The sequence below is a fragment of the Salvelinus fontinalis genome, chromosome 23 (genome assembly GCF_029448725.1).
Source record: "Salvelinus fontinalis isolate EN_2023a chromosome 23, ASM2944872v1, whole genome shotgun sequence".
Taxonomy (NCBI): domain Eukaryota; kingdom Metazoa; phylum Chordata; class Actinopteri; order Salmoniformes; family Salmonidae; genus Salvelinus; species Salvelinus fontinalis.
The window spans coordinates 26,376,587-26,494,233 of NC_074687.1; the positions used below are offsets into that span (position 1 = coordinate 26,376,587).

General features: G+C 43.9%; 1 protein-coding gene across 1 annotated transcript; it reads right to left on the reverse strand.

Moving 5' to 3' along the window:
• Positions 1 to 12,587: 12,587 nt before the first annotated feature.
• On the reverse strand, positions 12,588 to 75,994 carry cep126 (centrosomal protein 126). The gene is made up of 12 exons (XM_055878330.1): positions 75,610 to 75,994; positions 74,863 to 74,982; positions 67,697 to 67,842; positions 65,783 to 65,882; positions 64,538 to 65,315; positions 46,932 to 49,344; positions 40,639 to 40,755; positions 33,362 to 33,468; positions 29,598 to 29,655; positions 13,847 to 14,218; positions 13,637 to 13,701; positions 12,588 to 13,518 (listed from the first exon to the last, which is right to left on the reverse strand). Exons 1-12 carry the CDS (start codon positions 75,639 to 75,641, stop codon positions 13,435 to 13,437), a joined length of 4,392 nt encoding a protein of 1,463 aa, XP_055734305.1. The 5' UTR covers positions 75,642 to 75,994; the 3' UTR covers positions 12,588 to 13,434.
• Between the last annotated feature and the right edge of the window lie 41,653 nt (positions 75,995 to 117,647).

Sequence of the window (117,647 nt, forward strand, 5' to 3'; positions counted from 1 at the left end):
TCTCAACGGTCTGTTCTATATCCATCTGGACTGGTGTGACTTATCTCAACGGTCTCTGTGCTATATCCATCTGGACTGGTGTGACTTATCTCAACGGTCTGTTCTATATCCATCTGGACTGGTGTGACTTATCTCAACGGCCTCTGTTCTATATCCATCTGGACTGGTGTGACTTATCTCAACGGTCTGTGCTATATCCATCTGGACTGGTGTGACTTATCTCAACGGTCTCTGTTCTATATCCATCTGGACTGGTGTGACTTATCTCAACGGTCTGTTCTATATCCATCTGGACTGGTGTGACTTATCTCAACGCCCTCTGTTCTATATCCATCTGGACTGGTGTGACTTATCTCAACGGTCTCTGTTCTATATCCATCTGGACTGGTGTGACTTATCTCAACGGTCTCTGTTCTATATCCCTCTGGACTGGTGTGACTTATCTCAACGGTCTGTGCTATATCCATCTGGACTGGTGTGACTTATCTCAACGGTCTGTGCTATATCCATCTGGACTGGTGTGACTTATCTCAACGGTCTGTTCTATATCCATCTGGACTGGTGTGACTTATCTCAACGGTCTGTGCTATATCCATCTGGACTGGTGTGACTTATCTCAACGGTCTGTGCTATATCCATCTGGACTGGTGTGACTTATCTCAACGGTCTCTGTTCTATATCCCTCTGGACTGGTGTGACTTATCTCAACGGTCTGTGCTATATCCATCTGGACTGGTGTGACTTATCTCAACGGTCTGTTCTATATCCATCTGGACTGGTGTGACTTATCTCAACGGTCTCTGTTCTATATCCATCTGGACTGGTGTGAATTATCTCAACGGTCTGATCTCTATCCATCTGGACTGGTGTGACTTATCTCAACGGTCTCTGTTCTATATCCATCTGGACTGGTGTGACTTATCTCAACGGTCTCTGTTCTATATCCATCTGGACTGGTGTGACTTATCTCAACGGTCTCTGTTCTATATCCATCTGGACTGGTGTGACTTATCTCAACGGTCTGTTCTACATCCATCTGGACTGGTGTGACTTATCTCAACGGTCTCTGTTCTATATCCATCTGGACTGGTGTGACTTATCTCAACGGCCTCTGTTCTATATCCATCTGGACTGGTGTGACTTATCTCAACGGTCTGTTCTATATCCATCTGGACTGGTGTGACTTATCTCAACGGTCTGTTCTATATCCATCTGGACTGGTATGACTTATCTCAACGGCCTCTGTTCTATATCCATCTGGACTGGTGTGACTTATCTCAACGGCCTCTGTTCTATATCCATCTGGACTGGTGTGACTTATCTCAACGGTCTCTGTTCTATATCCATCTGGACTGGTGTGACTTATCTCAACGGTCTGTTCTATATCCATCTGGACTGGTGTGACTTATCTCAACGGTCTGTTCTATATCCATCTGGACTGGTGTGACTTATCTCAACATTCTCTGTTCTATATCCATCTGGACTGGTGTGACTTATCTCAACGGCCTCTGTTCTATATCCATCTGGACTGGTGTGACTTATCTCAACGGTCTCTGTTCTATATCCATCTGGACTGGTGTGACTTATCTCAACGGTCTGTTCTATATCCATCTGGACTGGTGTGACTTATCTCAACGGTCTCTGTTCTATATCCATCTGGACTGGTGTGACTTATCTCAACGGCCTCTGTTCTATATCCATCTGAACTGGTGTGACTTATCTCAACGGTCTCTGTTCTATATCCATCTGGACTGGTGTGACTTATCTCAACGGCCTCTGTTCTATATCCATCTGGACTGGTGTGACTTATCTCAACGGTCTGTTCTATATCCATCTGGACTGGTGTGACTTATCTCAACGGTCTGTGCTATATTCATCTGGACTGGTGTGACTTATCTCAACGGTCTGTTCTATATCCATCTGGACTGGTGTGAATCATCTCAACGGTCTCTGTTCTATATCCATCTGGACTGGTGTGACTTATCTCAACGGTCTGTTCTACATCCATCTGGACTGGTGTGACTTATCTCAACGGTCTCTGTTCTATATCCATCTGGACTGGTGTGACTTATCTCAACGGTCTGTTCTACATCCATCTGGACTGGTGTGACTTATCTCAACGGTCTCTGTTCTATATCCATCTGGACTGGTGTGACTTATCTCAACGGTCTCTGTTCTATATCCATCTGGACTGGTGTGACTTATCTCAACGGCCTCTGTTCTATATCCATCTGAACTGGTGTGACTTATCTCAACGGTCTCTGTTCTATATCCATCTGGACTGGTGTGACTTATCTCAACGGCCTCTGTTCTATATCCATCTGGACTGGTTTGACTTATCTCAACGGTCTGTTCTATATCCATCTGGACTGGTGTGACTTATCTCAACGGTCTGTGCTATATTCATCTGGACTGGTGTGACTTATCTCAACGGTCTGTTCTATATCCATCTGGACTGGTGTGAATCATCTCAACGGTCTCTGTTCTATATCCATCTGGACTGGTGTGACTTATCTCAACGGTCTGTTCTACATCCATCTGGACTGGTGTGACTTATCTCAACGGTCTCTGTTCTATATCCATCTGGACTGGTGTGACTTATCTCAACGGTCTGTTCTACATCCATCTGGACTGGTGTGACTTATCTCAACGGTCTCTGTTCTATATCCATCTGGACTGGTGTGACTTATCTCAACGGTCTGTGCTATATCCATCTGGACTGGTGTGACTTATCTCAACGGTCTCTGTTCTATATCCATCTGGACTGGTGTGACTTATCTCAACGGTTTCTGTTCTATATCCATCTGGACTGGTGTGACTTATCTCAACGGTCTGTTCTATATCCATCTGGACTGGTGTGACTTATCTCAACGGTCTGTTCTATATCCATCTGGACTGGTGTGACTTATCTCAACGGTCTGTGCTATATCCATCTGGACTGGTGTGACTTATCTCAACGGTCTGTTCTATATCCATCTGGACTGGTGTGACTTATCTCAACGGTCTGTGCTATATCCATCTGGACTGGTGTGACTTATCTCAACGGTCTGGTCTATATCCATCTGGACTTGTGTGACTTATCTCAACGGTCTGTTCTATATCCATCTGGACTGGTGTGACTTATCTCAACGGTCTGTGCTATATCGATCTGGACTGGTGTGACTTATCTCAACGGTCTCTGTTCTATATCCATCTGGACTGGTGTGACTTATCTCAACGGTCTGTGCTATATCCATCTGGACTGGTGTGACTTATCTCAACGGTCTCTGTTCTACATCCATCTGGACTGGTGTGACTTATCTCAACGGTCTGTTCTATATCCATCTGGACTGGTGTGACTTATCTCAACGGTCTCTGTTCTATATCCATCTAGACTGGTGTTACTTATCTCAACGGTCTCTGTTCTATATCCATCTGGACTGGTGTGACTTATCTCAACGGTCTGTTCTATATCCATCTGGACTGGTGTTACTTATCTCAACGGTCTGTGCTATATCCATCTTGACTGGTGTGACTTATCTCAACGGTCTGTGCTATATCCATCTGGACTGGTGTGACTTATCTCAATGGCCTCTGTTCTATATCCATCTGGACTGGTGTGACTTATCTCAACGGTCTGTTCTATATCCATCTGGACTGGTGTGACTTATCTCAACGGTCTGTGCTATATCCATCTGGACTGGTGTGACTTATCTCAACGGTCTCTGTTCTATATCCATCTAGACTGGTGTGACTTATCTCAACGGTCTCTGTTCTATATCCATCTGGACTTGTGTGACTTATCTCAACGGTCTGTTCTATATCCATCTGGACTGGTGTGACTTATCTCAACGGTCTGTGCTATATCCATCTGGACTGGTGTGACTTATCTCAACGGTCTGTGCTATATCCATCTGGACTGGTGTGACTTATCTCAATGGCCTCTGTTCTATATCCATCTGGACTGGTGTGACTTATCTCAACGGTCTGTTCTATATCCATCTGGACTGGTGTGACTTATCTCAACGGTCTGTGCTATATCCATCTGGACTGGTGTGACTTGCTATTGGACGCATAGAGGATGGCAGGATATATTATTTTAGTCTATTGGAGATGTGTTTTATTTTCAATGTAATGAATTAACAATGTAAAATTATAGAACATTATAATGGTTAAATAAAAGTTAGTTTTATTGAAGGCTGTACAAGACAAGTTATTGTGTTGTATTACCTCATGTACTACACTTCTTCTCATGGGGCAGTTTACCATGGGAGAGTTTGTGTGCCCCCTACAGTACTTTAAGTAGGTCACGTAAACAATGAACACACACACACACACGTAAACAATGAACACACACACACACACACACACACACACACACACACACACACACACACACACACACACACACACACACACACACACACACACACACACACACACGTAAACAATGAACACACACACACACGTAAACAATGAACACACACACACACACGCACACACACACGCACACACACACACACACACACACACACGTAAACAATGAACACACACACACACACACAAGTAAACAATGAACACACACACACACGTAAACAATGAACACACACACACACACACAAGTAAACAATGAACACACACACACACGTAAACAATGAACACACACACACACACACAAGTAAACAATGAACACACACACACACACACACACACACACACACACACACACACACACACACACACACACACACACACACACACACACACACACACACACACACACACACACACACACACACACACACATGTAATATTAAATTGCTCTCCTTTTCTCTTGTTTTAACAAAAGCAGGATTAGGGTTAGGTTTAGAGTTAACTTAATTCTAACCTAAAAAAAAATGTCTCAGTTGGTAGATCATGGTGCTTCCAAAAACAGGGTTGTGGGTTCAATTCCCACAGGGGACCAGTATGAAAATGTATGCACTCAGTAAGTTCCTCTGGATAAAAGCCTCCACAACAACATAAAGCTATAATATGTTTGTGTTTTATTTTTGTTTATTTTTTTGTGGCCACTGAACTCACCACATGATAGACCGTGACTTAACAATATACAACGCGTGTGAGATTAAACTTGACAGAGGAAGAACACAACGCACAAGCTCTGACTTGCGTCCCTCTGCATGGCTCACATTACGTGTTATATCTTAGCATGACCTTTCTTGTCTGTCAGAGTTTGGTTTCTGGGAGTCAATTCAACAAGAAGGGTTGGTGAAGTACCTGTTACGTCACGGTTTCTACAGCTCAACCAACCAGAATCAGACATGGGTTTTGTTACAGTAAGCCATGGGTTTTGTTACAATAAGTCATGGGTTTTGTTACAGTAAGTCATGGGTTTTGTTACAATAAGTCATGGGTTTTGTTACAGTAAGCCATGGTGTTTGTTACAGTAAGCCATGTTTTTTTTTTTACAGTAAGCCATGTTTTATTTACAGTAAGCCATGGGTTTTGTTACAATAAGCCATTGGTTATATTACTTAAGCCATGGGTTTTGTTACAGTAAGCCATGTTTTTTTTTACAGTTAGCCATATTTTATTTACAGTAAGCCATGTTTTTTTTTACAGTAAGCCATGGGTTTTGTTACAGTAAGCCATGGGTTTTATTTACAGTAAGCCATGGGGTTTTGTTACAGTAAGCCGTGAGTTTTTTACAGTAAGCCATGTTTTATTTACAGTAATCCATGGATTTAATTACTGTAAGCCATGGGTTTGTCAGGTAGCCTAGTGGTTAGAGCGGAAGGTTGCTGAATCGAATCCCAGAGCTGACAAGGTAAACATCTGTCGTTCTGCCCCTGAGCTAGGCAGTTAATCCGCTGTTCCCCGGGCGCCGAAGACGTGGATGTTGATTCAGAGTGGTTGGGTTAAATGCGAAAGACACATTTTAGTTGAATACATTCAGTTGACAACTGACTAGGTATCGCCCTTTCCCTTTGTTACAGTAAGACATGGGTTTTGTTACAGTAAGACATGGGTTTTGTTACAGCAAGACATGGATTTTGTTACAATAAGCCATGGGTTTTCTTATAGTAAGTCATGGAATTTTTACAGTAAGCCATGTTTTTTTAATAGTAAGCCATGTTTTATTTTACAGTAAGCCATGGGTTTTTTACAGTAAGCCATAGGTTTTTTACAGTAAGCCATGTTTTTTTTACAGTAAGCCATGGGTTTTTACCCAATCCGCGTGTGTACCACTTTTTTAAATGCTATCCTCTGGGGATCGAATCTTGTTGTATAATTTTTTCCCCAAATAAATGCAATTAAAATGAACTTCTTTAAGTTATCAACTTATGATATTGCGATCCCATTGGCTCTTATAGCTGTGCAGTAACACTTTTAAACTACTACAACATTGGTGAGCAAGATGGTGCCGACAGAGATGGTCTCCTCGCTTCTAGTCCTTAGGAAACTATGCAGCATTTTGGTTTTTATGTATTATTTCTTACATTGTTAGCCCAGAAAATCTTAAGTGTTATTACATACAGCCGGGAAGAACTATTTGATATGAGAGCGACGTCAACATACCAACATAACGACTAGGAATCCAACTTTCCCGAATCGGATCCTTTGTTCGAACCACCCAGTGCATTTGATCTGATTCCAGAGGCCCAAAACAAGTAGACGGAGCGGCCTTCTGGTGAGACTTCAGAGGCGCGCACACTTCCGAGTTTATTACTCGCTAATGTCCAGTCTCTAGATAACAATGTAGCCGAAATCAGGGCAAGAGTTTCCTTCCAGAGAGACATCCGGGATTGTAACATTCTCTGTTTTACAGAAACATGGCTCTCTCGGGATATGTTGTCGGAGTCGGTTCAGCCACCGGGTTTCTTCATGTGTCGCGCCGACAGGAGTAAACATCTCTCCGGTAAGAAGAAGGGCGGGGGGTGTATGCTTCATGATTAACGACTCATGGTGTAATCATAACAACATACAGGAACTCAAGTCCTTTTGTTCACCTGACCTAGAATTCCTTACAATCAAATGCCGACCGTATTATCTACCAAGAGAATTCTCGTTGGTTATTGTAACAGCCGTGTATATCCCTCCACAAGCAGATACCACGACGGACCTCAAGGAACTCAACTGGACTCTATGTAAACTGGAAACCATACATCCTGAGGCTGCATTGATTGTAGCTGGGGATTTAAACAAAGCAAATTTGAGAACAAGGCTACATACAGTGCCTTGCAAATGTATTCATCCCCCTTGGCATTTTTCCTATTTTGTTGCATTACAACCTGTAATTTAAATGGATTTTTATCTGGATTTCATATAATGGACATACACAAAATAGTCCCCCTATCCACATCGAGCACCTCCCTATCGGCAGCGCCTCTTCAACCTCAGGAGGCCTCAAGAAATTTGGCTTGTCACCTAAAACCCTTCACAAACTTTTACAGATGCACAATTGAGGGCATCCTGTCGGGCTGTATCACCGCCTGGTACGGAAACGGCACCGCCCACAACCGTAGGGCTCTCCAGAGGGTGGTGCGGTCTGCACAACGCATCACCGGGGCCAAACTACCTGCCCTCCAGGACACCTACACCACCCGATGTCACAGGAAGGCCAAAAAGATCATCAAGGACAACAACCACCCGAACCACTGCCTGTTCACCCCGCTATCATCCAGAAGGCGAGGTCAGTACAGGTGCATCAAAGCTGGGACCGAGAGACTGAAAAACAGCTTCTATCTCAAGGCCATCAGACTGTTAAACAGCCGTCACTAACATTGAGTGGCTGCTGCCAACATACAGACTTGATATCATTGGCCACTCTAACAAATGGATCACGAGTCGCTTTATGACGTTAATAAGGATGTGTTCATATCTTGCAATACTCATCTCATATTTATATACTGTATTTTATACCATCTTGCCTATGCCGCTCGGTCATTGCTCATCCATATATTTATATTTATATGTACATATTCCTATTCCATCCCTTTACGTATATTTGTGTGTATTAGGAAGTTGTTGTGGAATTGTTAGATTACTTGTTGGTTATTACTGCATTGTCGGAACTTGAAGCACAAGCATTCCGCTACATTCGCATTAACATCTGCTAACCATGTGTATGTGACCAATTAAATTATTTTATTTTGTTACATGATAATTAATAATAGTAATAGCCAACGTGTTGCATTCAAGCCTGAAAGTCCTAAACTGATCCCAGATTTGTTTGTACTGTCTTGCCAACTCCTATGGCCATTGTCACAGCAAACATAAACAGTTCTGGGACCAATCAAACACACTTATTTATAAGTCATTTTTACATCAGCTGATATCTCAAAGTGCTGTACAGAAACACAGCCTAAAACCCCAAACAGCAAGCAATGCAGGTGTAGAAGCACGGTGGCTAGGAAAAACTCCCTAGAAAGGCCAAAACCTAGGTAGAAACCAGGCTCTGAACGGTGGCCAGTCCTCTTCTGGCTGTGCTGGGTGAAGATGATAAGTTCATGGCCATTAAGGCCAGATTGTTCAAAAGTTCATAGATGACCAGCAGGGTCAAATAATATTCACAATGTTTAAAGTGGGTGCAACAGGTCAGATGGAAGAAAAAATGTCAGAATGCTTTTCATAGACGAGCTTCAACTGTATATGTTGTTTATATGTGTATATACAGTTGGAAGTTTACATACACCTTAGCCAAATACATTTAAACTCAATTTTGTACAATTCCTGACATTTAATCCTAGTAAATATTCCCTGTCTTAGGTCAGTTAGGATCACCACTTTATTTTAAGAATGTGAAATGTCAGAATAATAGTAGAGAGTGATTTATTTCAGCTTTTATTTCTTTCATCACATTCCCAGTGGGTCAGAAGTTTACATACACTCAATTAGTATTTGGTAGCATTGCCTTTAAATTGTTTAACTTGGGTCAAATGTTTCGGGTAGCCTTCCACAAGCTTCCCACAATCAGTTGGGTGAATTTTGGCCCATTCCTCCTGACAGAGCTGGTGAAACTGAGTCAGGTTTGTAGGCCTCCTTGCTCGCACATGCTTTTTCAGTTCCGACAAATTTTCTGTAGGAGTGAGGTCAGGGCTTTGTGATGGCCACTCCAATACCTTGACTTTGTTGTCCTTAAGCCATTTTGCCACAACTTTGGAAGTATGCTTGGGGTCATTGTCCATTTGGAAGACCCATTTGCGACCAAGCTTTATCTTCCTGACTGTCGTCTTGAGATGTTGCTTCAATTTATCCACATCATTTTCCTTCTCATGATGCCATCTATTTTGTTAAGTGCACCAGTGCCTCCTTCAGCAAAGCACCTCCACAACATGATGCTGCCACCCCCGTGTTTCACGGTTTGGATGGTGTTCTTCGGCTTGCAAGCCTCTCCCTTTATCCTCCAAGCATAACGATGGTCATTATGGCCAAATCGTTACATTTTTGTTTCATCAGACCAGAGGACATGTCTCCAAAAAGTATGATCTTTGTCCCCATGTGCATTTGCAAACCGTAGTCTGACTTCTTTAATTGAGGTTTTGGAGCAGCAGCTTCTTCCTTGCTGAGCGGCCTTTCAGGTTATGTCGATATAGGACTCGTTTTACTGTGGATATAGATACTTTTGTACCCGTTTCCTCCAGCATCTTCACAAGGTCCTTTGCTGTTGTTCTGGGATTGATTTGCACTTTTCGCACCAAAGTACGTTCATCTCCAGGACACAGAACGCGTCTCCTTCCTGAGCGGTATGACGGCTGCGTGGTCCCATGGTGTTTATACTTGCGTACTATTGTTTGTACAGATGAATGTGGTACCTTCAGGCATTTGTAAATTGCTCCCAAGGTTGAACCAGATTTGTCGAGGTCTAAACATTTTTTTCTGAGGTCTAGGCTGATTTCTTTTGATTTTCCAATGATGTCAAGCAAAGAGGCACTGAGTTTGAAGGTAGGCCTTGAAATACATCCACAGGTGCACCCCAATTGACTCAAATGATGTCAATTAGCCTATCAGAAGCTTCTAAAGCCATGACAATCATTTTCTGGAATTTTCCAAGCCGTTTATAGGCCCAGTCAACTTAGTGTATGTAAACTTCTGACCCACTGTAATTGTGATACAGTGAATTATAAGTGAAATAATCTGTCTGTAAAACAATTGTTGGACAAATGACTTGTGTCATGCACAAAGTAGATGTCCTAACCGACTTGCCAAAACTATAGTTTGTTAACAAGACATTTGTGGAGTGGTTGAACAACAACCAGAACCGCCATGTATACTACCATCCCTTCCTCTAGTAACCCCGGTGGATCAGAACTTCCTCTGATTTGTTCACTCTGTTGATGTGCAGCAGCTGATTGGTGGTCGAATACATTGATCAGACTCTACTCCACCACAACAGACACAACGACCTGACATATTAGTTCCTCAAAAAGCCTGTCATTAGGAGGTCAAAGGGTGAGAATACTGTAAAGTCCATGTAGAGGACTGCAAAACAAACTAAAGAAAACCAATAAATATCAAACAAAAAAAGATATATTCAGTGATTTACTTACATTTGTTAAATATATAATACTTAAAATCATCTTTAATCTGTCCTCTCTGAGAAAATGTTAAGGGAGAAACACTTGTAGCCCAGGCTACAAAGTTCTAGAAACCTGTTTGATGGGTGTGCTGCCCAAAAACGTTTTGTCACATCTGAAACAGAAAAATTCTTGTCTGATGTCTGCTGCTTATGTCTCCGCCTCAGACAAGTCACAGCAAGTTGACTGGAGAGAAAGGGAGAAGTGTTCACAGCAAGTTGACTGGAGACAGAGGGAGAAGTGTTCACAGCAAGCTGACTGGAGACAGAGGGAGAAGTGTTCACAGCAAGTTGACTGGAGACAGAGGGAGAAGTGTTCACAGCAAGTTGACTGGAGACAGAGGGAGATGTGTTCACAGCAAGTTGACTGGAGACAGAGGGAGAAGTGTTCACAGCAAGCTGACTGGAGACAGAGGGAGAAGTGTTCACAGCAAGCTGACTGGAGACAGAGGGAGAAGTGTTCACAGCAAGTTGACTGGAGACAGAGGGAGAAGTGTTCACAGCAAGTTGACTGGAGACAGAGGGAGATGTGTTCACAGCAAGTTGACTGGAGACAGAGGGAGAAGTGTTCACAGCAAGTTGACTGGAGACAGAGGGAGAAGTGTTCACAGCAAGTTGACTGGAGACAGAGGGAGAAGTGTTCACAGCAAGTTGACTGGAGACAGAGGGAGAAGTGTTCACAGCAAGCTGACTGGAGACAGAGGGAGAAGTGTTCACAGCAAGTTGACTGGAGACAGAGGGAGAAGTGTTCACAGCAAGTTGACTGGAGACAGAGGGGGAAGTGTTCACAGCAAGTTGACTGGAGACAGAGGGAGAAGTGTTCACAGCAAGTTGACTGGAGACAGAGGGAGAAGTGTTCACAGCAAGTTGACTGGAGACAGAGGGAGAAGTGTTCACAGCAAGTTGACTGGAGACAGAGGGAGAAGTGTTCACAGCAAGCTGACTGGAGACAGAGGGAGATGTGTTCACAGCAAGTTGACTGGAGACAGAGGGAGAAGTGTTCACAGCAAGCTGACTGGAGACAGAGGGAGAAGTGTTCACAGCAAGCTGACTGGAGACAGAGGGAGAAGTGTTCACAGCAAGCTGACTGGAGACAGAGGGAGAAGTGTTCACAGCAAGTTGACTGGAGACAGAGGGAGAAGTGTTCACAGCAAGTTGACTGGAGACAGAGGGAGAAGTGTTCACAGCAAGTTGACTGGAGACAGAGGGAGAAGTGTTCACAGCTAGTTGACTGGAGACAGAGGGAGAAGTGTTCACAGCAAGTTGACTGGAGACAGAGGGAGAAGTGTTCACAGCAAGTTGACTGGAGACAGAGGGAGAAGTGTTCACAGCAAGTTGACTGGAGACAGAGGGAGAAGTGTTCACAGCAAGTTGACTGGAGACAGAGGGAGAAGTGTTCACAGCAAGTTGACTGGAGACAGAGGGAGAAGTGTTCACAGCAAGCTGACTGGAGACAGAGGGAGAAGTGTTCACAGCAAGTTGACTGGAGACAGAGGGAGAAGTGTTCACAGCAAGTTGACTGGAGACAGAGGGAGAAGTGTTCACAGCAAGTTGACTGGAGACAGAGGGAGAAGTGTTCACAGCAAGCTGACTGGAGACAGAGGGAGAAGTGTTCACAGCAAGTTGACTGGAGACAGAGGGAGAAGTGTTCACAGCAAGTTGACTGGAGACAGAGGGAGAAGTGTTCACAGCAAGTTGACTGGAGACACACTTAAATCACTGATTGCTGTTCCCTTTAATAAAGAATGTTTGGTAATGCTTGACATTAGGAAGTTTATAGACAGTACGTTACAAGTTATTAAAATGTGTTTAGATATCATTCATAAAAAAGTAATAAACCCATTGTTTGAAACTGTTTAAACTTTTTACAGTAGGAGTCATAGTTTAGAAACAGAATCGACATGTTATAGTAATAGAGCCGAGTGCTTTATCTAGCGACCAAACAGAATAGGATTTGTTGTTTCTGAACAAAGCCTTGTTGACCTTGCTGGGCCAGTGGAGTGAGTCTATTGTACAAGTTGTACACACTTCATCTCACTCAACTGCCATCCAACAACAGTTAACACACACCTATAATCAAGTTGAATTGAATGGTATTGAAAAAACCCGTTGACGTTGCGTCATACGAAACGCTTTTCACATCTTATGAACATCCCTTTTTGACAAGAGTGACCCCTAGAGGACAATCTACAACAAACAGCGTCTACGTCCCCTTTCAGAAACAGAACAAAACCAAACTTGAGGACAGGGTGACTTTATTAGCTTCATCATTATCAAGATTAACTTACACATTGACAGACATCAGTATACAATCGTATTGGTAACATTGTGTACAATACATTATATACACACACACCCTGCACAATTGTCCGGGGAAAATAAATATATTTATTTCATACAAAAATAATCTCTATCAATTAAAGGCCAAACCAAATAGCAAAGCCTGACTGCATATAAGACCGAAGCTATAATGTGTAAATAAGTCAATATATAAGTAGTGTAATTTGCTAACAGACTTATTCACAGCCCCGGGGTTGTGAAGTCTTCATCCCAGCAGAGAGAGTTAGTGGTGGCGCTGAAACTCGAGGAGGAGTTATTATAAAGTCATTTTTATTAATACAGCAGTGTATAAGGTTGGTGTAAAGCACAAGAAGGCAAAGTGACATTCAGGCGGCCATATTGGAACGTTGTTGGACCGTCGTGTCAGAATCTCCTCTGGGTTCTAGGGCGGTTGTTGGACCGTCGTGTCAGAATCTCCTCTGGGTTCTAGGGCGGTTGTTGGACCGTCGTGTCAGAATCTCCTCTGGGTTCTAGGGCGGTTGTTGGACCGTCGTGTCAGAATCTCCTCTGGGTTCTAGGGCGGTTGTTGGACCGTCGTGTCAGAATCTCCTCTGGGTTCTAGGGCGGTTGTTGGCGGAGACAGTGCGGTGTTTGCGGTGGGCAGCACCCGTCCCTTCCTCTGTCTGGGAGGAGACAGGAAACGGTCATGTTTAACAACACTCAAATCAACGATCATGTACAAATAAATTCAAATCAATGTCGGTACAAAAATTAATCTTTCAAAACCACTGAGATACTCACAAAGGGCGCTTCGCCACGTAAGAAAGCTTTAGCAGCAGGGTGGCCTCCAGCAAACGCCTGCACATCTGCAATGTATCACAATATCATGTCAGAGAGCGAGTAGGGGGTGGAGATGTGACCACTGGAAAACTCTGAGCTCTAGTTAGGGTCCCTAGACACGGGCAAGTAACAGCCTGATCAACGTTGGGGTCATTGCAGGGTTGTACTCACATTGCAGCCGACGGTTGAGTCGATTCAGGGACAGCAGCACTTTCTGCTCCTCCAGGGAGATGGTGGTGATGGTGGAGACCTGGCCCTGCCCTTGGTGCCCCTGTCCTTGGTGCCCCTGGGCTTGGTGCCCCTGGGCTTGGTGCCCCTGGTGCCCCTGGGCTTGGTGCCCCTGGACTTGGTGCCCCTGGGCTTGGTGCCCCTGGTGCCCCTGGGCTTGGTGCCCCTGGCTGTGGCTGGTAGTGATCGATTGGCCCTGGTGCAGGTTGTGACCTCCACCTGGCTCTAGCCTCTGGGATGGCACCGTCTCCTTGGCAACCACTATATCACTGTCTGCCAGCAGGTCTTCACTGTGGGCCTCCGCTTCTGCATACTCTGAACCAAACAGCACAGTCAACACTGTCCACACTGTCAACACAGTCAACACAGTCCACACTGTCCACACTGTCAACACAGTCCACACTGTCAACACAGTCCACACTGTCAACACAGTCAACACTGTCAACACAGTCCACACTGTCCACACTGTCAACACTGTCAACACAGTCCACACTGTCCACACAGTCCACACTGTCCACACAGTCCACACTGTCAACACTGTCAACACTGTCAACACAGTCCACACTGTCAACACAGTCCACACTCTCCACACTGTCAACACTGTCCACACTGTCCACACCGTCCACACCGTCCACACAGTCAACACCGTCCACACTGTCCACACTGTCAACACAGTCCACACTGTCAACACAGTCCACACTGTCAACACAGTCCACACTGTCAACACAGTCCACACCGTCCACACAGTCCACACCGTCCACACAGTCAACACCGTCCACACTGTCAACACTGTCTACACTGTCAACACTGTCCACACTGTCAACACAGTCCACACTGTCAACACAGTCCACACCGTCCACACCGTCCACACCGTCAACACAGTCCACACAGTCCACACAGTCCACACTGTCAACACAGTCCACACTGTCAACACAGTCCACACTGTCAACACAGTCCACACTGTCAACACAGTCCACACTGTCAACACAGTCCACACAGTCAACACAGTCCACACTGTCAACACAGTCCACACTGTCAACACAGTCCACACTGTCAACACAGTCCACACTGTCAACACAGTCCACACTGTCAACACAGTCCACACTGTCAACAGAGTCCACACTGTCAACACAGTCCACACTGTCAACACAGTCCACACTGTCAACACATGTATTTTGTTGCCATGTGTCTATCGCCGATCAGAACATGGACCGATTAGCAACTAGCTGTCCTCTCAAGAGGAAGCTTCTACAAAATAAAAACAATTGTTCAAATAAATTACGCAAAAGAGATGGCAAACAAGTTAGGCTGCTCAGCTGATTGGTTGACATACAGTCAATGGAGAAATGTAGACCAAAAAAAATCACACGAAATGATATGACCAAATAATGATAAATGACATAAAACACAACGGGAAAATACTTTAGAGTACATTAAATCATTACAACAAAAACCTTTGGCTATGGCCAATCATTTCGATGACTATTTCACTGGTAAAGTGAAGAACTGAGAAGTGAAATGACAACACTGAACAGAGAACCATCAAAGTTTTGTATAAAATATCAAATCATGAAAGAGAAGGTCCGCTGCTTTGAATTTGGTAAAGTTTGTGTGGAAGAGGTGGGAAAACTATTATCCATCCATAATGATAAGACACCAGGTATAGACAACCTAGATGGTAAACTATAGAGAATGGTAGCAGACTGTTTTACCACCAGGTATAGACAACCTAGATGGTAAACTATTGAGAATGGTAGCAGACTGTATTACCACCAGGTATAGACAACCTAGATGGTAAACTATTGAGAATGGTAGCAGACTGTATTACCACCAGGTATAGACAACCTAGATGGTAAACTATTGAGAATGGTAGACTGTATTACCACCAGGTATTGACAACCTAGATGGTAAACTATAGAGAATGGTAGACTGTATTACCACCAGGTATAGACAACCTAGATGGGACACTACTGAGAATGGTAGTAGACTGTATTACCACCAGGTATAGACAACCTAGATGGTAAACTACTGAGAATGGTAGCAGACTGTATTACCACCAGGTATAGACAACCTAGATGGGACACTACTGAGAATGGTAGTAGACTGTATTACCACCAGGTATAGACAACCTAGATGGTAAACTACTGAGAATGGTAGCAGACTGTATTGCCACCCCTATTGGCTAAGTCTTTAAAGCCTAAATGAGTGTGTCCACATGTGTGGAAGGAAGCTAAAGTAGTTCCACTGCCTAAATATAGTAAAGCACCCTTTGCTGGCCACAACAGCCGCCCAATCAGTTTGCTGCCTGTTCTTAGTCAACAGATGGAGACGAAACAATGCTCACTGCTAACTTTCAGCTTATAGAGGAGGACACTCCACGTTTACTGCACTGACTCAGGTGACTGATGATTGGTTAAAAGAAATGGATAATAAGATGATAGTTGGAGCTGTTATTGTTAGATTTCAGTGCAGCCTTTGATGTTATTAATCAGAAATTGTAAAAAATATATATATATATATATCCACTTTGCTATGGCTTTACATCACCTGTCATCACATGATCGGAGAGTTATTTATCAATATAACCCAGAGAGTATTCTTCAATAGAAGCTTCTCTAACATCAGATATGTACAGTGAGCTGTCCCTCAGAGCAGTCCAGAGAGTGTTCTTTACTGGAAGCTTCTCTAACATCAGATATGTACAGTGAGATGTCCCTCAGGGTAATTTCCTTGAGCCGTTACTCTTCTCTAGTTTTACAAATGATTTGCCGCTGGTCTTACACGCGCAGCTAGAATGAAGGACGCATGCGGATGATTCCACACTCTACACGTCAGCACCCACAGCCAGTGAGCTACCTGGAACTCTAAATGAGGAGTTACAGTCCATTCATAATGAATAAATACATCTACAACTAAAAGCGTTGAATTTGGTTCAAAACATTCTCTGAGACGTAAATCTCAACTGGAGATGAACATAAGAGGGTGTGACCATTGAATGAGTTGAGGAAGCTAAACTCCTAGGAGTAACATTGGATGGTCAATTATCAAAGTTGTTTTGAAAATGGGGAGAGGTATGTCTGTTACAAAACACAACAACTGTACTAGGTTGTTCAGGCTCTGGTATTCTCCCATCTTGATTACTGTCCAGAGATATGGTCAAGTGCAGCAAAGAAAGACCCAGCAAAGCTGCAGCTGGCTCAAAACAAAGCAGCACACATTGTCCTTAACTGCCCACACATAACTAACATCAACAACATGCGTGATAGTATTTCCTGGTTGAGGGTTGAAGAGAGATGAACTGCTTCTCTTCTAGACTTTATGAGAAATATTACTGTGATGAACATCCCAGATTGTCTACGTAATCAAATAACATTCAGCTCAGACACCCGACAAGACATGCCACCAGGGGTTTCTTCAGACACCCATACATACCCCACAAGACATGCCACCATGGGTCTCTTCAGACACCCATACATACCCCACTAGACATACCACCAGGGGTCTCTTCAGACACCCGTACATACCCCACTAGACATGCCACCAGGGGTCTCTTCTGACACCCATACATACCCCACTAGACATACCACCAGGGGTCTCTTCAGACACCCATACATACCCCACAAGACATACCACCAGGGGTCTCTTCAGACACCCATACATACCCCACAAGACATACCACCAGGGGTCTCTTCAGACACCCATACATACCCCACTAGACATACCACCAGGGGTCTCTTCAGACACCCATACATACCCCACAATACATACCACCAGGGGTCTCTTCAGACACCCATACATACCCATCTAGACATACCACCAGGGGTCTCTTCAGACACCCATACATACCCCATAAGACATGCCACCAGGGTCTCCTCAGACACCCATACATACCCCACAAGACATGCCACCATGGGTCTCTTCAGACACCCATACATACCCCACAAGACATGCCACCATGGGTCTCTTCAGACACCCATACATACCCCACTAGATATACCACCAGGCGTCTCTTTACAGTCCCCAAGTCCAAAACAAACTCACGGCAACACAGTTTTATATAGAGCCATGGAACTCTCTTCCATTTCCTATTACTCAAGCAAACAGTAACATTACCTTTAAAACACAGATTAAAAACAACTAATGGAACTACAGGGACTGTGAAGGGACACACACACACACACAAACATGTTTTTGTTGTATTGCTCATAATATTTTTAGTTGCATTGTTGGTACAGTGGCATCAGAATGTATTCACACCCCCTGGACTTTTTCCCATTTTGTGGTGTTACAAAGTGGGATTAAAATTAATTTAATTTAATATATTTTTTGTAAACGATCTACACAAAATTCTAACATTTGTAAAAAAAAATGCATGAAAAATAAAACAATAGTATATATTGATAAGATAAATATTCAACCCCCTGAGTCAATACATGTTAGAATCACCTTTGGCAGTGTCACGACTTCCGCCGAAGTCGGTCCCTCTCCTTGTTCGGGCGGCGTTCGGCGGTCGACGTCACCGGCTTTCTAGCCATCGCCGATCCACTTTTCATTTTCCATTTGTTTTGTCTTTGTTTTCTACACACCTGATTTCTATTCCCCAATTACATGTTCATTATTTGACCCTCTGTGTCACGTTCCTGACCTATTTCTGTTAGTTTGTTGTATGTGTTAGTTGGTCAGGACGTGAGTTTGGGTGGGCATTCTATGTTTTCTGTTTCTATGTTGGTTTATGGGTTGCCTGGTATGGCTCTTAATTAGAGGCAGGTGTTTGGGGTTCCTCTAATTAAGAGTCATATTTAGGTAGGTGTTTTCACAGTGTTCGTTGTGGGTGGTTGTCTCCTGTGTCTGTGTATGTCGTTGCGCCACACGGGACTGTTTTCGGTTTGTTTGTTTTTCGGTTTATGTAGTCTGTTCCTGTTTCATGCGTCCTTCCTTATATGTAAGTTCTTATGTTCAGGTGCGTCTACGTCGTTTGTTGTTTTGTTAGTGTATAGTCGAGTTCGTGTTTTCTTTAATAAATAATAATGTCTTCAAACTCCGCTGCATATTGGTTCAATCCCTGCTCCTCCTCTTCTGATGAAGAGGAAGAGGAAAGCCAATACAGAACCACCCACCAATCCAGAACCAAGCGGCGCAAAGTCGAGCAGGATACTACACAGGAATCATGGACTTGGGAGGAAGTATTGGAAGGTAAAGGACACTGGGCTCACATTGGGGAATATCGCCGCGCTCGTGAGGAGATGGAGGCAGCGAGAGCCCAAGAGCGGTGGTATGAGGAGGCAGCAAGGAGACGTGGCTGGAAGTCCGAGAGGAGACCCCAAAAATTTCTTGGGGCGGGGGCTAAGAGGTAGTGGGCCAAGGGCAGGTAGGAGACCTGCGCCCACTTCCCAGGCTTACCGTGGAGAGCGGGTGTACGGGCAGGCGCCGTGTTACGCAGTAGAGCGCACGGTGTCTCCTGTACGAGTGCATAGCCCAGTGCGGGTTATTCCACCTCCCCGCACTGGTAGGGCTAGATTGGGCATTGAGCCAGGTGTCATGAGGCCGGCTCAACGCATCTGGTCTCCAGTGCGTCTCCTCGGGCCGGCTTACATGGCACCAGCCTTACGCATGGTGTCCCCGGTTCGCCTACATAGCCCGGTGCGGGTTATTCCACCTCCCCGCACTCGTCGGGCGACGGGGAGCATTCAACCAGGTAAGGTTGGGCAGGCTTGGTGCTCAAGGGAGCCAGTACGCCTTCACGGTCCGGTATTTCCGGTACTACCTCCCCGCCCCAGCCCAGTACCACCAGTGCCTACACTACGCACCAGGCTTCCAGTGCGTTTTCAGAGCCCTGTTCCTCCTCCACGCACTCTCCCTATGGTGCGTGTCTCCAGCCCAGTGCCTCCAGTTCCGGCACCACGCACTAAGCCACATGTGCGTCTCCTAAGTCCTGTGCACACTGTTGTTTCTCCCCGTACTCGTCCTGATGTGCGTGCACTCAGCCCGGTGCCACCAGTGCCGGTACCACGCACCAGGAATATAGCACGCTTTGAGAGTCCAGTGTGCCCTGTCCCTGCTCCCCGCACTAGGCTTGAAGTGCGTGTCCTCAGTCAGGTGCCTCCAGTTCCGGCACCACGCACCAAGCCTACAGTGCGTCTCAGCCGGCCAGAGTCTGCCGTCTGCCCAACGGCGCATGAACTGCCTGTCTGCCATGAGCCTGCAAAGCTGCCCGTCTGCCATGAGCCTACAGAGCCTTCCGCCAGACAGGAGCAGCCAGAGCCTTCCGCCAGACAGGTGCAGTCTGAGCCATCCGTCTCCGCAGCGCCATCTGAGCCATCCGTCTCCCCAGTGCCATCTGAGCCATCTGTCTCCCCAGCGCCATCTGAGCCATCCGTCTCCCCAGCGCCGTCTGAGCCATCCGTCTCCCCAGCGCCGTCTGAGCCATCCGTCTCCCCAGCGCCGTCTGAGCCATCCGTCTGTCCTGAGCCATTAGAGCCGCCCGTCTGTCCCGAGCCGTCAGAGCCGATAGTCAGTCAGGAGCCGCTAGAGCCAGTCGTCAGTCAGGATCTGCCAGAGCCGCCAACCAGACAGGATCTGCCAGAGCCGCCAACCAGACAGGATCTGCCAGAGCCGCCAACCAGACAGGATCTGCCAGAGCCGCCAACCAGACAGGATCTGCCAGAGCCGCCAACCAGACAGGATCTGCCAGAGCCGTCAGTGAGCCATGAGCGTCCAGAGCCTTCAGCCAGCCATGAGCGTCCAGAGCCGTCAGTGAGCCATGAGCGTCCAGAGCCGTCAGCGAGCCATGAGCGTCCAGAGCCGTCAGCGAGCCATGAGAGTCTAGAGCCGTCAGCGAGCCATGAGCGGCCAGAGCCGTCAGCCAGCCATGAGCGTCCAGAGCCGTCAGCCAGCCATGAGCGTCCAGAGCCGTCAGCCAGCCATGAGCGTCCAGAGCCGTCAGCCAGCCATGAGCGTCGAGAGCCGTCAGCCAGCCATGAGCGTCGAGAGCCGTCAGCCAGCCATGAGCGTCGAGAGCCGTCAGCCAGCCATGAGCGTCTAGAGCCGTCAGCCAGTCATGAGCTGTCCCTTAGCCCAGAGCGGCTATTTACCCAGAACTGCCCCTCAGTCCAGAGCTGTCTCTCTGTCCGGAGCTGCCTTTCAGTCCGGAGTTGCCCCTCTATCCTGAGCTACCTCTCTATCCTGAGCTACCTCTCTATCCTGATCTATCCCTCTGTCTTGAGCTATCCCTCTGTCCTGAGCTATCCCTCTGTCCCGGTGCTGCCCCTGTTGTCGATGTTACCAAAAGGATTTAGTGGGGGTAAGATGAGGGTGGACATTCATAGGGGGAAATGGAAGCTGGGATTGACTATGGTGGGGTGGGGACCTCGCCCGGAGCCTGAGCCACCACCGTGGTCAGATGCCCACCCAGACCCTCCCCTAGACTTTGTGCTGGTGCGCCCGGAGTTCGCACCTTATGGGGGGGGTTATGTCACGTTCCTGACCTATTTCTGTTAGTTTGTTGTATGTGTTAGTTGGTCAGGACGTGAGTTTGGGTGGGCATTCTATGTTTTCTGGTTTATGGGTTGCCTGGTATGGCTCTTAATTAGAGGCAGGTGTTTGGGGTTCCTCTAATTAAGAGTCATATTTAGGTAGGTGTTTTCACAGTGTTCGTTGTGGGTGGTTGTCTCCTGTGTCTGTGTATGTCGTTGCGCCACACGGGACTGTTTTCGGTTTGTTTGTTTTTCGGTTTATGTAGTCTGTTCCTGTTTCATGCGTCCTTCGTTATATGTAAGTTCTTATGTTCAGGTGCGTCTACGTCGTTTGTTGTTTTGTTAGTGTATAGTCGAGTTCGTGTTTTCTTTAATAAATAATAATGTCTTCAAACTCCGCTGCATATTGGTTCAATCCCTGCTCCTCCTCTTCTGATGAAGAGGAAGAGGAAAGCCAATACACTCTGGTTTCCCCCATGTTGTGTGCGTGTTTGTTTTATTGTAAGGCTGTATCTGACGGCTGGTATATTGTTACCGGGTTTTGTTATTTACGCCCGTTTATTTTCGTGGTACCGGTATTTTTCCAGCACCATAATATTGTGTTTATACTTGTGTTTTCTTGAATTAAATAGCTTGTCCACGCATCTCAGCTCTCCTGCACCTGACTCCTTCCACCAGTTACCTACAGCTTTGACAGGCAGTGATTACAGCGGAGTCTTTCTGGGTAAGTCTCTAAGAGCTTTCCACACCTGGATTGTGCAACATTTGCCCATTACTCTTTTCAAAATTCTTCAAGCTCTGTCCAATTGGTTGTTGATCATTGCTAGACAACCATTTTCAGGTCTTGCCATAGATTTTCAAGTAGATTTAAGCCAAAACTGTAACTAGGCCACTCAGGAACATTCACTGTCTTTCTTGGTCAGCAACTCCCGTGTATATTTGGCCTTGTGTTTTAGGTTATTGTCCTGCTGAAAGATGAATTTGTCTCCCAGTGTCTAGTGAAAAGCAGACTGAACCAGGTTTTCCTCTAGGATTTTGCCTGTGCTTAGCTCCATTTTTTAAATCCTGAACAACTTCCCAGTTCTTAACGATGACAAGTATACCCATAACATGATGCAGCCACCACTATACTTGAAAATATGGAAAGTGTTACTCAGTAATGTGTTGTATTGGATTTGCCCCCAAACATAACACTTTGTATTCAGGACAAAATGTTAATTGACACATTTCTTGCAGTATTACTGAAGTGCTTTGTTGCAAACAGGATGCGTGTTTTGGAATATTTTTATGCTGTACAGGCTTCCTCCTTTTCACTCTGTCATTTAGGTTAGTATTGTGGAGGATCTACAATGTTGTTGATCCATCCTCAGTTTTCTCCTATCACAGCCATTAAACTCTGTAACTGTTTTAAAATCACCATTGGCCTCATGGTGAAAATCCCTGAGTGGTTTTCTTCCTCTCCAGCAACTGAGTTAGGAAGGACGCCTGTATCTTTGTAGTGACTGAGTGTATTGATACACCATCCAAAGTGTAATTAATAACTTCACCACGATCAAAGGCTGTTTTTTTGTTGTTTTTTTACCCATCTACCAAGCGGTGCCCTTCTTTGTGAGGCATTGGAAAACATCCATGGTCTTTGTGGTTGAATCTGTGTTTGAAATTCACTGCTCGACTTGGGACTTTACAGATAATTGTATGTTTGGGGTACAGAGATGAGGGAGTCATTCGAAAATCATGTTATACATTTACATTTTCGTCATTTAGCAGACGCTCTTATCCAGAGGTTCTTGCATACATTTTCATACTGGTCCGCCGTGGGAATCGAACCCACAACCCTGGCGTTGCAAGCACCATGCTCTACCAAGTGAGCTAAACAGGACTCAGTTATACTCTATTATTTCACACAGAGGGAGTCCATGCAACTTATTATGTGACTTGTTAAGCACATTGTTACTCCTGAACTTATTTAGGTTTGGCCATAACAAAGGGGTTGAATACTTATTGACTCAAGACATTTCAGCTTTTCATTTTGAATTCATTTGTAAAAATGTCAAACAAAAATAATTCCACTTTGACATTATGGGGTATTGTGTCAGTGACACAAAATCTAAATTGAATCCATATGATATTCAGGCTGTAACAAAACAAAAATGTGGAAAAAGTCAAGGGGTGAGAATACTCTCTGAATGCTCTGTAGATCATTGAGTTTCCTCTATCAGTGTTTTGTTACTTGTCATGTTTTGTGCTTTAGTGTTTTGTAACTTGTCATGTTTTGTGCTTTAGTGTTTTGTAACTTGTCATGTTTTGTGCTTTAGTGTTTTGTAACTTGTCATGTTTTGTGCTTTAGTGTTTTGTAACTTGTCATGTTTTGAGCTTTTTGAGGACTTCCGCAAAAGCAGCAGCTACCGGGGATCCCAATAACACATAAACACATAAACATGGACAATACAGTCAATACAGTCACCAGAGTCAACATGGACAATACAGTCAATACAGTCACCAGAGTCAACATGGACAATACAGTCAATACAGTCACCAGAGTCAACATGGACAATACAGTCAATACAGTCACCAGAGTCAACATGGACAATACAGTCACCAGAGTCAACATGGACAATACAGTCACCAGAGTCAACATGGACAATACAGTCACCAGAGACAACATGGACAATACAGTCACCAGAGTCAACATGGACAATACAGTCACCAGAGTCAACATGGACAATACAGTCACCAGAGTCAACATGGACAATACAGTCACCAGAGTCAACATGGACCATACAGTCAATACAGTCAACATGGACAATACAGTCAATAGAGTCACCAGAGTCAACATGGACAATACAGTCACCAGAGTCAACATGGACAATACAGTCACCAGAGTCAACATGGACAATACAGTCACCAGAGTCAACATGGACAATACAGTCAATACAGTCACCAGAGTCAACATGGACAATACAGTCACCAGAGTCAACATGGACAATACAGTCACCAGAGTCAACATGGACAATACAGTCACCAGAGTCAACATGGACAATACAGTCAATACAGTCAACATGGACAATACAGACAATACAGTCACCAGAGTCAACATGGACAATACAGTCAATACAGTCACCAGAGTCAACATGGTAAATACAGTCACCAGAGTCAACATGGACAATACAGTCACCAGAGTCAACATGGACAATACAGTCAATACAGTCAACATGGACAATACAGACAATACAGTCACCAGAGTCAACATGGACAATACAGTCAATACAGTCACCAGAGTCAACATGGACAATACAGTCACCAGAGTCAACATGGACAATACAGTCACCAGAGTCAACATGGACAATACAGTCACCAGAGTCAACATGGACAATACAGTCACCAGAGTCAACATGGACAATACAGTCACCAGAGTCAACATGGACAATACAGTCACCAGAGTCAACATGGACAATACAGTCACTAGAGACAACATGGACAATACAGTCACCAGAGTCAACATGGACAATACAGTCACCAGAGTCAACATGGACAATACAGTCACCAGAGTCAACATGGACAATACAGTCACCAGAGACAACATGGACAATACAGTCACCAGAGACAACATGGACAATACAGTCACCAGAGTCAACATGGACAATACAGTCACCAGAGTCAACATGGACAATACAGTCACCAGAGTCAACATGGACAATACAGTCACCAGAGTCAACATGGACAATACAGTCACCAGAGTCAACATGGACAATACAGTCAATACAGTCACCAGAGTCAACATGGTAAATACAGTCACCAGAGTCAACATGGACAATACAGTCACCAGAGTCAACATGGACAATACAGTCAATACAGTCAACATGGACAATACAGACAATACAGTCACCAGAGTCAACATGGACAATACAGTCAATACAGTCACCAGAGTCAACATGGACAATACAGTCAATACAGTCACCAGAGTCAACATGGACAATACAGTCACCAGAGTCAACATGGACAATACAGTCACCAGAGTCAACATGGACAATACAGTCACCAGAGTCAACATGGACAATACAGTCACCAGAGTCAACATGGACAATACAGTCCCCAGAGTCAACATGGACAATACAGTCACCAGAGTCAACATGGACAATACAGTCACCAGAGACAACATGGACAATACAGTCACCAGAGTCAACATGGACAATACAGTCACCAGAGTCAACATGGACAATACAGTCACCAGAGTCAACATGGACAATACAGTCACCAGAGACAACATGGACAATACAGTCACCAGAGTCAACATGGACAATACAGTCACCAGAGTCAACATGGACAATACAGTCACCAGAGTCAACATGGACAATACAGTCACCAGAGTCAACATGGACAATACAGTCACCAGAGTCAACATGGACAATACAGTCAACATAGAAATCACAGTCAGCTCAGTCAACTGTACACTCACCGGACAGTTTATTAGGTACCCCACCCATGTCATGAAAATGGAACGCTCCTACAGACAGTGAGCCATGTGGCCGTGGCTTGCTATATAAAGTAGACAGACAAGCATTCAAGTGACCTAAGCAACTGTGACCGTGGTATGATCGTCGTTGATGTGCAGAACGGTATCCTGTCGGGTCCTTGTCATAGATGGTCTATTGTAGCAGATGACCCCACCGGGTTCCTATCAGCTAAAAACAAGAAGAAATGGCTCCAGCAGGCACGCGATCACCAACACCAGAGAATTGAAGGAGTGAAAAAAAAAACATTGCCTGGTCCCGACGAATCTCGTTTGCTGTTGCGTCATGCTGACGGCTGAGTCAGGATATGTGGCAGTGGTGTACCACTCAATCTGCAGCAACCACATGATGTTATCGTGTCGGCGTGGACCAACATCATTTACATTTACATTTAAGTCATTTAGCAGACGCTCTTATCCAGAGCGACTTACAAATTGGAAAGTTCATACATATTCATCCTGGTCCCCCCGTGGGAATTGAACCCTGGTCCCCCCGTGGGAATTGAACCCACAACCCTGGCGTTGCAAGCACCATGCTCTACCAACTGAGCCACACTGACCCACACAAGACCAGTGAAACGTTTTCCACTGGTAGAATCCATGCCCCGAATAATTCAGGCTGTTCTGGAGGGCAGAGGGGTTACGACACGGTACTATATGGGTATACCTAATAAACTGGCTGGTGGGTGTACAAAGGGGTTACGAAACGTACTATATGGGTATAGCTAATAAACTGGCTGGTGGGTGTACAAAGGGGTTACGAAACGTACTATATGGGTATACCTAATAAACTGGCTGGTGGGTGTACAAAGGGGTTACGAAACGTACTATATGGGTATAGCTAATAAACTGGCTGGTGGGTGTACAAAGGGGTTAAGAAACGTACTATATGGGTATAGCTAATAAACTGGCTGGTGGGTGTACAAAGGGGTTACGAAACGTACTATATGGGTATAGCTAATAAACTGGCTGGTGGGTGTACAAAGGGGTTACGAAACGTACTATATGGGTATACCTAATAAACTGGCTGGTGGGTGTACAAAGGGGTTACGAAACGTACTATATGGGTATACCTAATAAACTGGCTGGTGGGTGTACAAAGGGGTTACGAAACGTACTATATGGGTATAGCTAATAAACTGGCTGGTGGGTGTACAAAGGGGTTACGAACCGGTACTATATGGGTATACCTAATAAACTGGCTGGTGGGTGTACAAAGGGGTTACGAACCGGTACTATATGGGTATACCTAATAAACTGGCTGGTGGGTGTACATTACAGGCAACAGCACAGTCAACATTGATGTTAGTCTGGACTCAAGGAGCACATTCAGCACGGATGTTAACGTCACAACAAATACTGCAGGTAGCCAGTCAAAATCTAGAGAACATACGGGTTGAAATACTGCAGGTAGCCAGTCAAAATCCAGAGAACATACAGGTTGAAATACTGCAGGTACCCAGTCAAAATCCAGTGAACATACAGGTTGAAATACTGCAGGTACCCAGTCAAAATCCAGAGAACATACAGGTTGAAATACTGCAGGTACCCAGTCAAAATCCAGAGAACATACAGGTTGAAATACTGCAGGTACCCAGTCAAAATCTAGAGAACATACAGGTTGAAATACTGCAGGTACCCAGTCAAAATCCAGAGAACATACAGGTTGAAATACTGCAGGTACCCAGTCAAAATCCAGAGAACATACAGGTTGAACTACTGCAGGTACCCCGTCAAAATCCAGAGAACATACAGGTTGAAATACTGCAGGTACCCAGTCAAAATCTAGAGAACATACAGGTTGAAATACTGCAGGTACCCCGTCAAAATCCAGAGAACATACAGGTTGAAATACTGCAGGTACCCAGTCAAAATCTAGAGAACATACAGGTTGAAATACTGCAGGTACCCCGTCAAAATCTAGAGAACATACAGGTTGAAATACTGCAGGTACCCAGTCAAAATCCAGAGAACATATGGGTTGAAATACTGCAGGTACCCAGTCAAAATCTAGAGAACATACAGGTTGAACTACTGCAGGTACCCAGTCAAAATCCAGAGAACATATGGGTTGAACTACTGCAGGTACCCAGTCAAAATCTAGAGAACATACAGGTTGAAATACTGCAGGTACCCAGTCAAAATCTAGAGAACATACAGGTTGAACTACTGCAGGTAGCCAGTCAAAATCCAGAGAACATACAGGTTGAAATACTGCAGGTACCCAGTCAAAATCCAGAGAACATACAGGTTGAAATACTGCAGGTACCCAGTCAAAATCCAGAGAACGTACGGGTTGAAATACTGCAGGTACCCAGTCAAAATCCAGAGAACATATGGGTTGAAATACTGCAGGTACCCAGTCAAAATCCAGAGAACATATGGGTTGAAATACTGCAGGTACCCAGTCAAAATCCAGAGAACATACAGGTTGAAATACTGCAGGTAGCCAGTCAAAATCTAGAGAACATACAGGTTGAAATACTGCAGGTAGCCAGTCAAAATCCAGAGAACATACAGGTTGAAATACTGCAGGTACCCAGTCAAAATCCAGAGAACATACAGGTTGAAATACTGCAGGTAGCCAGTCAAAATCTAGAGAACATACAGGTTGAAATACTGCAGGTACCCAGTCAAAATCCAGAGAACATATGGGTTGAAATACTGCAGGTACCCAGTCAAAATCCAGAGAACATACAGGTTGAAATACTGCAGGTACCCAGTCAAAATCCAGAAAACATACAGGTTGAAATACTGCAGGTACCCCGTCAAAATCCAGAGAACATACAGGTTGAAATACTGCAGGTACCCAGTCAAAATCCAGAGAACATATGGGTTGAAATACTGCAGGTACCCAGTCAAAATCCAGAGAACATACAGGTTGAAATACTGCAGGTACCCCGTCAAAATCTAGAGAACATACAGGTTGAAATACTGCAGGTACCCAGTCAAAATCCAGAGAACATACAGGTTGAAATACTGCAGGTAGCCAGTCAAAATCCAGAGAACATACAGGTTGAAATACTGCAGGTACCCCGTCAAAATCTAGAGAACATACAGGTTGAAATACTGCAGGTACCCAGTCAAAATCTAGAGAACATACAGGTTGAAATACTGCAGGTACCCCGTCAAAATCTAGAGAACATACAGGTTGAAATACTGCAGGTACCCAGTCAAAATCCAGAGAACATACAGGTTGAAATACTGCAGGTACCCCGTCAAAATCTAGAGAACATACAGGTTGAAATACTGCAGGTACCCAGTCAAAATCTAGAGAACATACAGGTTGAAATACTGCAGGTACCCAGTCAAAATCCAGAGAACATATGGGTTGAAATACTGCAGGTACCCAGTCAAAATCTAGAGAACATACAGGTTGAAATACTGCAGGTACCCAGTCAAAATCTAGAGAACATACAGGTTGAAATACTGCAGGTACCCAGTCAAAATCCAGAGAACATACAGGTTGAAATACTGCAGGTACCCAGTCAAAATCTAGAGAACATACAGGTTGAAATACTGCAGGTACCCAGTCAAAATCCAGAGAACATACAGGTTGAAATACTGCAGGTACCCAGTCAAAATCCAGAGAACATACAGGTTGAAATACTGCAGGTAGCCAATCAAAATCCAGAGAACATACAGGTTGAAATACTGCCTTACTTATAGATACACACTACTTATACAGACATAACAACAGATACTCCCATACCTTCATGTTGATGTGTCAGGTCACGTTTGCTGTGTAATGGTGTTATCAGCACCATGGCCTGTGGAAAACAAAACACATACAGACAAGAAGAAACACTGTATTTACATATTTAGAATGTTCTGCAGCAGATTCTGTCTTCATTATGAGGTCACTGTGTTCTACTCGTAATGACACATTTACTATTCTGTGCAAGCGTTTTTTAATTTTATAAACTAACTAATGGAATTAACTACAAGTGTTGTAACAGATAAACGTGACTATACAGCAAAACGCATACTACACTAGTCACCCTATCAACAACGACAGCCCGACCTGACAATAAAGAGACCCATTCACAGTCCCTGCCTTCCCAGTGAATTGCCATAATGACAGGACTCAAATGCAAAAAAGTTCTAAAACACCCTGTGTTCACAGTAGGATATCAACTATCCCACAATGCAACTGAAGTGTCCAATGCGTGCAGCCACCTGAACTGTCATGTACAACTAGCATGTAGTCTATCAGAGACTGAGATTAGGAGGGTACGTGACAGTCTAACTGAAACTGAGATTAGGAGGGTACCAACCAACCTACCTGAGACTGAGATTAGGAGGGTACCTGACAGCCTACCTGAGACTGAGATTAGGAGGGTACGTGACAGTCTACCTGAGACTGAGATTAGGAGGGTACCTGACAGCCTACATGAGACTGAGATTAGGAGGGTCCCTGACAGCCTACCTGAGACTGAGATTAGGAGGGTCCCTGACAGCCTACATGAGACTGGGATTAGGAGGGTACGTGAAAGTCTACCTGAGACTGAGATTAGGAGGGTACGTGACAGTCTACCTGAGACTGAGATTAGGAGGGTACCTGACAGCCTACCTGAGACTGAGATTAGGAGGGTACCTGACAGCCTACCTGAGACTGAGATTAGGATGGTACGTGACAGTCTACCTGAGACTGAGATTAGGAGGGTCCCTGACAGCCTACATGAGACTGAGATTAGGATTAGGAGGGTACCTGACAGCCTACCTGAGACTGAGATTAGGAGGGTCCCTGACAGCCTACCTGAGACTGAGATTAGGAGGGTCCCTGACAGCCTACATGAGACTGAGACTAGGAGGGTCCCTGACAGCCTACATGAGACTGAGATTAGGATTAGGAGGGTACCTGACAGTCTATTTGAGATTAAGATTAGGAGGGTACTTGACAGCCTGCCTGAGACTGGGAGGGTACCAACCAGCCCACCTGAGACTGAGATTAGGAGGGTACCTGAAATCCTACCTGAGAGCTTGACAGAGTGTTTGAGGGGATCAGTTTGAGCAAGGCCAGATACAAAATCCCTAATCTTGGTCACATAATGAGTAGTTATTTTGGTTGGACAGTGATTTGTGCAATGCTGCAATGTGCCTGTATTCACGTACCTGAGACTGGGAGGTAGAGGAAGGGAAGCCTGTACCTGAGACTGGGAGGGTAGAGGAAGGGAAGCCTGTACCTGAGACTGGGAGGGTAGAGGAAAGGAAGCCTGTACCTGAGACTGGGAGGTAGAGGAAGGGAAGCCTGTACCTGAGACTGGGAGGGTAGAGGAAGGGAAGCCTGTACCTGAGACTGGGAGGGTAGAGGAAGGGAAGCCTGTACCTGAGACTGGGAGGTAGAGGAAGGGAAGCCTGTACCTGAGACTGGGAGGGTAGAGGAAGGGAAGCCTGTACCTGAGACTGGGAGGGTAGAGGAAGGGAAGCCAGTACCTGAGACTGAGACTGGGAGGGTAGAGGAAGAGAAGCCTCTACCTGAGACTGGGAGGGTAGAGGAAGGGAAGCCTGTACCTGAGACTGGGAGGGTAGAGGAAGGGAAGCCTGTACCTGAGACTGAGACTGGGAGGGTAGAGGAAGGGAAGCCTGTACCTGAGACTGGGAGGGTAGAGGAAGGGAAGCCTCTACCTGAGACTGGGAGGGTAGAGGAAGGGAAGCCTGTACCTGAGACTGGGAGGGTAGAGGAAGGGAAGCCTGTACCTGAGACTGAGACAGGGAGGGTAGAGGAAGGGAAGCCTGTACCTGAGACTGAGACAGGGAGGGTAGAGGAAGGGAAGCCTGTACCTGAGACTGAGACAGGGAGGGTAGAGGAAGGGAAGCCTGTACTGAGACTGGGAGGTAGAGGAAGGGAAGCCTGTACTGAGACTGGGAGGGTAGAGGAAGGGAAGCCTGTACCTGAGACTGGGAGGTAGAGGAAGGGAAGCCTGTACCTGAGACTGGGAGGGTAGAGGAAGGGAAGCCTGTACCTGAGACTGAGAGGGTAGAGGAAGGGAAGCCTGTACCTGAGACTGAGAGGGTAGAGGAAGGGAAGCCTGTACCTGAGACTGGGAGGGTAGAGGAAGGGAAGCCTGTACCTGAGACTGGGAGGGTAGAGGAAGGGAAGCCTGTACCTGAGACTGGGAGGGTAGAGGAAGGGAAGCCTGTACCTGAGACTGGGAGGGTAGAGGAAGGGAAGCCTGTACCTGAGACTGGGACGGTAGAGGAAGGGAAGCCTGTACCTGAGACTGGGAGGGTAGAGGAAAGGAAGCCTGTACCTGAGACTAGGAGGGTAGAGGAAGGGAAGCCTGTACCTGAGACTGAGAGGGTAGAGGAAGGGAAGCCTGTACCTGAGACTGAGACGGGCAGGGTAGAGGAAGGGAAGCCTGTACCTGAGACAGGGAGGGTAGAGGAAGGGAAGCCTGTACCTGAGACAGGGAGGGTAGAGGAAGGGAAGCCTGTACCTGAGACTGGGAGGGTAGAGGAAGGGAAGCCTGTACCTGAGACTGAGAGGAAGGGAAGCCTGTACCTGAGACTGGGAGGGTAGAGGAAGGGAAGCCTGTACCTGAGACTGGGAGGTAGAGGAAGGGAAGCCTGTACCTGAGACTGGGAGGGTAGAGGAAGGGAAGCCTGTACCTGAGACTGGGAGGGTAGAGGAAGGGAAGCCTGTACCTGAGACTGGGAGGGTAGAGGAAGGGAAGCCTGTACCTAAGACTGAGACAGGGAGGGTAGAGGAAGGGAAGCCTGTACCTGAGACTGAGACTGGGAGGGTAGAGGAAGGGAAGCCTGTACTGAGACTGGGAGGTAGAGGAAGGGAAGCCTGTACTGAGACTGGGAGGGTAGAGGAAGGGAAGCCTGTACCTGAGACTGGGAGGTAGAGGAAGGGAAGCCTGTACCTGAGACTGGGAGGGTAGAGGAAGGGAAGCCTGTACCTGAGGCTGGGAGGGTAGAGGAAGGGAAGCCTGTACCTGAGACTGGGAGGGTAGAGGAAGGGAAGCCTGTACCTGAGACTGGGAGGGTAGAGGAAGGGAAGCCTGTACCTGAGACTGAGAGGGTAGAGGAAGGGAAGCCTGTACCTGAGACTGGGAGGGTAGAGGAAGGGAAGCCTGTACCTGAGACTGAGAGGGTAGAGGAAGGGAAGCCTGTACCTGAGACTGAGACAGGGAGGGTAGAGGAAGGGAAGCCTGTACCTGAGACAGGGAGGGTAGAGGAAGGGAAGCCTGTACCTGAGACTGGGAGGGTAGAGGAAGGGAAGCCTGTACCTGAGACTGAGAGGAAGGGAAGCCTGTACCTGAGACTGGGAGGGTAGAGGAAGGGAAGCCTGTACCTGAGACTGGGAGGGTAGAGGAAGGGAAGCCTGTACCTGAGACTGGGAGGGTAGAGGAAGGGAAGCCTGTACCTGAGACTGGGAGGAAGGGAAGCCTGTACCTGAGACTGGGAGGGTAGAGGAAGGGAAGCCTGTACCTGAGACTGGGAGGGTAGAGGAAGGGAAGCCTGTACCTGAGACTGGGAGGGTAGAGGCAGCCTTCTGTTCCCTGAGCCAGTGGTTCCTCTCCTCCTGGCCCCACTACCACGACTCTCCTGGGGCCTCCTCACCACGCTCCTGGCTGATCACAATAATATAGAATAATGCTAAATACATGTGCATTTATTACCAATGAGGTATAATCAAATAATTATGTTTGCATAATTATGTTTTTTTTTAAGGAAATTGCATAGTCAGAAAAAATGTAATGGATGAAATCCTTAATAGAATTTGAGTTATCAGTGTCAAATGTGTACGATGTTGGGTAACTACTAGGAGGTCGACCGATTAAATCGGAATGGCCGATTAATTAGGGCCGATTTCAAGTTTTCATAACAATCGGTATTCTGCATTTTTGGACACCGATCATGGCCGATTACATTGCACTCCACGAGGAGACTGAGTGGCAGGCTGACTACCTGTTACGCGAGTGCAGCAAGGAGCCAAGGTGCTAGCTAGCGTTAAACGTATCTTATAAAAAACCATCAATCTTAACATAATCACTAGTTAACTACACATGGTTGATGATATTACTAGTTTATCTAGCTTGTCCTGCGTTGCATATAATTGATGCGGTGCCTGTTAATTTATCCTCGAATCACAGCCTACTTCGCCAAACGGGGGATGATTTAATGAGCGCATTCGCGAAAAAAGCACTGTCATTGCACCAATGTGTACCTAACCATAAACATCAATACACAAGTATACATTTTTAAACCTGCATATTTAGTTAATATTGCCTGCTAACATGAATTTCTTTTAACTAGGGAAATTGTGTCACTTCTCTTGCGTTCTGTGCAACAGAGTCAGGGTATATGCAGCAGTTTGGTCCGCCTGGCTCGTTGCGAACTGTGTGAAGACTATTTCTTCCTATCAAAGACAGCCAACTTCGCCAAACGGGGGATGATTTAACAAAAGCGCATTTGCGAAAAAAGCACAATCGTTGCACGAATGTACCTAACCATAAACATCAACGCCTTTCTTATAATCAATACACAGAAGTATATTTTTTTTAAACCTGCATATTTAGTTAAAAGAAATTCATGTTAGCAGGCAATATTAAACTAGGGAAATTGTGTCACTTCTCTTGCGTTCATTGCACGCAGAGCCAGGGTATATGCAACAGTTTGGGCCGCCTGGCTCGTTGCGAACTAATTTACCAGAATTTTACGTAATTATGAGAATATTGAAGGTTGTGCAATGTAACAGGAATATTTAGACTTAGGGATGCCACCCGTTAGTTAAAATACAGAACGGTTCCGTATTTCACTGAAAGAATAAATGTTTTGTTTTCGAGATGATAGTTTCCGGATTTGACAATATTAATGACCAAAGGCTCGTATTTCTGTGTGTTATTATATTATAATTAAGTCTATGATTTGATAGAGCAATCTGACTGAGCGGTGGTAGGCAGCAGCAGGCTCGTAAGCATTCATTCAAACAGCACTTTCCTGCGTTTGCCAGCAGCTCTTCGCAATGCTACAAGCATTGCGCTGTTTATAACTTCAAGCCTATCAACTCCCGAGATTAGGCTGGCAATACTAAAGTACCTATTAGAACATCCAATAGTCAAAGGTCTATGAAATACAAAATGGTAGAGAGAGAAATAGTCCTATAACAACTACAACCTAAAACTTCTTACCTGGGAATATTGAAGACTCATGTTAAAAGGAACCACCAGCTTTCATATGTTTTCATGTTCTGAGCAAGGAACTTAAACGTTAGCTTTTTTACATGGCACATATTGCACTTTTACTCTCTTCTCCAACACTTTGTTTTTGCATTATTTAAACCAAATTGAACATGTTTCATTATTTATTTGAGACTAAATTTATTTTATTGATGTATTATATTAAGTAAAAATAAAAGTGTTCATTCAGTATTGTTGTAATTGTCATTATTACATATATATATATATATATATATATATATATATATATATATATATTTTAAACCGGCCGATAAAACAGTATCGGCTTTTTTTGGTCCTCCAATAATCAGTATTGGTATCGGCGTTGAAAAATCATAAATCGGTCGACCTCTAGTAACTACAGGTCAAGTCATTTCTATTTCTTCTGAATAAACGGGAAGATCTTTAGGGCGGCAGCTAGTCTCAAGGTTAGAGCGTTGGGCCAGACACTAAAAGGTTGTTGGCTCGAATCCCGGAGCCAACAAGGTGAAAGATCTTTTGCTGTGCCCTTGAGAAAGGCACCTAACCGCAATTGCTCCTGGGGCGCTGGACAATGGTGACCCTTGTCGTGACCCCACTCCCTGTGGATGTCTCAGGGGGAGTAGGGATACGGTGACCCTGGCCGTGACCCCACTCCCTGCGGGTGTCTCAGGGGGAGTAGGGATACGGTGACCCTGGCCGTGACCCCACTCCCTGCGGGTGTCTCGGGGGAGTAGGGATACGGTGACCCTGGCCGTGACCCCACTCCCTGTGGGTGTCTCAGGGGTAGTTGGGATACGGTGACCCTTGTCGTGACCCTGGCCGTGACCCCACTCCCTGCGGGTGTCTCGGGGGGGGTTGGGATATGGTGACCCTGGCCGTGACCCCACTCCCTGTGGATGTCTCAGGGGGAGTTGGGATACCGTGACCCTGGCCGTGACCCCACTCCCTGTGGGTGTCTCAGGGGGAGTTGGGATACCGTGACCCTGGCCGTGACCCCACTCCCTGCGGGTGTCTCGGGGGGGGTTGGGATATGGTGACCCTGGCCGTGACCCCACTCCCTGCTGGTGTCTCAGGGAGAGTTGGGATATGGTGACCCTGGCCGTGACCCTGGCCGTGACCCCACTCCCTGCTGGTGTCTCAGGGAGAGTTGGGATATGGTGACCCTGGCCGTGACCCCACTCCCTGTGGATGTCTCAGGGGGAGTTGGGATACCGTGACCCTGGCCGTGACCCCACTCCCTGCTGGTGTCTCGGGGGGGGTTGGGATATGGTGACCCTGGCCGTGACCCCACTCCCTGCTGGTGTCTCAGGGAGAGTTGGGATATGGTGACCCTGGCCGTGACCCCACTCCCTGTGGGTGTCTCAGGGGGAATTGGGATATGGTGACCCTGGCTGTGACCCTGGTCCATGACCCCACTCCCTGCTGGTGTCTCAGGGGGAGTTGGGATATGGTGACCCTGGCCGTGACCCTGGCCGTGACCCCACTCCCTGCTGGTGTCTCAGGGAGAGTTGGGATATGGTGACCCTGGCCGTGACCCCACTCCCTGCTGGTGTCTCAGGGGGAGTTGGGATATGGTGACCCTGGCTGTGACCCTGGTCCATGACCCCACTCCCTGCTGGTGTCTCAGGGAGAGTTGGGATATGGTGACCCTGGCCGTGACCCCACTCCCTGTGGGTGTCTCAGGGGGAGTTGGGATACGGTGACCCTGGCTGTGACCCCACTCCCTGCTGGTGTCTCAGGGAGAGTTGGGATATGGTGACCCTGGCCGTGACCCCACTCCCTGCTGGTGTCTCAGGGGGAGTTGGGATATGGTAACCCTGGCTGTGACCCCACTCCCTGCTGATGTCTCAGGGAGAGTTGGGATACGGTGACCCTTGTCGTGACCCCACTCCCTGTGGATGTCTCAGGGGGAGTAGGGATACGGTGACCCTTGTCGTGACCCTGGCGTGACCCCACAGGGAGTCTCAGGGGGGGTTGGGATATGGTGACCCTGGCTGTGACCCCACTCCCTGCTGATGTCTCAGGGAGAGTTGGGATACGGTGACCCTGGCCGTGACCCCACTCCCTGCCGGTGTCTCAGGGAGAGTTGGGATATGGTGACCCTGGCCGTGACCCTGGCTGTGACCCCACTCAGGGGGGGTTGTGATATGGTGACCCTGGCCGTGACCCCACTCCTTGTGGGTGTCTCAGGGGGGGTTGGGATATTCAAGAAACACATTTCCAGTAGAAAGTGTGTAACAGCACATATATAAGCCCCCCCCCAACATTGAGTATTACAACAGAAGGTTCACCCTAATGTATGGTCTATTAAAAAGATATGTTGCAAAAAAAGTATTTCCCTTTTATCGAACGTTTACTTCTAAATGGCGCTCTTTGACAGAGAAATAATACTACGAGGTTTTGAGGCTGAATGCCAGATGGTACCCTTTTCCCTACATCAGGGGCACCTCCAGTCCTCAGGGGCCTGATTGGTGTCACATCTGCTGCACCCTCTACAACCCTCTGCAACCACTGTGATTATTATTATTAATATTATTATTATTATTATTATTATTATTTGACCCTGCTGTTAATTTATGAACATTTTAACATCTTGGCCATGTTCTGTTATAATCACCACCCGGCACAGCCAAAACAGGACTGGCCCTACCCTCATAGCCTGGTTCCTCTCTAGGTTTCTTCCTAGGTTTTGGCCTTTCTAGGGAGTTTTTCCTAGCCACCGTGCTTCTACACCTGCAATGCTTGCTGTTTGGGGGTTTTAGGCTGGGTATCTGTACAGCACTTTGAGATATCAGCTGATGTAAGAAGGGCTTTTTAATACATTTGACTGACACCTTTGCACCCCGCCCCCGCTAACACACCTGACTCCAATAATCAACTAATCATGATCTTCAGTTTAGAACACAATTCGTTTAATCAGGTGTGTTAGCTAGGGATGTGGGGAAAGTGTGACACCGATCAGGCACCCGAGGACTGGGATTGCCCATCCCTTCCCTATGCATTCGGAAAGTATTCAGACCCCTTGACTTTCTTCACATTTTTGTTACGTTACAGACTTATTCTAAAATTGATTAAATATTTGTATTTTTTTCTCAAATCTAAACAAAATACCCCATAATGAAGAAACAAAAAAAGGTGTGTATAAATATTTTGGGGGAAAAAAACAAGAAAATTAAATTAAATATCACATTTACATAAGTATTCAGACCTTTTACTCAGTACTTTGTTGAAGCATCTTTGGCAGTGATTACAGCCTTGAGTCTTCTTGGGTATGATGCTACAAGCTTGGCACACCTGTATTTGGGGAGTTTCTCCATTCTTCTCTGCAGATCCTCTCAAGCTATTTTCAGGTCTCTCCAGAGATGTTAGATCGGGTTCAAGTCTAGGCTCTGGCTGGTCCACTCAAGGACATCAGAGACTTGTCCTGAAGTCGCTCCAGCATCGTCTTGGCTGTGTGCTTAGGGTCATTGTCCTGTTGGTAGTTGAACCTTGGCCCCAGTCGGAGGTCCTGTGTGCTCTGGAGCAGGTTTTCATCAAGGATCTCTCTGTACTTTGCTCCGTTCATCTTTCCCTCGATCCTGACTAGTCTCCCAGTCCCTGCCGCTGAAAAACATCCCCACAGCATGATGGTGCCACCACCGTGCTTCACCGTAGAGATGGTGCCAGGTTTCCTCCAGACGTGATGCTTGGCATTCAGGCCAAGGAGTTCAATCTTTGTTTCATCAGACCAGAGAATCTTGTTTCTCATGGTCTAAGAGTCTTTAGGTGCCTTTTGGCAAACGCCAAGCGGGCTGTCATGTGCCTTTTACTGAGGAGTGGCTTCTGTCTGGCCACTCTACCATAAAGACCTGATTGGTAGAGTGCTGCAGAGATGGGTGTCCTTCTGGAAGGTTCTCCCATCTCCACAGAGGAACTCTGGAGCGCTGTCAGAGTGACCATCGGGTTCTTGGTCACCTCTCTGACCAAGGCCCTTCTCCCCCGATTTCTCAGTTTGGCCGGGCGGCCAGTTCTAGGAAGAGTCTTGGTGGTTCCAAACTTCTTCCATTTAAGTATGATGGAGGCCAATGCATTCTTGGGGACTTTCAATGCTACGGACATTTTTTGGTACCCTTCCCAAGAGCTGTGCCTCGACACAATCCTGGTTCGGAGCTCTACGGACAATTCCTTCGACCTCAAGGCTTGTTTTTTGCTCTGATATGCACTGTCAACTGTGGGACCTTATATAGACAGGTGTGTGCCTTTCCAAATCATGTCCAATCAATTGAATTTACCACAGGTGGACTCCGTGCGGCAGGTAGCCTAGTGTTTAGAGCGTTGGGCCAGTAACCGAAAGGTTGCTGTATCGAATCCCAGAGCTGACAAGGTAAAAATCTGTCGTTCTGCCCCTGAGCAAGGCAGTTAACCTACTGTTCCCCGGGCGCCGAAGACGTGGATGTTGATTATGGCAGCTCCTCACACTGTCACGATCGTCAAAGGTAGAGAGTGAGGACCAAGGCGCAGCATGTGGAAAATAAGCCATCTTCTTTTATTTAGAAGAGAACCAACACAAAACGAAACCACTTTAACAAACTAACAAACAAACAGTGAGAAACAACCTCCCTATGTATGTCTCTCAATCAGAGGAAAACGAAAACACCTGTCTCTGATTGAGAGCCATACAAGGTCAATTAACCCTTTAACCCAACATAGAAACACAACACATAGAAATGCCCACCCAGCTCACGCCCTGACCAATAAACACATACAAAACAAGAGAAAACAGGTCAGGAACGTGACACACATCTCTCTGATTCAGAGGGATGGGTTAAATGAGGAAGACGTGGATGTTGATTATGGCAGCTCCTCACACCTCTCTGATTCAGAGGGCTTGGGTTAAATGAGGAAGACGTGGATGTTGATTATGGCAGCTCCTCACACCTCTCTGATTCAGAGGGCTTGGGTTAAATGAGGAAGACGTGGATGTTGATTATGGCAGCTCCTCACACCTCTCTGATTCAGAGGGCTTGGGTTAAATGAGGAAGACGTGGATGTTGATTATGGCAGCTCCTCACACCTCTCTGATTCAGAGGGCTTGGGTTAAATGAGGAAGACGTGGATGTTGATTATGGCAGCTCCTCACACCTCTCTGATTCAGAGGGCTTGGGTTAAATGAGGAAGACGTGGATGTTGATTATGGCAGCTCCTCACACCTCTCTGATTCAGAGGGCTTGGGTTAAATGTGGAAGACCCATTTCAGTTCAATGCATTCAGTTGTACAACTGACTAGGTATCTCACCCAATCAAATTGTAGAAACATCAAGGATGACCAATGGAAACAGGATGAACCTGAGCTCAATATTAAGTCTCATAGCGAAGGGTCTGAATACTTATATAAATAAGGTATTTATGTTTTTTTATTTTTAATACATTTGCAAAAATGTCTAAAAACCTGGTTTCACTTTCTCATTATGGGTTATTGTGTGATGAGGAAAAACATTAATTTAATCCATTTTAGAATAAATCTGTAACGTAGTGCACAAAATAGGGAATAGGGTGCAATTTGAGATACCACCTAGGCTAAATCTGATTTGACCTTCTTACCATTGGTTGGAGAGAGGAAGAAGTCTCCCATCGTGGCTTTAACTCCGTTGATCAGGCTGTCCCCGTTGATAGTAACGCGAGATAGGTGTGCTTGAGGCAGGACAGTTATAGGGTCACCTAAAGAGACAAAACAGCAAGTCAGAGGTTCCTAGTTTCCCCTCCCGGCTCCAGATTCTGTTATGAAAACACCTGATGTTTCTCTCCAAACTATCCCGATAGACATTTTCCCATGGTATATTTCACCAGTGTAGTAATCCCATATGTGATGGTGAGTGGTACAGGGGGGGGCAATGAAAACACAGCGTATCGATTGAACTTAAGAAGAAGTTTTCCTAAGAAATGTTTTCATACCTAAAGAATCAGCCACACAAAGTTACAAACTGGCAGCCACACAAAGAGAGTACTGTCCCGTCAAAAGGGTTTCTGTTGGACTAGCCAACAAGGTGCAGTGAGTTCAGTGGGGAGGCTTTAGGTCACTGGGTCCTCAGTACTTTCCATGTAACAAAAAAAAAAATGAGCAGTTGAAAATATATTTCCAATAGCAGGTGGATGACATCAGTCATAAATTACATACAATAAAAATAACTAATTACTAGGGATGGAACGATTCAACATTACATATCGGCCACCGCTTCAAATGGTTAACCTGCGAGTGCATCAGAGCCTAAACTGATCCAAATTAAGCATTGGTCAGAAAACAAATTCAAACTTCAGGAATCAATGGTTCACTGGTGTTTTTAACTCGTTTTTGTTTTATTCTGAAAATACCTCATCTGTATTGATCACATCTTTACTAACGCTGCAGAAATGTGTTTGAACGCAGTATCCAGATCCATAGGATGTAGTGATCACAATATAGTAGCCACATCTAGGAAACCCACAGTTCCAAAGGCTGGGCCTAATATAGTGTATAAGAGGTCAGGCTGGGCCTAATATAGTGTATAAGAGGTCAGGCTGGGCCTAATATAGTGTATAAGAGGTCAGGCTGGGCCTAATATAGTGTATAAGAGGTCAGGCTGGGCCTAATATAGTGTATAAGAGGTCAGGCTGGGCCTAATATAGTGTATAAGAGGACAGGCTGGGCCTAATATAGTGTATAAGAGGTCAGGCTGGGCCTAATATAGTGTATATGAGGTCAGGCTTGGTCTAATATAGTGTATAAGAGGTCAGGCTGGGCCTAATATAGTGTATAAGAGGTCAGGCTGGGCCTAATATAGTGTATAAGAGGTCAGGCTGGGCCTAATATAGTGTATAAGAGGACAGGCTGGGCCTAATATAGTGTATAAGAGGTCAGGCTGGGCCTAATATAGTGTATATGAGGTCAGGCTTGGTCTAATATAGTGTATAAGAGGTCAGGCTGGGCCTAATATAGTGTATAAGAGGTCAGGCTGGGCCTAATATAGTGTATAAGAGGTCAGGCTGGGCCTAATATAGTGTATAAGAGGTCAGGCTTGGTCTAATATAGTGTATAAGAGGTCAGGCTGGGCCTAATATAGTGTATAAGAGGTCAGGCTGGGCCTAATATAGTGTATAAGAGGACAGGCTGGGCCTAATATAGTGTATAAGAGGTCAGGCTGGGCCTAATATAGTGTATAAGAGGTCAGGCTGGGCCTAATATAGTGTATAAGAGGTCAGGTTGGGCCTAATATAGTGTATAAGAGGTCAGGCTGGGCCTAATATAGTGTATAAGAGGTCAGGCTGGGCCTAATATAGTGTATAAGAGGTCATACAATACGTTTTGTAGTGATTCATATGTTGATGATGTTAAGAATATCTGCTGGTCCGTGGTGTGTAATGAGGCACAATCAGACACTGCACTTGACACATTTATGAAATTGCGTATTCCAGTTACTGGCTGCAGAACCAATTGGCAAAAGTACTGCAAATTGAGAAATCATGTGACTAAACTGAATAAAAAGAAGAAACTACACTATGAAACAAAGATAAATTATATAAAGAATGATAGTAAAAAATCTTTGGAGCACCTTAAAATTACATTATGGGAAAAAAGGCAATCTCAGCTCCATCATTCATTGAACCAAAAGGCTCATTCATCCCAAAACCAACTGATATTACAAACTACTTGCTGATTTTTTTCATTGGCAAGATCAGCAAACTTAGGCGTGACATGCCAGAAAGAAACCCTGACACTACACATCCAAGTATAACTGATCAAATTATGAAAGACAAGCATTGTAATTTTTAATTCCGTAAAGTGAGTGTGAAAAAGGATTGTTGTCTATCAACAACCAGGGTCTGACAACTTGGATGGAAAATAACTGAGGAGAATAGCGGACGATATTGCCACATCTTCAATTTAAGCCTACTAGAAAGTGTGTGCCCTCAGGCCTTGAGGGAAGCTAAAGTCATTCTGCTACCCAAGAATAGTAAAGCCCCCTTTACTGGCTCAAATAGCCGACCAATCAGTCTGTTATCAACCCTTAGTAAACTTTTGGGGAAAAAATCATGTTTGACCAGATACAATGCTATTTTTCAGTAAACAAATTGACAACAAACTTTCAGCTTATAGGGAAGGACACTCAACAAACACAGCACTTACACATATGACTGATGATTGGCTGAGAGAAATTGATGATAAAAAATATTGTGGGGGCAGTTTTGTCACACTTCAGTGCGGCTTTTGACATTATCTATCATAGTCCACTGCTGGAAAACTTATGTTATGGCTTTACACCCCCTGCTATAATGTGTTATGGCTTTACACCCCCTGCTATATTGTGGATAAAGAGTTACCCGTCTAACAGAACACAGAGGGTGATCTTTAATGGAAGCCTCTCCAACATAATCCAGGTAGAATCAGGAATTCCCCAGGGCAGCTGTCTAGGCTCCCTACTTTTCTCAAACTTTACTAACTACATGCCAATGGCTTTGAGAATGTGGATGACTCAACACTATACACGTCAGCTACTACTGCGGCTGAAATGACTGCAACACTTAACAAAGAGCTGCAGTTAGTTTCAGAACGGGAGGCAAGGAAAAAGTTTGCCCTAAATATTTAAAAAACTAAAAGCATTGTATTTGGGATAAATAATTCACTAAACCCTAAACCTCAACAAAATCTTGTAATGAATACTGTGGAAATGGAGCAAGTTGAGGTGACTAAACTGCTTTGAGTAACCCTGGATTGTAAACTGTCATGGTCAAAACATATTGATACAACAGTAGCTAAGATGGGGAGAAGTCTGTCCATAATAAAGCACTGCTCTGCCTTCTTAACAACACTATCAACAAGGCAGGTCCTACAGGCCCTAGTTTCTACCTTCTTAACAGCACTATCAACAAGGCAGGTCCTACAGGCCCTAGTTTTGTCACACCTGGACTACTGTTCAGTCGTGTGGTCAGGTGCCACAAAGAGGAAAATTGCAATTGGCTCAGAACAGGGCAGCTGGATGTACACAGAGAGCTAATATTAATAATATGTCAATCTCTCCTGGCTCAAATTGGAGGAGAGATTGACTTCATCACTACTTGTATTTGTGAGGTACTAACATGTTGAATGCACCGAGCTGTCTGTTTAAACTACTGGCACACAGCTCAGACACACATGACTACCCCACAAGACAGGCCACCAGAGGTCTCTTCACAGTCCCCAAGTCCAGAACAGACTATGGGAGGCACACAGTACTACATAGAGCCATGACTACATGGAACTCTATTCCACAGTACTACATAGAGCCATGACTACATGGAACTCTATTCCACAGTACTACATAGAGCCATGACTACATGGAACTCTATTCCACAGTACTACATAGAGCCATGACTACATGGAACTCTATTCCACAGTACTACATAGAGCCATGACTACATGGAACTCTATTCCACAGTACTACATAGAGCCATGACTACATGGAACTCTATTCCACAGTACTACATAGAGCCATGACTACATGGAACTCTATTCCACAGTACTACATAGAGCCATGACTACATGGAACTCTATTCCACAGTACTACATAGAGCCATGACTACATGGAACTCTATTCCACAGTACTACATAGAGCCATGACTACATGGAACTCTATTCCACAGTACTACATTGAGCCATGACTACATGGAACTCTATTCCACAGTACTACATAGAGCCATGACTACATGGAACTCTATTCCACAGTACTACATAGAGCCATGACTACATGGAACTCTATTCCACAGTACTACATAGAGCCATGACTACATGGAACTCTATTCCACAGTACTACATAGAGCCATGACTACATGGAACTCTATTCCACAGTACTACATAGAGCCATGACTACATGGAACTCTATTCCACAGTACTACATAGAGCCATGACTACATGGAACTCTATTCCACAGTACTACATAGAGCCATGACTACATGGAACTCTATTCCACAGTACTACATAGAGCCATGACTACATGGAACTCTATTCCACAGTACTACATAGAGCCATGACTACATGGAACTCTATTCCACAGTACTACATAGAGCCACGACTACATGGAACTCTATTCCACAGTACTACATAGAGCCACGACTACATGGAACTCTATTCCACAGTACTACATAGAGCCACGACTACATGGAACTCTATTCCACAGTACTACATAGAGCCACGACTACATGGAACTCTATTCCACAGTACTACATAGAGCCATGACTACATGGAACTCTATTCCACAGTACTACATAGAGCCATGACTACATGGAACTCTATTCCACAGTACTACATAGAGCCATGACTACATGGGACTCTATTCCACAGTACTACATAGAGCCATGACTACATGGAACTCTATTCCACAGTACTACATAGAGCCATGACTACATGGAACTCTATTCCACAGTACTACATAGAGCCATGACTACATGGAACTCTATTCCACATCAAGTAATTTATGCAGCAGTAAAATTAGATTTACAAAACAGATACAAAAATACACTTTATGCTACTGCAGGGAATGTGACACAAACACAGGCACTGACATGCATACCCATGATAACATACGCACCATACTCACACGTACACATGGACTCTGTTGTAGATATGTGGTAGTAGAATAGGGGCCTGAATTTGCTGTAATGTTTTTAAATTGTATAACTGCCTTACTTTAGCTGGAACTAATGGGGGTCCAAAATAAACCCCAGGAAGAGTAGCTGCTGCCTTGGCAGGAACTAATGGGGATCCATAATAAACCCCAGGTAGAGTAGCTGCTGCCTTGGCAGGAACTAATGGGGATCCATAATAAACCCCAGGAAGAGTAGCTGCTACCTTGGCAGGAACTAATGGGGATCCATAATAAACCCCAGGAAGAGTAGCTGCTGCCTTGGCAGGAACTAATGGGGATCCATAATAAACCCCAGGAAGAGTAGCTGCTGCCTTGGCAGGAACTAATGGGGATACATAATAAACCCCAGTAAGAGTAGCTGCTGCCTTGGCAGGAACTAATGGGGATCCATAATAAACCCCAGGAAGAGTAGCTGCTGCCTTGGCAGGAACTAATGGGGATCCTTAATAAACCACCAGGAAACCGAATCGTTTCAAAGTAAAATGTATGGTTCCTGTATCGTCTCACAGCCCATGTATCTAGATGCGTATCAAATCGTTTCAAACTAAAACGTGTATCGTACCAGATGCGTATCGAATCGTTCATGAAAGGAAAGATGCACATCCCTACTAACTATGCCGTAAAACTTGAAAGCTCAAACTAAACAACAAGTTAAATGTGATAAAGTTTATCTAATTTGACTGACATGCACATTAATATCTGTGAAGGAACATTTCATGTTTGTGCTTTTCTAATAACCAATTCCACTGGGTTCATGCAAGTGACTGATTGATCGTGCCTGGGAGGAATCCTCACTATCAGTAGAAGCAATTCGGCAGTACGCCCAGAACATTGTTTTGAGAACCGAAAGGGGTGTGTCAGTAACAAGGTCTCAGCCTGGCGAGCAGAAGCCTTGTGAGGTATTGGTCTGTCACATGCATGAACCAAATGTTAATGATGAATTAATTATAAATAATGAGTAAGCTAAATCATGCAAATATAACTTGTCTGTGTAAGCAGTATATAAGAGTACTAACGGGACTGTCCCGGCAGAGCTCCTGACCAACGTGTACTATGGAGCGTTAAGTTTGTTGGAACCTCTCCAGCTTGCTGATAATAAATAATGATTAATTTAATATTGACTTCAGGTGACCCTGGTGGTAATTTCCACAACACGTCCTTCTCAACTGGTGACAACAACACATGTATTAGAGATGTGAGGAACGGACAGTCTGATCAATCTACAGTACAGTACATTACCGTCCTTGGTGGCTAAGGCACTACGGACTCCATGCCAGAGCTGGGAGATCTCCTCGTCTGTGGGAGTACGGTCCAGACAGAGGCCTTTCTCATGGTACAGCAGCCCCCATCTGGCGGCCTCTCCCTGGGCGTCCTGCTGGCCTGACATGGGGGTGGCCTTGGATGGGTTGGAAATAACGCCGCTCTCTGCCCTAATGACATGTGTACGGGTCTGGGACGGGGCGAAGCTGTCCAGGGTGTTATTGTTACACAACGCCTCATCTACAGGAATCCCTGCTTTAGTAGCAGCAGAGTTAGACTGATCCATGTTGTAAGGAGTCTTGGTGGTGTCATTAAAGGGGTCCATATTGTAAGGAGTCTTGGTGGTGTCATTAAAGGGATCCATGTTGTAAGGAGTCTTGGTGGTGTCATTAAAGTTATCCATGTTGTAAGGAGTCTTGGTGGTGTCATTAAAGTTATCCATATTGTAAGGAGTCTTGGTGGTGTCATTAGTGTGATTCATATTGTAAGGAGTCTTGGTGGTGTATGATACTACAGCATCCGTCCGTCTTGTGTGTGTTTTTGGCTCCATGGTTTCAGTGCGAGGCGGGGGACGAGGCACCATGACCTTCCCGTGGGTCACCCGGGCCACGTGGCTGCTGGCCTCCGTAGCAGATTGGGGTCTGATGACCGTGCCTTTTCTGGAGCGGGACGAAACAGGATCCATCCCTGCCCTGGCAGATCTCACTCTCCTGGGGACTCTGGGGCACCCGGTTCTCCCGCTGCTCCCCCACTGGACCCTGACCTCCCTGGCTTCCACTCTTGTCTCCCTGGCCTCCTGGCCTCTCTCCTGGACCCCCTGGTGCCCCTGCAACCTGCTCTCCTGGATCCTGACATCTGCCCAGGCCTGCTTGGTAAAATGATAGCCGGTGGAGGCCAGAGGGGTGTTGGTGGCCACCGTCTGGCCCTGACCCTGTTGGTGGTCTGATGATGCTGCGTATTTATGTAGAGGTAGTGGATACTCAGAAACACACTTGTTGTTTGTTATAGGACTCTGTTTCATCTCCTCCTCTTCCTCCAGATTTACCTCGTCAAACCAGCGTACCTTCTTCTTGACCATCTTGTTGCCCTCTGCATCCTTGCCTTTCCTTCTGGTCAGTTCCACACTATCTCTGATGGACATGTTGAATGGTTTGGTGAATATTAAATGCCTGGCGTTATACATACTAGAATAAGTGTTTCCTTCCGACACGCCGTATTTCGATTGTTTTTTAAGAATTCCTTTTATGCATCGGACTTCAGTGCCTTTATGATGATCTGTGGCTGTGCTGACAGCAGCTGCAGGTGGAGGAGATGGAGGCCTATCTGGGAGGTGTGTTGGTGTTATTTCCACCTGCAGGTTCTTCAGGCCTTTAGGGAAGTCAGACCTGATATTACAATGGCCCAACGTCTGACTGAGAGGGTCTTTGTTCTTAGACCTTCCGGCTTTGGGCTCAGAGTTGGACCCTGCTTTGGGCTCAGAGTTGGACCCTGCTTTGGGTTCAGAGTTGGACCCTGCTTTGGGTTCAGAGTTGGACCCTCCTTTGGGTTCAGAGTTGGTCCCTTTGTTGAGGTTGTTCATAGCATCTTCTACACTGGGTTTGCTCCCGTGTGACTGGTGTTGTGTGCTTTTTGTTGGCTGAATGATGGCGGTGTCCTCTCGGGCCCCTGAGCTACTTTTAGTGCTATAACTGAGGATATAATCAGGGTTTGAGGAGGGGGCTTCACACAGAAGGTCTTTGTGGCTGCAAGTTTTCCCAGGCAGAAGGACCTGTGTCGCCGACGGTTGTTTGGAATACTTGTCCTCCTGGGGTCTCACCTGCTGCCTAAATTCTAACTTTCCCTCTGGGGTCAGACAAGAGGTGAACTCTAGCAGCGTTCTGTCTGGAGTAGAAACCTTAGAGCACGCTACGACCCCTGAGACTCTGTGGTCCCTCCTCAGATGACTTTCCCTTTGCTGAGAGTGTTGGTCACCGGTATCTGAACGTATTGAGGATGTATCTATAATCCCACTCAGAGTTAGCAGACTGTGGTGACTGACACTGAGGAATGGGGACTGGGTTATAGTGTTACTCTGTGATGATGATTGGTCTGTACAACTCTGCCACCCAGTGGCCTGCGAGAGCTGGTGCAGTCTGCTGTTACAATCTTCGGACTCCTCTGTCTGCTTTGGTCTGGGGGGCTGAGGGCTAGCATCAACTTTGCCCTGTTGGAGTAGGAGGTTACCACTTCTTTTTGTTGGTGGACAAAAGGACAAGTCAGAGGATGGACCATTGGGGTGTTTCTGGTGATCTAACCAAGAGCTGTGGACCCTGTGTATTGTATTGTTCAAGACGTCCTCCGTCTCCAAGCTATCCAGACTGGACAGGCTCTCTGACTGAGTCACATTACGATGCTGTAATACAGAAGAGATAGTTTTGTTGGTTGATTCATTGATATTTGGGTAAAACAATTCATACATACAAATACTATTTAAAAAGTACAAGGAACACCAGAGGATTACCTCATGAAAGCATTAAAAACACGTATTTTCAATGAGTTCCTCTGAGATGCATTAATTCAACAACAGAAGAGATGTATTATTCAACAAGTGAATGTCATGATGGTATGATATCCTTAATAATGTATATAGATACACAATGTACATTGTTCCACTGGATATCATAAGGTGAATGCACCAATTTGTAAGTCGCTCTGGATAAGAGCGTCTGCTAAATGACTTAAATGTAAATGTAATACACTATATATATATATATAGTATATACAAAAGTATGTGGACACCCCTTCAAACTAGTGGATTTGGCTATTTCAGCCACACCCATTGCTGACAGGTGTATAAAATCGAGCACACACCCATGCAATCTCCATAGACAAACACTGGCAGTAGAATGGCCTTAATGAAGAGCTCAGTGACTTTCAACGTGGCACTGTCATAGGATGTCACCTTTCCAACAAGTCAGTTTGTCAAATTTATGCCCTGCTAGAGCTGCTCCGGTCAACTGTAAGTGCTGTTATTGTGAAGTGGAAACATCTAGGAGCAACAACGGCTCAGCCGGAAAGTGGTAGGCCACACAAGTTCAAAGTGCGGGAACGCCGAGTGCTGAAGCTGTAGGAGTAAGTGACATATGTAGGTAGATATCACACTATTAAACAATAGATAGGTAAATAGTATAAGAAGGCAGATGTGAGTGTGTTTGCCATTCTGGTAAATACAGGAAACCAAAGATTAGCAGATGATGTAGTAGTAACATAAAATACATGGATAACATATAAATATTAAAGATAGCTGAACATTAAAGTAACAAACCACATGGTAACATAGATCATGAGACCGTGGTAATGGAAATCTACTAAGGGACGTTCTGACCCTCTGACCCTTGTAGATTCTCCATTATGCTGTCAGACAGATAGGCGCTTAAAGAAATTGGACACTAGACACACAGTCTGCTGATTCTTTAAAGAGATACACATGTCAGAGAAATATGTGTTTAGGGCACTTAGACCCACTAGAAATATAGTCTACTCATTCCACTAGAAAAGCATACATACCAGAGAAATATGCCTGAGATGGCTGGACACTAATGAACAAGAAACACATAGTCTGCTGATTCCATTTGAGTGAAACTGACCAGACACATAGACGCCTATAAGCAATTGGATGCCCTAGAGAGGGGGGGGGGGCACAAAGAGTGCATTGATTTAGTGGTAAAGGGAGGGTCCGGCCACCATTATAAACTGATTGAAGGCAGATGGTGGGGAATGACGTCATAGGGGACGGACAATACTATGTGGGTATAAATATAAAGGACTGGACTTCTGAGGGGGGGGTTCCGCGGTGGGGGTTCCGCGGACATTCCAGATGGCTGTACAATTGTAATAAAGAGCATGATTGAATTTACAAGTTCTGATAAAGCGTTATATTTCTGAGATGATTTTCCACGACATATTTTGGCGAGCTAGCCAGGAGCTGATAGGGACTGGGACGTTCTTGGCTGATGATGGGTTCTTTGGACAATCTAACAAACAAGGGTGGCCGCCCAACTAGACGGTAAGCAAGTTCTTACAATGGTTGAAATGTTTGTGTAAGATTGCTTCAGAGATACTGTCTCAGCGAGAGGAGCGCCACGTAAGTCTCTCTTTCAAATTTCCTAAAATGAAACCAGTAAATACAAAAGAACTTTTAAATTCAATGAATTTGCATGTATGTGTAATTTGGGGAATTGTATTAAATATAAATGCATGTGCATGTATAGAGAATGAGTGAATAGGCGATGTGAACTTTGCTTGTGTTGGGTGTTTAGTGGAGCATGCGCTCGTTCTGATTAGACCGTTCGAATGTGTAGCTTAAATGATGTGCTTGTTTGTGCCATCTGGCTGAGATGGCTGGCTATAATGTGGGACAGCCCATACGGTAAAAACAGATAATGTAGGTATAAAATCCTGTGATACCTCTTCAATAAAATTAGTAGAAGGAATGCTTGGACAGGTTACTTATGAATAACGGCTCTAAAGATAACAGAGAACTGCATGAATAAGTAGTTAGAAAGCCACGATACCGCTCGTTAAAAAAGGAACATTTTTAAAGAGGTCTGATTGGGTGGATATTTAGTAAATAAATACTTCATGGATACCGCCCCAGAACGGGGGACTGAACGGATGAATATTTAGAAGGCAGGAAAAACGTTAGCCCGATTGTGCGGCGTTCAACTGCAAAAGTAGCTTATAAATATTAGGTTGTAGGAAAACGTTAGCCCGATTGTGCGGCGTTCAACTGCAAAAGTAGCTTATAAATATTAGGTTGTAGGAAAACGTTAGCCCGATTGTGCGGCGTTCAACTGCAAAAGTAGCTTATAAATATTAGGTTGTAGGAAAAACGTTTGCCCGATTGTGCGGCGTTCAACTGCAAAAGTAGTTTATACGGTCGAAACATAAATCAGTAGTTAAATAAATATTTCATGGTTAACGCTCTGAAAGGAGGACTGTACGGATGAATATTTAGGACGTTTGCCCGATTGTGCGGCGTTCAAATGCAAAAGAAATCCTGCGAATAAAAAACCGCTCTGTCTAGCTAACAGGGTTTTGTAATTCAGTAGGTCACGCCATAATACTACTCTAATAAAAGAAGAAAAGATCAGTATTGGGGGTTGGGTAGGATATGAAGACAAGCTGATCCGATTAGACAGTAGTCTCTCGTCATATCGTAGAAATCCTATTAGCCTAGGCTTATGTTGAACAAAGGGATTAAGTCAATAAAGAAAGAACTGAGTTGTTTTGAGGTAAAAACAAAGGATGAATGATAATGTTGTAAGAAATGAGTAGATCTGTGTAGAGATAGAACATTAGGAAGAAAGAAAGGACAGGTTGGGTTGTGTGTGTGTGTGTGTGTCTGTGACCAACTGCTGGTAGGAAGAGGCATGCGCAAGCCTCTCTGATAGTTAACTGAGTGTAATTTGAGAAGGAGAGTGCAGTTAACTGCTATTAGGCAGATGGAATGAAATTAAGGAACATCGAAGTAAAATAAGTTATAATCAAGGATAAAAACACTGATGTGATAAAGTAATAAGCGACCATAGTAGAATACTAAAAAAGGTGTTAAAATAAATAACCATAAAGATAATAAAAGAGGATTAAACCAAATAGTGTGTAACAAGACAGAAAGTAGAATCGTCGATAAATTGAAATTGTACTATAAAGTTAAAAACGAATTTAGGTTAGTTAAGATAAATAGTGATAAATAGTGAAATTCAGGACAGATTAAGGATTCACGAACGGTGTAACAAAGGAAGAGGAAAAAAGAGGCCGTCGATCACTCTGTACCCACAGAGACTGCGGTCTAAAAATAGCCTGAAGGACAGAGACCAGAATATGAGAGGTTTGTTTCACTAAAACCGTGAATCGGGAATTAAACAGTAAAATGGGATAAAAGACAATGAAATAATAAGAATATAGATAAGAGGTAAGAAAGTATAGACAAAATAAATTTAATAAAGGTAAAAGTAAGACGTTAGATAGAGATCTTAACGGAGCGGGCAGTGGACTGGTGTGACTCAGTTGGTAGAGCATGGTGCTTGCAACACCAGGGTTGAGGGTTAAATTCCCATGGGGGACCAGGATGAATATGTATGAACTTTCCAATTTGTAAGTCGCTCTGGATAAGAGCATTTGCTAAATGACTTAAATGTAATGTAAATGTAATCATAAAATTGATTAGAATTATAAAATGAATAAATAATAATATCTGTAATGGGAAAAACACAGTGATATTTGAAGTATTGTATTAGAATAAGACATTAAGTCATCTGTAGTATTCAGAAATAATGTCTGTACTATATAGAGCTTGGTTTGAGAAGAGAAATTAAGTGATGGGACAAATGCATTTTTAATTGGAAAGGGGATTCGCTCTACCTTGGAAAAATAGTAAATAAAAGGTGTATAATACATGGGAGTATTTAGAAAAAATAAATAAATAATTAGTGGCATGACAACGAAATGACTGTTTCCATAGAATAGGGAGAGAAGGACACTATTACCTGATGAACAGGATAAATAGGACAAGGGAATTAAACAGTCACATGGGACCAAAATGTGAAGCTCGATTTGCAGGCGTTCTGATGTCAACATTCTATCATCAGAAAATACATTGCGATGGGGTTGTGTGTGTGGTTCCTCTAATCCTCGCAGACGTGCGGGTGATTGGCAGAACTATTGACAAGATCTAAGAACCAATAAGAAAATAGCTCTCTGTTCTGGATATAGGTATATTGGTTATGGGAAAATTAGTGTAATGTGACATTAGAACTTAGTGCGGTAGCAGGAAATGCCGTTATACAAGAGTTTATATCCTTGTCAAAATAACAGACAACTAATTGGTTTGAGGTTAGTGAGAATGGAATTTTTACTTGGCGGTGTGTAGTCTCTGAGGGAACAATGAGTGTTTCATAGAGATTGCAGTTTATATGTGGTCAAGAAGAAGTATTAGATCACGTTTGACTTGACATCTAGTAAAGTAACGATGGAATATTAATTGTTAGACATTATATACCACAATTCTCTGGAACTGTTAAAGACGCTTTAGAATAAAATCTATGGATAAGTAAAATTATTGGTTTGCTGACTAAAAGGTAACATTGTGAATATTAACGATATGTACACTTTCTTTTCCAGAAAGAATAAGGGAAAAAAAGGGTTTTCAATCTTCTCTGGTCAACAATGTCATTGGAGACTAATTAACTGCTTTCCACAGTAATTAAAGTCAGCCGCTTTAAAAATAAAAATATCTGGATAAGGCTAAAACATGGAGTTCTGGATGAGTGAGTCCAGTTCGTTTGCTATTATTAGCTTATGGTTCACTAGTGAGTACACCATGTACTGGGAATGAATATGCATTAGTAGATATATTGGAAGGGTTTTTTCCAATTCAGTTTCAAATTGGGTATGCAAAAGGATGAACATGTTTTTGAAAAATGTATTTAAGTTGCTCCTAAAGAAAGGGGGAGTGGAAACATATTAATGGTGTCAAAATGCCCTGAATCCTAGGAATTTCCTGTGAAAGACTGATCACCTTTTACTAGAAATTGTTGGAACAGGTGGGATTTACTTATAAAATGTTTAAGACACCAGACTCTATTCAAACTGTATAATTACTTTGAAAATCTATTATGTCTCTGGGAAAATTATGAAGAGTTGTACCCTTAAATTGAATAAGTTATTCGAATAGGTTTATTTTAATTTTTATTTTTGATATAACATGGGTTCATGGGTAAAACTATCAGTTCCTTGGGGTTATGGTCTTTGGGGAAATACACAAATGTGTTTTGTTCATTATGCATATAAAAAGTGTTGAAAGTTATTCCAACGGGTTTATTGGAGTGTGGGTTTGTGAGGGTTTTTGTTGATAAATACATCATCTGTAATTCATCTGAGAGAACACTGGTGGAATAAGGGAGTTATCATAAGAAGGTGACGTCAGAATGCTTTAAGGCATGGGAGAGAATATTACCACAAGTGGGTGTGGAGATCAAACCCACCCTAACCGACTGAACAGTGAGGGACAACTGTGTCTGATGACCTGTGAACTGTATCTAAAAAAGACATGCTGAAATGACATTATATTTGTTGGGAGAATAATGACTTAAAGTTATTGGGGTACTGATTTTTTATTATCAGGCCATTCATGAGAGAAACTGAGACAAAAGGGCTATTGGAAAATAGATAATACTGGTATTTAAAGTGTTTAGTATAAATGTTCATTATTAAAGGGATGTTGTGTATTGAATAGATAAGGTCAAATTTGAGTTAAAGTAAACACTAAGGACTGTTATCCTGAATATTGGGTTGGAAAATGTATTTAAGAAATAACTGTTTAGTTATTTAGATATAGAACTGTTTAAATTTAATAGGCCTAGGGAAGCTCTGGAAACTAATCCTGAGACAAGGTGGTTGACAAAACTTACAGAATATTAGATTAAAGGTTTTTTATTTTTTGTTTTATAATGTCATTGGAATTGGAATGATAAAATCTAATGTTTAATTGAATAAAAATATAGTATGTTGTGCGATGATACCCAAGAATGAAGAAGAAAGAGACCAATAATAACAGGGGCATAGAATGAAACAGATGGACGTTTTTCTCCAGGTTTAATTACATTACGAATAGTGGAAATTTATTGCAAATGTGTAATTATTATAAAAAAATTATTATTATTATTATTTTTTTATTTTTTTTCTCTTTTTCTCGTTTGGTCAATTTCTTTTTGTTTTGAGGAACATAAGGTTGTGTATATGTTCCTGAGGAGGGACTGATTGATATAAATGATATATAAATTGACTTAAGGATGTATTAAACAATGGCTGCTATGGGTTAGGGGACTCATAAATGAAGGTAATGGTAGTGAAGGGGTGTTATTTGTAGAAACTATGTATAATAATAGAGATAATTCACAGAAAAGGAAAGACAGCTGACTGTGTAAAATATAGGGAAAATTCTAAAGTAAATAGAACAATTCACATATCTAAAGATATGGTAAAAAGAATAAGTGGTGGCATTTTGAACACTAGAGCAAAAGTTTAAGAAACTTATGACTTAGTTTTGTGAGGATTGGATATTCTTCCAACTGGAAGACACTTGACTGAGTACATGTTATTTTACAGCAGTTGCCGTAGGGACCATCATTTAACTATCATTATGAATATTTCTGTGGCAGGAGGCCAGGTATTTGAGGCAGAATGGTTACATAGGGCTGTTATTAAAAATTAAGATTTAGTGATCTTGCTAATGTTGTCAGGAAATAACCCATGTGTAAGTGTGTATGTCCTCAGGAAAAAACAGCCAGAAATGGAAGGGCTTGGGCTGCATTCTGGAGACTGAGTGTACATCAAGATACACCAGGCTGGTGGTATACTTCTTACAACACTGTAGTGGTAAAGTTCTTCTTGTCTCTCTTTGGTGGGTGCATAAGTCTCACGAGAAGTAAGGTCCAGCTGAATAATGGGTGAGCTTGAAAACACCATGACAGAGGATGTGGAATCAGAGAGAGAAAGAGAGAGAGACTAGATTCCACTATAGACATACTGGGTTGAGTTTGGAGGCTACTTGTTTTATTTTTAATACATCATGTGAAAGAGAATGGATGATAGGATATTATACTCTAAACAAACATGTTAAAGGGATTGATATGAAAGCATATACAGTGTTGAATTAATTCAAGAAGAGAGAATGTTAATTGTAGGTTATGCACATGATTATCAGTTGAAATGGAGTAGATGGGAAACTAAGTAAAAATGACATGATTTGGGAACACCTCTCAGAACCTGGGGCCGAAAGGGGAAGACTGGGTGGAAGCATGAGGAAGCTTTTTAGGGCTTTTATTTTTGTGGAGTCCAGCAGAAAAGTATCCTGGAGGCATAGAGTCAGGTAAAGAGAGAGTGGGAATTGTCATGGTCTCAGATTTCAGTTTGCATGAATATATTTATGCATAACACATAACATTGTCAATGCTGTTATGTTTTGTCTGTTGTTTTCCAAGTCTTATGTTTAGGAAACCAGAAGGAGAGGGGTTCGCCAGCTTCAGCTGGAATGTCTGTTTGTTGTGTGATGAGTGATGGAAGTAAGAGGATGTATGGTGCAATCATAGAACAGAGGCCATAAGTCTCTAAGTATGAATGCTTCACAGAAAGTAGGCAGAAACCTGAACCAGGATGAGAGATTCTGCGTCTGATGATCCAAGGGGACCAGAAGGACCTCTCCCAGTGATACCAGGAGATCTAGTCCACGTTGGAGGGATCCGGAGGAAGTGGGATCAACCGAGGAGAGATGGACCCTATGAGGTGGCCAAAGCAACAAGAACGGCCGTCCAAGTGAAAAGAAGCCAGACGTGGTACCATCTGAACCACTGCACATGAGTCCCAACAGAGAGAAGGATACAACCACATAGAGATGAGGACACAGAGGATGCTGATTCACCAGGAGGGAGCCTGGAGGGAGCAGGAGCAGCGGAAACGATTGAGACGCAAGGGAGGAGCCAAGAAAACAGTAAATCAAGTGAAAGCCAAAATATGACACGTGCACCGACTAATGCACCCAGAAGAGGAGAAGAGGCCTCACAAGGAACAGAATAAGAACGTTTCTTTCCTAAAATTGAAAGCCTTCCAGATGGAAGCTAAGTCCGGCCTGAGGAGGGAGCCTCAGGTGAAGAAAGAGGAGGAAAAGTCCGGCAAGCTGAAGAAAATGGGGATTACCCACAATTGACTTTTAAACTTTTGAATGGCCTCCTTTACAGACAATTGATGTTAGAACAACAAAAGAATAATGACATTGACATAACAGAAGTAACAGTGAATGCTAGTATAGAAACAACAGACTAATGCACAATCAAGATGTATTGTGGGAGCAGGAAGAGAAGAATGGAATCAGCCAAACAATCCAAAAAGACTGACAAGGTTAGAATCTATGTTCCACCTCAATTTATAACAGAAGTAGGAGAACTGAAGTTTCTCAATCATAAGGATCAAACCCTTATCGGAGATTGCACTCTGTGGATGGACATATCACCAAACAAAGGGACAAGTCATTTGGGATCCGAAAGGATGTGACCTGACATTAATCAAAGAAAAAGACGAGAGGGTGCTCATCATGAATCAGATTGAACCAGTTGAAGGTGAAGAATTAATAGTTGAAATAACAAGAACAACAGTGACCGAAGGGAGTAGCACCACTGTCATTAAGGTTGATTCTACCCCTGCACATGAACAGGAAGAACCTGTGACAACAACAAGGGTGGCGGCTGCTGTGACGACCACAGTAGCTATCACTAGATGACATCGACTGCCCTTACCAAGCAGACCACCGTGCCACAAAGCAACCTGAGACATCTGAGTCAGGAGAGTTTTTTACTGACAATTGGAACTTTCTGATAAACTCTAATGATCTACTTCAAGATAAGAACATTGAAAAAGCAACAGAATTAGATATATCAGAATCAGAACCACTCAAGGACACCACATGAGAAGAAGTAGTGAAGAAGGAGTGATACGAATGGGCTAAGTATATGGCAAACAGACACAGAATGGATAATTGTATTTTGTGAAGAAAATCACCTTTGTCTGATCTTTTAATAGTCTCTGAACCAGCATCATGTAAAAACTGTGTAAGTTGGGAAAAATGACTATTGTACCAATAGAAAGTATTCTATTCCCTTGTGTGACATAAAATGTAGGATTGCTCTGGGTAAGGACTAGGGGAAAAATTATGTTGAATGAGACCATGCTGGGAGACAATGATTGTGCTGCCTATAACATTAGAACTGAATTAAATGTACCTTAATTAGATAGAGGTACCGTGGTTAAATTAAAATATGAATGTTTTTACAGACATCACACCGAAGGAATTGATGTAGGAAACACCACTGTAGAAGTGATACTATTTGGGTGTTGGAGAATGTGGGAGTTTGTAAAAGTAATGATAAAGGGTTGATTATGAATAGAAAAGGGTTGTGTAGTTACATAACTCAGGTTACGCCATCTCTTACTATGTTGAAAAATCAAGACAGAGTTATTGCTGATAGTTTATGGATGTGTGGAAAACACTAACTGTTGAATGTATTGTCTGATGGATGGATTGGTCCTTGTGCCTTAGTTAGAGCAATTAAATAGGTTACTATTATTGAATCACTCCATGATGACTATGTTAAACCTAGAGTTAAAGTGGTTTATGATAAGGATCCTGAGGTATACCTTAATGCAATTGGACTGCTTAGAGGTCTACCTAGGGATTTCAAGGCCAGAGATGAGGTTAAATCAGGATTTGAATCTATATTTTTGTGGATAACACCAAATAAGAACTTAGAGTGGATTAATTATATATGCTATAACCAACAGGGATTCATTAACTATACTTAATTGGCTCTTAGTGGAGAAGGGTGGAGTTTGTGTCATGTTTGGGGATGACTGTTGCACCTTTATTCCCAATAATGCTATGGCCAAACTCAAAGGATTATGAGCAGAAGTAAAGGCTAATTCTGGTTTGGACTCTCATGTTTGGGATTGGTTGGACCTAGTGTTAGGAAAGTGGGGAGCCATGTTTGCTAGGATGGCCATCATTTTGGGAGGAGGGTTATTGGCTCTGGGTATTGTATTTTGTTGTGTTATACCCCTGCTAAAGTCAATTGTGGTTTAGACAACAGTTAAACAGATGTCTGTAAGGAGAGAGGGGTGGTCATGCGTGTCATGGTTTCCATGTATATGTTAAATTACCCAGTTCAGATTAATATTTACTCATACATGTCCACAAAAAGTGTAATTTGCGTCACAATTTCAAGTGGTGTACAAAAATTCATGAGGATGGTCATTATCATCACCTAGAACCTTTTTTCTGTCAAAGTGTCAAAGAAGAGATTGTCTTATATGTAAGGATGAGGACTGTGGTCTTATGTAAAGGGGTTTTAGCATATCTATTTTGCCTAATGCTTTGTGTTCTTTGTAACCTCAGGCAGGGATTCATACTACATGCTCATTGCTTCATCAAAATATAATGGTTGATTATTAGTATTTTTTATTTTAACTAGATCTTTCATTCCTATTTTATGTTATTAATTGGAGATGTTTGGTCTAGTTGGGTTTTGTAAGAATATTATGTTTCAATTGGATCTTTTCTTCCTGTCTGTGTTTATGTATTGGAGATGTTTGGTACAAGTGATTTGTAAGCTTTATTTTGATAATGTTTTAGTCAATTGTTGGTATTGATATCTACTCTCTATATGTCATTTTTAATATGGTTTTTGAGGTTATTTACCCTCAAGAGGAGGGATTATGTAGGAGTAAGTGACATATGTAGGTAGATATCACACTATTAAACAATAGATAGGTAAATAGTATAAGAAGGCAGATGTGAGTGTGTTTGCCATTCTGGTAAATACAGGAAACCAAAGATTAGCAGATGATGTAGTAGTAACATAAAATACATGGATAACATATAAATATTAAAGATAGCTGAACATTAAAGTAACAAACCACATGGTAACATAGATCATGAGACCGTGGTAATGGAAATCTACTAAGGGACGTTCTGACCCTCTGACCCTTGTAGATTCTCCATTATGCTGTCAGACAGATAGGCGCTTAAAGAAATTGGACACTAGACACACAGTCTGCTGATTCTTTAAAGAGATACACATGTCAGAGAAATATGTGTTTAGGGCACTTAGACCCACTAGAAATATAGTCTACTCATTCCACTAGAAAAGCATACATACCAGAGAAATATGCCTGAGATGGCTGGACACTAATGAACAAGAAACACATAGTCTGCTGATTCCATTTGAGTGAAACTGACCAGACACATAGACGCCTATAAGCAATTGGATGCCCTAGAGAGGGGGGGGGGGCACAAAGAGTGCATTGATTTAGTGGTAAAGGGAGGGTCCGGCCACCATTATAAACTGATTGAAGGCAGATGGTGGGGAATGACGTCATAGGGGACGGACAATACTATGTGGGTATAAATATAAAGGACTGGACTTCTGAGGGGGGGGTTCCGCGGTGGGGGTTCCGCGGACATTCCAGATGGCTGTACAATTGTAATAAAGAGCATGATTGAATTTACAAGTTCTGATAAAGCGTTATATTTCTGAGATGATTTTCCACGACAAAGCGTGTAAAAATCGTCTGTCCCCGAGTTCCAAGAAAGAAACATCAGCACAAGAACTGTTCATCGGGAGCTTCATGAAATGGGTTTCCATGGCCGAGCAGCCGCACACAAGCCTAAGATCACCATGCGCAATGCCAAGCGTCGGCTGGGGAGGTGTAAAGCTCGACGCCATTTGACTCTGGAGCAGTGGAAACGATTTCTCTGGAGTGAAGAATCACGCTTCACCATCCAGTCCGACGGACAAATCTGGGTTTGGCAGAAGCCAGGAGAACGCTATCTGCCCGAATGCAGAGTGCCAACTGTAAAGTTTGGTGGAGGAGGAATAATGGTCTGGGGTTGTTTTTCATGGTTGGGGCCCCTTAGTTCCAGTGAAGGAAAATTGTAGAGCTACAGCTTACAAATTTGTAGTAACAGTTTGGGGAAGGCCCTTTCCTGTTTCAGCATGACAATGCCCCCGTGCACAAAGCCAGGTTCATACAGAAATGGTTTGCGGAGATTGGTGTGGAAGAACTGGACTGGCCTGCACAGAGCCCTGACCTCAACCCCACCGAACAACTTTGAACATTGATAAATTGGAATGCCGACTGCGAGCCAGGCCTAATTGCCCAACGTAAGTGCCCGACCTCACTAATGCTCTTGTGGCTGAATGGAAGCAAGTCCCGTCAGCAATGTTCCAACATCTAGTGGAAAGTCTTCCCAGAGGAGTGGATATTAACGCCCGTGATTTTGGAAGGAGATATTCGATGAGCAGGTGTCCACATACTTTTGGTCATGTAGTGTATGTCAAGTATCTAGTGCCCTAGATACTTGTGTGTACTTGTGTGTGCATTCCTGTGTGTGCGCAGAGGGGCCTCTGTCTGTTGATGCAGGTCCAGGCAGTAGCAGCTACAGGCTAACATTACACTACAGGGACGTGTTGACTTTCCCCTCCACAGCAACAGAGAAGTAGCAGCTACAGGCTAACATTACACTACAGGGACGTGTTTCCCCTCCACAGCAACAGATAAGTAGCAGCTACAGGCTAACATTACACTACAGGGACGTGTTTCCCCTCCACAGAAACAGAGAAGTAGCAGCTACAGGCTAACATTACACTACAGGGACGTGTTGACTTTCCCCTCCACAGCAACAGAGAAGTAGCAGCTACAGGCTAACATTACACTACAGGGACGTGTTTCCCCTCCACAGCAACAGAGAAGTAGCAGCTACAGGCTAACATTACACTACAGGGACGTGTTTACTTTCCGCTCCACAGCAACAGATAAGTAGCAGCTACAGGCTAACATTACACTACAGGGACGTGTTTACTTTCCCCTCCACAGCAACAGATAAGTAGCAGCTACAGGCTAACATTACACTACAGGGACGTGTTTCCCCTCCACAGAAACAGAGAAGTAGCAGCTACAGGCTAACATTACACTACAGGGACGTGTTTACTTTCCGCTCCACAGCAACAGAGAAGTAGCAGCTACAGGCTAACATTACACTACAGGGACGTGTTTCCCCTCCACAGCAACAGAGAAGTAGTAGCTACAGGCTAACATTACACTACAGGGACATGTTTACTTTGACCTCCACAGCAACAGAGAAGTAGCAGCTACAGGCTAACATTACACTACAGGGACGTGTTTCCCCTCCACAGCAACAGAGAAGTAGCAGCTACAGGCTAACATTACACTACAGGGACGTGTTTACTTTCCCCTCCACAGCAACAGATAAGTAGCAGCTACAGGCTAACATTACACTACAGGGACGTGTTTCCCCTCCACAGAAACAGAGAAGTAGCAGCTACAGGCTAACATTACACTACAGGGACGTGTTGACTTTCCCCTCCACAGCAACAGAGAAGTAGCAGCTACAGGCTAACATTACACTACAGGGACGTGTTTACTTTCCGCTCCACAGCAACAGAGAAGTAGCAGCTACAGGCTAACATTACACTACAGGGACGTGTTTACTTTCCGCTCCACAGCAACAGAGAAGTAGCAGCTACAGGCTAACATTACACTACAGGGACGTGTTTACTTTCCCCTCCACAGCAACAGAGAAGTAGCAGCTACAGGCTAACATTACACTACAGGGACGTGTTTCCCCTCCACAGAAACAGAGAAGTAGCAGCTACAGGCTAACATTACACTACAGGGACGTGTTGACTTTCCCCTCCACAGCAACAGAGAAGTAGCAGCTACAGGCTAACATTACACTACAGGGACGTGTTGACTTTCCGCTCCACAGCAACAGAGAAGTAGCAGCTACAGGCTAACATTACACTACAGGGACGTGTTTCCCCTCCACAGCAACAGAGAAGTAGCAGCTACAGGCTAACATTACACTACAGGGACGTGTTTACTTTCCCCTCCACAGCAACAGAGAAGTAGCAGCTACAGGCTAACATTACACTACAGGGACGTGTTTCCCCTCCACAGCAACAGAGAAGTAGTAGCTACAGGCTAACATTACACTACAGGGACGTGTTTACTTTGACCTCCACAGCAACAGAGAAGTAGCAGCTACAGGCTAACATTACACTACAGGGACGTGTTTCCCCTCCACAGCAACAGAGAAGTAGCAGCTACGGGCTAACATTACACTACAGGGACGTGTTTCCCCTCCACAGCAACAGAGAAGTAGCAGCTACAGGCTAACATTACACTACAGGGACGTGTTTACTTTCCCCTCCACAGCAACAGAGAAGTAGCAGCTACAGGCTAACATTACACTACAGGGACGTGTTTCCCCTCCACAGCAACAGAGAAGTAGCAGCTACAGGCTAACATTACACTACAGGGACGTGTTTACTTTCCGCTCCACAGCAACAGAGAAGTAGCAGCTACAGGCTAACATTACACTACAGGGACGTGTTTACTTTCCGCTCCACAGCAACAGATAAGTAGCAGCTACAGGCTAACATTACACTACAGGGACGTGTTGACTTTCCCCTCCACAGCAACAGAGAAGTAGCAGCTACAGGCTAACATTACACTACAGGGACGTGTTGACTTTCCCCTCCACAGCAACAGAGAAGTAGTAGCTACAGGCTAACATTACACTACAGGGACGTGTTTCCCCTCCACAGCAACAGAGAAGTAGCAGCTACAGGCTAACATTACACTACAGGGACGTGTTTACTTTGACCTCCACAGCAACAGAGAAGTAGCAGCTACAGGCTAACATTACACTACAGGGACGTGTTTCCCCTCCACAGCAACAGAGAAGTAGCAGCTACAGGCTAACATTACACTACATAGACGTGTTTCCCCTCCACAGAAACAGAGAAGAGACGTAACGGGTAGCTTCTCCAGAGTTTAATTCAACAAGGATTTTTTAAATTGAAACAACTCATTGATAAAGGCTATAAAGGTAATAGAGATATGAACTGTAAGCTTCAGAAAACATACGGGTAGTTTGCATGATTTAAGAGAGATAGTTGACCCACAATGCCTACCTGTGGACTGCTACAGGTCTCCTTGTCCCTCAGCTGTGTGTCCTGCAGCTCATTGAGGAACACCATGTCCCTCAGCTGTGTGTCCTGCAGATCGTCCCTCTCCTTGTCCCTGTCCCTCAGCTGTGTGTCCTGCAGCTCATTGAGGAACACCATGTCCCTCAGCTGTGTGTCCTGCAGATCGTCCCTCTCCTTGTCCCTGTCCCTCAGCTGTGTGTCCTGCAGCTCATTGAGGAACACCATGTCCCTCAGCTGTGTGTCCTGCAGTTCGTCCCTGTCCCTCAGCTGTGTGTCCTGCAGATCGTCCCTCTCCTTGTCCCTGTCCCTCAGCTGTGTGTCCTGCAGATCGTCCCTCTCCTTGTCCCTGTCCCTCAGCTGTGTGTCCTGCAGATCGTCCCTCTCCTTGTCCCTGTCCCTCAGCTGTGTGTCCTGCAGATCGTCCCTCTCCTTGTCCCTGTCCCTCAGCTGTGTGTCCTGCAGTTCGTCCCTGTCCCTCAGCTGTGTGTCCTGCAGATCGTCCCTCTCCTTGTCCCTGTCCCTCAGCTGTGTGTCCTGCAGATCGTCCCTCTCCTTGTCCCTGTCCCTCAGCTGTGTGTCCTGCAGTTCGTCCCTGTCCCTCAGCTGTGTGTCCTGGAGCAGGCTGAGGAATAGTAGCCTGTTCTTGAAGCTACTGAAGGTTCTGTCCTGCATCAGTTTGCTGTAGGCCTGGAGGGCAGACAGGGTCCCCTGGTGGAGCGACGGGCTGGGAGTCGGGGGAGGCTTAGGGGATGAAGTGCGACTCCTGTGTTTAAACCAAAAGGATTGACCAGAGAAACATGCTGATGGTGATACGTAGTTGGTGTAATAACGTTAATTATAAATGCCGGTAAAACTATAGGGTCGGCTAATCCGATCCCAGATCAGTTTGTACTCTTGCCAGCTCCATTGCTGTCATTGTCAAGCCAAAACATAACAATGGGTGACAAAGAGTCTGTGGTATGATAGCACAAACAGACTGGGACTCAGGCTAGAAAATTACATTCATGAAAAGCCTGGAGAAATATGCAGATGGTGACATGCAGTTGGTGTAATAACGTTAATAAGCCATTATAAATGTTTATAAATTCATTATAATAGTTAATATGTGTTCATAGGGTAATGGTTATAAGTGCATGTGTGTATATACAGTATATATGTTGGGATATTCATTTCTTTACTAGTACACATAGTACTTGTAAACAGTTGAGCTATTCTAGCAGACATTCTGACCTGTTGGGGGTGGACGATTTTCTGGGGTAGGAACTCAAGGTCAAGGTGCTTTGTATGTGATGAAGTGCCTCTTCGATATTAAGGGTGCTCTTTCCGAAAGCTGCAATACAACCGAGATAAATGTCTGTTAACTTGGTCCCGTCGGAATGTACTCAGACCCCTTGACTTTTTTCACATTTTGTTACGTTACAGACTTATTCTAAAATGGATTAAAAAAAAAAAAAATCCTCAGGAATCTACACACAATACCCCATAATGACATCACAATACCCCATAATGACATCACAATACCCCATAATGACATCACAATACCCCATAATGACAAAGCAAAAACAGGTCTTTATATTTTTTCGCAATTTTATTAAAAATTAAAACCTGAAATATCACATTTACATAAGTATTCAGACCCTTTAATCAGTACTTTGTTGAAGCACCTTTGGCAGGGATAACAGCCTTGAGTCTTCTTGGGTATGACGCTAGAAGCTTGGCACACCTGTATTTGGGGAGTTTTTCCATTCTTCTCTGCAGATCATCTCAAGCTCTGTCAGGTTTGATTGGGGAGCGTCGCTGCACAGCTATTTTCAGGTCCCTTTCAGAGATGTTCGATCGGGTTCAAGTCCGGGCTCTGGCTGGGCCACTCAAGGATATTAAGAGACTTGACCCGAAGTCACTCCTGCGTTGTCTTGGCTGTGTGCTTAGGGTCGTTGTTCTGTTGGAAGGTGAACCTTCGCCCCAGTCTGAGGTCCTGAGCAAGTTCTGATCAAGAATCTTTCTGTACTTTGCTCCGTTCATCTTTCCCTCAATCCTAACTATTCTCCCAGTCCCTGCCGCTGAAAAACATCCCCACAGCATGATGCTGCCACCACCATAATTCGCCGTAGGGATGGTGCCAGGTTTCCTCCAGATGTGATGCTTGGCATTCAGGCCAAAGAGTTCAATCTTGGTTTCATCAGACCAGAGAATCTTGTTTCTCATGGTCTGAGAGTCTTTAGGTGCCCTTTGGCAAACTCCAAGCGGGCTGTCATGTGCCTTTTACTGAGGAGTGGCTTCTGTGGGACTCTACCATTAAGGCCTGATTGGTGGAGTGCTGCAGAGATAGTTGTCCTTCTGAAAGGTTCTCCCATCTCCACAGAGGAACTCTAGAGCTCTGTCAGTGACCATCACTTTCTTAGTCAACTCCCAGACCAAGGCCCTTCTCCCCTGATTGCTCAGTTTGGCTGGGTGGCCAGCTCTAGGAAGAGTCTCGTTGGTTCCAATCTTCTTCCATTTAAGAATGATGGAGGCCACTGTGTTCTTGGACCTTCAATGCTGCAGAAATGTTTTGGTGACCTTCCCCAGATCTGTGCCTCGACACAATCCTGTCTCGGAGCTCTACGGACAATTCCTTCAGTCTTATGGCTTGGTTTTTGTTCTGACATGCACTGTCAACTGTGGGATCTTATATAGACAGGTGTGTGCCTTTCCAAATCATGTCCAATCAATTGAATTTACCACAGATGAACCCCAATCAAGTTGTAGAAACATCTCAAGGATGATCAATGGAAACGGGATGCACCTGAGCTCAATTTAGAGTCTCATAGCAAAGGGTCTGAATACTTACGTAAATATTTTATTTATTTTATTAAAATAAATTAGCAAACATTTATAAAATCCTGTTTTCGCTTTGTCATTATGTGGTATTGATGAGGTAAAAAAAAAAATGTTTTAATCAATTTTAGAATAAGTCTGTAACGTAACAAAATGTGGAAAAAGTCATTGGGTCTGAATACTATCCGAACGCACTGTAGTGTGTGACTCATTCTATTCAGATGTTTTCTCAGGAATGCATTACAGTTACAAACCACAAAGAGTAAAGTGGAGACCAGTAATTGTGTTTTTCTGTGTGACACACAGCTTTGGGTTGTGCGAACTGACATTGTCTGCGTCTCTGTGAGGGGGGCAGGTGTGCCCTCTGGAAGCGTTCGGTAGCTTCCTGGACTTTCTGTTTACGTTGCTGTAGGATGTTCTCCCTCAGCCTCTGCTCCTGGACATCCCAAAGCTTCTTCCTCTCCTCCAGAACCCTGCATGGAAAACACAGAGAATACATTACAGACTGGTCCCAGATCTGTTTTAACCAACTCCTCTCCTCCAGAACCCTGCATGGAAAACACAGAGAACACATTACAGACTGGTCCCAGATCTGTTTTAACTATCTCCTCTCCTCCAGAACCCTGCATGGAAAACACAGAGAATACATTACAGACTGGTCCCAGATCTGTTTAACCATCTCCTCTCCTCCAGAACCCTGCATGGAAAACACAGAGAATACATTACAGACTGGTCCCAGATCTGTTTAACCATCTCCTCTCCTCCAGAACCCTGCATGGAAAACACAGAGAATACATTACAGACTGGTCCCAGATCTGTTTAACCATCTCCTCTCCTCCAGAACCCTGCATGGAAAACACAGAGAACACATTACAGACTGGTCCCAGATCTGTTTAACCATCTCCTCTCCTCCAGAACCCTGCATGGAAAACACAGAGAATACATTACAGACTGGTCCCAGATCTGTTTAACCAACTCCTCTCCTCCAGAACCCTGCATGGAAAACACAGAGAACACATTACAGACTGGTCCTAGATCTGTTTTAACCATCTCCTCTCCTCCAGAACCCTGCATGGAAAACACAGAGAACACATTACAGACTGGTCCCAGATCTGTTTTAACCATCTCCTCTCCTCCAGAACCCTGCATGGAAAACACAGAGAACACATTACAGACTGGTCCCAGATCTGTTTAAACATCTCCTCTCCTCCAGAACCCGGCATGGAAAACACAGAGAATACATTACAGACTGGTCCTAGATCTGTTTTAACCATCTCCTGTCCTCCAGAACCCTGCATGGAAAACACAGAGAATACATTACAGACTGGTCCCAGATCTGTTTTAACCATCTCCTCTCCTCCAGAACCCTGCATGGAAAACACAGAGAATACATTACAGACTGGTCCCAGATCTGTTTAACCATCTCCTCTCCTCCAGAACCCTGCATGGAAAACACAGAGAATACATTACAGACTGGTCCCAGATCTGTTTAACCATCTCCTCTCCTCCAGAACCCTGCATGGAAAACACAGAGAATACATTACAGACTGGTCCCAGATCTGTTTAACCATCTCCTCTCCTCCAGAACCCTGCATGGAAAACACAGAGAATACATTACAGACTGGTCCCAGATCTGTTTAACCATCTCCTCTCCTCCAGAACCCTGCATGGAAAACACAGAGAATACATTACAGACTGGTCCCAGATCTGTTTAACCATCTCCTCTCCTCCAGAACCCTGCATGGAAAACACAGAGAATACATTACAGACTGGTCCTAGATCTGTTTAACCATCTCCTGTCCTCCAGAACCCTGCATGGAAAACACAGAGAATACATTACAGACTGGTCCCAGATCTGTTCATCAACTCTTCTCTTATTATCATAGTCACAACGAGAATATATAGACTGGTCCCAGATTGTACTTTTGCCAACTCCTCTGACTAGCATTTTCAAATAGGATTTAGCCTGGTTCCCAGTTCCATCAAGGCTGATTGTAGTGATCTTTAGAGTCCATTCCTTGAGGTGCTTTCTCAGCAGTCATTAAATAGTTGAAGGAACCACTCCTGTGACAACTGGTTGGTTTAGAGAGGGAAAATTACATATCAGGCTTTTAATGAACAAGAACTCACAATATTATAGAATATCTGCCATTTAACAGACACTTTTATATACAGCGACTGACAGTCATGTGTGGATACATAAGTGTGGGTGGCCCGTGTGTGGGTGGCCCGTGTGTGGGTGGCCCGAGCGAGAATCAAACCCACAACCTTTGTGCGATACAAGTGCCATGCTCTACCGGCTGAGCCACAGAGGACACCTTGGTTAACGGCTTACAAAACAATACGGTGATTTCTCAGAGGAAGACTTCTCTTGGCTAGCCTGTTAATGCTCCTTCCATCAGAAGTCAGAAATGAAAGAGAATCTCACACACACTCACATCCAGAGCGACTTACAAATTGGAAAGTTCATACATATTCATCCTGGTCCCCCCGTGGGAATTGAACCCTGGAGCCCCCGTGGGAATTGAACCCACAACCCTGGCGTTGCAAGTGCCATGCTCAACCAACTGAGCCACACGGGACCACAACTCCACCTCATTAAGTAGTGTTGTTCCTAGAAACACTAACGCTGACTTAATCCTCCTTCTGTCCTGTCAGTGGCTTCTGGAGCTCACCACATTTATTCTACAAGGGTATAAATCAAGGATTGGACGGTTTGCGACCTGACAGGGTCACCTCTCTAGTAGTCTAGTCAGACCTGACAGGGTCACCTCTCTAGTAGTCTAGTCAGACCTGACAGGGTCACCTCTCTAGTAGTCTAGTCAGACCTGACAGGGTCACCTCTCTAGTAGTCTAGTCACTGACAGGGTCACCTCTCTAGTAGTCTAGTCAGACCTGACAGGGTCACCTCTCTAGTAGTCTAGTCAGACCTGACAGGGTCACCTCTCTAGTAGTCTAGTCAGACCTGACAGGGTCACCTCTCTAGTAGTCTAGTCAGACATGACAGGGTCACCTCTCTAGTAGTCTAGTCAGACCTGACAGGGTCACCTCTCTAGTAGTCTAGTCAGACCTGACAGGGTCACCTCTCTTGTAGTCTAGTCAGACCTGACAGGGTCACCTCTCTAGTAGTCTAGTCACTGACAGGGTCACCTCTCTAGTAGTCTAGTCAGACCTGACAGGGTCACCTCTCTAGTAGTCTAGTCAGACCTGACAGGGTCACCTCTCTAGTAGTCTAGTCAGACCTGACAGGGTCACCTCTCTAGTAGTCTAGTCAGACCTGACAGGGTCACCTCTCTAGTAGTCTAGTCAGACCTGACAGGGTCACCTCTCTAGTAGTCTAGTCAGACCTGACAGGGTCACCTCTCTAGTAGTCTAGTCAGACCTGACAGGGTCACCTCTCTAGTAGTCTAGTCACTGACAGGGTCACCTCTCTAGTAGTCTAGTCAGACCTGACAGGGTCATCTCTCTAGTAGTCTAGTCAGACCTGACAGGGTCACCTCTCTAGTAGTCTAGTCAGACCTGACAGGGTCACCTCTCTAGTAGTCTAGTCAGACCTGACAGGGTCACCTCTCTAGTAGTCTAGTCAGACCTGACAGGGTCACCTCTCTAGTAGTCTAGTCAGACCTGACAGGGTCACCTCTCTAGTAGTCTAGTCAGACCTGACAGGGTCACCTCTCTAGTAGTCTAGTCAGACCTGACAGGGTCACCTCTCTAGTAGTCTAGTCAGACCTGACAGGGTCACCTCTCTAGTAGTCTAGTCAGACCTGACAGGGTCACCTCTCTAGTAGTCTAGTCAGACCTGACAGGGTCACCTCTCTAGTAGTCTAGTCAGACCTGACAGGGTCACCTCTCTAGTAGTCTAGTCAGACCTGACAGGGTCACCTCTCTAGTAGTCTAGTCAGATCTGACAGGGTTACCTCTCTAGTAGTCTAGTCAGACCTGACAGGGTCACCTCTCTAGTAGTCTAGTCAGATCTGACAGGGTCACCTCTCTAGTAGTCTAGTCAGACGTGACAGGGTCACCTCTCTAGTAGTCTAGTCAGACCTGACAGGGTCACCTCTCTAGTAGTCTAGTCAGACCTGACAGGGTCAACTCTCTAGTAGTCTAGTCAGACCTGACAGGGTTACCTCTCTAGTAGTCTAGTCAGACCTGACAGGGTCACCTCTCTAGTAGTCTAGTCAGATCTGACAGGGTCACCTCTCTAGTAGTCTAGTCAGACGTGACAGGGTCACCTCTCTAGTAGTCTAGTCAGACCTGACAGGGTCACCTCTCTAGTAGTCTAGTCAGACCTGACAGGGTCACCTCTCTAGTAGTCTAGTCAGACCTGACAGGGTCACCTCTCTAGTAGTCTAGTCAGACCTGACAGGGTCACCTCTCTAGTAGTCTAGTCAGACCTGACAGGGTCACCTCTCTAGTAGTCTAGTCAGACCTGACAGGGTCACCTCTCTAGTAGTCTAGTCAGACCTGACAGGGTCACCTCTCTAGTAGTCTAGTCAGACCTGACAGGGTCACCTCTCTAGTAGTCTAGTCAGACCTGACAGGGTCACCTCTCTAGTAGTCTAGTCAGACCTGACAGGGTCACCTCTCTAGTAGTCTAGTCAGACCTGACAGGGTCACCTCTCTAGTAGTCTAGTCAGACCTGACAGGGTCACCTCTCTAGTAGTCTAGTCAGACCTGACAGGGTCACCTCTGTAGTAGTCTAGTCAGACCTGACAGGGTCACCTCTCTAGTAGTCTAGTCAGACCTGACAGGGTCACCTCTCTAGTAGTCTAGTCAGACCTGACAGGGTCACCTCTCTAGTAGTCTAGTCAGACCTGACAGGGTCACCTCTCTAGTAGTCTAGTCAGACCTGACAGGGTCACCTCTCTAGTCTAGTCAGACCTGACAGGGTCACCTCTCTGGTAGTCTAGTCAGACCTGACAGGGTTACCTCTCTAGTAGTCTAGTCAGACCTGACAGGGTCACCTCTCTAGTCTAGTCAGACCTGACAGGGTCACCTCTCTAGTCTAGTCAGACCTGACAGGGTCACCTCTCTAGTCTAGTCAGACCTGACAGGGTCACCTCTCTAGTCTAGTCAGACCTGACAGGGTCACCTCTCTGGTAGTCTAGTCAGACCCACAGCGGACGTGTCCTCCTCTAGTTAACTTTACAGTCACAGCGGATGTGTCCTCCTCTAGTTAACTTTACAGTCACAGCGGATGTGTCCTCCTCTAGTTAACTTTACAGTCACAGTCACAGTGTCCTCCTCTAGTTAACTTTACAGTCACAGCAGATGTGTCCTCCTCTAGTTAACTTTACAGTCACAGTGTCCTCCTCTAGTTAACTTTACAGTCACAGTGTCCTCCTCTAGTTAACTTTACAGTCACAGTCACAGTGTCCTCCTCTAGTTAACTTTACAGTCACAGTCACAGTGTCCTCCTCTAGTTAACTTTACAGTCACAGTCACAGTGTCCTCCTCTAGTTAACTTTACAGTCACAGTGTCCTCCTCTAGTTAACTTTACAGTCACAGTGTCCTCCTCTAGTTAACTTTACAGTCACAGTCACAGTGTCCTCCTCTAGTTAACTTTACAGTCACAGTGTCCTCCTCTAGTTAACTTTACAGTCACAGTGTCCTCCTCTAGTTAACTTTACAGTCACAGTCACAGTGTCCTCCTCTAGTTAACTTTACAGTCACAGTCACAGTGTCCTCCTCTAGTTAACTTTACAGTCACAGTCACAGTGTCCTCCTCTAGTTAACTTTACAGTCACAGTGTCCTCCTCTAGTTAACTTTACAGTCACAGTGTCCTCCTCTAGTTAACTTTACAGTCACAGTCACAGTGTCCTCCTCTAGTTAACTTTACAGTCACAGCAGATGTGTCCTCCTCTAGTTAACTTTACAGTCACAGCGGATGTGTCCTCCTCTAGTTAACTTTACAGTCACAGTGTCCTCCTCTAGTTAACTTTACAGTCACAGCGGATGTGTCCTCCTCTAGTTAACTTTACAGTCACAGTGTCCTCCTCTAGTTAACTTTACAGTCACAGTGGATGTGTCCTCCTCTAGTTAACTTTACAGTCACAGTGTCCTCCTCTAGTTAACTTTACAGTCACAGTGTCCTCCTCTAGTTAACTTTACAGTCACAGTGTCCTCCTCTAGTTAACTTTACAGTCACAGTGTCCTCCTCTAGTTAACTTTACAGTCACAGTGTCCCAAATGGAACCCTGACGTGACCTCCAAAAAACAACATTTATACCATTATATCGATCCATTAGGAAAATTACGGAGCGGCAGGTAGCGGTTAGAGCGTTGGGCCAGTAACTGAAAGGTTGCTAGACCGAATCTCAGAGCTGACAAGGTAAAAATCTGTCGTTCTCCCCCTGAACAAGGCAGTTAACCCACTGTTCCCCTGAACAAGGCAGTTAACCCACTGTTCCCCTGAACAAGGCAGTTAACCCACTGTTCCCCTGAACAAGGCAGTTAACCCACTGTTCCCCTGAACAAGGCAGCTAACCCACTGAGGCAGTTAACCCACTGTTCCCCTGAACAAGGCAGTTAACCCACTGTTCCCCTGAACAAGGCAGTTAACCCACTGTTCCCCTAAACGAGGCAGTTAACCCACTGTTCCCCTGAACAAGGCAGTTAACCCACTTTTCCCCTGAACAAGGCAGTTAACCCACTGTTCCCCTGAACAAGGCAGTTAATCCACTGTTCCCCTGAACAAGGCAGTTAACCCACTGTTCCCCTGGACAAGGCAGTTAACCCACTGTTCCCCTGGACAAGGCAGTTAACCCACTGTTCCCCTGAACAAGGCAGTTAACCCACTGTTCCCCTAAACGAGGCAGTTAACCCACTGTTCCCCTGAACAAGGCAGTTAACCCACTTTTCCCCTGAACAAGGCAGTTAACCCACTGTTCCCCTGAACAAGGCAGTTAATCCACTGTTCCCCTGAACAAGGCAGTTAACCCACTGTTCCCCTGGACAAGGCAGTTAACCCACTGTTCCCCTGGACAAGGCAGTTAACCCACTGTTCCCCTGAACAAGGCAGTTAACCCACTGTTCCCCTGAACAAGGCAGTTAACCCACTGTTCCCCTGAACAAGGCAGTTAACCCACTGTTCCCCTGAACAAGGCAGTTAACCCACTGTTCCCCTGAACAAGGCAGTTAACCCACTGTTCCCCGGTAGGCCGTCATTGTAAATAAGAATTTGCCTAGCTAAATAAAAGGATAAATAAAAAACAAAAATAAATGACAAAAGTAGTGCATAAATCTGAGTTGTACTTGGACGGAGGGATTCGATAGTAGCAGCAGGGTACTAATGACATGGTTCAGACCAAGGGACACTTTAGAACATGTACATATAACTCATTTTAGTTAGGCTATGTGTTGAGACACGGCCTACGGTCGTTAGGTAGTAACCTGCCACGTGACAATGACCATAGTGGTTGGCAAGACAGCACAAACAGATCTGGGACCAGGCTATGATTTAAGCAGACGAACTTCGGTAAAGAAACGTACTTCCTTCGTCGGTTGGTTTCCAGGGAGAAGCAGCGAGCTCGGGCCCTGCATGACTTCTGTTCCTCCACCAGAACATGCCGGGCATCTTCAAACACCCCGTCAACTCCTATCCTGCTGGTTCTGACATCAGGCCCGGTTAAGGTGTTTATGCTGATTGTGTCATTATAGGTACAATTCATACAATTGAACAAAGATTGTACATGCCTACTTTCATATGCAAAAAAATAAACGACCCTACTTTTTGGCATGCAACAACAGGGGCACCTTAACTCTTCTGTTAAGCCTAGCTTCAGCCTAAACTCAATGTTTTATGTTTTGGAAAGGCCTAGTTGCAGAATACAAATGTCAAAGTAGTCATTTTGTATTGTTTATAGTCAGAGCCATGTGAATTAATTCCAACCCAATTAGGCCTATTTAGATAGAGTACAAAGAAAACCAGCAACACAGTATCAATCTACCGAAAGAATGACATTTTATTTTCGTGTCAAACCGCTAGTTGGCAGACCATCCCTTATGGGATTAATTGACACATAAACAAACATTACAATAATTCACTGTGATAATTCTTCTTCCGGTGTTCTGTCTGCCTGCCAGTTTGTCTGTCCTAAAATATAAACATTAGGACCTAAACTAGCTAGATTATTTTCTATAGGTAATAGACACAAAACACACTAGCTAATGTTATGTTTCCCACTGAGCTAACGTTAGCTAGGCTATATTAGCAATGCCAATGTTGTGCAAGGATACGAGTAGAAGAAGTTGTCCTTCGGAGCTTGCATTCTAGGAGACTGCTGACAGGCTTGACAACTTTACCAATACCACCCACAGTCTTCATTCGACCAAGTTCAGGATTTGACCCCGGACAAAAACCGACAGAAATGCTAGATAAGACGGGCAGTGACCCAGCTAACGTAACGCTACGGTTACAGTCACTGCCTTCCCGTTCATTTCGTCGCATGCAATATCACATCGGAATGGCAAACTCTTGTAGTATTACCCCACCAGGAAAAAGGATCCACAGCCAAGCTTTATTAAGCAAGACAATAAACAAGTTAGCGTTTTCTAGCTAAATTAATCTCTACTGCTGTCTGTGTACAACAGTCCACGCCATGTTGGCAACCGAGGACGCGCTTCCTTGACAACGGAAAAGAAAAGGTTGTAATTTCTGCACAGTACAGGAGCAGGCCAGCAGGTGGCCCCTCTTCAACACCGGTCAAATGTAGTCCGGCTACCTGTTGAAGATGGAGTGACACACAGCGGTGCATTTATTTCTACTGTGCAGCCTGTGCACCTGGATATCAGAGTCCAGTTTAAACCTGATATTCCAATGAACATGATACATTCTATGTTGAACCCATATAATGGTTGCTCCAACCTAGCCTGTGGACCTAATCAACTAAACGGCACGTAAAGGTTTTATGTACATAATAGTCAAATGCATATTGCTAATGAAAGCAGTTTGCTAATACTAAGGGTGGTTTTATTGCCATCATCCCATCAGCTAGAATGGAGCCGGTGTGTTTAGCAGCCATTTTATGGGCTCCTGACCAATCATGCTACTCTGTGTGTTTTTTTGCTCTGATCTTAAAGCTGCAATATGTCACTTTTTGGGGCGACCCGACCAAATTCACATAGAAATGTGAGACGTATATCTGTCATTGTCATTGAAAGCCAGTCTAAGAAGCAGTAGATATGTTCTATGTGTGCTATTTCTATGCTTCTCGTTCTTAAATTTAGTTTTTGTGTCTTTTACTTTCGGTTTTGTAAACCAGCTTAAACAACTCTAAGGGGTTATCCCCATAGAGTCTACTGGCCCTGGGGTTCTACTAAGATAACATCTTAAAATAATTACATTTGGTCATACCAAGGATCATTTAGCCAATAAATATAGAATTTTAGGACCCCTGCAGTATAACAATTATTTTGTAAAAATTATTTGATGAAACTTACTGCTATTAATCCCATAGAAACACATTGAATGACAGATTCAGACATTGAAAAACAGATTGTCCAAAAATAAATCAAAGGGAAGTTTGTTTTAAAGTGTCTGTCCTCTCTATGTTTAAGTGTCTGTCCTATCTATGTTGAAGTGTCTGTCCTATCTATGTTGAAGTGTCTGTCCTATCTATGTCGTAGATCTACACTATACTATATATACAACAGTATGGGGACACTCCTTCAAATGAGTGGATTCGGCTATTTCAGCCACACCCGTTGCTGACAGGTGTATAAAATCGAGCACATAGATGTGGTTATTGTGAAGTGGATCCTTCTAGGAGCAACAACGGCTCAGCCGCAAAGTGATAGGCCACACAAGCTCACAGAACAAGACAGCCGATTGCTGAAGAGCGTAGCGCGTAAAAATAGTCTATCCTCGGTTGCAACACTCACAACAGAGTTCATGCTTTATGAAATGGGTTTCCATGGCCGAGCAGCCGCACACAAGCCTAAGATCACCATGCCCAATGCCAAGAGTCAGCTGAAGTGGTGTAAAGCTCGCTGCCATTGGACTCTGGAGCAGTGGAAACGCGTTCTCTGGTGTGATGAATGACTTTTCACCATCTGGAAGTCCGATGGATGAATCTAGGTTTGGCAGATGCCAGGAGAACGCTACCTGCCCCAATATATAGAGCCAATTCTACATGTTGGTGGAGTAGGAATATTGGTATGGGGCAGTTTGTCATGGTTCGGGTTCGGGCCCCTTAGTTCCAGTGAAGGGAAATCTTAACGCTACAGCATACAATGACATTCTAGACACTTTTTTGCATCCAACTTTGTGGCAACAGTTTGGGGAAGGCCCTTTCCCGTTTCAGCATGACAATGCCCTCATGCACAAAGTGAGGTCCATACGGAAATGGTTTGTCGAGATCAGTGTGGAAGAATTTGACTGGCCTGCTCAGAGCCCTGACCTCAACCCCATCGAACACCTTTGGGATGAATTGGAACGCCGACTGTGAGCCAGGCCTAATCGCCCAACATCAGTGCCCGACCTCACTAATGCTCTTGTGGCAAGTCCCCGCAGCAATGTTCCAACATCTAGTGGAAAGCCTTCCCAGAAGAGTGGAGTCTGTTTTGGCAGCAAAGAGGGGACCAACTCCGTGTTAATGCCCAACAAGCGGGTGTCCACATAATGTTGGTCAAGTAGTGTATATCTCTTGTGTTTGCGAGAGTCTCATCTTTCCATGGAGGGGTCATAATAGTTTGTAGCCCAAAACATTCGGCGTACAGATGTTTTCGTGAGAAGAACGAATTTCCTAATGTCTCCTGGTCTGACAAACACCTTCGTAGCTCTGCCACTTTTCACCGCAGATGCGAAAGGCCGACATCGTTGGATTGAGACAAAAAACCCTGATGTCTCTAGCTTAAACCGACAGATTTTTACAGGGATTTTAGTGTCATGCTAATTTGATTCTCACAGGCGCGTGCATTAACTATATATTTTCAAATCAAGGGTCGTATTCCGGCCCGATAACAAAGAGCATTAAACAGTGTAATGCATTTAATGCAATAGCAGGTGTAGACCAACAGTGAAATGCTTACTTACGGACCCTTCCCAACAGTGCAGAGAGAAACATTTAACATTTGTAGAAAAAAATATATAAAATGAGGAACAAATACACAATGAGTATGATAACTTGGCTATATACACAGGTTACCAGTACCGAGTCAATGATAACTTGGCTATATATACAGAGTACCAGTACCGAGTCAATGATAACTTGGCTATATACACAGAGACCAGTACCGAGTCCATGATAACTTGGCTATATACACAGAGTACCAGTACCGAGTCCATGATAACTTGGCTATATACACAGAGAGTACCAGTACCGAGTCCATGATAACTTGGCTATATACACAGAGTACCAGTACCGAGTCCATGATAACTTGGCTATATACACTGTCATGACGTGTCCTGGGGGGGGAGGATCATAGCCTCTCTCTCTCTCTCTCTTTCTCCCCAGTTTATGGCAGTTGTAAATACTCTGCTTCTGTGTCTGTAGTATTGAGATTGGAATGTGTGACTGTGGGACACAGAGAGAGACTTGGCCAATCTCCTAATCCCCAAAATGGGAGAACTAAACAATATTTCTACTTTTGAGAATGTGGGAATGGTCCGTGGACACTTAAGAGACAGTCATGACAAGTGTGTTTCATTTGGTGATCTCACAAAGGACAGGACACAAAGCATAACTGTATCTCTTGAAGTTTACATTTCCCAGCTGTCAGGTTTACTGTACATCTAAATATTGTGAAACGTATGTGATTAAACATGAAACTATTTGTGAAAAGATGTAATGTGATGTTAACCTTCTAAATGAGAGTATGGGTTTTTCATATAAAGATTAACTAGTCAGTGGCCACACCCCCGTGAGACCAGACATCACATTTGGCATCATAGAACCGCCGCTTTTTCAACAGAGTATAAAACCAAATCAATTAAGTCAGAGAACGCCAGGACAGAGTCCCCATGTTGGAATGACTACAATTCTATAGACCATTTGACCACACAGCTGTAGTTTTGGCCTCACGGCTGGAAATAGTTAAACTCTGAGACTATCGATCACTACAGAATAAGAGCAAATCTTAGACGTATAATTACTAGTCTGCGGCTAGAAATGATGTAAGTCTAATACGAGAATACCGACAACCACCGAAGCACCTATTCTATTAGAACATTTCCGAATGGTACTCTGAAGTATCCAGTGTGTGTGTGGGTAGAGTCCAGTGTGTGAGTGTGTGGGTAGAGTCCAGTGTGTGAGTGTGTGGGTAGAGTCCAGTGTGTGAGTGTGTGGGTAGAGTCCAGTGTGTGTGTGTGTGGGTAGAGTCCAGTGTGTGTGTGTGTGGGTAGAGTCCAGTGTGTGAGTGTGTGGGTAGAGTCCAGTGTGTGTGTGTGTGGGTAGAGTCCAGTGTGTGAGTGTGTGGGTAGAGTCCAGTGTGTGTGTGTGTGGGTAGAGTCCAGTGTGTGAGTGTGTGGGTAGAGTCCAGTGTGTGAGTGTGTGGGTAGAGTCCAGTGTGTGAGTGTGTGGGTAGAGTCCAGTGTGTGTGTGTATGGGTAGAGTCCAGTGTGTGTGTGTATGGGTAGAGTCCAGTGTGTGTGTGTGTGTGGGTAGAGTCCAGTGTGTGTGTGTATGGGTAGAGTCCAGTGTGTGTGTGTGTGTGTAACGGATGTGAAATGGCTAGCTAGTTAGCGGGTACGCGCTACTAGCGTTTCAATCAGTTACGTCACTTGCTCTGAAACCTAGAAGTAGTGTTGCCCCTTGCTCTGCAAGGGCCGCGGCTTTTGTGGAGCAATGGGTAACGATGCTTCGTGGGTGTCAGTTGTTGATGTATGCAGAGGGTCCCTGGTTCGCGCCCGTGTCGGGGCGAGGGGACGGTTTAAAGTTATACTGTTACATTGATGCTGTTGACCCGGATCACTGGTTGCTGCTGAAAAGTCGTCCGGGTTTGGTTTGACCGGGGTAGGTCGTCATTGTAGAATAAGAATTTGTTCTTAACTGGCTTGCCTAGTTAAATCCTATACATACAGTATATTTAGGCACAGAGTTTCTAAACCCAGAGGCTCAACATCGCTTCCGGGAACGCTTGCGAAGCAGACCAAACAAAACAGGGTGGGGTTTGGGGTTTGAGAAGTCAATGAGAGAAGTAAAACATTCTTCCTTAGTTGATAATGACAGATTCCCCCGCGCCCCTCCTCATCTCGTAACTCTGAGTGTGAGACCTGCCTAGCTCATAAACTAGAATCCGTCCACTCCGACAAGGTTAACTGACTCACAGTCCCACACAGGTGACATGATATCATAGACGTGATGTGAAAATGAGCGATAGAAAACATGTCGCGCAAAATGTCACCATTCCGATTTGTTTTGTGCGGCCGCCCGGTGCTGCCCCCAGCAAGATGCCGCCCTGCGTGGCTGCGAATGTCGCCTATACCTATATCCGCGGCTGGACCCCATTGTGGAAAGGGGAGATTCTCACAAAAATCATGGTGTTCTCCCACAAGTGTCACAAGACTCATCTGAAGGTTAAAAAAAAGTAAGGTTAGTATTGAGGTAGTTTAGTTCCTACCAAAAAATGGGGTTAAATATGTATAAAGAAAAGTATATATTTCCTGAGCTTTCTTATATCTCCTAGATATAGGACAGACACTGATTCATTTTTATTACTGTTTTTTTGTTGCCATTTATGAATGTTATTCAATGCATTTCTATAGTAGTAAAGGCCAAATTCAATGTTTTATCATATCATTTTTTTTTTATAAATAATTTGTATACCTGAAGGGGTCCTATATTTCAAAATCAAATATCTAAATGATCCATGGTATGACCTTAAAACAATTCTATATGCTCCCCTCTCCCCCATTAGTAAATTATATAAAAAAGCAATATTGTCTGTACATGTTCGATTTGGGAAATCCATACTGATTGAGATTTTAGGCACAGGAGGGGGGCTATGCCTTTTACCCATGGGAGTGAAAGCTAAACTTGTGCCCTGAGCACTATGATTTGTAGGCCTATGTGAAAAAAATTACTTTTTGACAAGTTGGCAATAAACAGGGTCATTTCAAACTGGACCCCATTCACAACGGTAATGAGCAGATGATCCTACTACAGCACACACCATTATTATCGTCAAAGAACGTCACCATCAACCGTATAAGGTAGTGGTCAGGGTATGGACGCGCGTATTCTGCGCTCAGCGTCAGTCCATTCCAGGAGTGGACTTCGGTGGTTAGCAGCGTCTTTGTCTGTGCGCTTCTGTTGACGATCAGAGGCTTGAGATTGACAAGAAATGACTCACAGAAGTCTGTATTTCAATGAAAGTGATTCAACAAAACGTTGTTCTACCGAAGGAGATTCTGACAGAAATCATCCACTGTTGAAGACAGTCTCATGTGCTAACAGTAGCGCGAACAGCCACGGACACTACAAGAGGTGAGTGTCATATTTTCAGAGTTGTACCAATGATAGCCTTATTATAAAGACAAAACAACATCGTATTCTGACCGTTACGCGTTGTTGTATGAAGGCTATATCGATGGTTAGGCTATGAAAAAGGAAAATACATTCATAATATCGCTATTAAAAACTCTACAGTCCCCAATCGTATTTTTAGTCGATGTTTGGACAGTATCTGTGACCTCGTGGATTAAGAAAACCAGCGGATGTTAAGTAGCTTTTCTCCGTGTCCAAAGGGACCCAATGGAAAATGAAATACATTGGACTCTATAGCCCAAGATCGACTGTTTAGGAGTGCTTAACATTTACAGTCCATGAAATTGACTAATTGGACACTAGCTCTTGCTATTCATTTTATGTTCTGTCAAGAGGACACTATCTGTGTCCCCTTGATTTTGTTAACGAAGCCTTAAAGAAAGTATAGCCTGCTTATCCAATGTATAGCCTACTTTTCTATACTGAAAATAAAAATATAAATGCAATAATTTCAACAATTTTACAGATTTACAGTTCATATAATGAAATCAATCAATTGAAATGAATTCATTAGTTCCTAATCTATGGATGTCACATGACTGGCCAGGGGGACTTTGAAGACAGGCCCACCCACTGGGGAGCCAGGCCCAGCCAATCAGAATGAGTTTTTCCCCACAAAAGGGCTTTATTACAGACAGAAATACTCCTCAGTTTCAGCAGCTGTCCGAGTGGCTGGTCTGATGAAGCCGGATGTGGAGGTCCTGGCCTCGTGTGGTTACATGTGGTCTGCGGTTGTGAGGCCAGTTGGACGTACTGCCAAATTCTCTAAAACAACGTTGGAGGTGGCTTATGGTAGAAAAATGAACGTACAATTATCTGGCAACAAATCTGGTGGACATTCCTGCAGTCAGCATGCCAATTGCACGCACCTTCAAAACTTTAGACATCTATGGCATTGTGTTGTGTGACAAAACTGCACATTTTAGAGTGGCCATTTATTGTCCCCAGCACAAGGTGCACCTCTATAAGGATCATGCAGTTTAATCAGCTTCTTGATATGCCACACCTGTCAGGTGGATGGTTCATCTTGACAAAGGAGAAATGCTCACTAACAGGAATGTAAACACATGCGTGAGAAATAAGCTTTTTGTGCTTATGGAAAATGTATAGGGTATTTTATTTCAATTCATAAAACAAAGGAAACCAACACTTTACATGTTGCGTTTTATATTTTTGTTCAGTGTGATCCATTGTAATGGAACAGGCAGGGAGCACGGTTTGAACCCTCAACCTTCTGGCCCGAAGCCCAGTGCGCCATCGACTGCACCACAAACATATGCCCAAGAGACAGAGTCTTTATGTACGTTTATAAACCAGGGTCAATACAGCACCTTCAGAAACTATTCACACCCCTTGGACTTATCCACATTTTTGTTATGTTACACGTTTTCAGCGCACGGGGAACAGTGGGTTAACTGCCTTGCTCAGGGCCCGGGGAACAGTGGGTTAACTGCCTTGCTCAGGGCCCGGGGAACAGTGGGTTAACTGCCTTGCTCAGGGCCCGGGGAACGGGCAATTTTTTTTAAAATATAGACATGATACCAGCCTGGTTTAGCCCCTCCCTTCCATCTGGTACCAGCCTGGTTTAGCCCCTCCCTTCCATCTGGTACCAGCCTGGTTTAGTCCCTCCCTTCCATCTGGTACCAGCCTGGTTTAGTCCCTCCCTTCCATCTGGTACCAGCCTGGTTTAGTCCCTCCCTTCCATCTGGTACCAGCCTGGTTTAGTCCCTCCCTTCCTTTAGCCCTTGCTCAGGGCCCGGGGAACAGTGGGTTAACTGCCTTGCTCAGGGCCCGGGGAACAGTGGGTTAACTGCCTTGCTCAGCGCCCGGGGAACAGTGGGTTAACTGCCTTGCTCAGGGCCCAGGGAACAGTGGGTTAACTGCTTTGCTCAGGGCCCAGGGAACAGTGGGTTAACTGCTTTGCCCAGGGCCAGAATGACAGATTGTTTTCCTTGTTTAGGGGGTCAGATGTTTGTTCCTGTAGCAGGTGATAGATTCTCAGAGCCACTCCCTTGTGTGTTAATGGCTTGGTTAGTAATTCTTCAATCGGGCTGGCTATGGGACAGGCTGGCTATGGGACAGGCTGGCTATGGGACAGGCTAGCTATGGGACAGGCTGGCTATGGGACAGGCTAGCTATGGGACAGGCTGGCTATGGGACAGGCTGGCTATGGGACAGGCTAGCTATGGGACAGGCTGGCTATGGGACAGGCTGGCTATGGGACGGGTTGGCTATGGGACGGGTTGGCTATGAGACAGGCCGGCTATGGGACAGGCCGGCTATGGGACAGGCCGGCTATGGGACAGGCCGGCTATGGGACAGGTTGGCTATGGGACAGGTTGGCTATGGGACAGGTTGGCTATGGGACAGGTTGGCTATGGGACAGGCCGGCTATGGGACAGGCCGGCTATGGGACAGGTTGGCTATGGGACAGGTTGGCTATGGGACAGGTTGGCTATGGGACAGGCTGGCTATGGGACAGGTTGGCTATGGGACGGGTTGGCTATGGGACGGGTTAGCTATGGGACGGGCTGGCTATGGGACGGGTTGGCTATGGGACGGGCTGGCTATGGGACGGGCTGGCTATGGGACAGGTTGGCTATGGGACAGGTTAACTATGGGACAGGCTGGCTATGGGACAGGCTGGCTATGGGACGGGCTGGCTATGGGACGGGCTGGCTATGGGACGGGCTGGCTATGGGACGGGCTGGCTATGGGACAGGCTGGCTATGGGACAGGTAAAGGAGCTGCCAAGCCATTTTGACAAAATAACTTTGCAATTGGAGATGCCTCCAATATTGATCCTGTGGCAGATTATACTTATTAGAAATCTGGGACAAGTTTAAGAACAGTTTAGTACGGTTAAATAGAGTCAACGGACAAGTAATCCCTAGATATTACCACTGTTCACAAAGGATGGTTCATAAAGCCTGGTTTAGCCCCTCCCTTCCTTTAGTCCCTCCCTTCCATCTGGTACCAGCCTGGTTTAGCCCCTCCCATCCATCTGGTACCAGCCTGGTTTAGCCCCTCCCATCCATCTGGTACCAGCCTGGTTTAGCCCCTCCCTTCCATCTGATACCAGCCTGGTTTAGCCCCTCCCTTCCATCTGGTACCAGCCTGGTTTAGCCCCTCCCTTCCTTTAGCCCCTCCCTTCCATCTGGTACCAGCCTGGTTTAGTCCCTCCCTTCCTTTAGCCCCTCCCTTCCATCTGATACCAGCCTGGTTTAGTCCCTCCCTTCCTTTAGCCCCTCCCTTCCATCTGGTACCAGCCTGGTTTAGTCCCTCCCTTCCTTTAGCCCCTCCCTTCCATCTGATACCAGCCTGGTTTAGCCCCTCCCTTCCATCTGGTACCAGCCTGGTTTAGTCCCTCCCTTCCTTTAGCCCCTCCCTTCCATCTGGTACCAGCCTGGTTTAGCCCCTCCCTTCCATCTGGTACCAGCCTGGTTTAGCCCCTCCCTTCCATCTGGTACCAGCCTGGTTTAGCCCCTCCCTTCCATCTGGTACCAGCCTGGTTTAGCCCCTCCCTTCCTTTAGCCCCTCCCATCCATCTGATACCAGCCTGGTTTAGCCCCTCCCTTCCATCTGGTACCAGCCTGGTTTAGTCCCTCCCTTCCTTTAGCCCCTCCCTTCCATCTGGTACCAGCCTGGTTTAGCCCCTCCCTTCCATCTGGTACCAGCCTGGTTTAGCCCCTCCCTTCCATCTGGTACCAGCCTGGTTTAGCCCCTCCCTTCCATCTGGTACCAGCCTGGTTTAGCCCCTCCCTTCCATCTGGTACCAGCCTGGTTGAGCCCCTCCCATCCATCTGGTACCAGCCTGGTTTAGCCCCTCCCTTCCATCTGGTACCAGCCTGGTTTAGCCCCTCCCTTCCTTTAGTCCCTCCCTTCCATCTGGTACCAGCCTGGTTTAGCCCCTCCCTTCCATCTGGTACCAGCCTGGTTTAGCCCCTCCCTTCCATCTGGTACCAGCCTGGTTTAGCCCCTCCCTTCCATCTGGTACCAGCCTGGTTTAGTCCCTCCCTTCCTTTAGCCCCTCCCTTCCATCTGGTACCAGCCTGGTTTAGCCCCTCCCTTCCATCTGGTACCAGCCTGGTTTAGTCCCTCCCTTCCTTTAGTCCCTCCCTTCCTTTAGTCCCTCCCTTCCATCTGGTACCAGCCTGGTTTAGCCCCTCCCTTCCATCTGGTACCAGCCTGGTTTAGCCCCTCCCTTCCATCTGGTACCAGCCTGGTTTAGCCCCTCTTGTTTCTGGACAGAAAGCCCTATAGCAGGAAAACGCAGAATTTAGTGGATTTCAGATCAGTTCTGACCAGTTTGAATGTATCCTTTGTTCTTTACCTCCTTTAGAATAGAATTAGATTAGATTAGAATAGAATTAGATTAGATTAGATTAGAATAGAATTAGATTAGATTAGAATAGAATAGAATAGAATTGAATAGAATTAGATTAGATTAGATTAGATTAGATTAGAATAGAATAGAATAGAATAGAATAGAATTAGATTAGATTAAATTAGAATAGTCTGAGGGAGAGCGTCCCAGCCATGTCAACGTTCTTCTCTTTCGCTGCTCTGAGAGTTTCCTCCTTCACCTGATACCGAAGCATGTTGACCATGATGGGCTGTGGCCTCGCTCTGTCTGCTGTCTCCTGGGCGGGCCTGTGGGGACTCTGTGTGCCCTCTGGTATCTTACGTGGCATTCCAGCATATTCAGGATTTCTCTCTGTAGAAACTGTATCATGTGTTTCTCTTCTGCCATCTTAGGAACCCCTACGATTTTAATACTACAGCGACACCCCCTGTTATCAAAATTATCAACACGGTCCTGAAATTTTTGCAATTCTTTCTGGATTTCGTCTACCTGACCTTTTGTTGTGAAGGCGCCATTCTTCAATGTTGCAACACGGTCCTCTGCTTCACTATAGCGGGTGGCCAGCGTATCAATTTCCCCTTCCATTTCCTCCATCGCGGTCTTTGTTTCTGACATGTCTTGTTCAATATTTTGGGTGGACAAACTCATTTCTCAGATTTTGGAGGCAAGAAAGGTCAGAGTGGGCTTGCAAGTTGCAGCGTCTGGCTTTGCTGGCCCGTAGGCAGTCTCCGTTTTCTTCCTAAGCTTGGACAGTTGTGTCTGCAGTGAATCTGTGCTATGGTTTGTGCGCTGCGATTAGACGTGTAATTTTTGGTTGTAACAAAAATCTGCCTTTCACTTGTATGAGTATCACTATGCCCCAAAATGGGTAAATACTGTTGCCAAAATCAATTTTAGTGTTGAGTTCGATGAAGCTCCTCATCTACACAGGCGTCCTCGTCGAGAGCACACTTGGTCACCATAGTAACAGTTTTGTCTTAAATCAGCTTGAAAATCTATGGCAAGAATTGAAAATGTTTAGCAATGATCAACAACCAACTTAAAACAGAGTTTTTAAATACTTTTTTTAAAGAATAATGTGATAATATTGTACCTTCCACGTGTGCAAATCTTTTAGAGACCTACCCAAAAAGACTCACAGATGTAATCGTTGACTGAGGTGATTCTAACGTGCACTGACTCAGGGGTGTGAATATTAATGTAAATGAGATATTTATGTATTTAATTCTCAATACATTTGCAAACATTTCTAAAAAAAACACGTTTTTACTTTGTCATTACGGGGTGTAGTGTGGAAATGGGTGAGAGGAAAAAGCAACAATGTAATCCATGTTGAATTCAGGCTGTAACACAATAACATGTGGAATAAATCAAGGGGTGTGAATAGTTTCTGAAGGACCTGAACTTCCAAACACGTTCTTCCATTCCACATTAGACAGGCCGGGTGTGCATATGACCAAATATAGTTGGTCCCTAGCAGGCTAGGGTCTGGGAGCAGGCTAGGGTCTGGGAGCATGCTAGGGTCTGGGAGCATGCTAGGGTCTGGGAGCAGGCTAGGGTCTGGGAGCAGGCTAGGGTCTGGGAGCAGGCTAGGGTCTGGGAGCAGGCTAGGGTCTGGGAGCAGGCTAGGGTCTGGGAGCAGGCTAGGGTCTGGGAGCAGGCTAGGGTCTAGGGTCTGGGAGCAGGCTAGGGTCTGGGAGCAGGTTAGGGTCTGGGAGCAGGCTAGGGTCTAGGGTCTGGGAGCAGGCTAGGGTCTGGGAGCAGGTTAGGGTCTGGGAGCAGGCTAGGGTCTGGGAGCAGGCTTGGGTCTGGGAGCAGGCTTGGGTCTGGGAGCAGGCTTGGGTCTGGGAGCAGGCTAGGGTCTAGGGTCTGGGAGCAGGCTAGGGTCTAGGGTCTGGGAGCAGGCTAGGGTCTGGGAGCAGGCTAGGGTCTGGGAGCAGGCTAGGGTCTGGGAGCAGGCTAGGGTCTGGGAGCATGCTAGGGTCTGGGAGCATGCTAGGGTCTGGGATCATGCTAGGGTCTGGGAGCATGCTAGGGTCTGGGAGCATGCTAGGGTCTGGGAGCATGCTAGGGTCTGGGAGCATGCTAGGGTCTGGGAGCATGCTAGGGTCTGGGAGCATGCTAGGGTCTGGGATCAGGCTAGGGTCTGGGATCATGCTAGGGTCTGGGATCATGCTAGGGTCTGGGATCATGCTAGGGTCTGGGATCATGCTAGGGTCTGGGATCATGCTAGGGTCTAGGGTCTGGGAGCAGGCTAGGGTCTGGGATCAGGCTAGGGTCTGGGATCAGGCTAGGGTCTGGGATCAGGCTAGGGTCTGGGATCAGGCTAGGGTCTGGGATCAGGCTAGGGTCTGGTAGCAGACACAGATCAGGGAGCAGTCAGACTTGACCAATCCCCCTATTAGAGGCCTGAGTTAATCCCGGTCAGGTCACTTGATCAGGAAAAACTTAAATCCATTATTATGACACATGATGAACAAATTGTTGGCTGCTCAAAAGGAGAAATCAGCCCCAAAATCCAATAAAAGAAAAGATAAGCATTAAGTGAAACAGGGACTAGACAGTACAGGGCCAGGCTATATCAGTGATACAGGGACTAGACAGTACAGGACCAGGCTATATCAGTGATACAGGGACTAGACAGTACAGGACCAGGCTACATCAGTGACACAGGGACTAGACAGTACAGGGCCAGGCTATATCAGTAATACAGGGACTAGACAGTACAGGACCAGGCTATATCAGTGATACAGGGATTAGACAGTACAGGGCCAGGTTATATGAGTAATACAGGGACTAGACAGTGCAGGGCCAGGCTATATCAGTGACACAGGGACTAGACAGTACAGGACCAGGCTATATCAGTAATACAGGGACTAGACAGTACAGGACCAGGCTATATCAGTGAGCTGCTTTAAATTGAGATGGGTTCTTCCACCATCCGCTGCACTTTGATCATTCCTGTATAGGTAGTGTCTCTCTTCTCTCTGGCTTTTTTAAAATCATGTCTGGTCTGGTATCTGACCTGCCCAATTAGGGCCCTCTCTCTGCTCCACCCCCAGACTCTGGCTACGTCCCAAATGACAGCCTCTTTTCTATATAGTGCACTTCGTTTGAACAGGATCCTTTAGGGCTCCGGCATTGCGCTATGTAAGAAATAGGTTCCATAGGGCTCTGGTCAAACTTAGTGCGCAATGTAGGCAATAGGGTCCCCTTCTCTCAACCACCAGACTGTGTCTGTCATTATGAAATCACTGACTGCCCACATCTGTCTCTCTCTCTCTCTCTCTGTGTGTGTGTGTGTGTGTGTGTGTGTGTGTGTGTGTGTGTGTGTGTGTGTGTGTGTGTGTGTGTGTGTGTGTGTGTGTGTGTGTGTGAGATCTATATACTCAGTTACAATATCCGATATAAACCTTTGTATTTTAGCCTGGTCCTATACAATGTTAGCGGTGTGATATTGTTGTTGCCTACACATTTCAAGTCCTATCCCGTCCCCAACCCACTGAAAAGCCAACTTTTTATTATCATTGACAAGTTGTATTTGTCGAATGCTTCGTAAACAGCAGGTGTCGACTAACAGTGAAATGCTTATTTGTTGGGCTCTTCCCAACAATGCAGAGAGAAAAATATAGAAATAACCACTATAATAACATGAGGAATACATTCCCAATGCTATATACACAGGATACCCGTCCCGAGTCGATGTGCATGGCTACGAGGTAGTTGAGGACGATATATACAGTACATATGGATGATATACAAGGGGTACCAGTACCGAGTCGATGGGTACGAGGTAGATATATACAGTACATATAGGTAGGGATAAAGTGACTATGCAACAAGGGGTACCAGTACCGAGTCGATGGGTACGAGGTAGTTGAGGTAGATATATACAGTACATATAGGGAGGGATAAAGTGACTATGCAACAGGATAGATAAATACCAACTTCAGCAGCAACGTATCTGATGAGTCACAAGATTTAGTACATAAAGGGTTAATGCTGGTAGTTAAATAGTTAACCAATAGCTACCTGGACTAACTATGTATCAGTCTTATGGCTTGGGGGTAGAAGCTGTTCAGGGTCCTGTGGGTTCCAGACTTGATGTATCGGTACCACTTTCCGTGTGGTAGCAGCGAGAACAGTCTATGACTTGGGTGGCTGGAATCTTTGAAAAATGTTTAGGGCCTTCCTCTGACACCGCCTGGTATAGAGGTCCTGGATGGCAGGAAGCTCGGCCCCAGTGATGTACTGTGTTGTTCGCACTACCCTCTGTAGCCTCTTGCGGTCGGATGCCAAGCAGTGGCCGTACCAGGCGGTGATGCAGCCAGTCAAGATGCTTTGAATGGTGCAGCTTTAGAACGTTTTATGGGTCTGAGGACCCATGCCAAATCTTTGCCCCACTGTACCTCTTTCCAGCGGAAGAGTTACCTTGGCATTCTTGGGCATAGGGACTATGGTCATCTGCTTGAAACATGTAGGTATTACAGACTGGGTCAGGGAGAGGTTGAAAATGTCAGAGAATACACTTGCCAGCTGGTCAGCGCATCTTCTGAACACGTGTCCTGGTTATCCGTTTCGCCCCGCGGCCTTGTGAATTTTAAGCTGTTTAAAGGTCTTACTCACATCGGCTACGGAGAGCGAGATCACACAGTTGTCCGGAACAACTGGTGCTCTCATGCATGGTTCAGTGTTGCTTGCCTCGAAGTGAGTATAGAAGGTATTTAGCTCGTCTGGTAGGCTCGTATTACTGTGCAGCTCATGGCTAGGTTTCCCTATGTAATCCGTGATAGTTTGCAAGCCTTGCCACATCCGATGAGCATCAACGCCGGCGTAGTAGGAGTCAATCTTAGTCCTGTGTTGACATTTTGACTGTTTGACGGCTCGTTGTTGGTCGTAGTGAGATTTCTTGTAAGTGTCTGGATTAGTGTCCCACTCCTTGAAAGCGGCAGCTCTACCCTTTAGCTCAGTCCGGATGTTGCCTGTGATCCATGGCTTCTGGTTGGGATATGTACGTACGGTCACTGTGGAGTCAACGTCGGTGATGCAATTATGAATGAAGCCGTTGACTGAGGTGGTATACTCCAATGCCATTGGATGAATCCTGGAACATATTCCAGTCTGTGCTAGCGATGCAGTCCTGTAGCTTAGCATCCGCTTCATTGGACTACTTCTGTATCGAATGTGTCACTGGTACTTCCTGTTTTGAGTTTTTGCTTGTGAGCAGGAATCAGGAGGATAGAGTTATGGTCAGATTTGTCAAATGGAGGGCGAGGGAGAGCTTTTCCTACTGGTAGAAATGAGATAAGATCCACATTAAAAAAACAAACATAGGATATTACAGTTCTCGAACGGAACTCTCCAACCTGTTCCGCATGACAATGAACAAACACAGAGAGCAGTTGCACAAACAGACTGGATCAGACCAGTGACGTCCTGGGTGTTGAACTCCAATGTATTCTGAGTGGGAGGTAGAACCGTCCATCCTGGCCTAACCACCATCCGTCCAGCTGTCTTCCTCCATACGGAAGCAGTAGTCTTACCTCGCTACCTCAAACACAATTATGTCAATTATGTCATTTCTAAATGCAATTATCTCAGAGAGATGGTACATCTAGTTGGTCTGTCTTTAAGTACCCTTCCCAAAGTGCAGTAAATAATTCAACGTATGTTCCTACTGCTTTTGTTGGGACGTACGTACCCTATATAATGGGGATTGATATACTCATTATGACGTACGTACCCTATATAATGGGGATTGATATACTCATTGTGACGTACGTACCCTATATAATGGGGATTGATGATTGATATACTCATTGTGACGTACATACCCTATATAATGGGGAGTGATATACTCATTGTGACGTACATACCCTATATAATGGGGAGTGATATACTCATTGTGACGTACGTACCCTATATAATGGGGATTGATGATTGATATACTCATTGTGACGTACGTACCCTATATAATGAGGATTGATGATTGATATACTCATTGGGACGTGCGTACCCTATATAATGAGGATTGATGATTGATATACTCATTGGGACGTGCGTACCCTATATAATGGGGATTGATATACTCATTGTGAGGTACGTACCCTGTATAATGGGGATTGATATACTCATTGTGAGGTACGTACCCTATATAATGAAGATGGATGATTGATATACTCATTGTGAGGTACGCACCCTGTATAATGGGGATTGATATACTCATTGTGAGGTACGTACCCTATATAATGAGGATTGATGATTGATATACTCATTGTGAGGTACGTACCCTATATAATGAGGCGTGATGATTGATATACTCATTGTGAGGTACGTACCCTGTATAATGGGGGTTGATATACTCATTGTGACGTACGTACCCTATATAATGGGGATTGATGTTTGATATACTCATTGTGAGGTACGTACCCTATATAATGAGGATTGATGTTTGATATACGATATACTCATTGTGACGTACGTACCCTATATAATGGGGATGGATGTTTGATATACTCATTGTGACGTACGTACCCTATATAATGGGGATTGATATACTCATTGTGACGTACGTATCCTATATAATGGGGATTGATGATTGATATACTCATTGGGACGTACGTACCCTATATAATGAGGATTGATGATTGGTCAAGGACCTCCGAGATGAGTATATCAATCACAGCTTTCCAGTGGGTCCAGAACTCCTGCGGTCTTAACATTTTCTTTCAAGCATGTTTGGTGTGAGAACGAAAGGAGAAGAGAAGAGAAAATAGGATGAGAGGGGAGAATAGAGAGGACGGGAGAATAGAGAAGAGGGGAGAGGAGTGGAGGGGTGAGGAGTTGAGAGGAGTAGAGGGGAGAGGAGAGGAGAGGAGAAGAGGGGAGAGGAGAGGAGGGGAGAAGAGGGGAGAGGAGAGGAGAGAGACGAGAGGAAAAGAGGGGAGAGGAGAGGAGAGGAGAGGAGAAGAGGGGAGAGGAGAAGAGGGGAGAGGAGAGGAGAGAGACGAGAGAAAAAGAGGGGAGAGGAGAAGAGAGGAGTGGAGGGGAGAGGAGTGGAGGGGAGAGGAGTGGAGGGGAGAAGAGGGGAGAGGAGAGGAGAGAGACGAGAGGAAAAGAGGGGAGAGGAGAGGAGAGGAGAAGAGGGGAGAGGAGTGGAGGGGAGAGGAGAGAGACGAGATGAAAAGAGGGGAGAGGAGAGGAGAGGAGAAAGGAAAAAGGATGAGGTGAGGGGAAAGGAGGGGAGGGTAGGTGGAGAGGACAAGAGACTATCGTTCATACACATAGTGATAGTAGTGAATGTGAATCCATAACCTTCCAATACTGTGGGGAGTCCTGATTCAGTTTCTGATCACCAGCTCTGTCCATCTGCAGTACAAAGTCCTCTGGACTGGCAGACTTAGCCTGTGTCCCAAATGGCACCCTATTTGTCAAAAGTAGTTCACTATAGGGAAGAGGGTGTCACGCCCTGATCTGTCTCACCTGTCCTCGTTATTGGCTCCACCCCCTCCAGGTGTCGCTGATTTTCCCCAGTGTATTTATCCCCGTGTTTCCTGTCTCTCTGTACCAGTGTATTTATCCCTGTGTTTCCTGTCTCTCTGTACCAGTGTATTTATCCCTGTGTTTCCTGTCTCTCTGTGCCAGTGTATTTATCCCTGTGTTCCCTGTCTCTCTGTGCCAGTGTATTTAGGCCTGTGTTTCCTGTCTCTCTGTACCAGTGTATTTATCCCTGTGTTTCCTGTCTCTCTGTGCCTGTGTTTCCTGTCTCTCTGTGCCAGCGTATTTATCCCCGTGTTTCCTGTCTCTCTGTACCAGTGTATTTATCCCCGTGTTTCCTGTCTCTCTGTACCAGTGTATTTATCCCTGTGTTTCCTGTCTCTCTGTGCCAGTGTATTTATCCCTGTGTTCCCTGTCTCTCTGTGCCAGTGTATTTAGGCCTGTGTTTCCTGTCTCTCTGTGCCAGTGTATTTATCCCCGTGTTTCCTGTATCTCTATACCAGTGTATTTATCCCTGTGTTTCCTGTATCTCTGTACCAGTGTATTTATCCCTGTGTTTCCTGTCTCTCTGTGCCAGTGTATTTATCCCTGTGTTCCCTGTCTCTCTGTGCCAGTGTATTTAGGCCTGTGTTTCCTGTCTCTCTGTGCCAGTGTATTTATCCCTGTGTTTCCTGTCTCGCTGTACCAGTGTATTTATCCCTGTGTTCCCTGTCTCTCTGTGCCAGTGTATTTATCCCTGTGTTCCCTGTCTCTCTGTGCCAGTGTATTTATCCCTGTGTTTCCTGTCTCTCTGTACCAGTGTATTTATCCGTGTTTCCTGTCTCTCTGTGCCAGTGTATTTATCCGTGTTTCCTGTCTCTCTGTACCAGTGTATTTATCCCTGTGTTTCCTGTCTCTCTGTACCTGTGTTTCCTGTCTCTCTGTGCCAGTGTATTTATCCCTGTGTTTCCTGTCTCTCTGTGCCAGTGTATTTATCCCTGTGTTTCCTGTCTCTCTGTACCAGTGTATTTATCCCTGTGTTTCCTGTCTCTCTGTGCCAGTGTATTTATCCCTGTGTTCCCTGTCTCTCTGTGCCAGTGTATTTATCCCTGTGTTTCCTGTCTCTCTGTGGCAGTGTATTTATCCCTGTGTTTCCTGTCTCCCTGTACCAGTGTATTTATCCCCGTGTTTCCTGTCTCTCTGTACCAGTGTATTTATCCCCGTGTTTCCTGTCTCTCTGTGCCAGTGTATTTATCCCTGTGTTTCCTGTCTCTCTGTGCCAGTGTATTTATCCCTGTGTTCCCTGTCTCTCTGTGCCAGTGTATTTATCCCTGTGTTTCCTGTCTCTCTGTGCCAGTGTATTTATCCCCGTGTTTCCTGTCTCTCTGTACCAGTGTATTTATTCCCGTGTTTCCTGTCTCTCTGTGCCAGTGTATTTATTCTTGTGTTTCCTGTCTCTCTGTGTCAGTGTATTTATCCCTGCGTTTCCTGTCTCTCTGTACCAGTGTATTTATCCCTGCGTTTCCTGTCTCTCTGTGCCAGTGTATTTATCCCTGTGTTTCCTGTCTCTCTGTGCCAGTTCGTCTTGTATGTTAGTCAAGTCAACCAGTGTGTTTTTCCCGTACTCCTTTTGCTATTCTCTTTTTGATAGTCTTCCCGGTTTTGACCCATGCCTGACTCTGGACTCCTTTCCCGCCTGCCTGATCATCCTGCCTGCCCTTCAGACCTTTTTGGACTCTGAACTGGTTTTGACCCTTCTGTCAATCCACGACCATTCTCTTGCCTTAAAATATTTATTAATCCATTAGGGTAAGACTCCAACCATCTGCCTCCTGTGTCTGGATCTGGGTCTTGCCCTGTGTCATGACATAGGGTGCCATTTGAAATGCATCCTACTGTTGGCCCACCCCAATTAAAGCATTAACAGGACAGTTTGTTACACAGAGCCTGAGCAGAGAGGTTTGAACATAAAGTTACATTTAAAAGTCTACGGTATAAACACATAGTTACTGTTAGATGGCTGCAGTATGAACATAGTTACTGTTAGATGGCTGCAGTATGAACATACAGTTAGATGGCTGCAGTATGAACATAGTTACAGTTAGAAGGCTGCAGTATGAACATACAGTTACTGTTAGAAGGCTGCAGTATGAACATAGTTACAGTTAGAAGGCTGCAGTATGAACATACAGTTACAGTTAGAAGGCTGCAGTATGAACATAGTTACTGTTAGAAGGCTGCAGTATGAACATAGTTACTGTTAGAAGGCGGCAGTATGAACATAGTTACAGTTAGAAGGCTGCAGTATGAACATAGTTACTGTTAGAAGGCTGCAGTATGAACATAGTTACTGTTAGAAGGCGGCAGTATGAACATAGTTACAGTTAGAAGGCTGCAGTATGAACATAGTTACTGTTAGAAGGCTGCAGTATGAACATAGTTACTGTTAGAAGGCTGCAGTATGAACATAGTTACTGTTAGAAGGCTGCAGTATGAACATAGTTACTGTTAAAAGAATGCAGTATGAACATAGTTACTGTTAGAAGGCTGCAGTATGAACATAGTTATTGTTAGAAGGCTGCAGTATGAACATAGTTACTGTTAGAAGGCTGCAGTATGAACATAGTTACAGTTAGAAGGCTGCAGTATGAACATAGTTATTGTTAGAAGGCTGCAGTATGAACATAGTTACTGTTAGAAGGCTGCAGTATGAACATACAGTTAAAGGCTGCAGTATGAACATAGCTACTGTTAGATGGCTGCAGTATGAACATACAGTTAAAGGCTGCAGTATGAACATAGCTACAGTTAGATGGCTGCAGTATGAACATAGTTACTGTTAGAAGGCTGCAGTATGAACATAGTTACTGTTAGAAGGCTGCAGTATGAACATAGTTACAGTTAGAAGGCTGCAGTATGAACATACAGTTAGAAGGCTGCAGTATGAACATAGTTACTGTTAGAAGGCTGCAGTATGAACATACAGTTAGAAGGCTGCAGTATGAACATAGTTACTGTTAGATGGCTGCAGTATGAACATAGTTACAGTTAGAAGGCTGCAGTATGAACATACACTTACTGTTAGAAGGCTGCAGTATGAACATACAGTTACTGTTAGAAGACTGCAGTATGAACATAGTTACTGTTAGAAGGCTGCAGTATGAACATAGTTACTGTTAGAAGGCTGCAGTATGAACATAGTTACAGTTAGAAGGCTGCAGTATGAACATAGTTACTGTTAGAAGGCTGCAGTATGAACATACAGTTACTGTTAGAAGGCGGCAGTATGAACATAGTTACAGTTAGAAGGCTGCAGTATGAACATAGTTACTGTTAGAAGGCTGCAGTATGAACATAGTTACTGTTAGAAGGCGGCAGTATGAACATAGTTACAGTTAGAAGGCTGCAGTATGAACATAGTTACTGTTAGAAGGCTGCAGTATGAACATAGTTACTGTTAGAAGGCTGCAGTATGAACATAGTTACTGTTAGAAGGCTGCAGTATGAACATAGTTACTGTTAAAAGGCTGCAGTATGAACATAGTTACTGTTAGAAGGCTGCAGTATGAACATAGTTATTGTTAGAAGGCTGCAGTATGAACATAGTTACTGTTAGAAGGCTGCAGTATGAACATAGTTACAGTTAGAAGGCTGCAGTATGAACATAGTTATTGTTAGAAGGCTGCAGTATGAACATAGTTACTGTTAGAAGGCTGCAGTATGAACATACAGTTAAAGGCTGCAGTATGAACATAGCTACTGTTAGATGGCTGCAGTATGAACATACAGTAAAAGGCTGCAGTATGAACATAGCTACAGTTAGATGGCTGCAGTATGAACATAGTTACTGTTAGAAGGCTGCAGTATGAACATAGTTACTGTTAGAAGGCTGCAGTATGAACATAGTTACAGTTAGAAGGCTGCAGTATGAACATACAGTTAGAAGGCTGCAGTATGAACATAGTTACTGTTAGAAGGCTGCAGTATGAACATACAGTTAGAAGGCTGCAGTATGAACATAGTTACTGTTAGAAGGCTGCAGTATGAACATACAGTTAGAAGGCTGCAGTATGAACATAGTTACTGTTAGAAGGCTGCAGTATGAACATAGTTACTGTTAGAAGGCTGCAGTATGAACATACAGTTAGAAGGCTGCAGTATGAACATAGTTACTGTTAGAAGGCTGCAGTATGAACATAGTTACTGTTAGAAGACTGCAGTATGAACATAGTTACTGTTAGAAGGCTGCAGTATGAACATACACTTACTGTTAGAAGGCTGCAGTATGAACATACAGTTAGAAGACTGCAGTATGAACATACAGTTAGAAGACTGCAGTATGAACATAGTTACTGTTAGATGGCTGCAGTATGAACATACAGTTACTGTTAGAAGGCTGCAGTATGAACATACAGTTAGAAGACTGCAGTATGAACATACAGTTAGAAGACTGCAGTATGAACATAGTTACTGTTAGAAGGCTGCAGTATGAACATACAGTTACTGTTAGAAGGCTGCAGTATGAACATAGTTACTGTTAGAAGGCTGCAGTATGAACATAGTTACTGTTAGAAGACTGCAGTATGAACATAGTTACTGTTAGAAGGCTGCAGTATGAACATACAATTAAAGGCTGCAGTATGAACATAGCTACTGTTAGATGGCTGCAGTATGAACATACAGTTAGAAGGCTGCAGTATGAACATAGTTACTGTTAGAAGGCTGCAGTATGAACATAGTTACTGTTAGAAGGCTGCAGTATGAACATAGTTACTGTTAGAAGGCTGCAGTATGAACATAGTTACTGTTAGAAGGCTGCAGTATGAACATAGTTACTGTTAGAAGGCTGCAGTATGAACATACAGTTACTGTTAGAAGGCTGCAGTATGAACATAGTTACTGTTAGAAGGCTGCAGTATGAACATAGTTACAGTTAGAAGGCTGCAGTATGAACATAGTTACTGTTAGAAGGCTGCAGTATGAACATAGTTACTGTTAGAAGGCGGCAGTATGAACATAGTTACAGTTAGAAGGCTGCAGTATGAACATAGTTACTGTTAGAAGGCTGCAGTATGAACATAGTTACTGTTAGAAGGCTGCAGTATGAACATAGTTACTGTTAGAAGGCTGCAGTATGAACATAGTTACTGTTAAAAGGCTGCAGTATGAACATAGTTACTGTTAGAAGGCTGCAGTATGAACATAGTTATTGTTAGAAGGCTGCAGTATGAACATAGTTACTGTTAGAAGGCTGCAGTATGAACATAGTTACAGTTAGAAGGCTGCAGTATGAACATAGTTATTGTTAGAAGGCTGCAGTATGAACATAGTTACTGTTAGAAGGCTGCAGTATGAACATACAGTTAAAGGCTGCAGTATGAACATAGCTACTGTTAGATGGCTGCAGTATGAACATACAGTTAAAGGCTGCAGTATGAACATAGCTACAGTTAGATGGCTGCAGTATGAACATAGTTACTGTTAGAAGGCTGCAGTATGAACATAGTTACTGTTAGAAGGCTGCAGTATGAACATAGTTACAGTTAGAAGGCTGCAGTATGAACATACAGTTAGAAGGCTGCAGTATGAACATAGTTACTGTTAGAAGGCTGCAGTATGAACATACAGTTAGAAGGCTGCAGTATGAACATACACTTACTGTTAGAAGGCTGCAGTATGAACATAGTTACTGTTAGACGGCTGCAGTATGAACATAGTTACTGTTAGAAGGCTGCAGTATGAACATAGTTACTGTTAGAAGGCTGCAGTATGAACACAGTTACTGTTAGAAGGCTGCAGTATGAACATAGTTATTGTTAGAAGGCTGCAGTATGAACATACAGTTAGAAGGCTGCAGTATGAACATAGTTACTGTTAGAAGGCTGTAGTATGAACATAGTTACTGTTAGAAGGCTGCAGTATGAACATACAGTTAGAAGGCTGCAGTATGAACATAGTTACTGTTAGAAGGCTGCAGTATGAACATAGTTACTGTTAGAAGACTGCAGTATGAACATAGTTACTGTTAGAAGGCTGCAGTATGAACATAGCTACTGTTAGAAGGCTGCAGTATGAACATACAGTTAGAAGGCTGCAGTATGAACATACACTTACTGTTAGAAGGCTGCAGTATGAACATAGTTACTGTTAGAAGGCTGCAGTATGAACATACAGTTAGAAGACTGCAGTATGAACATACAGTTAGAAGACTGCAGTATGAACGTACAGTTAGAAGACTGCAGTATGAACATAGTTACTGTTAGATGGCTGCAGTATGAACATAGTTACTGTTAGAAGGCTGCAGTATGAACATAGTTACTGTTAGAAGGCTGCAGTATGAACATACAGTTACTGTTAGAAGGCTGCAGTATGAACATACAGTTAGAAGACTGCAGTATGAACATACAGTTAGAAGACTGCAGTATGAACATAGTTACTGTTAGAAGGCTGCAGTATGAACATACAGTTACTGTTAGAAGGCTGCAGTATGAACATAGTTACTGTTAGAAGGCTGCAGTATGAACATAGTTACTGTTAGAAGACTGCAGTATGAACATAGTTACTGTTAGAAGGCTGCAGTATGAACATACAATTAAAGGCTGCAGTATGAACATAGCTACTGTTAGATGGCTGCAGTATGAACATACAGTTAAAGGCTGCAGTATGAACATAGTTACTGTTAGAAGGCTGCAGTATGAACATAGTTACTGTTAGAAGGCTGCAGTATGAACATAGTTACTGTTAGAAGGCTGCAGTATGAACATAGTTACTGTTAGAAGGCTGCAGTATGAACATACAGTTAGAAGGCTGCAGTATGAACATAGTTACTGTTAGACGGCTGCAGTATGAACATAGTTACTGTTAAAAGGCTGCAGTATGAACATAGTTACTGTTAGAAGGCTGCAGTATGAACATAGTTACAGTTAGAAGGCTGCAGTATGAACATACAGTTAGAAGGCTGCAGTATGAACATACAGTTACAGTTAGAAGCCTGCAGTATGAACATACAGTTACTGTTAGAAGGCTGCAGTATGAACATAGTTACTGTTAGAAGGTTGCAGTATGAACATAGTTACTGTTAGAAGGCTGCAGTATGAACATAGTTACAGTTAGAAGGCTGCAGTATGAACATAGTTACAGTTAGAAGGCTGCAGTATGAACATAGCTACTGTTAGAAGGCTGCAGTATGAACATAGTTACTGTTAGAAGGCTGCAGTATGAACATAGTTACTGTTAGAAGGCTGCAGTATGAACATAGTTACAGTTAGAAGGCTGCAGTATGAACATACAGTTAGAAGGCTGCAGTATGAACATAGCTACTGTTAGAAGGCTGCAGTATGAACATAGTTACTGTTAGAAGGCTGCAGTATGATCATAGTTATAGTTAGAAGGCTGCAGTATGAACATACAGTTAGAAGGCTGCAGTATGAACATAGTTACTTTTAGAAGGCTGCAGTATGATCATAGTTATAGTTAGAAGGCTGCAGTATGAACATACTGTTAGAAGGCTGCAGTATGAACATAGTTACAGTTAGAAGACTGCAGTATGAACATACAGTTAGAAGGCTGCAGTATGAACATAGTTACTGTTAGAAGGCTGCAGTATGAACATAGTACTGTTAGAAGGCTGCAGTATGAACATACAGTTAGAAGGCTGCAGTATGAACATAGTTACTGTTAGAAGGCTGCAGTATGAACATAGTTACAGTTAGAAGGCTGCAGTATGAACATAGTTACTGTTAGAAGGCTGCAGTATGAACATAGTACTGTTAGAAGGCTGCAGTATGAACATACATTTAGAAGGCTGCAGTATGAACATAGTTACTGTTAGAAGGCTGCAGTATGAACATAGTTACAGTTAGAAGGCTGCAGTATGAACATAGTTACTGTTAGAAGGCTGCAGTATGAACATAGTTACTGTTAGAAGGCTGCAGTATGAAGATACAGTTAGAAGGCTGCAGTATGAACATACAGTTAGAAGGCTGCAGTATGAATATAGTTACTGTTAGAAGGCTGCAGTATGAACATACAGTTAGAAGGCTGCAGTATGAACATAGCTACAGTTAGAAGGCTGCAGTATGAACATACAGTTACTGTTAGAAGGCTGCAGTATGAACATAGTTACTGTTAGAAGGCTGCAGTATGAACATACAGTTAGAAGGCTGCAGTATGAACATACACTTACTGTTAGAAGGCTGCAGTATGAACATAGTTACTGTTAGAAGACTGCAGTATGAACATAGTTACTGCTAGAAGACTGCAGTATGAACACAGTTCCTGTTAGAAGACTGCAGTATGAACATAGTTACTGTTAGAAGGCTGCAGTATGAACATAGTTACTGTTAGAAGGCTGCAGTATGAACATACAGTTACTGTTAGAAGGCTGCAGTATGAACATAGTTACTGTTAGAAGGCTGCAGTATGAACATACAGTTAAAGGCTGCAGTATGAACATAGCTACTGTTAGAAGGCTGCAGTATGAACATAGTTACTGTTAGAAGGCTGCAGTATGAACATACAGTTACTGTTAGAAGGCTGCAGTATGAACATACAGTTACTGTTAGAAGGCTGCAGTATGAACATACAGTTAGAAGGCTGCAGTATGAACATAGTTACAGTTAGAAGGCTGCAGTATGAACATAGTTACTGTTAGAAGGCTGCAGTATGAACATAGTTACAGTTAGAAGGCTGCAGTATGAACATAGTTACAGTTAGAAGGCTGCAGTATGAACATAGTTACTGTTAGACGGCTGCAGTATGAACATACAGTTAGAAGGCTGCAGTATGAACATAGTTACAGTTAGAAGGCTGCAGTATGAACATAGTTACAGTTAGACGGCTGCAGTATGAACATAGTTACTGTTAGAAGGCTGCAGTATGAACATAGTTATTGTTAGAAGGCTGCAGTATGAACATAGTTACTGTTAAAAGGCTGCAGTATGAACATAGTTACAGTTAGAAGGCTGCAGTATGATCATACAGTTAGAAGGCTGCAGTATGAACATAGCTACTGTTAGAAGGCTGCAGTATGAACATAGTTACTGTTAGACGGCTGCAGTATGAACATAGTTACTGTTAGAAGGCTGCAGTATGAACATAGCTACTGTTAGAAGGCTGCAGTATGAACATAGTTACTGTTAGAAGGCTGCAGTATGAACATAGTTACAGTTAGATGGCTGCAGTATGAACATAGTTACTGTTAGAAGGCTGCAGTATGAACATACAGTTAGAAGGCTGCAGTATGAACATACAGCTACTGTTAGAAGGCTGCAGTATGAACATAGTTACAGTTAGAAGGCTGCAGTATGAACATAGTTACTGTTAGAAGGCTGCAGTATGAACATAGTTACAGTTAGAAGGCTGCAGTATGAACATAGTTACAGTTAGAAGGCTGCAGTATGAACATAGTTACAGTTAGAAGGCTGCAGTATGAACATAGTTACAGTTAGAAGGCTGCAGTATGAACATAGTTACAGTTAGAAGGCTGCAGTATGAACATAGTTACAGTTAGAAGGCTGCAGTATGAACATAGTTATTGTTAGAAGGCTGCAGTATGAACATAGTTACTGTTAAAAGGCTGCAGTATGAACATAGTTACAGTTAGAAGGCTGCAGTATGATCATACAGTTAGAAGGCTGCAGTATGAACATAGCTACTGTTAGAAGGCTGCAGTATGAACATAGTTACTGTTAGACGGCTGCAGTATGAACATAGTTACTGTTAGAAGGCTGCAGTATGAACATAGCTACTGTTAGAAGGCTGCAGTATGAACATAGTTACTGTTAGAAGGCTGCAGTATGAACATAGTTACAGTTAGATGGCTGCAGTATGAACATAGTTACTGTTAGAAGGCTGCAGTATGAACATACAGTTAGAAGGCTGCAGTATGAACATACAGCTACTGTTAGAAGGCTGCAGTATGAACATAGTTACAGTTAGAAGGCTGCAGTATGAACATAGTTACTGTTAGAAGGCTGCAGTATGAACATAGTTACAGTTAGAAGGCTGCAGTATGAACATAGTTACAGTTAGAAGGCTGCAGTATGAACATAGTTACAGTTAGAAGGCTGCAGTATGAACATAGTTACAGTTAGAAGGCTGCAGTATGAACATAGTTACAGTTAGAAGGCTGCAGTATGAACATAGTTACAGTTAGAAGGCTGCAGTATGAACATAGTTACAGTTAGAAGGCTGCAGTATGAACATAGTTACAGTTAGAAGGCTGCAGTATGAACATACAGTTACTGTTAGAAGGCTGCAGTATGAACAAACAGTTAGAATGCTGCAGTATGAACATACAGTTACTGTTTGAAGGCTGCAGGATGAACATAGGTACTGTTAGAAGGCTGCAGTATGAACATAGTTACAGTTAGAAGGCTGCAGTATGAACATAGTTACTGTTAGAAGGCTGCAGTATGAACATACACTTACTGTTAGAAGGCTGCAGTATGAACATAGTTACTGTTAGAAGGCTGCAGTATGAACATAGTTACTGTTAGAAGGCTGCAGTATGAACATACTGTTAGAAGGCTGCAGTATGAACATAGTTACTGTTAGAAGGCTGCAGTATGAACATAGTTACTGTTAGAAGGCTGCAGTATGAACATAGTTACTGTTAGAAGGCTGCAGTATGAACATAGTTACTGTTAGAAGGCTGCAGTATGAACATACACTTACTGTTAGAAGGCTGCAGTATGAACATAGTTACTGTTAGAAGGCTGCAGTATGAACACAGTTACTGTTAGAAGGCTGCAGTATGAACATAGTTACTGTTAGAAGGCTGCAGTATGAACATACAGTTAGAAGACTGCAGTATGAACATAGTTACTGTTAGAAGGCTGCAGTATGAACATACACTTACTGTTAGAAGGCTGCAGTATGAACATACAGTTAGAAGACTGCAGTATGAACATACAGTTAGAAGACTGCAGTATGAACATAGTTACTGTTAGAAGGCTGCAGTATGAACATACAGTTACTGTTAGAAGGCTGCAGTATGAACATACAGTTACTGTTAGAAGGCTGCAGTATGAACATAGTTACAGTTAGAAGGCTGCAGTATGAACATAGTTACTGTTAGAAGGCTGCAGTATGAACATACAGTTAAAGGCTGCAGTATGAACATAGCTACTGTTAGATGGCTGCAGTATGAACATACAGTTAAAGGCTGCAGTATGAACATAGTTACTGTTAGAAGGCTGCAGTATGAACATAGTTACTGTTAAAAGGCTGCAGTATGAACATAGTTACTGTTAGACGGCTGCAGTATGAACATAGTTACTGTTAGACGGCTGCAGTATGAACATAGTTACTGTTAGAAGGCTGCAGTATGAACATAGTTACTGTTAAAAGGCTGCAGTATGAACATAGTTACTGTTAGACGGCTGCAGTATGAACATAGTTACTGTTAGAAGGCTGCAGTATGAACATAGTTACTGTTAAAAGGCTGCAGTATGAACATAGTTACTGTTAGAAGGCTGCAGTATGAACATAGTTACAGTTAGAAGGCTGCAGTATGAACATACAGTTAGAAGGCTGCAGTATGAATATAGTTACTGTTAGAAGGCTGCAGTATGAACATACAGTTACTGTTAGAAGGCTGCAGTATGAACATAGTTACTGTTAGAAGGCTGCAGTATGAACATAGTTACTGTTAGAAGACTGCAGTATGAACATAGTTACTGTTAGAAGGCTGCAGTATGAACATAGTTACAGTTAGAAGGCTGCAGTATGAACATACACTTACTGTTAGAAGGCTGCAGTATGAACATACAGTTACTGTTAGAAGACTGCAGTATGAACATAGTTACTGTTAGAAGGCTGCAGTATGAACATAGTTACTGTTAGAAGGCTGCAGTATGAACATAGTTACAGTTAGAAGGCTGCAGTATGAACATAGTTACTGTTAGAAGGCTGCAGTATGAACATACAGTTACTGTTAGAAGGCGGCAGTATGAACATAGTTACAGTTAGAAGGCTGCAGTATGAACATAGTTACTGTTAGAAGGCTGCAGTATGAACATAGTTACTGTTAGAAGGCGGCAGTATGAACATACACTTACTGTTAGAAGGCTGCAGTATGAACATACAGTTACTGTTAGAAGACTGCAGTATGAACATAGTTACTGTTAGAAGGCTGCAGTATGAACATAGTTACTGTTAGAAGGCTGCAGTATGAACATAGTTACAGTTAGAAGGCTGCAGTATGAACATAGTTACTGTTAGAAGGCTGCAGTATGAACATAGTTACTGTTAGAAGGCGGCAGTATGAACATAGTTACAGTTAGAAGGCTGCAGTATGAACATAGTTACTGTTAGAAGGCTGCAGTATGAACATAGTTACTGTTAGAAGGCTGCAGTATGAACATAGTTACTGTTAGAAGGCTGCAGTATGAACATAGTTACTGTTAAAAGGCTGCAGTATGAACATAGTTACTGTTAGAAGGCTGCAGTATGAACATAGTTATTGTTAGAAGGCTGCAGTATGAACATAGTTACTGTTAGAAGGCTGCAGTATGAACATAGTTACAGTTAGAAGGCTGCAGTATGAACATAGTTATTGTTAGAAGGCTGCAGTATGAACATAGTTACTGTTAGAAGGCTGCAGTATGAACATACAGTTAAAGGCTGCAGTATGAACATAGCTACTGTTAGATGGCTGCAGTATGAACATACAGTTAAAGGCTGCAGTATGAACATAGCTACAGTTAGATGGCTGCAGTATGAACATAGTTACTGTTAGAAGGCTGCAGTATGAACATAGTTACTGTTAGAAGGCTGCAGTATGAACATAGTTACAGTTAGAAGGCTGCAGTATGAACATACAGTTAGAAGGCTGCAGTATGAACATAGTTACTGTTAGAAGGCTGCAGTATGAACATACAGTTAGAAGGCTGCAGTATGAACATAGTTACTGTTAGAAGGCTGCAGTATGAACATACAGTTAGAAGGCTGCAGTATGAACATAGTTACTGTTAGAAGGCTGCAGTATGAACATAGTTACTGTTAGAAGGCTGCAGTATGAACATACAGTTAGAAGGCTGCAGTATGAACATAGTTACTGTTAGAAGGCTGCAGTATGAACATAGTTACTGTTAGAAGACTGCAGTATGAACATAGTTACTGTTAGAAGGCTGCAGTATGAACATACACTTACTGTTAGAAGGCTGCAGTATGAACATACAGTTAGAAGACTGCAGTATGAACATACAGTTAGAAGACTGCAGTATGAACATAGTTACTGTTAGATGGCTGCAGTATGAACATAGTTACTGTTAGAAGGCTGCAGTATGAACATAGTTACTGTTAGAAGGCTGCAGTATGAACATACAGTTACTGTTAGAAGGCTGCAGTATGAACATACAGTTAGAAGACTGCAGTATGAACATACAGTTAGAAGACTGCAGTATGAACATAGTTACTGTTAGAAGGCTGCAGTATGAACATACAGTTACTGTTAGAAGGCTGCAGTATGAACATAGTTACTGTTAGAAGGCTGCAGTATGAACATAGTTACTGTTAGAAGACTGCAGTATGAACATAGTTACTGTTAGAAGGCTGCAGTATGAACATACAATTAAAGGCTGCAGTATGAACATAGCTACTGTTAGATGGCTGCAGTATGAACATACAGTTAAAGGCTGCAGTATGAACATAGTTACTGTTAGAAGGCTGCAGTATGAACATAGTTACTGTTAGAAGGCTGCAGTATGAACATAGTTACTGTTAGAAGGCTGCAGTATGAACATAGTTACTGTTAGAAGGCTGCAGTATGAACATAGTTACTGTTAGAAGGCTGCAGTATGAACATACAGTTACTGTTAGAAGGCTGCAGTATGAACATAGTTACTGTTAGAAGGCTGCAGTATGAACATAGTTACAGTTAGAAGGCTGCAGTATGAACATAGTTACTGTTAGAAGGCTGCAGTATGAACATAGTTACTGTTAGAAGGCGGCAGTATGAACATAGTTACAGTTAGAAGGCTGCAGTATGAACATAGTTACTGTTAGAAGGCTGCAGTATGAACATAGTTACTGTTAGAAGGCTGCAGTATGAACATAGTTACTGTTAGAAGGCTGCAGTATGAACATAGTTACTGTTAAAAGGCTGCAGTATGAACATAGTTACTGTTAGAAGGCTGCAGTATGAACATAGTTATTGTTAGAAGGCTGCAGTATGAACATAGTTACTGTTAGAAGGCTGCAGTATGAACATAGTTACAGTTAGAAGGCTGCAGTATGAACATAGTTATTGTTAGAAGGCTGCAGTATGAACATAGTTACTGTTAGAAGGCTGCAGTATGAACATACAGTTAAAGGCTGCAGTATGAACATAGCTACTGTTAGATGGCTGCAGTATGAACATACAGTTAAAGGCTGCAGTATGAACATAGCTACAGTTAGATGGCTGCAGTATGAACATAGTTACTGTTAGAAGGCTGCAGTATGAACATAGTTACTGTTAGAAGGCTGCAGTATGAACATAGTTACAGTTAGAAGGCTGCAGTATGAACATACAGTTAGAAGGCTGCAGTATGAACATAGTTACTGTTAGAAGGCTGCAGTATGAACATACAGTTAGAAGGCTGCAGTATGAACATACACTTACTGTTAGAAGGCTGCAGTATGAACATAGTTACTGTTAGACGGCTGCAGTATGAACATAGTTACTGTTAGAAGGCTGCAGTATGAACATAGTTACTGTTAGAAGGCTGCAGTATGAACACAGTTACTGTTAGAAGGCTGCAGTATGAACATAGTTATTGTTAGAAGGCTGCAGTATGAACATACAGTTAGAAGGCTGCAGTATGAACATAGTTACTGTTAGAAGGCTGCAGTATGAACATAGTTACTGTTAGAAGGCTGCAGTATGAACATACAGTTAGAAGGCTGCAGTATGAACATAGTTACTGTTAGAAGGCTGCAGTATGAACATAGTTACTGTTAGAAGACTGCAGTATGAACATAGTTACTGTTAGAAGGCTGCAGTATGAACATAGCTACTGTTAGAAGGCTGCAGTATGAACATACAGTTAGAAGGCTGCAGTATGAACATACACTTACTGTTAGAAGGCTGCAGTATGAACATAGTTACTGTTAGAAGGCTGCAGTATGAACATACAGTTAGAAGACTGCAGTATGAACATACAGTTAGAAGACTGCAGTATGAACGTACAGTTAGAAGACTGCAGTATGAACATAGTTACTGTTAGATGGCTGCAGTATGAACATAGTTACTGTTAGAAGGCTGCAGTATGAACATAGTTACTGTTAGAAGGCTGCAGTATGAACATACAGTTACTGTTAGAAGGCTGCAGTATGAACATACAGTTAGAAGACTGCAGTATGAACATACAGTTAGAAGACTGCAGTATGAACATAGTTACTGTTAGAAGGCTGCAGTATGAACATACAGTTACTGTTAGAAGGCTGCAGTATGAACATAGTTACTGTTAGAAGGCTGCAGTATGAACATAGTTACTGTTAGAAGACTGCAGTATGAACATAGTTACTGTTAGAAGGCTGCAGTATGAACATACAATTAAAGGCTGCAGTATGAACATAGCTACTGTTAGATGGCTGCAGTATGAACATACAGTTAAAGGCTGCAGTATGAACATAGTTACTGTTAGAAGGCTGCAGTATGAACATAGTTACTGTTAGAAGGCTGCAGTATGAACATAGTTACTGTTAGAAGGCTGCAGTATGAACATAGTTACTGTTAGAAGGCTGCAGTATGAACATACAGTTAGAAGGCTGCAGTATGAACATAGTTACTGTTAGACGGCTGCAGTATGAACATAGTTACTGTTAAAAGGCTGCAGTATGAACATAGTTACTGTTAGAAGGCTGCAGTATGAACATAGTTACAGTTAGAAGGCTGCAGTATGAACATACAGTTAGATGGCTGCAGTATGAACATACAGTTACAGTTAGAAGCCTGCAGTATGAACATACAGTTACTGTTAGAAGGCTGCAGTATGAACATAGTTACTGTTAGAAGGTTGCAGTATGAACATAGTTACTGTTAGAAGGCTGCAGTATGAACATAGTTACAGTTAGAAGGCTGCAGTATGAACATAGTTACAGTTAGAAGGCTGCAGTATGAACATAGCTACTGTTAGAAGGCTGCAGTATGAACATAGTTACTGTTAGAAGGCTGCAGTATGAACATAGTTACTGTTAGAAGGCTGCAGTATGAACATAGTTACAGTTAGAAGGCTGCAGTATGAACATACAGTTAGAAGGCTGCAGTATGAACATAGCTACTGTTAGAAGGCTGCAGTATGAACATAGTTACTGTTAGAAGGCTGCAGTATGATCATAGTTATAGTTAGAAGGCTGCAGTATGAACATACAGTTAGAAGGCTGCAGTATGAACATAGTTACTTTTAGAAGGCTGCAGTATGATCATAGTTATAGTTAGAAGGCTGCAGTATGAACATACTGTTAGAAGGCTGCAGTATGAACATAGTTACAGTTAGAAGACTGCAGTATGAACATACAGTTAGAAGGCTGCAGTATGAACATAGTTACTGTTAGAAGGCTGCAGTATGAACATAGTACTGTTAGAAGGCTGCAGTATGAACATACAGTTAGAAGGCTGCAGTATGAACATAGTTACTGTTAGAAGGCTGCAGTATGAACATAGTTACAGTTAGAAGGCTGCAGTATGAACATAGTTACTGTTAGAAGGCTGCAGTATGAACATAGTACTGTTAGAAGGCTGCAGTATGAACATACAGTTAGAAGGCTGCAGTATGAACATAGTTACTGTTAGAAGGCTGCAGTATGAACATAGTTACAGTTAGAAGGCTGCAGTATGAACATAGTTACTGTTAGAAGGCTGCAGTATGAACATAGTTACTGTTAGAAGGCTGCAGTATGAAGATACAGTTAGAAGGCTGCAGTATGAACATACAGTTAGAAGGCTGCAGTATGAATATAGTTACTGTTAGAAGGCTGCAGTATGAACATACAGTTAGAAGGCTGCAGTATGAACATAGCTACAGTTAGAAGGCTGCAGTATGAACATACAGTTACTGTTAGAAGGCTGCAGTATGAACATAGTTACTGTTAGAAGGCTGCAGTATGAACATACAGTTAGAAGGCTGCAGTATGAACATACACTTACTGTTAGAAGGCTGCAGTATGAACATAGTTACTGTTAGAAGACTGCAGTATGAACATAGTTACTGCTAGAAGACTGCAGTATGAACACAGTTCCTGTTAGAAGACTGCAGTATGAACATAGTTACTGTTAGAAGGCTGCAGTATGAACATAGTTACTGTTAGAAGGCTGCAGTATGAACATACAGTTACTGTTAGAAGGCTGCAGTATGAACATAGTTACTGTTAGAAGGCTGCAGTATGAACATACAGTTAAAGGCTGCAGTATGAACATAGCTACTGTTAGAAGGCTGCAGTATGAACATAGTTACTGTTAGAAGGCTGCAGTATGAACATACAGTTACTGTTAGAAGGCTGCAGTATGAACATACAGTTACTGTTAGAAGGCTGCAGTATGAACATACAGTTAGAAGGCTGCAGTATGAACATAGTTACAGTTAGAAGGCTGCAGTATGAACATAGTTACTGTTAGAAGGCTGCAGTATGAACATAGTTACAGTTAGAAGGCTGCAGTATGAACATAGTTACAGTTAGAAGGCTGCAGTATGAACATAGTTACTGTTAGACGGCTGCAGTATGAACATACAGTTAGAAGGCTGCAGTATGAACATAGTTACAGTTAGAAGGCTGCAGTATGAACATAGTTACAGTTAGACGGCTGCAGTATGAACATAGTTACTGTTAGAAGGCTGCAGTATGAACATAGTTATTGTTAGAAGGCTGCAGTATGAACATAGTTACTGTTAAAAGGCTGCAGTATGAACATAGTTACAGTTAGAAGGCTGCAGTATGATCATACAGTTAGAAGGCTGCAGTATGAACATAGCTACTGTTAGAAGGCTGCAGTATGAACATAGTTACTGTTAGACGGCTGCAGTATGAACATAGTTACTGTTAGAAGGCTGCAGTATGAACATAGCTACTGTTAGAAGGCTGCAGTATGAACATAGTTACTGTTAGAAGGCTGCAGTATGAACATAGTTACAGTTAGATGGCTGCAGTATGAACATAGTTACTGTTAGAAGGCTGCAGTATGAACATACAGTTAGAAGGCTGCAGTATGAACATACAGCTACTGTTAGAAGGCTGCAGTATGAACATAGTTACAGTTAGAAGGCTGCAGTATGAACATAGTTACTGTTAGAAGGCTGCAGTATGAACATAGTTACAGTTAGAAGGCTGCAGTATGAACATAGTTACAGTTAGAAGGCTGCAGTATGAACATAGTTACAGTTAGAAGGCTGCAGTATGAACATAGTTACAGTTAGAAGGCTGCAGTATGAACATAGTTACAGTTAGAAGGCTGCAGTATGAACATAGTTACAGTTAGAAGGCTGCAGTATGAACATAGTTATTGTTAGAAGGCTGCAGTATGAACATAGTTACTGTTAAAAGGCTGCAGTATGAACATAGTTACAGTTAGAAGGCTGCAGTATGATCATACAGTTAGAAGGCTGCAGTATGAACATAGCTACTGTTAGAAGGCTGCAGTATGAACATAGTTACTGTTAGACGGCTGCAGTATGAACATAGTTACTGTTAGAAGGCTGCAGTATGAACATAGCTACTGTTAGAAGACTGCAGTATGAACATAGTTACTGTTAGAAGGCTGCAGTATGAACATAGTTACAGTTAGATGGCTGCAGTATGAACATAGTTACTGTTAGAAGGCTGCAGTATGAACATACAGTTAGAAGGCTGCAGTATGAACATACAGCTACTGTTAGAAGGCTGCAGTATGAACATAGTTACAGTTAGAAGGCTGCAGTATGAACATAGTTACTGTTAGAAGGCTGCAGTATGAACATAGTTACAGTTAGAAGGCTGCAGTATGAACATAGTTACAGTTAGAAGGCTGCAGTATGAACATAGTTACAGTTAGAAGGCTGCAGTATGAACATAGTTACAGTTAGAAGGCTGCAGTATGAACATAGTTACAGTTAGAAGGCTGCAGTATGAACATAGTTACAGTTAGAAGGCTGCAGTATGAACATAGTTACAGTTAGAAGGCTGCAGTATGAACATAGTTACAGTTAGAAGGCTGCAGTATGAACATACAGTTACTGTTAGAAGGCTGCAGTATGAACATAGTTACTGTTAGAAGGCTGCAGTATGAACATACAGTTAGAATGCTGCAGTATGAACATACAGTTACTGTTTGAAGGCTGCAGGATGAACATAGGTACTGTTAGAAGGCTGCAGTATGAACATAGTTACAGTTAGAAGGCTGCAGTATGAACATAGTTACTGTTAGAAGGCTGCAGTATGAACATACACTTACTGTTAGAAGGCTGCAGTATGAACATAGTTACTGTTAGAAGGCTGCAGTATGAACATAGTTACTGTTAGAAGGCTGCAGTATGAACATACTGTTAGAAGGCTGCAGTATGAACATAGTTACTGTTAGAAGGCTGCAGTATGAACATAGTTACTGTTAGAAGGCTGCAGTATGAACATAGTTACTGTTAGAAGGCTGCAGTATGAACATAGTTACTGTTAGAAGGCTGCAGTATGAACATACACTTACTGTTAGAAGGCTGCAGTATGAACATAGTTACTGTTAGAAGGCTGCAGTATGAACACAGTTACTGTTAGAAGGCTGCAGTATGAACATAGTTACTGTTAGAAGGCTGCAGTATGAACATACAGTTAGAAGACTGCAGTATGAACATAGTTACTGTTAGAAGGCTGCAGTATGAACATACACTTACTGTTAGAAGGCTGCAGTATGAACATACAGTTAGAAGACTGCAGTATGAACATACAGTTAGAAGACTGCAGTATGAACATAGTTACTGTTAGAAGGCTGCAGTATGAACATACAGTTACTGTTAGAAGGCTGCAGTATGAACATAGTTACTGTTAGAAGGCTGCAGTATGAACATACAGTTAAAGGCTGCAGTATGAACATAGCTACTGTTAGATGGCTGCAGTATGAACATACAGTTAAAGGCTGCAGTATGAACATAGTTACTGTTAGAAGGCTGCAGTATGAACATAGTTACTGTTAAAAGGCTGCAGTATGAACATAGTTACTGTTAGACGGCTGCAGTATGAACATAGTTACTGTTAGACGGCTGCAGTATGAACATAGTTACTGTTAGAAGGCTGCAGTATGAACATAGTTACTGTTAAAAGGCTGCAGTATGAACATAGTTACTGTTAGACGGCTGCAGTATGAACATAGTTACTGTTAGAAGGCTGCAGTATGAACATAGTTACTGTTAAAAGGCTGCAGTATGAACATAGTTACTGTTAGAAGGCTGCAGTATGAACATAGTTACAGTTAGAAGGCTGCAGTATGAACATACAGTTAGAAGGCTGCAGTATGAACATACAGTTACTGTTAGAAGGCTGCAGTATGAACATACAGTTACTGTTAGAAGGCTGCAGTATGAACATAGTTACTGTTAGAAGGCTGCAGTATGAACATAGTTACTGTTAGAAGACTGCAGTATGAACATAGTTACTGTTAGAAGACTGCAGTATGAACATACAGTTAGAAGGCTGCAGTATGAACATAGTTACTGTTAGAAGGCTGCAGTATGAACATAGTACTGTTAGAAGGCTGCAATATGAACATACAGTTAGAAGGCTGCAGGATGAACATAGTTACTGTTAGAAGGCTGCAGTATGAACATAGTTACTGTTAGAAGGCTGCAGTATGAACATAGTTACTGTTAGAAGGCTGCAGTATGAACATAGTTACTGTTAAAAGGCTGCAGTATGAACATAGTTACTGTTAGAAGGCTGCAGTATGAACATAGTTACAGTTAGAAGGCTGCAGTATGAACATACAGTTAGAAGGCTGCAGTATGAACATACAGTTACTGTTAGAAGGCTGCAGTATGAACATACAGTTACTTTTAGAAGGCTGCAGTATGAACATACACTTACTGTTAGAAGGCTGCAGTATGAACATACAGTTAGAAGACTGCAGTATGAACATACAGTTAGAAGACTGCAGTATGAACATAGTTACTGTTAGAAGGCTGCAGTATGAACATACAGTTACTGTTAGAAGGCTGCAGTATGAACATAGTTACTGTTAGAAGGCTGCAGTATGAACATACAGTTAAAGGCTGCAGTATGAACATAGTTACTGTTAGAAGACTGCAGTATGAACATAGTTACTGTTAGAAGACTGCAGTATGAACATACAGTTAGAAGGCTGCAGTATGAACATAGTTACTGTTAGAAGGCTGCAGTATGAACATAGTACTGTTAGAAGGCTGCAATATGAACATACAGTTAGAAGGCTGCAGGATGAACATAGTTACTGTTAGAAGGCTGCAGTATGAACATAGTTACTGTTAGAAGGCTGCAGTATGAACATAGTTACAGTTAGAAGGCTGCAGTATGAACATAGTTACTGTTAGAAGGCTGCAGTATGAACATAGTTACTGTTAGAAGGCTGCAGTATGAACATACAGTTAGAAGGCTGCAGTATGAATATAGTTACAGTTAGAAGGCTGCAGTATGAACATACAGTTAGAAGGCTGCAGTATGAACATACAGTTAGAAGGCTGCAGTATGAATATAGTTACAGTTAGAAGGCTGCAGAATGAACATAGTTACTGTTAGAAGGCTGCAGTATGAACATACAGTTAGAAGGCTGCAGTATGAAGGCTGCAGTATGAACATACAGTTTCTGTTAAAAGACTGCAGTATGAACATAGTTACTGCTAGAAGACTGCAGTATGAACACAGTTCCTGTTAGAAGACTGCAGTATGAACATAGTTACTGTTAGAAGGCTGCAGTATGAACATAGTTACTGTTAGAAGGCTGCAGTATGAACATACAGTTAGAAGGCTGCAGTATGAACAAAGTTACAGTTAGAAGGCTGCAGTATGAACATAGTTACTGTTAAAAGGCTGCAGTATGAACATACAGTTAGAAGGCTGCAGTATGAACATAGTTACTGTTAGACGGCTGCAGTACGAACATAGTTACAGTTAGAAGGCTGCAGTATGAACATAGCTACTGTTAGAAGGCTGCAGTATGAACATAGTTACTGTTAGAAGGCTGCAGTATGATCATACAGTTAGATGGCTGCAGTATGAACATAGTTACTGTTAGAAGGCTGCAGTATGAACATACAGTTACTGTTAGAAGGCTGCAGTATGAACATATTTACTGTTAGAAGGCTTCAGTATGACCATACAGTTAAAGGCTGCAGTATGAACATACAGCTACTGTTAGAAGGCTGCAGTATGAACATAGTTACTGTTAGAAGGCTGCAGTATGAACATACAGTTACTGTTAGAAGGCTGCAGTATGAACATACAGTTAGAAGGCTGCAGTATGAACATAGTTACTGTTAGAAGGCTGCAGTATGAACATAGTTACTGTTAGAAGGCTGCAGTATGAACATAGTTACTGTTAGAAGGCTGCAGTATGAACATAGTTACAGTTAGAAGGCTGCAGTATGAACATAGTTACTGTTAGACGGCTGCAGTATGAACATAGTTACTGTTAGAAGGCTGCAGTATGAACATAGTTACTGTTAGAAGGCTGCAGTACGAACATAGTTACTGTTAGAAGGCTGCAGTATGAACATACAGTTACTGTTAGAAGGCTGCAGTATGAACATACAGTTAGAAGGCTGCAGTATGAACATAGTTACAGTTAAAAGGCTGCAGTATGAACATAGTTACAGTTAGAAGGCTGCAGTATGAACATAGTTACTGTTAGAAGGCTGCAGTATGAACATAGTTATTGTTAGACGGCTGCAGTATGAACATAGTTACTGTTAGAAGGCTGCAGTATGAACATAGTTACTGTTAGAAGGCTGCAGTATGAACATAGTTATTGTTAGAAGGCTGCAGTATGATCATACAGTTAGAAGGCTGCAGTATGAACATAGCTACTGTTAGAAGGCTGCAGTATGAACATACAGTTAGAAGGCTGCAGTATGAACATAGCTACTGTTAGAAGGCTGCAGTATGAACATAGTTACTGTTAGAAGGCTGCAGTATGAACATAGTTACTGTTAGAAGGCTGCAGTATGAACATACAGTTAGAAGGCTGCAGTATGAACATAGTTACTGTTAGAAGGCTGCAGTATGAACATAGTTACTGTTAGAAGGCTGCAGTATGAACATAGTTACTGTTAGAAGGCTGCAGTATGAACATACAGTTAGAAGGCTGCAGTATGAACATAGTTACTGTTAGAAGGCTGCAGTATGAACATAGTTACAGTTAGAAGGCTGCAGTATGAACATAGTTACAGTTAGAAGGCTGCAGTATGAACATAGTTACAGTTAGAAGGCTGCAGTATGAACATAGTTACTGTTAGAAGGCTGCAGTATGAACATAGTTATTGTTAGAAGGCTGCAGTATGAACATAGTTACTGTTAGAAGGCTGCAGTATGAACATAGTTACTGTTAGAAGACTGCAGTATGAACATAGTTACAGTTAGAAGGCTGCAGTATGAACATAGTTACTGTTAGAAGACTGCAGTATGAACATAGTTACAGTTAGAAGGCTGCAGTATGAACATACAGTTAGAAGGCTGCAGTATGAACATAGCTACTGTTAGAAGGCTGCAGTATGAACATAGTTACTGTTAGAAGGCTGCAGTATGAACATAGTTACTGTTAGAAGGCTGCAGTATGAACATAGTTACTGTTAGAAGGCTGCAGTATGAACATAGTTACTGTTAGAAGGCTGCAGTATGAACATAGTTACTGTTAGAAGGCTGCAGTATGAACATAGCTACTGTTAGAAGGCTGCAGTATGAACATAGTTATTGTTAGAAGGCTGCAGTATGAACATAGTTACTGTTAGAAGGCTGCAGTATGAACATAGTTACTG

Excerpts from the sequence above, each read along its gene's own strand:
- cep126 (XM_055878330.1), bottom strand. The coding sequence starts at position 75,641 with ATGCAAGCTCCGAAGGACAACTTCTTCTACTC. Across the intron at positions 40,756-46,931 it reads TGCCTTAGCCACCAAGGACG|GTGACCCTATAACTGTCCTG; the intron begins GTAATGTACTGT and ends TTGTCTCTTTAG. Across the intron at positions 13,702-13,846 it reads ACTCAACCGTCGGCTGCAAT|ATGTGCAGGCGTTTGCTGGA; the intron begins GTGAGTACAACC and ends GATACATTGCAG.